Raw genomic sequence first — 131,435 nt, 5'->3', positions numbered from 1 at the left:
TGGGGGTCCTGCGTGGGGGTCCTGCGTGGGGGTCCTTCGTGGGAGCTGAGTATTCACCTTCCAGAACTCCGGGCTGTGGCCTCAGGCTGTGCTTGTGCACACGCTCTCCCCCAGCCCATCCCATGCTGGGCCTCCACAACCAGCAGGAAGAATGGCCAGGGGCCGCGCTCAGCCGGGCTCAGGGGAGCTGGGCTGTAGGGCTGATGGCCCACAGGGTCGTGGGGTGAGCCTTATGCTGTGCTGAGGCACAGGATCCGAGAAATAAAGAGACAGGACACAGAAGTACAAGAAAAATGCAGCTGGGCTCGGGGGGGTCACACCACCTATGAGTGGAGTCAGGCGAGGCCCCGAATGTCCAGAAGCGTGAGTATTTATTGTGTATAGGTTAGGGGGCAGGGCAGTGAGTGAAATTATCTTTAAGGATAGTGATAGGGTCGTGAGCAATAAAACATGGGGTCCACCCCCATTAGGTCACCTAGGCCAGGAGGTGGACAGTGCGCAGCAAGGGGCCTGTTCCCATGAAGGCAAGGGCCATGTGCAGTAAGGGGTCCACCCCCATTAGGTCACCGAGGCTTGAAGGTGGGCCGTGCGCAGTGAAGAGGGTGCAGTGTGCAATACTTCTATCTATGGGCAAACTACTTCTAAGAAGATTTATAGGAGGATGCTTTAAGTCACACAGCAGTGACAGAGCTGTTAGGGTTACCGCCACCTTCTGGCAGCTCCAATGAATTCTATGGGAAGATGCTTTTCAAGCAGCACAGTAGCAAGAGCTGATAAAGTTCACAGTCACCAAGGTGGATTGCCGTTCTGAGGGCAGCCCTCCACAAGAACTGGAGCAAGGTCCTACAACTCCTTTATCAGGAGGAGGGGCTCTTGCCCCAAGCCTGCCATACAGCGGGTATCTTTACGATACTGAACGCTGCCGCCTGGGCCATGGGTTCTTGTCCTGGTATGACTGTTTTTCCCTTAAATCATGCTCTGCACTGTGTCTGCTCCAGACATTCCTCCGATTATAAGCTGCTTATTCCTTAATTCATGCTCTGTACTGTGTCCACTCTAGGCATTCCTCCGATTATGAACTAAGATATAATTATAGGTATATATGTAGGGAAATATTCCTTAGGCACTCATACTATCAACTCTTATATGATTATATATAGAGGATTATATAAAGGGATTCTTCAAGCTCTATTTCTATAAACTAATATATGATTGTATAAAGGATTATATAAAAGGAAATAGCTGAGTAGCAACACTATAAAGTGAGATATTCCTCAAGCCCTAACTGTGCCAGGGTTCTGCTTAGCTCTCATTTCTCGGTGCCTATATGGGGGGTTACCCACAGGTGCCTATATGGGAGGTTACCCACACTGGGCAGGCAGGAAGGGCCCTTGAGGGCCGTGGCACAGGCCCTGGGAGGTGCAAGGCAGCTTCGGGCAGAGCCCAGCAGTGGAGGGAGCGAGGCGGTGAAGGGCAGGTGTGGGCAGAAGATACACTCACAGGAGGCCCTGCCCTCCAGGGTCACTGCCCCTGTCAGGGTGGGGACACTGAGCAGCGCCCACACATGGAACATGTTCTGAGTAAGGGGTGGGTGCTCCTCCTGCAGCAAGATGGACCCTGCCCCTTGCTGTGCTGACCATCTCCCTTAGCCTGACTACCAGACAGACGGTATGCTGCTAGTCCCACGGGGAGCAGAGGGCAGCAAGAGCCTATCAGGGGCCCTGGCCTGGCAGCAGAGGGATAAGGGTCAGGGGTCCCCTGAAAGAAATGGCCCCTGGCACAGTGAGCAGCAGGCATTGCAGGCTGAGGGAATGGGAATGGAGGCCACATTCCCCAGGTGGGGCATGGTCCCCAAGGCCAAGTGCTGTGGGATAGTGGTCTGCACCCAGCGCCTCAACGGCCCAGAGCCAGGGCCAGGCTCCAGCCTCGAGGGCCAGCCCCCAGGCAGTGCCTGCAGCGTAGGTGCACAGTCAGTGTCCAATCACCGCGTTCGGGACGCCCAGCATCCTGGTGGTGAGACCCTCCAGTTCACCTGGAGCCTGCGTGCGAGACTGGACGCCAGGAGCCACACCCAAGGGAGCCACGACTTTCTAGGCAACTCCCGGGGGTCCCCGGGCCACGCCCAGACCAGCGGCAAAGCAGACCGGGCTCGGCCGGGGTTGGGGCGCGGTGCCTGGTCCGAAGGCGAACCCTGCCCACCATCGCCTCGCCGGTGGAGCTGCGGAGTTGGGCTTGCCAGGAACGAGCCCTCGGAACACGCTGCGCGTGGCCCAGTGGGAGGGGATTGCGTTGGGCGGGGCATGGTGGGCGCGGCTTACGTTGGGCGTGAGCCAGTGGGCGGGGTTTGCATTGAGAGGCGGCCCAGCGAGTGGGGGCGTCTTGAACGACGCCTCCTGTGGGCGGTGCCTCCTGTGGGCGGTGCCTCCTGTGGGCGGTGCCTGCGGTGAAGGGGCTCGCAACGAGCGAGGCCTGGTGGGCGGGGTTTACGCTGCGTGGGGCGTCCTGTAAGTGTGGGGCGTCCAGTAAGCGTGGGGCGTCCGGTAGGCGAGTGCTCCTATGGGCGGGGTTTACGTCGCGCGGGGCATCCAGTAGGCGTGCTCTCCTGTGGGCGGGGCCTGCGGCGAGCGAGGCCCGGTGGGCGGGGTTTGGGCTGGGGGGGCGTTCTGTGGGCGTGTCCTGTGGTGGGTGTGTCCTGTGGTGGGCGGGGCCCCATAAAGCCTCCCCGCCGGCTCTGCTCCCACCTCCGCAGAGCATGGCTCGAGGGCCGCTGGCTGCCGGCGGGCTCCGGCTGCTGCTGCTGCTCCTGCCGCTACCGCAGGTGGGTCGGGCCGCGCCCTCTCTCGGTTCGGCCACCGTGGGGCGGGTCCGTGCTCGGACCACGCCCCTCCCGGGCTCACGGCTGTCCCCACAGGTGGCGCTGGGCTTTGCGGACGGCAGCTGCGACCCCTCGGACCAGTAAGTCGGGGCGGGAGGGAGCCGGGGCCTGGCCCCACCCTTGGGGAGGCGCGGGCGGCGCGGTCGGAGGGCCCGTGCCCCGCCTGCTCCAGGTGCCGCCGTCCCCGCAGGTGCCCGCCCCAGGCCCGCTGGAGTAGCCTGTGGCACGTGGGGTAAGTGGAGGCCGCGGCTGAGCCGTGCGTCCGAAGGTTCTGGGGCGGGGGTCACCGAGGCCACGCCCGCCAGGCCCTTACCTCGACAGGCCGCCTCCCTCCGCCGTCACCCAGTCCCGGCCACTGGCGGGAACTGGCCTCGAGCAAGCAGGGCTTGCCTCCCACTCCTCCCGCCTGGCCTCCACGGGAAGCCCCCACGATCCCGGTCAACAGTGGGGCAGCCGCTGAGGGCAGCACGTCCTGGGAGTGAGCCCAAGGCCATCCCTGGCCAGCCTGGGAGAGACGGCCAGGGCAGGCCCAACAGCCAGAGGCCAGGCTCTGGCCATAGCGGCCTCCGACGTGGAGAGACATTCTCTGCTTTTTATCCTGTTAACCTGTCTTGGGTGGTTGTGCCACGACATTCCCCAGGGTGCAGGTGCCCGGTGGCCAAGGGTCAGTCCAGTGGTGGGGACTTGCTGTCCTAGGCTGGTCCTGCTGGCAGTCCTCCTGCTGCTGCTGTGCGGGGTCACAGCTGGCTGTGTCCGCTTCTGCTGCCTCCGGAAGCAGGTGCAGGCCCGGCCACATCTGCCACCAGCACGGCAGCCCTGCGACCTGGCGGTCATCCCTATGGACAGTGACAGCCCTGTACACAGCACTGTGACCTGTGAGTGCCTAGGGGCCCACCTGGTGGGGGTAGAGATGTCGGGGTAAATGCCAAGCCCGCCTCCACAAACCCACTCTGGTGCCCTGCAGCCTACAGCTCCATGCAGTACCCACTGGGCATGCGGCTGCACCTGCCCTTCGGGGAGCTGGACCCCGACTCCGTGGCTCCTCCTGCCTACAGCCTGTACGCCCCAGAGCCTCCACCCTCCTACGATGAAGCTGTCAAGATGGCCAAGCCCAGAGAGGAAGGGCCGGCACCCTCCCAGAAACCCAGTCCTCCCCTTGGGGCCTCAGGCCTAGAGACAACTCCAATGCCCCAGGAATCAGGCCCCAGTACCCAACACCCACCCTGTAGCCCTGGTGCCCCTTGAAGGAGGTAGGAGAACAGACCAGAGCTCGGAGAACTGGCACTTGGAGCCAAGGGCCCACAGCCCACCCCGCCATCCAGAACGTTGCTGTGGCCCAGCCTTGGTGCTGTGTTACGCCGCCAGCCAGCCCAGCCGGCCTCGTGGCGTCAGCCCTCGGCCCCTGGCCCAGCCCCAGCAGGCTCTCAGCCTGGAGGAAGCCCCCTGGGCCTGAGCCTTGGGTGGGAGCTCGGGGCCAGCTGTGACATCTGCATCTTCTTGGAGAGAGAATAAAGTTTGTATTTAAGTGGGCTCTGCCTATGTGGGAAGGACTCTGGGACTCCAGAGCTCTGGGAGGAACCCTTGGGCAGCCAACCCCCAGTGCCAGCGGGCAGGGCGAGCATGTGGTTCCCGGCCTGTACCCCGTCCAGCCTTCAGGCTGCCATTCCTAGCCCTGAGCTGGGCAATGAGTGGTGTCAGGTGTCGTGGCAGAAGTGACTGGGACTGTGTTCCCGTGGCCAGGCCAGGAAAAATTCTCCTCCAGCCCGATGCCTTTTCCCGTTGCCCGCCACCCCGGGCTGGGACAGTGAGGCACACACAGGTCAGGCCGGAGCATTTATTTTACACAGAGCTGGGGGAGTGGGTGGACAGGTGGCAGGGGGCAGTGGCCTTCCCGGGCAGGCCTCCTATGGCTGCAGCAGCTTCGCCTACTGGACCAGCTTGAAGGACTCTCCGGTCATCATGGCCACGAACTCTGGGGTCAGAGGGGCAGGTCAGCGGCGTGCCCTGGCCCAGCCAGCAGCTCCCAGGGCTCGAGCCCACTCACCCTCGTAGTCAATGGTCCCGTCCCCATCCTTGTCGGCCTCCTTCATCATCTGCTCCGCCTCCACCTCATTGAGGGGCTCCCCGGCGTTCATGAGCACGTACCTGCGGGACCGGGCGCTCAGCCACTGCCTCGGCCCTGCCCGTGCCCGCCTGCCGCCCGCCGCCCACCCGGGCCCTACTTGAGTGTGTTCCAGTCAATGTAGCCCTTGCCCTCCTTGTCAAAGACGCGGAACGCCGCCCTCAGCTCGCTCTCCTGGTTCTGGGCCTTCTCGTGGTAAACTCCCATTAGTGCCAGGAAGCCATCGCAGTTGAAGAACCCTTTGTCTGCGAGGAGCACAGCTGGGGCTCAAGGGGTGGGGCACAGCCCTGCCCATGGGCTCTGCCTCTTCCCCGTCATGGGCTCTGAGACCTGACCCAGGGCCGCCCCCCGAGGCTGCCCGCCCCCCGCCAGCGCAGGCTCACTGTCTCTGTCCACGTCCTTGGCCATGGAGGCCAGCTCGCTCTTGGTGGGGTTGATGCCCAGCAGGCTCATGAGGCGCTCCAGCTCCCCGGTCTTCACCTCCCCGTTGCCCTCCTCATCAAACATCTCAAAGACGCCCTTGTACTCCTTGATCTGCTCGGCCGACAGGCGCTCCGTCTGCAGGGCACACCCACGCCGGCCTGACCCGGAGCCCCTTCTGCCCCTGTGTCCAGGGAAGGGTCGGAGGTGCCCCCTGCCCACATCCCTCCATAGACAGCCTTGCAAGGTGAGTGGTGGAGAGGAGGTCCCCAGCTCAGAGCAGGCTTCCCGGACAAGGGGTCGCACGCCAGGGCTGTTCAGGCCAGCAGGGCTCCGCCAGGCAGCTCAAAGGGGAAGGGCCAGCCAGGCAGGGGCCAGTGTGTGAGGGAACAGTGGGAGCTGAGGGCCAGGCAGGCCAGTCCGCGGCCCTGGAGCCCGGCAGTGGACACCAGGTGGCCAGGCAGGCCAGTCCGCGGCCCTGGAGCCCGGCAGTGGACACCAGGTGAGGCAGGTGTAGGAAGCTGGGAGCAGTGTGGGAGGAGCCCAGCCCCCGCCTGGGAAAGGCTTCCAGCCCCGGTTGTGATACAGCCCAGGAGGCAGAGCCCCCAGCTCCCGCTGTGTGACATTCTGGAAGGAGAGTCCAGCACCGGCCACACCTGTCTGCCACCACTGCTGCCTCCCACGTGGGACCCAGCTTCCAGAGAGGGCTGCTCCGCCCTGGCCCCAGAGCAAGGCCGTGTTGGTGGCAGCAGGGCGTGGCCCCCCTTCCACCTCAGCCCCTTCCTGCCCAGGCTCCTGGACGGATCCTCGCAACTCCAGGCTCCAGCTCAACCCACCCAGCCAGCCCACCAGAGGCTCCGTGGGGCACAGGGAGCAACCTTACCATGGCGGTGGCTGTGTGACAGGACCCTGCAGGGTGGTGGCACCAGGGCTGCTGTGGGAAGAATGCCGGGCCAGTGGTGGCAGCTGAGTTTTAGCTGGGCCTGGCTGCCTGGGGTCCCCGGGGTCCAGATTCCAAGAGCCTTTTATGGGTGGGAAATCCTGCTGGCCCTATTTGGGGACAGGCTCTCGGCTTTATCCACAGGGCCCCTTCCCAGCCCGCTTTGGCCTGGGCTTCCCCTGACCCTGAAGATGGGCACGGAAGGCCAAGTGCAGGGGGCAGGAAAGGGCTGAGCCGTGGGGGCCTCACACATGCTGTTCCCCTTGCTGTTCCCTCTTCATGGGACCAACCTCTGAGTCACCTCCCCAGAGGTGTGGCCCTCCGGCAAGTCTTCACGGGACCCTGCTCCCAGGCTGTCATCCCTTGCCAGTGAGATTTCTTGCTGAAGACCCGCCTGACCAGCTGGTGCCCAGTGGCTCAGAGCCAGCCACCCTCCCATCCTGGTGGGAGCACAGGACGTGCCAGCACATCACAAACTCTAAGGACAGGTCGAACGAACATCAGGCACCCCTGGCCGCCCTGTACAGGAGGGGCTGAGGGGCCACCATTCCCGGAGGAGACAGCAGGACATGGGCTGGGGCTGTAGAGGGGGAGGTGGCAAGTCAGACAGTGTCTGGGGGCTGGGCTGCCCGCTGGAGGCCAGGCACACTTGGGGGCTATTTTGGGGTTTCTCAGGGAAACCTGACCTCCCTTCCACTCGGAACAGCAAAGCTAGCTCCCGAGGGGGCCTGGTGCCCAGGCTGGTCAGTAAGGACATGCCACAGTGGAGCACACGCCTGCACACGTGTGTTTCCTCCTTAGGCCCGCCCTGGGTCTAATTCCCACCAGACTCCCAAAGCCAGGGTCCAGCTCCTCCTCACCCCACCCAACAGGGGTGTGAGGTTTGCAGTTGCAGGCAGCACTCAGGGTCACAAAGCCAGGGCCCAGCTCCTCCCCACCCCACCCAGCAGGGGTGTGAGGTTTGCAGTTGCAGGCAGCACTCAGGGTCACACACCCGCCCCCAACTGGCCCCTTGACGGCATGAAGAGTCTGAGCAGGTGGGGCACTCAGTGTCCCCCACCAGCCCAGCCCTCTGCCTGCCAGAAAACCTGAGGCCACAGGATGCCTCCCGCTGAGATGCAGGCCAGCTGCTGAGACTGCAACACTGATGCTAAGGAGGGCAGGCCAACGGCCCAGGGCACCTCCAGCCAAGCAGGCCGGGGCTGGAGGACAAGGGGCCCGGGGTCCGGTGGCGCCCAGGGAGGCCCTGCCCTTCGTCCTGGTTGCTCCCTGGCCTCAGATTCCCCCTGGTCTGGGGCAGGGGACAATTCACGCACTGAGCACCTTCCACCAGGGACAGAGGGTGGAGGGAGCTGCGGCACCCCGGCCAGAGCCCACCCTGCGTTCCAGGCTCCGGGTCCCCAGGTGCAGGCCAGCCAGGTACAGAGCCACAGGGGACTGCACTGCCAGCCCCAACCCCAACGACTCCCACAGCCGGTAGACAGCCGGCTCTGCCTCCTCCGTTCCAGACCTCTAGCTTCTGGCATTCCTGGGCTAAGCCCTGAAGGTTCCAGACGTCCCGGTGGCCTGACGAGTTAAACTCAAAGCTGTAGCCCCTGGAGCCCAATTTAAAGCAGCAGCAACACCCCCACCCTCTCCCAGGGCCTGACGAAGGTGGGGAGGGGCAGCACCGGCCACAGCCACCGTCGGACCCCCTGCTCTCCATCTGCCTTCCACCCTGACCCACGACGCAGTGAACACAGCAGCCCGGGTCCTCGCCCTCTGTCCCCCGTCTCCTCGTGCTGACCGGCCTCTGTGTGGCCTTTGGACACGCCCTGTGCCGCTAGGACCTGAGAGTCATCCAGTCTTTATTTTCCTTCTTCTGTCTCCACTGATCACTGATGGGGTATTCGCCACAAGGAAACATTTAAAACCCTGTAACAATCAGAATGCCACCTCAGCCTCATTCCGGTGCAAGTGCAGTTGTGTTCACGGCCACACCCGGCCATGCAGCAGAGCTCAGAACCTTTCATCTTGAAACTGGCCCTCTGCACCTGTTAAACAGCAGGTCCCAGCCACACCCGGCCATGCAGCAGAGCTCAGAACCTTTCACCTTGAAACTGACTCTCTGCACCCACTAAACAGCAGGTCCTCCTTCTACCTCCCTCCGCCTGTGGCAATCACTACTCTATTTTCTGTTCCTAAGAATTCAACTACGTAGACCTCCTATGAGTGGAACCATACACGGTCTTTCTGTGACTGGATTAATGTCCTTGAGCTTCATTCATGGTGTAGCATGTGACAGAGTAAGCAGGTTTTTTTCCTTTTTTTTTTTTTTTTTGAGATGGAGTCTTGCTCTATCGCCCAGGCTAGAGTGCAGTGGTTAGATCTTGGCTCACTGCAACCTTCGCCTCCCAGGCTCAAGCGATTCTCCTGCCTCAGCCTCTCAAAGTGCTGGGATTACAGGCGTGAGCCACCGCGCCTGGCCCAGAATAGGCTTCTTTTTTAAGGCTGAGTACTATTTTATTGTCTGGACGAAGGTGTTTCATAGATGCGGTTCGTATTTAAATCAGTAGACTTTGGGAAAGCACATGATCCTCCAGAATGCAGGGGCGCACATCCAGTTAGCCGAGGGCCTTCAGGGGAAAGACCCGTCCTCCAAGGAAGAAAGAATTCTGCCCCGAGACGGCCTCAGCCTGGAGCTGTGACATCAGCTCTTCCCTGCAGCTTCCCTATTGAACTTGCCTGTGGGTAACCCCCATATAGGCACCGAGGAATGAGAGCTAAGCAGAACCCTGGCACAGTTAGGGCTTGAGGAATATCTCACTTTATAGTGTTGCTACTCAGCTATTTCCTTTTATATAATCCTTTATACAATCATATATTAGTTTATAGAATTAGGGCTTGAAGAATCCCTTTATATAATCCTCTATATATAATCATATAAGAGTTGATGGTATGAGTGCCTAAGGAATATTTCCCTACATATATACCTATAATTATATCTTAGTTCATAATTGGAGGAATGCCTAGAGTGGACACAGTACAGAGCATGAATTAAGGAATAAGCAGCTTATAATCGGAGGAATGTCTGGAGCAGACACAGTGCAGAGCATGATTTAAGGGAAAACAGTCATACCAGGACAAGAACCCATGGCCCAGGCGGCAGCGTTCAGTATCGTAAAGACACCCGCTGTATGGCAGGCTTGGGGCAAGAGCCACTCCTCCTGATAACGGAGTTGTAGGACCTTGCTCCAGTTCTTGTGGAAGGCTGCCCTCAGACCGGCAATCCACCTTGGTGACTGTGAACTTTATCAGCCCTTGCTACTGTGCTGCTTGAAAAGCATCTTCCCGTAGAACCCACTAGAAGCTGCCAGAAGGTGGCGGTAACCCTGACAGCTCTGTCACTGCTGTGTGACTTAAAGCATCTTCCCATAAATCTTCTTAGAAGTAGTTTTGGCTGGGCGTAGCGGCTCGCGCCTATAATCCAAGCACTTTGGAGGCCAAGGTGGGCGGATCACCTGAGGTCGGGAGTTCAAGACCAGCCTGACCAACATGGTGAAACCCCGTCTTAAAAAAAAGTAGTTTGCCCATAGATAGAGGTATTGCACACTGCACCCTCTTCACTGCACACGGCCCACCTTCAAGCCTCGGTGACCTAGTGGGGGTGGACCCCTTACTGCACACGGCCCTTGCCTTCATGGGAACGGGCCCCTTGCTGCGCACTGTCCACCTCCTGGCCTAGGTGACCTAATGGGGGTGGACCCCATGTTTTATTGCTCACGACCCTATCACTATCCTTAAAGATGATTTCACTCACTGCCCTGCGCCCTAACCTATACACAATAAATACTCAGGCTTCTGGACATTCGGGGCCTCACCTGACTCCGCTCATAGGTGGCGTGGCCCCCCCCGAGCCCAGCTGCGTTTTTCTTGTACTTCTGTGTCCTGTCTCTTTATTTCTCGGATCCTGTGCCTCAGCACAGCATAAGGCTCACCCCACGACCCTGTGGGCCATCAGCCCTACACTTGCCCACATGGGCCAGTTCCTCAAAATCTCTCTCGTGTGTGCGTATGAGAGACGTATGTATACAGACATACACACACATCCTCCTGCTTCTCTGGAGAACCCAAATGACCACAGAGGATCACTGCAGATATCACCACTGCCACTGGGGGTCTGCAGTGAGAAGACAGAGACCCCCCACACCACTCTGGGGCAGCAGCCTTCACTGCAAACCCACCTCGCCTGAGGCACATGGGCACAGCGTGGTCACTGGCCACAGACAGGACTCGGATGGTCCCCACAGGGGGCTGAGGCCCCTTCTGCCCGGTCCTGCTGCCCCTTTCCTGTGGCAGGGGCTGACCCCTAACAAGGAGCTCCTATCCCAAACTCCATCTCAGGGTCAGCTTCTGGGGAGCCCAAGCTGTGACATGATGACATGTGGGCGGTGGCCCCCGCTGCCAAGCTGCAACAAGGCACCAGTGGGGAGTGAAGACACACGTCCCTGCGTGTCACCTGTTACACTCACGGTGGTGAGTTGGAAGGGCAGAGAGGTGAACCAGGCAGCTGCCACCAATCAAGGCTACAAGTGGCAGAGGAGGGAAGGGGGCACTTGAAAGGCAGGGCTGAGCCCGGCGTGAGCATCAGGGCCCCTCTGTGGTTCCAGGCAGCATCTCTGCTCTCCACTCTGCAGCGGGAGGGCAGTGACTCGGAGGTCCAAGCCCAGGACTTACATCAGAGCAGGCAGAGCCCCGGTGGGGACATCCAGGCAGGTGGCCTCTGAAGTTTGATCCCCGGTTGCTCTGAAGTTTCCACGTCTGCAGGTTTGCTCACCGCTCCCTAGGAAGAACTGATACTTCCCCCCCAAGGCTGGAAGATCCAAACCGGAGGTAACATCAGCTGCCCGAGCCCCACATGCCCTGCTGGCATGAGGTTGGCACTGAAGGCTGAGGATGGCAGCAGGACCCGGCTGCAGAAGAGTGTGGGTAGCCCCCTTTCTTGGCACCGAGGAAGGAGAGCTAAGCAGACCCCCAACACAATTAGTGCCTGAAGAATACCTTAGTTTATAGAGTCACTACTCAGTCATTTCCTTCTATATATATACATATATATATGTAATTATATCTTAGTTTATAGTCGGAGGAATGCCTAGAGCAGACACGGCACAGAGCACGATTTAAGGGAAAAACAGTTAGACCAGGACAGGAATTTATGGCCCAGGCGGCAGCGTTCAGTGTCGTAAAGACACATATACACCATGGAATACTATGCAGCCACAAAAAAACGATGAGTCTGTGTCCTTTGTAGGGACATGGATGAATCTGGAAAACATCATTCTCAGCAAACTGACACAAGAACAGAAATTCAACCACCACATGTTCTCACTCATAGACGGGTGTTGAACAATGAGAACACATGGACAAGGGGAGCATCACACACTGGGGTCTGTTGGGGGGAATAGGGGAGGGACAGCAGGAGGTAGGGAGGTTGGGGAGGGACAACATGGGGAGAAATGTCAGATATAAGTGACGGGGGAATGGAGACAGCAAACCACATTGCCACGTATGCACCTATGCAACAATCCTGCATGTTCTGCACACGTACCCCAGAAGCTAAAGTACAATAATATATATATATATGTATATTTATTTAAAGAAGTAGCCTGCCCCTAGATAAGAGATATTGCACACCACATCCTCTTCACTGCACACGGCCCACCTCCTAGCCTCGGTGACCTAATGGGAGTGGACCCCCCTTGCTGCACACGGCCCACCTCCTAGCCTCGGTGACCTAACGGGGGTGGACCCCTTGCTGCACACGGCCCACCTCCTAGCCTCGGTGACCTAACGGGAGTGGACCCCCCTTGCTGCACACGGCCCACCTCCTAGCCTCGGTGACCTAATGGGAGTGGACCCCTTGCTGCACACGGCCCACCTCCTAGCCTCGGTGACCTAATGGGAGTGGACCCCCCTTGCTGCACACGGCCCACCTCCTAGCCTCGGTGACCTAACGGGGGTGGACCCCTTGCTGCACACGGCCCACCTCCTAGCCTCGGTGACCTAACGGGAGTGGACCCCCCTTGCTGCACACGGCCCACCTCCTAGCCTCGGTGACCTAACGGGAGTGGACCCCCCTTGCTGCACACGGCCCACCTCCTAGCCTCGGTGACCTAATGGGAGTGGACCCCCCTTGCTGCACACGGCCCACCTCCTAGCCTCGGTGACCTAACGGGAGTGGACCCCTTGCTGCACACGGCCCACCTCCTAGCCTCGGTGACCTAATGGGGGTGGACCCGTTGTTTATTGCTCACGTGATTGTCTCGACTTTGTCACTATCCTTAAGATGACCTCACTCACTACCCTGCCCCCTAACCTATGCCCAATAAACACAGACACTTCTGGACGTTCGGGGCCTCACCTGTCGCGGCTTATAGGTGGCGTGACCCCCAGCCCAGCTGCGCTTTCTTTGCCCTTCTGTGTCTTGTCTATTTCTCGGATCCTGCGCCTCAACACAGCGATAGGGGTTGCGACCTTACAGGGTTTTTTTGTTTGTTTGTTTTTGGTTTTTTGAGACGTAGTTTCGGTCTGTCACCCAGGCTGGAGTGCAATGGTGCAGTCTCAGCTCTCTGCAACCTCCCAACTTCAAGCCATTCTCCTGCCTCAGCCTCTTGAGTAGCTGGGATTACAGGTGCCCGCCACCACGCCCGGCTAATTTTTGTATTTTTAGCAGAGACGGGGTTTCGCCATGTTGGCCAGGCTGGTCTCGAACTCCTGACCTCAAGTGATCCGCCCACCATGGCCTCCCAAAGTGCTGAGATTACAGGCGTGAGCCACCGAGGGCGGCTGCTACTGGCTTCTCGCTTCACGTTTAGCCTGCGGGAGCCTGAGCTCGCCAGCGCCACGCGTCCGGCGGGGCTGCTGTGGGGAAAAGCGGGCGGAGCCCCGTCGCCCGGCCCCGCCCCGCCACGACGCCCGGCCCCGCCCCGCCACGACGCCCGGCCCCGCCCCGCCCCGTCGCCCGGCCCCGCCCCGCCACGACGCCCGGCCCCGCCCCGCCACGACGCCCGGCCCCGCCCCGTCGCCCGGCCCCGCCCCGCCACGACGCCCGCCACGCCCTGTCTCTGCCCCGCCCCACCTGGAAGCACCGCCCCCCAGCGTTAACGCGGCGCTTTCCCACTAGAGGGCGCGCGGAGGTCGCATGGAGTCGGGGCGGTCCCCGCCGGGAGTGGGCGCTGAGGTGGGCGGGGCGTGGGGATTTCGGGCGCTGCGAACCCGGCGCCGCCCCCCGTCCTCGTCCACACCCGGCCCTGTGAGTTTCCCTTCAGGGCTCCCACGGTCGCCGGGGACGAACGGAGGCGCCGCTGCGGCCCCGCGGGGTGCCCCGGCCGCCGCTCCCGAGAGGCCCCGCACCAGCAGCCGCGCGCGCCGCGGAGGGCCCGGCCGGGTCCCTGCTCCATCTCGGGGCGCAGTGGCAGCCAGTTTCCGGGGCTCCTCCGTCCGCGGCCTCTTCAGTCTCGTTCGAGTGCGTCAACAGCCGGGTCATGTCCAAACGTTCCAGGAGCCCCAGATCCTCCCTGCAGCCCGGGCCCCCGCTCGCCCGGTAGCCCAGGAGCCCCCGCACCCCCGCAGCCGCCCTGTCCCGCCTTCTTCCAGCTCCCAGAGGGGACCACGGCTGGGGGTACTCGCGGAGCCCGGGCCTGGGGCAACGCTCAGCGGGCGGGCATGGACCTGGCCTCCGCAGGGCCCCAGGAGTCAGGGTTGACTCACCCCTCACTCCTGCCACCCTCTGCAAGGATGGCGGCTTTCTCCCCATGGTCACTCCCAGAGGTCCCAGCTCGGTGCCCAACCAAGGCCTGAATCCCTGGTCCCCAGGGGCTGCCGGAGGGACCACAGGGCAGGACAGACACACCCTCAGAAGTCTGATGGGGGCCGGACGCGGTGGCTCACACCTGTAATCCCAGCACTTTAGGAGTCAGAGGCAGGGGTATCACTTGAGGAGTTAGAGACCAGCCTGGCCAACATGGTGAACCCCCAAATCTACAAAAAAATACAACAATTAGCTGGGCGTGGTGGCACACGCCTGTAATCCCAGTAATTTAGGAGGCTGAGGAAGGAGAATTGTTGAGGCGACTGGGAGGCGAGGTTGCAGCATATCGCGACACTGCACTCCAGCCTGAGCGACACAGGAAGACTCCTTCCCAAAAAAAAAAAAAAAAGATTGGGAGGCCGACGCGGGTGGATCACGAGGTCAAGAGATCGAGACCATCCTGGTCAACATGGTGAAACCCCGTCTCTACTAAAAATACAAAAATTAGCTGGACACGGTGGCGCGTGCCTGTAATCCCAGCTACTCGGGAGGCTGAGGCAGGAGAATTGCCTGAACCCAGGAGGCGGAGGTTGCGGTGAGCTGAGATCGCGCCATTGCACTCCAGCCTGGGTAACAAGAGCGAAACTCGGTCTCAAAAAGAAAAAAAGAAAAAAAAGAAAGAAAAAAGTCTGGACTGGGCACGGTGGCTCACGCCTGTAATCCAAGCACTTTGGGAGACTGAGGCGGGCAGATCACCTGAGGTCGGGAGTTTGAAACCAACCTGACCACCATGGAGAAACTCCGTCTCTACTAAAAATAAAAAATTAGCGGGGTTTGGTGGTGCATGCCTGTAATCTCTGCTACTCCGGAGGCTGAAGCAGGAGAATCTCTTGAACCTGTGAGACAGAGGTTGCGGTGAGCTGAGATTGTGCCATTGCACTCCAGCCTGGGCAACTAGAGCGAAAGTCCGTGAAAGAAAGAAAGAAAGAGAGAGAGAGAGAGAGAAAGAAAAGAAAAGAAAAAAGAAGGAGGGAGGGAGGGAGGGAGAAAGGAAGAAAGTCTGATGGGCAGGCTGGGCCCATCCCAGGGGCCCCAGGGCAGGCCTGGGCAGAGCTCCGGGAGGTGTACAGCGGCGCCTAGCCAGTCTCAGACCTACGTCAGCCACAGGCTCCAGAGGCCACGTGCCTGGCCACACCTGCTGGTTTCCCAAACACCCAGCACCTGCAGGCCCAGCCTCTCCAAGAGGGGCAGAACCCCTGCTGGAGGACTCTCGGTTCCACCCAAATCCCTGCTGCTTGGGGTCCTCTTCCACCCCTGGGCAGCCCCGGTGCCCTCAGGCCGGGAAGACCACCACCCTCTCCCCTCCAGGACCTCACCGGTCCCCATGCCACACCCCACCCCTCATTGCCTCCTCCAAGCAAACCTTGCATCAGCTCCCAGGGCACATGCTGGCCCTCAGGACAGCATTCTATACAAACAGCCTCAGGCCCCAGGGGCAGTCCCAGGAGAGGCCTGTGCCTTTGAGCCGAGTTCTGCCTAGGAGTCAAGGGGCCGAGACCTGGGGGTTGTGACTGGGGCACTGGGCCTGGATGGCCCTGCTGAAGGGCCACAGCTGCCCCTCCTGCCCCAGGGCACGTGCTGTGGTGCCGCCTCCCTTCAGAAGGTGCTGGGGCTGCACTTGGGTCCTAGTCATGAGTCCCAGGGATACGCCACCGCCCTGATGGGCTGGGCTGATCTTGTACACTCCAGACTCCACCAGGTCAAGGCCTGTCGTTTCCAGGCCTTGGAGGTGGGGACTAGTACAGTCAGGCCTGCAGGCAACATGCAGCCTCGTGCCCACCCCCAGAGAGCTGCAGCCGCTCCCAAGGGCTGGCCCAGCTGGCCTGGGTACACACTGCCATCTCCCCACGCCTAGGCCAGCACTCCCAGGAGCCCCTCCTGCAGGGACATTGGGAGCCCCAGGACGGTTGTCAGCTACACATGCCCTCACCATGTGCCCTGCCAGCCTATGGACACCCTGCCCATGTCCGCTTCTGCACCCAGACATTTAGAAGCATCTCAGGCTAGAAAGGTCCGGAAGCAGCACATTCTCTACCCGCTCTGACCATAACAGCCAACCCCAGCTCTGCGGCCTGGTTGCTTAGACAAACACCTGGGTGTCAGCCGCAGCTCCTCACTGGTCCCTGTACCACCAGCAAATCAGGAGTGCCCAGCCCTGCCCGGCCTTCACAGCCCATCGGCACGCCCTCTGGTCACCCTGGCCCCACGGGACGAACACGCCTGTCGAATGCCTTAGGTGAGTTGACCCCCACTGGTCAGCGAGTTCGGCTGGAAGGACTGGGACACCGCCCTGACATCCAGGCGCCGCACTGTGGCCTCCCCTCTGAATTCATGTTTTCAAACAACAGATGATGAAGGCCAGTGGGCTTTTTGGCGGGAATGGAAAAACTGGTCCTCAAATTCATATGGCACTGCAAGGGTCCTGAATAACCAGGCACGGTGGCTTACTCTGAAGTGGGAGGATCTCTTGAGCCCAGGAGTTCGAGACCAGCCTGACTAACGTGGTGAAACCCCCATCTCTACTAAAAATACAAAAACTAGCCAGGCATGGTGGCGGGCACCTGTAATCCCAGCTACTCAGGAGGCTGAGGCAGGAGAATCACTTGTACCTGGGAGGTGGAGGTTGCAGTGAGCGGAGATCGCGCCACTGCACTCCAGCCTGGGCAATAGAGTGAGACTCTGTCTGGATAACAAAGCATGTGTGTAACAGCATTGTTTATAATAACTCAAAGACCAGCCTGGGCAATAGGGCGAGACCCCATCTCTACAAAAAAAAATTATATTAATTAGCCAGGCATGGTGGCAGGCACCTGTAATCCCAGCTACTCGGGAGGCTGAGGCAGGAGGATCACTTAAGTCAAGGAGGTTGAGGCTGCAGCAAGCCATGATTGCATCACTGCACTCCAGCCTGGACAACAGAGCGAGACCCTGCTCGTATTTATTTACTTATTTTATATTTTTATTTTATTTTATTTTATTTTGAGACAGAGTCTCGCTCTGTCACCCAGGCTGGAGTGCAGTGGTGCTATCTCGGCTCACTGCAACCTCCGCCTCCTGGGTTCAAGCGATTCTCCTGCCTCAGCCTCCTGAGTAGCTGGAATTACAGGTGCCTACCACCACGCCCAGATAATTTTTTTATTTTTAGTAGAGACAGGGTTTCACCATGTTGGTCAGGCTGGTCTCGAACTCCTGACCTCATGATCCACCTGCCACAGCCTTCCAAAGAGCTGGGATTACAGGTGTAAACCACCATGCCCAGCTATTTATTTTATTTTTTGAGATGCTGTTTCATTCTTGTAGCCCAGTCTGGAGTGTAATGGTGTGGTCTCAGCTCACTGCAACCTCTGCCTCCAGGTTCAAGCAATACTCCTGTGTCAACCTCCTAAGTAGCTGGGATTATAGGTGCCTGCCACCACACTTGGCTAATTTTTTTTTTTTTTTTGAGATGGAGTCTCGCTCTGTCACCAGGCTGGAGTGCAGTGGTGTGATCTCAGCTCACTTCAACCTTTGCCTCCCAGGTTCAAGCGATTCTCCTGCCTCAGCCTCCAAAGTAGCTGGGATCACAGGCGCCCACCACCACGCCTGGCTAATTTTTGTATTTTTAGTAGAGGTGAGGTTTCACCATGTTGACCAGGCTGGTCTCAAACTTCTGAACTCAGGTGATCCACCCTCCTCGGCCTTCTAAAGTACTGGGATTACAGGCGTGAGCCACTATGCCTGGCCTCTGTCTCTATCTAAAAAAAAAGGCCAGGCATGGTGGCTCACATCTGTAATCCCAGCACTCTGGTAGGCCAAGGTGGGTGGATCACCTGAGGTCAGGAGTTCGAGACCAGCCTGGCCAACATGGTAAAACCTCGTCTCTACTAAAAATACAAAAATTAGCCAAGTGTGGTGGCTCCCGCCTGTAATCCAGCTACTCAGGAGGCTGAGGCGGAGAACTTCTTCAGCCTGGGAGGCAGAGATTGCAGTGAGCTGAGATCACACCACTGCACTCCAGCCTAGGTGACAGAGCAAGACTCCATCTCAAAAAAAAAAAAGCCAAAAGGTGGAAACAACCGAAATAGACGAGGAAAACACGGTGTATCCATGAAATGGAACATTATTCCACCATGAAAAGGAAGGAAATGCTGGTGATGCTGCAACACGGATGAACCTGGAGAACAGTGCTGGGTGAAGGAAGCCAGCCGCGGAAGGTCACAGGCTGTGTGTTCCCCTGGCAGGAGGCACGTACGACAGCCATCCAAAGGTCGAGCGTGGTTAGCGGGGCGGGGGCAGGAGTGTGGCGTGACCGCTGAGGGGCACGGGGCAGTGAACGTGTTCTGAAGCAGGTGGTGGTGACGGTGGCACGGTTCCGTGAATGTGCTAAATGCCACACACCGTACACGTGAAAATGGTTACAGGGCGCCGGGCCCGGTCACACACCTGTAGTCAAAGCTACTTGGGAGGCCGAAGCGGAACGATCCCTTGAGCCCAGGAGTTTGAGTCCAGCATGGGCAACGTAGTGAGACCTCATGTCAAAGAAAAGAAAAGAGAAAAATAGTTAAAATGATACATTTTATGTGTTTTTTACCACGTGTTTTTTTTACAGTAGCACGTGAGGCAGAACGCGACGTAGGGGAGCCAGCGAGTCGTCAGGACCAGGAGACCTTGCCAGGGTCAGCAGGCAAGCTGTCAGGAGTCCTCACCGGGTCCCCACCAAGGGCGTGGAGACCTCTGGGACCTGAGCTGCATGGGGGTGGGGACAGCAGGTGGGACCTGGCACCCAGAGAGAAAGCCCGAGTCCCTGACCTGTTCACAGGGAGGGTCAGTGCGTGGGGTCTCCTGTGGGACAGCACGGCCCCCGAGGCACTGTGGTGACCTGCTGCAGCCCGGTGTGGCGTGGCGCACAGTGGGAGGGCCACTCTGGCCTGGGAGGACCCATGTCCCTTCCCCTCTGTGTGCCTCTGTGTCTTGAGAGAGCCTTGACCAGGCCCCTGGCTTCCAGGGAAGGCTGCTCATGGCCGCCCACTGCTGGAAAGGGCCCTGCTGGTGCCTGCCTGTCGGTGACCTCCAGCTGCTTCCTTGGGACAGAAGAGCAGCTCCAGGACACGCAGGTTGGACTCTGGGTCCATCTCTGGGCTGCCACTTACATGGCAGGGCCCAAGAGGGCAGTGGGCAGGGGGCTCAGGAAGGCTCTGCCCTCCGCAGCCACCCTGCAGCCCCTTGGGGGCACCTCTAGGGGACTCGCTCTCAGGAAAACCTTGGTGGCTGGGCCAGCCACCTGCCGGCTGAGGCCTCAGGTGCGAATTCTTTCCCCGGCCCGGCCCGTGTAGGAGGAGCCCAGCCCCGGTGCTGCCCCTGGGAAGATGACTCCCTGAGCGGGGCCCTCGCAAGAGAGGCCAGGGCTGGTCCAGCAGCCCCCAAGTTTCCCTGAACCCCTGGGTCCCCACCCCCTCACCTCTGCTCCCACTCCGGGCACTGGAATGGGATGGGAGCATCCGTCACCCTGCACTGGCCTGTGGCCCGCCAAGCCAGTGTGGCCACCGGTGGCGTGTGTCTTCTCACTCCCCCGCCCCGGGGATCCCGTCCCAAGCACATCTAGGCAGGTGGATGACACCTCAGGCCAGGAGGCTTGGCCAGGCCAGGGAGGAGGACATGGAGGGACCAAGGAGGAGTCTTCCTCCCTCCCTTTTTTTTTTTTATAAAGACAGGGTTTCACCATGCTGGTCAGGCTGGTCTTGAACTCCCGACCTCAGGTGATCCGCCCACCTTGGCCTCCAAAGTGCTTAGATTACAGGCGTGAGCCACCGCGCCCAGCCTCCCTCTCTTCCTTCCTCCCTCCCTCCCTCTCTTCCTTCCTCCCTCCCTCCCTCTCTTCCTTCCTCCCTCCCTCCCTCCTTCCCTGCCTCCCTCCCTTCCTTTCTTCTTTGAGACAAGGTCTGACTCTGTCACCCAGGCTGGAGTGCAGTGGCTCAATCATGGCTCACTGCAGCCTCCGCAACTTCCTGGGCTCAAGCAATCCTCCCACCTCAGCCTCCTGAGTAGCTGGGACTGCAGGCACATGCCACCATGCCCAGCTAATTTTTTTATGTTTTGCTGGGCATGCTGGCTCACGCCTGTAATCCCAACACTTTGGGAGGCTGAGGTGGGCAGATCGCCAGGAGTTCAGGACCAGCCTAGCCAACATGATGAAACCCCGTCTCTACTAAAAATACAAAAATTAGCCGGGCATGGTGGTGGTAGTCCCAGCTACTTGGGAGGCTGAGGCAGGAGAATCACTTGAACCTGGGAGGCAGAGGGTGTGGTGAGCCGAGATCGTGCCGCTGCACTCCAGCCTGGGCAACAAGAATAAAACTCAGTCTCGAAAGAAAAAAATGTATTTTTTGTAGAGATGGAGTTTCACTATATTGCCCAGGCTGGTTTCAAACCCCTGGGCTCAAGAAATCTGCCCACCTCGGCCTCCCAAGGTGCTGGGATTACAGGAATGAGCCACGCAGAAGGGGTCTCGAGGGTTCAGAACCCCAAGGCCCCGCTGGGGTGGCTGCCGCTGAGCCAGCCCTCCTCACCCCCTACCCTGCTCACTGGGCTCCCTCTCTTAGGTCCCCCCGTTTCCGTCCATCATGTCTCCGGTGTCTGCCTAGGTCAGCTTGCTCTCGCGTCTGTGTGTAGGTGTTGGGGGCTGGGTGTGGGCCACTCTGGGTCACTGCACCAGCTTCTCCCACCCCCTCGTCTCACTAGGATGTGTGCAGGACATCGCACCAGCCACACTCTCAGCCAGGATGCTGGTGGACAGTGGGAGGCCGAGGAGGCCCCAGAGAACAGCTACGGCCTTCCTGCCATGGGTGCCACCCAGGCCCCAGCAGGAAATAGGGCCGGGGGCTGGGTGGTTGGGAGCACCTACTGTCCCTCCGAGTCGCCAAGGACTTGCAGATGGCGGCATGAGGCTCCTGTGATGCCCTTGCCCCAGAAGATGCCCTGGAGCATGCCATGGGGGTGGGGGGAGAGGGGGGCCTGAGCCTGCTCCACCCTGGGGGCTCTGCCCGCAGCCTCTGGTTTCAGGCTGGGTCAGGTGAAGGGTGGGGCCACCTGACCTCATCGAGGGGTCACCTGTCCCTTCCCAGGGTAGACTGGGGACTTTGAGGAGCCACTCTCTTAGAGCTGCCCAGGCTGACCCTGCCCACATCACACCCTCACCCATGGGGTCAGGCCCAGGGCTCCCTGAACTGCAGCCAGAGCTGCGGCATGGGGCCCAGCCCGCCATCTCATGTCCTTGACCTCACCACGAGTCCAACCAACCATCTGATGTCCTTGACCTCACCATGGGCCCAACCAACCATCCAACGTCCTTGACCTCACCAACCAACAGAGGCTTTGGGTGTAAGCCCACTGTTGCTCAGCTGCTGGTTTTCAGCCAGGAGGTGGAGGGGGCCGCCTGTGTGTTCTCCCCACGCCCAGCAGCCTCCACTCCCCCTGGTGACAGCCCTGCCTTTGTGTTGAGAGCCACTAACTACAGTCGCAGCCACACAAAATCTGAGTGAAGCCTTTCAGAGTCTTCCTGGGGTCAACATCCAGATAGCCAAGTCTTCTGATCACTCCGACTGCTGAGCTGGGGGTGACGGGACAGTGGGGCCCTACACAGCAGAGAGAGGAGAAGGCGCCACATGGGGACACGGAGCCATGGGTGGGTGGCCTCACCTGGATCCAGCCAGGTCTGAAGCTCAGTTATCTGTTCATGACTCCTATTCACTGAGCCAGTCAATTGCCTCTTTTCTTGCAAGCTGGTGTGCATGCAAACACACCAGCTAGTATACATGCATGAGCACACACATGAGCTTGGCATACACGTGTATATATCCAGCTCATATGTGTTTGTGCATACACATGTATAACCAGTTTGAGTGTGTGCATGTGTGTGTATACCCAGCTTGGGTGTACATGCATACCCAGCTCACGTGTGCATACACATGCATGTATACCCAGCTGTGTCTGTACACATGCATGTATGACATCTGTGTGCATGTACACCCAGCTCACGTGTGCATGTACATGTGTGTATATCCAGCTCATGTGTGTGCACATGCACACTGACCAGCTCCAGGGTGTTTGCACACAAGCATGTACACCATACGGTGTGCAGGTACATGCATGTATACCCAGTTTGGGTGTGTGCGTGTACATGTGGGCATACCCAGCTCTTGCTGTGCACATGCATGTACACTCACCGATGAGCACACACATGCACATATACCCAGCTCATGTGTGTATGCACATGTGTATATACCCACCTTGGGTGTGCATGCACACGCAGTTATATCCAGCTTGAGTGTGTATAGTCAGCTCATGTATATCCAGCTTGTGTGTGTGCACATGTACATACACTCAGCTCCTGTGTTTGAGCACGTGTGTATACCCAGGTTGGGTGTGCACACACATGCACACACCCAGCTCCCATGTGCACACATGTGCACAGATACCCAGATTGTGAATGTATGTGCACATGCACGCATACCCATCTGTGCACGGCTTCTGGGTCTACAGGTGGGGACAATGCTCTTTCCATTCGTGGTTGCATCTTTCACGGTTAGGGAGGTTGGTTTTTTTTTTTTTTTTTTAGACGGAGTTTCGCTCTTGTTACCCAGGCTGGAGTGCAATGGCGCGATCTCAGCTCACTGCGACCTCCGCCTCCTGGGTCCAGGCAATTCTCCTGCCCCAGCCTCCTGAGTAGCTGGGATTACAGGCACGCGCCACCGTGTCCAGCTAATTTTTGTATTTTTAGTAGAGACGGGGTTTCACCATGTTGACCAAGATGGTCTCGATCTCTTGACCTCGTGATCCACCTGCCTCGGCCTCCCAAAGTGCTGGGATTACAGGCGTGAGCCACCGCGCCCGGCCGGTTGGTTTGTTTCTTAGACAAGGTCTCACTCTGTCACCCAGGCTTGAGTGCACTGGTGCAATGATGGCTCATTGCAGCCTCAAGCTGCTGGGCCCAAGTGATCCTCCCACCTCAGCCTCCTGAGTATCTGGTACCACAGGCCTGGCTAATTTTTTTATTTTTATTTTTAGCAGAGCTGAAGGTCTCACTATGTTGGTCTCAAACTCCCGGGCTGACGTGAACCCCTGGCCTCAGCCTCCTAAACAGCTGGGATTCTAGGTGTGAGCCTCTGCACCTGGCCAAGAGGTTTGTATTTCAAACCAAAGGTCTGTCACTGCTTGAATGGGGATGATGTTGAAAAGACCCTCATTGGCCTGGTGAGGTGGCTCACGCCTGTAATCCCAGCACTTTGGGAGGTGGAGGAGGGCGGATCATGAGGTCAGGAGTTCGAGACCAGCCTGGCCAGCATGGTGAAACCTATCTCTACTAAAAATACCAAAATTAGCCGGGCGTGGTGGCGGGTGCCTGTAGTTCCATCTACTCGGGAGGCTGAGGCAGGAGAATCGCTTGAACCCGGGGGGCGGACGTTGCAGTGAGCCGAGGAGATCATGCCACTGCACTCTAGCCTGGCGGACAGAGCGAGACTCCGTCTCAAAAAAAAAAAACAACAACCCTGGTTTAGGTTCATCTGTGGCACTCAGGGCCACTGGACAGAACCAGGATTTCTATGTCTGCGGACGTAGTTCCAGGATTCTGCGGTGAGGCCAGATGGTCCCATGATAAGGGACCCTAAGGAGGAAGGTGGGTTCTTCCATTGCCTGCAGGGGAGGCAGCGGCTGGGTCTCGCCCAGCGTTTACTGGCGCTGTTGATCTAAGCTATGCACCTACCACTGTGGGTGTCAGCGCACCTGGGGCCGCTCGCCAGCGTGACAGGAGGCCACCTGAGCTTTCCCCGGAAATTCTGTTCCAACTCCAGCAGGGAGGGGAATCGTGCCTCGCCCCCCAAATGTATCTGCTCACTTACAAGGGAGCTGCTCACCATCACCTCCTCCGCCCCCCAGGCACTGATTCCCCACTGCGCCTGTGTGTACAGGTGTCTATACCCATCTCCTGTTTCTGCACATGCATGTATACTCAGCTTGGGTGTGCACGCACATGTGTGCCCAAGAAGGATGTGCAATTCGTGACCACAGGTGGGTGACCAGGGGCGTTGCGGATGAGAAGCGTGGTGGGGAGCTTCAGAACAAGGGGTGAGTCCCAGTCAGGGACAGAGGCCAATTCCCTCCACTGCAAGAGGGGGTCCAGGGGCCACAGCCAGCTTCCAGGGGCCCCCAAGGCCCCACGTTTGCTCTGCCTGCCACACCAGCCTCCTGGGCCATGATGTCTGTGACCTTGCCAGGTAGTGACCCTCCCAGCTCTGCCAGCCACTCATTCAAACCAGCTACAGCAGCCTGCCCTCACTTCCTGGCCACCTCCTTACCGGCCGCTCCCCATGAAGCTGGGCACCAGGCCCCTACTCAACCCCTCCAGCAGAGCTGCCCTTCTTTGGCCTCAGGGCCAGGGCCTGATGCCAACCTGCCCTGGCACCCCGTGGGCCTCGGCAGGTGTGCGCTGAGGGCTGGAGAGGTGCCGTGGCCCCTTTCCTCCACCAGTCCTGCCTCTGGAAGCTGCAGGAGCTAATTAGGGCTTTCTTCTTGATCACCTACATTCTGCACCCCCAGGCACTGTCACCATGCTCTCGTCTCTCCCTCCCTCCCTATTCTCCGTCCTTTGGGGCCTGGATCTCACTGGAAGTGAGGACAACGTGGATGGCTGTGTGGTGGAGAACCTCGCAGTGCTGGCAGGAGGAGGACGGGTGCCCTCCGGGAGCCCCAAGCCCTGAGTAAGACAAAGGGACCTTTCCTGCCAGAGCTGGAACTCTAGAAACGTCCCCTGCAGCTCCGAGCCCCTCCAAAGCCTGGCTGGGGCGCGGCGCCCGGGGCGTGCGGAGATGGAGTTGTGGGTTCTGTCACGTGCAGACATTGAATAATTCAGGTTCAAAAGACCTACTTTCCGCTTAGAGTGTCGCCTGCTGCGGATCAGGTGGAGACCGGGCATCTGAATAGTACCTCCCTCTCCCAGGGGTTTTAAAGAAGGCCTGGTGTGGAGCCAGTATGGGGGCAGCCGCCTCCACCCCGGGGCCCAGCTCAGTCCTGCCTTGGGCTGGGCACAGCTGACTGACGGGGTGTGGCTCTGGACTCGGGGACCCAGGCTGATCTCTGAGATACTTGCAGAGAAGGATCTCAGAGAAGGGAGTGTTAGGGAGTGTTGCTGGGAAGCGCCTGCTCTGCCAGGGAGAGGGCAGGGCAGTAGGTGAGGGCCAAAAGACACCAGAGGCCTGGGCTGACCGGACGGGACGGAGGTGGGGCAGGGAGGGCGGGTCTGAGGCCGGCTCTAGAGCCCCTGGGCCACGAAGGGCCAGGCTGTCTCCTGTCTCCAGGGATGGACCCTGGCCGGAGGCAAGAAGCGCCTGTGGGTTCACACCGCCGTCCTCAGGGTACAGGCCCCTGCCTCCCAGGGACTGTGTATTTCAGAGCTCAGCCCAAGGCTGCAGTGGGGACCTGGGAGCAAGGACCCGGGACCCTGCTCCTTCCCTCCCTCCTTCCCCTCAACTTTGCCCTCCATAAACCCACAAAAGAGGATATCTGCCTGGGCCACACGGCAAGTTCCAGGGCCAGCCCTGCTTCACCTCGATGACCTACAGATTAGCCGGAGGCGCTGGGGCTGCGCCCTGCCCCTTGGATATGGCCAGGGCAGACACTGGCCTGCGGTTCTGTGTGGCCTTCCTCCACGGCCCTGGCTGTAACAGGAGGGCCAGCAGGCTGATGGTGGCCTGTGGGACAAGGGAGGCTCGGAGCACAGCCCTGTCACTGTCCAGTCTGGCCCACAGTATGGTGCCCACCCCTCCTGAGGCTCCTCCGTGGCCCTGGGTCAGGCTTGCAGGGACCTTCCGGGGCCCCTCCCATCCTACAGCTGCGGGCGAGTCTGGTAATAAACGGCCCGCTGTCACTTTTGGCTTCCCTGCTGCTGCCTCAGCCTCCTCTCCCGGCTCCTTCTCATTTCCACTTTTACATCCTGGACTCAGGTGGGCACTGAAGGCTGGCATTAGGCCTGATGGATTCTGAGGGCCACCTCTGACCCCTCACCTGCCAATGCACAGAACACTCGTCCCCCGACTTCACATTGCCCCTTGGCCCTGGATGTGCCCCATGCCCCACCCCGACCCTCCAGTATCCGAACAGAGAAGCCTTCCTGTGGGAGCCCGGTGCCCACGGCGCACCCGGACGTCTGACCGCTCGAGCTCCTCGTGCTGCTGCCCTTGTTCTGGCCCGGGTGACGGTTTTGCCCCTCCTGACTCCTACTCTGGGCACTGGTCCCTGTGCTGGGTTGCGTCTTCCTCGCTCAGAGCACAGGGCATCAGCCACAGCAGCTGTTCCTCCATGGCCCTGTGTCCCTGGCACCGTGCTGGGCTGGCGGAGCAGTGGGTGAGGGTGGGCCTCACCAGGGCTCACACTGCAACAGGGGGAGGGCCCGGAACAGGCAGCCGGAGGGATAGTCAGGGTCAGCGGGACATCTCCACGGAGGTGACACCCGCAAGGGCCTGAACTACACGAGGTTATGGGGAGACCCTCCCAGGGAGATGGAGCCACTGGGTCAAAGGCTGGAGCGTGGAATTCAGTGGATCAGGGAGCAGCGAGGAGCCAGTGTCTGGACAGTGAAGAGAGGAGGCGGGGCTTGGACGCTGGGGAGAAGGCGGGTGATGGGAACTGTCAAGGGTTTCAGGCATAGGAGTGACATGATTGACAATTCAGGCTGTGCATGCAGTGGCTCACACCCGTAATCCCAGCACTTTGGGAGGCTCAGGTGGGAGGATCACTTGAACCCAGGAGTTTGAGACCAGCCTGGGCAACACAGGGAGACTCCATCTCAAAAAAAAAACAAAAACTGAAATAAATAAAATAAAAATTAAAAAACAATTCAGACCAGGCTCGGTGGCTCACGCCTGTAATCCCAGCACTTTGGGAGGTTGAGGCAGGCGGATCATGAGGTCAAGAGATCGTGACCATCCCGGCCAACCTGGTGAAACATCGTCTCTAATAAAAAATACAAAAATTAGCTGGGCATGGTGGCACATGCCTGTAGTCCCAGCTACTCGGGAGGCTGAGGCAGGAGAATTGCTTGAACCCAGGAGGCGGAGGTTGCGGTGAGCCGAGATCGAGCCACTGCACTCCAGCCTGGTGACAGAGTGAGACTCCATCTCAAAAAAAAAAAAAAAAAAAAAAATTCATTGGCAATTCAGTGCTTGCTCAACTGTGCGAGGCAGGCAGGTGCCCTCTAGGGTGGGGCCTCGGTGGCCCGGTGGAAGTCAGGGGCCACACAGGGTGCAGGGTGAGGAGGGTGGCTTATGGTGGAATGGAAGTGAGATGGGACGCAGAGCCAGGTTCCTCACTCCCGAAGCAAGAGGCACCTCATTCGGAACAGGATGAACTCTGCAGCGCTGGCGTGGTACCAGAGTAAACTCACGTACCCAACAAAAACGCAGAAACGCCATGAAACTGCGTGTACGCATGCACACCCACGTGGGCACGGACACAGACGTGTTCCCTCGCTCCGCCGTGAAACTGCGTGTACGCATGCACACCCACGTGGGCACGGACACAGACGTGTTCCCTCGCTCCGCCAGCGGTAATGATATCCCAGTAGCAAGGAGCACACCTGGAGCCCGCTTCTGGGCTCTGCATGCCATTCGCCACCACGGTGACCCAGGCTGCCAGCAGAAATAGCTGGGTCCTCCCTGGGGCAGGGAGAGTACAGGAGGGACAGATGCCCCGGAGCATCTCGTACCAAAAAGAAAGGGCTCCAGGAATGACGCCCACACATGAGATGGGAGGGAGTGGGGGGTGGGAAGGCCTGGGTTCCCTGTAGGTGGAGGCTGCCCTACGTAGGGGGAAGCGGGTAGCAGGGAGGGGAGGTGGCAGCTGTATCTGGAAGCCACACTTGCTGTGTGTCCACTTTCTCACACAAGCACCAGGCACACAAAACGACAAGAAAACCGTCAGTGAGAGAGGCAGGGTGTGGACAGAGAAGGTGGGAAACAGGCGTTTGGGGTGGCGTGGCCCCTCGCGGCCGCGGCCCTGGCTGAGGGTGGCCCAGTGGATGAGGCTGGGTCTTTCCCCAGCCCTCTTCAGCTTTGCTGGTGCAGGGCTGGAGGCAAAGGGACGGCAGGCTCATCGTGGAAGGGGAGCTCAGAGGGGATGAAGGCCCAGGCGGGTGGAAGGTGGTCAGGGCCAGGAGCAGGGCGCGGCGGGGAAGAGCAGAGAGGAGGAGCCAGGGGTGAGTGCAGCCGAGCCCAGCCGAAAACACAGGAGGCGCTGGGCGCCAGGGCGGGTTCCACGGAGCCTTCCGAGGACGCCGAGCCTGGAGCCAGCGCAGGTGGCCCTCGTGACTCGGTTCCCCCTCCAGTCCCCGCGGTCCCCGTTCAGCGGCTCGGGAGGGGTCCGCGGCCCTCCCCGGCACCCCCGCCAGGCGGCGCTCCCTGCGGCAGCGCGAGGTCCACGGGGCGCTGCCATCTCCGCAGCCCGAGGCCCGCCTCGCACGCACCGAGCCACGCGCGGCGCTCTGCCCGCCGCAGCCCCTGCGACGCCAGGGACCCCGATGTGCTCGCGGGGCCCGGCGCCTCCTCTGCCGACAGCGACCTCGCCGGCGGTGCCGCCACCCGCCCCCGTCCCCGCCCCGGAGGGACGCCCCCGCCCGCGGTTACCCAAACTTATCCTGTCCCCGGAGGGCTCCACGCCCGCGTTTCCCCCGTCCCGCCCCGTCTCCGAGGGCCCGGTGTCCCGGTCCCCATCCCGCCCGGTCCCCGCAGGGCCGGGCCGCCGGGGGTCTCCCGGGAAAGCGGTCCCCAGGACATCAGCACGGCCCCTTTAAGCCGCTCGGACACGCGCACGGGCCCGAGGCGGCCCGGAAGCGCGCGCGCACGCGCGCCCGTCGGGCCTGCCGTGCGCGCGCGCCCCGCGGCGTGCGTGGTGACGCGATAGCGTGGGGTTTCTCGAGGCTGCGGGCAGGGGCCCGCCGCGCCCATCCCGATGGCTGGAGGCGTCTGAGGGGCGGACGGAGGCGGCGGCGGCGGCGGTGGGAGCGGGCGCGGGCGGCGAGTGGGGAGCGGGGCCGGGAGTGGAGCAGCCGCCGCGGCGGGACTGGACCGAGCCTCGCCGGCGCGCACCTGCCCGCAGCGGCCGCAGAGCGCGCAGCGCGGCCGGAGCGCGACGACCTCCCGAGCGGCGGCCGAGGCGGCGGTGTGGGCGCGTCAGGCCGCGACGAGGGCGCTGAGGTGAGCGCGGCCGCCCCCGGCCCCGGCCCCCGCCTGCGTCCGTCCACCCGCCTGGGGGCCGCCCGCCCCGCCCCCACTCCACCCGCCGGCCGGGGCCGCGTCTTCCTGCCCCGCCCGAGTGCGGCGGGCGGCGTCCGAAGGCGGGGGCCGGGAGCTGGGGTCCGAGGTTCGGGGTGCAGGGTCGGGGCCGCGGGCGGGGTCTGCGGGGAGGAGCTGGGATCCGAGGCCCGGGGCTGGGGAGCCGAGGTTCGGCCCCGCCGTGCGCTGCTTCCCTCGGCGGCGGCCCGGGCCCCGGGGACGCGGGTCGGGCGGGGCCGGGCTCTGCGTGGGGAGCCGGACGTGGCGCTCGGGCCCGCGGCGCGAGAACAAAGGCCGGGCTGGCCTGCGGACGGGGCGGTGTCGGCGGCCGGGGCCCCCGCGCGGGCGGCCTGTCGGGGTGACTTTGAGGGCCGGGCGGCCGCGGGGGACAAGCGCGGGGAAGGGGAACAATGAAATGGGGAAGCCGGGCCGCGCGCCGCGGGCGGAGTGGGGATTTAAAGCGGAAGCCGGGCGCGGCGTCGGGAAATGGGAAAATAACGGTTCCGGCCCTTTGGCCGCGCCGAGCGGCGGAGGCGGCCGCGCTGTGGCCTCGCTCTTCTCCTGTCCGGGCCGGGGTCTGTCCTGCGCCGGCGCCCCGCGGGTGTCGGCTCCCGGGCGGCGCGGACCCCGGCCCGGCCCGGCCCGGAGAATGAATGGGCCCGGTGGCCGCGCCAAGATGGCGCTCCCGGCGCTGCCTTTGTGGGGCGGCCGCCGCCGCGCCGAGTTTCGGTGCCCGGTTTGCGATATTCCGAAGGCCCGAAGGTGGGGGAGAGGACAGGAAATAGCACAAAGGCTGGGTGTCTTCCTCCTGCCTGGATCGGCTTTTCGTCTGGAAGCGGGGTGGGGGTGGGGAGCTCCGCTGAAAATTCCACGGGGCTGCTGGCTGAGGCTTTGAGTTTTTAAGAACCTCCTGTATTTTCCCTGCGAATAGATAGTTGGTTCAAATGGTTTTTTAACATTTCTCATGTCCTTTAAATTACATGGTTAGCATACAGAAAGAAGCAGTATCAGTTTTGTTTGCTTAATTCATCTTCATGGAAGCCTTTTTTTTTTTTTTTTAAATAGAGATGGGATCTCATTGTGTTACCCAGGCTGGTCTTGAACTCTGGGGCTCAAGCGATCCTCCAGCCTCGGCCTTCCAAAGTGCTGGGATTAGAGGTGTGAGCCACCGCGCCCAGCCTGTCTTCATGGCAGCTTTTTAGTTATGATTGTGAAATGCATTTACTGAAGGAAAATGCCGATGTTTAAATTTGTATTTTGAAAAGGGAGTTGGTGTATACATTTACAGTTAGGGTGGACTTACGGTAAATAGTGTAGAAACCTTAACCTATGGTTTTCCTTTGGGGAGTATTGGTTCATCTGTATTTTCATGTTGCTATCTATCTGATAGCAGTAATCTCAAATATTAGGTGATTAAGCAGTGCTGGTGAGATTATTAAGAAAACATGAAGATTATTTTTCATGGTTAGCAAATAGACATTTTGTGAAAAGTTACAGTGAACTGTGCATACTAAATAAGGCCTTTGGAGCAAGCATATTATCGATAAGGTTTCTGCATACATTTTCTAATCTGAACCTATACTGTCTTGGGAGAGGGAGGAGCTCTTTATTGAAAGGAAGGTTTTAATTTTTATGCCATTGAGATATATATTCTAGATTCTTTGGGAAGGTATATATTGCAAAAAGAAAGTGACTAGGCGGTTCCTTCTTTGCTAACGCTGGGTGCTGGGTACGTTACTGGGATGGAGCTGGCGCCACTGACATGGAGACCGGTCTGAGCGCCTCCCCAGGGTAGGACTGAGTGGGATTGTGGCCTGGTTTATTATGGTAAGGCAAGCTGAGCTGTGCCGAAAAGAACTGCAGCTGCAGGGTGCAGAGGCTGATCCTGTCAGCCCTGGGGAGGGCTGGGCTGCAGGTGTTGGGCGGTGGTCCCACGAGCTTTTGATGTCATCAACACTGAAAGTGCCACACGTTTTTGTTTTTGTTTTTTTAGAATTTGAGAGTTTGGAAAACCAGTTGGGTTCTGAGGTGCCTGTGCCCCCTCCCAGTTAAGTGCCCACTGCCCAGGCCCAGTGTGAAGATGACATTTCATCTTCTGCTGGAACCTTTCAAGATAAATCTTATAGAGGAAAACTGTTGCAACATGGAATTTCAGCTCAGAATTGACTTTCTCAAAAGAGCACATTACTGGACAAAAGCTGTTTCTCTTGTATAATCTGGATTTATGATAGAGCCATAGTTCTCATCAGACATGTACTGACAGTGCTCTTCAGTGATACCTTTAAAATATTTTTCTTCCATATCCTCAGTTAATTCTGTCTTTTGTGGGGGAAATGGGAGAGTTGAAGTAAATTTTTCTGAGATTTAAGTTTAATCTCAGAAGATTCAAGAGGCTGCTGAATAGTGTGTTTATTTTCTTGTTTTTTGTTTGTTTGTTTAAGTAGAGATGGGGTTTCACCATGTTGGCCAGGATGGTCTCAATCGCTTGACCTGTGATCCTGCCGCCTCGGCCTCCCAAAGTGCTGGGATTACAGGTGTGAGCCACTGCGCCAGGCTTTTGTTTGTTTTTAAGAGTGAAATCCGGCCGGGCGCGGTGGCTCACGCCTGTAATCCCAGCATTTTGGGAGGATGAGGCGGGTGGATCACGAGGTCAAGAGATCGAGACCATCCTGGTCAACATGGTGAAACCCCCTCTCTACTAAAAATACCAAAAATTAGCTGGGCATGGTGGCGTGTGCCTGTAATCCCAGCTACTCAGGACGCTGAGGCAGGAGAATTGCCTGAACCCAGGAGGCGGAGGTTGCGGTGAGCCGAGATCGCGCCATTGCACTCCAGCCTAGGTAAAGAGCGAAACTCCGTCTCAAAAAAAAAAAAAAAAAAGAGTGAAATCCGCTGGCTTTGGTGGCTCACGCCTGTAATCCCAGCACTTTGGGAGGCAGAGTCAGGAGGATCACATCAGGACAGGAGTTTGAGACCAGTCTGGCCAACATGGAGAAACCCTGTCTCTACTAAAAACATAAAAATTTGCCAGGCCTGGTGGCAGGCACATGTTATCCCAGCTACATGGAAGGTTAGGCACGGGAATCTCTTGAACCCGGGAGGCAGAGGTTGTGGTGAGCAGAGATTGTGCCACTGCACTCCAGCCTGGGTGACAGGGCGAGACTCTGTCTCAAAAGAGTGAAACCTCTTTAAACCCTTTTGATGCATAATGATTTTGACTTCAAAGCTTGTATCATCTATGTAGATTTATATTGACCACTTGAGAAATAGAATTTTGAGGAGTTAGTTTATTTCTCAAAGGAAGTGGTGTACTGTCCCGCAAAAGTGACAGAGCTTTGCTCTTTCCCTTTTGCTTTGCTAAAAATTCCCATGGTTTTTGGTTTATTTTTTGTGTGTGTTGGACCATTAGAAAAGCTGTAGCTTTGTAGCTAAAAAAACAGCTTTGATAAAAGCATGAAAACGGTCTTCAGGGTGTCTCTAGACTCATCTACCATCAGTTGACTTTTTGTAGCTTACATTTTAATGAATGACATTGGTTTTATTTTAGAAGTGCAGTGTTGGCGTTTATTATAGTTTTGTCGTTGGATTGTTTTTCTCTGTCCAAAAGATTTGGCTCATATTGGTCTCTAAATTGGATTAAATTCTTACTGTCTGTGACTTTGGCTTTAGCATTAGTGGATTGGTAATAGATATTCTCAATTTTTAAATCTGGCTTGACCATATGGCAGGCCATGTTATTTTGAAACCCCTATTTAGTTTAAGTCTCATAAGACATGGAATAAAAATTTCTAGAAAATTTTAGACTGGTTTAAATTCTGATTTCAGGTTTGCATTTGTTAAAAGTGGTTAGAAAGATTATGAAGTAGGCAATTCAGTTAAGTGGTTTAGTGAACATAGAATGAGATAAATTTAAAATGGAAATGATCAGAAATAATTTATGAAACTACAATGTTCAACATTATTGAAAGAAAAAGCAATTGAAACGTATGCAGGAGTGTGTGTATGGAGAGAGAGAAATGCAAAAATTATCAGCTGTTCTGGAAGAGGAATGGAACACCACCTCTTTCAAAGCTATGCATTTTGTTCCAGAACTTTGAAGAAATGTAAACAATCTATAGGTGTTTGATGTTTGAGTTGGCCAGTGGATTAGTGGAATGCTGGAATTTTTTTTTTTTTTTAAGAGCCAGAGTCTTGCTCAGCCGCCCAGGCTAGAGTGTAGCGGCGCAGTCTCGACTCACTGCAACCACCATCTCCTGGGTTCAAGCGATTGTCCCATCTCAGCCTCCTGAGTAGCTGGGATTATAGGCACTCACCATCATGCCCGGCTAATTTTTTTTGCATTTTAGTAGAGACGGGTTTCACCATGTTGGCCAGGCTGGTCTTGAACTCCTGACCTCGGATGATCCGCCTGCCTCAGCCTCCCAAAGTGCTGGGATTACAAGTGTGAGCCACTTTGCCCTGCCGGAATGCTGAAAGCTTTTAGCTTCTTGTTCTTGTGGCAGTGCATTGGGTGCCATGGTAATCAGTGGAAATTACTCCTGGCTTTCAGTGGTAGAAAACTTTCTGCTTTTTTTTTGAGGTAATTCTTAAGTTTATTCTGTTGAAACTGTTTTGCCGTTGATAAAATATTTTTGTGATTTAATATTTAGTTACTCAGAGCTTACTAATGCATTTTATCAAGAGGGGACTTACTCACCTGTTAGAATTGGAATACTAAGGGCATAAGTGGAATGTATTCTTGTTTAGTGTGGGTAATCATGTCTCCATGCATGTCTGTGTGAAGTCCTGTGGCACTTATAAACTATATTACATATGTGGGTTACAGATACCCAATTTCCTGCTGAGAGTTGTAGTTAATGAAGCTTAAAAATATTCTGGACACTTTTTAATGAGATGAACATGTCAAAAGAGTCTACAATAGGTTTCAGAAAATTTGTCATAGGAATTTTAAAATAATTTCTAAATTCTAGGGAGGGAGAGATTCAGTAGTTGCCAAAAGGATTGGCACTGTCTGAGTTAGAACCCAGCTCAGCTTTGTTGCCTCACTGGCTGATTTGGCAGTGTTAGGACTTTTATTCACACTGAAAATCAAGATCAAGCCAGCTTCTGCCCTTCTACTCGACAGGAGCTTTCTGTCCTCCCTGAGCCTGCCTTAATTTAGAGCACCCGCAGTGTTAGGACTTCTGTGTCTATCCTTATCTGTGAGACAGGCATCCTACAGCCTCCTTCAAGGGGTCATTGTGAGGATTAAATGAGTCCCGATGCAGGCACTTAGAACAGAGCTCTGTGCAAGGGTTAGCCATTTCTGCTGCTGATGCCCTTGCTTTGTAAAAATTTCTTTTATGACAATGTTAAATAATGTTGTAAGATGACAGTTTAAGATTTTTCTTTCTCCATGGTTCTGGAAGAATATTAATTCAGGGTGTGAAACATACATATCAGCTATCTTTGCAAATCCTACCACTTACTACTGCCTTAGTTTCTGCTGAATCTTCTCTCACGTTCTTGTCTTTTCTTGAAAGGTTTTCTTTTTCTTTTACTTCTTTTGAGGCAGGGTTCTGCTCTTCCACCCAGGCTGGAGTGTGGAGCGTGGTGGTATGATCATGGCTCACTGCAGCCTTGACCTCCTGGGCTCATATGCTCTTCCTGCCTCAGCCTCACAAGTAGCTGGGACTACAGGCACACGTCACCGTGCCCAGCTAATTTTTTTTTATTGTTTGTGGAGACAGGGTCTCACTATTTTGCCCAGGCTGGTCTCCAGCTCCTGAGCTCAAGTGACCCTCCTGCCTTAGCCTCCCAAAGTGTTGGGATTATAGGTGTGAGCCACAACACCCTGGTCTTAAAGGCTTTCCTTTACCTTTATAGAATAATTTTGAGCTATGCTTCATTTGAAAACTGATAAAATTTATGTTCATTTCTTAGAGAATTCTCCTCTCCCCATTTATGAAGCTGGATTCTTTTGAATTTCACCAAAATTTGTTGACCTCCTTTGATTTGCTGACTAGGGACAATAATTAAATATTTCCCACTTATTTTTATAAACACTGTAATGGTGATTTGTTTAACAGGTGTTGACTTAGCACTTTCTCTTTTTTTTTGTTTTTGAGATGGAGTTTAGCTCTGTCTCCCAGGGTGGAGTACAATGCCACAATCTCGGCTCACTGCAACCTCCACCTCCTGGGGTCAAACGATTCTCCTGCCTCAGCCTCCCAAGTAGCTGGTATTACAGGCACACACTGCCATACCCTGCTAATTTTTTTTTTTTGTATTTTAGTAGAGACCTGTTGCCCAGGCCAGTCTCAAACTCCTGAGTTCAGGAATCTGGGTTGCAGTAAGCAGAGGTCGTGCCACTGCATTCCAGCCTGTGTGACGGGAGTGACTCCATCTCAAAAAAAAGAGAAAAGATTAGCCAGGCATGGTGGCGTACACCTGTAATCTCAGCTACTCAGGAAGCTGAGGCACAAGGATTGCTTGAATCTGGGAGGCGGAGGTTGCAGTGAGCCAAGATCACCCTGAGACTCAAAAAAAAAAAAAAGAACTTTTATCTCAAGAGCTCCAACAGGACTTTAAGGAGATTGATCTGATGGGGATCATTACTTGGTAGTTGAGCCTAGAGTGCTCGGGGAGCAGGGTTGGGGATCCTCTAGTCAGCAATAACAGATGCGAAGCTGGTACAGAAAGGAAAGGGGTCTCGGCCACAGTGATGATTGAGAAGACCTGGTGACCAAAGGGAAGGCAAGGGTGTTGAGAAAGATGCCAGTGACCACACGTTTCTGTCTGCCTTCTAGGTGGCTGTGGAGCACGATGAGTTTAGTTTGTGTGTGTTGGGTTTGAGGAATCTCTGAGGCATTCTCATGTTTTGCATCAAAGGTACAGCAGTCCTCCTCCTCCTCCTCCTTGGAAAACTCACCTCCTGGCTGTGTGTGTGCACAGTTCACTCCCTCCCTCCCTGCATTCAGGCCTTGTTGATACATCCCTTCCTCAGAGGGTGTGCTCTGATCTCATTGATCTCTGCTGCTTTACCCCACTCTGTCTTCATAGCCTGATACTGCTCTTCCCACTTGTTTAAGCTCCATGGACACAGGCACTTTGGTTCACTGCAGACTAGCCCTTAAAATGGTACACAGTAAATGTTTGTTGACTTAGTGACTCCTGTGCCTGTGAATGGAGAGCTCTGGAGTATGGGTCTGAATAGAGGCAGGCCTTTGGGAGTTATCAACGTTTGGTTGATGATTGATGTCTTGGGAGCTGTGGTCACTTAGAGCAGTGGTTCTCAAAGTGTGATTGTGGACCCCTGGGGGCTCCTGAGACCGTTTCAGGAATTCATTTGTTCAGAACTATTTTCATACTCATATTAAGATGTTATTTGACTTTTCTTTTTGTTGACATTTCATTGATGGTACAGAAGCAGTGGAGGGGAAGCTGCTGGCTCCTTAGCACAGCTCAAGGCTGTGGTACCAAACTAGTCTCAGCAGCCACTGTCCTGGCACTCACAGTGCTGTGCACCACCATGAACCTGCAGTGAAAGAAAGCCCAATTAATCTAATGTCCTTGGTGAAACAATGAAAATTGACTTTATAAACCTTACCCTTTGAAAACCCATCTTTTAAATATTTTGTGTGGTAAAATGGGAAATTAGGCATAAAGCACACTGAAATGTAATAGCTGTCTCCAGGACAAGGAGTTTTGTGATTGAGTTGAAGGAATGGTAGACTGAAAACAATGGCTGTTTAGATTAGATGTGAGTATTTGGCAGATACGATCTTGAAAGTGAATGAAGTGAATGAGATATTTCAGGGAAAAGAACTGACGCTATTGTTGGCAGGAATAAGAGTTGAGCTTTCAGAGGAACATTTTTGAAAACTTGATTATGTGACCATGTGCTTCCCAGTATTTACAGACTTTTCTTATAAGCTAGGTGATGATGCTAATGAAATTTTTAAAATATGTAATAAAGTGTATCGGCATTTGGAAGATCTGCATTATTCAGTGAACCTGCATTTTCCAATTGGCCTGTGCATGACGCCACAAGTTCACAGATAGGTACAAGATCCATTCAAAGCATAAGAACTAATTAAAACCAATAAAGTTTAATGTAACTATGAAAAAAGTTTCAGATTGCACATCAGAAGGACTCCTCAGGAAAATTACTGCTATTGAGTTTTGGTGTAGTATGAAAGAAGGCTATCCACATTTATTTGAAAAGGCTGTAGAAGGCCGGGTACAGTGGCTCAACGCCTGTCTGTAATCCCAGCACTTTGGGAGGCCAAGGCTGGTGGATCACTGGAGGTCAGGAGTTCAAAACCAGCCTGGCCAACATGGTGAAACCCTGTCTATACTAAAAATACAAAAAAAATTAGCTGGCCGAGGTGGTGAGTACCTGTAATCCCAGCTACTCAGGAGGCTGAGGCAGGAGAATCACTTGAACTTCCGGCAGAGGTTGCAGTGAGCCAAGATTGTGACATTCCACTCCAGCCTGGGTGACAGAGTGAGACTCTGTCACACACAAACACACACACACACACACACTCACACTAAAGGCTGTAGAAATAGTGTTTTTGGTCGGGTGTGGTGGCTCACACCTGTAATCCCAGCACTTTGGGAGGCTGAGGTGGGCGGATCACGTGAGGTCAGGAGTTCAGGACCAGCCTGGTCAACATGGTGAAACCCTGTCTCTACAAAAATACAGAAATTAACTGGGCATGGTGGCACATGCCTACAATTCCAGCTGCTTGGGAGGCTGAGGCGGGAGAATCACGTGGATCTGGGAGGTGGGAGGTAGAAGTTGCAGTGAGCCAAGATCACGCCACTGCACTCCAGCCTAGGCAACAGAGCGAGACTCCGTCTCAAAAAAGAAAAAAGAAAAAAAAAGAAATACTGTTCTTGGCTGGGCATGGTAGCTCACAGCTGAGGCAGGAGGATCGCTTGAGGCCAAGAGTCTGAAACCAGCCTGGGCAACATAGTGAGACCCCATCTCTACAAAAAATTTGAAAACTAGCCAGGGATGGTGGTGCATGCCTTTGGTCCCATCTACTAGGGAGGCTGAAGCAGGAGGATTGATCGAGCCTGGGAGGTTGAGGTTGCAGTGAGCTGTGATTGTACCATGGTGCTTTAGCCTGGATGACAGAGTGAAACCCTGTTACTAAAAATTAAAGAGAAAAAGGCTCTTTTTCCAACTGCATATATATGTGAGACTGGATTTTCCTGATAGATTTCAGCTAATACTGTAATCCAGCAGGCTGACAGCAGACACAGATGTGAGGATCCATCTCTGGATGGATCCCATTGAGGCAGACAATACAGAAATGTAAAATACAACTTCTCACCAGATTATTTTTCTTAGAAAATAGTTACTCTTTATGAAAATGTTATGTATGGTAACATGTAATGGACTTATTGTTTTTAAATGATTTAATAAACATTTTTAGAACATCTCAGTTTTGATTTATGGCATAGTAAACATTGATAGATGGAACTCTCAAACAAAAACCCCTGGGGTCCTTAATAGTTGAGGATGTAGAGGGGAGGGCCTGAGCCGAAATGTCTGAGCAGTGCTGCTTTAGACAGTGGGCCAGGCCCAGGGCACCTGTGGGGACCAGAAAAGAAGTCCTCAGCTGGAGACAGGCACCCTGTCCCTGCCCCTGTTTGCAGCACTGTAGGATTGTGCCTTTTCATGGGGAGGAGAACTCAGTGGTTTGTCAGAGGTGAAGGCCTGTTGGTGTAGCTTGAGAAGAGGCCCTTGTGTTAGGAATGTGCAGAGGAAGAGAAACTCATAAAGCAGTGACCAGAAGTTGGGAGACTCTCAGCACTAGTGTTGCACAGGCCACAGAAAGTCTGAGAGCAGAGGGAATGGTCCATAGTGGCACACGGACCTGTCAGTGGTAGAAATTGCTGAGGGCCAGTGAGTTCCAGTGTGGGGAGGAGAGACAAGTGTGGGGCTGGGGAAAGGTTCTGCACTTATTTTAGATGGGAATACTGACAGGGCAGAGCCCACAAAGGGGAAGAAGTGAGAGATCTTCGGTAAAATGCATATTCAGGGCCGAAGCTGTGCCAAGGAGGGGCAAGTGATGGGCAGTGAATAAGAGATGCCAACTTGCCTTGGTGAGAGGAACATCACCTATGAGACAGTAGAAAAGGCTGTGTGCTGAAAAAGATGGCAGGCAAGTCTGCTGTAGGGCTCTAGGCATTGCTGGTGCTTTTACGTTGAAGACGATGGTCAAAACATTTGAGGAGAGAGTAGGAGGAAGTGAGAGGACAAACCAGACAGACATCTGGGAAAAGGGGTTCCAGGCAGGAGAAGCCCCAAGTCAGGGCTATGCTTGGACTTGGAATTGAAACAAGCCCTGGAAAATTGGTTAATCCCTGCTTGGCATACATACTATGTAAAGTGTGTTGGGAGAGGCACTTGAAGGTTTTTCTGTTGAAATAAATTCCTTACAACCTTGGCCCTCCAGTCCCTCTGCCTCACACTCCCATGGCCGTTGGTGCACTTGCATTTTGCCCTGTTGAAGATGCCAGTGCATTAGCTCGTGTTTGTTGGGTACCTTCCTTGTTCGAGGCACCATGCTGAGAACTATGCTATTACTGCATGGTCTCACATCAGCTCAGATATGTACTGTTAATAGCTCCATCTTAGAGACGACTGGATCTACGGGGAGAGATTAGGCAATTGGCCGTGGTGACAGTGGAACCCATGCTTGAACTTGGTTCTTGAGTCATTGCCTCTGGAGCCTGTGCGTTATAGACCTGCTGGCATGAAGTGGGAAGATCGTTTTTCTCCTCATTCACCTGAGAAGACTGTTATCTCTGCATTTGCCTCTTCCTCTGTTAGTAAAAGAAACATTCTTCCACTAGAAAACAGTTACCAACAGTTTTATCTTGTCAGAGGCTCCTTCTGTTACACGTCTAACATGCCTAAATCTTATATAACTCAGCAACCAGTTCATCTTGGTATCTGTTCCAGCCACTCTTCTTGTTTTTCTCTTTTTAAACTCTCCAATAGACAGTTTGTTTCCATTGCTGCCACCATCTATCCTATCTTCATTCTCTGGAGATCTTGTTCCTGTTGTCTCATTTTTATTTTCAACTTTTGCATTAAAAAAATCTAAAATGTTGATTGTAGGAAATTAGGGTCTGGGCATGGTGGCTATGCCTGTAATTTTAGTACTTTGGGAGACTGAGGCAGGAGAATCACTTGAGGCCAGGAGTTTGAGACCAGCCTGGGCAACACAGCTAGACCCTGTCTCTATTTTTTTTTTTTTTTCCTGAGATGGTGTGTTGCCCAGGCTGGAGTGCAATGGTATGATACTGGCTCACCACAACCTCTGCCTCCCAGGTTCAAGCGATTCAAGCAGTTCTCCTTGCCTCAGCCTCCCAAGTAGCTGGGATTACAGGCATGCACCACCATGCCTGGCTAATTTTGTAATTTTAGTAGAAACAGGGTTTCTCTGTGTTGGTCAGGCTGGTCTAGAACTGTTGACTTCAGGTCATCCACCTGCCTTGGCCTCCCAAAGTGCTGGGATTACAGGCGTGAGCCACTGTGTCTGGCCTACCCTGTGTCTACTTTTTTTTTTTTTTTTTTTTGCGGTGATGGTTAATATTAACCTGTCTCTATTAAAAAAATAAATAAATAAAAATTTATAAAAAAGGGAAATTAGGAACATGCAGCAAAAATCCATAATCTCTCAATCAGGAAATAACCACATAAGATTATTCTATTTTTTCTAGTGTTTTATGTTTCTCATGCATGTGTGTGTAGAGATGTTTTTCCTCAGATTGGGGGGGGTCCCACTGTGTGTATATATATATATATATACATACACACACACACACATTTTTGAGACATAGTCTTTGTTGCCCAGGCTGGAGTGCAGAAGTGAGATCTCGGCTCAGGTGATTCTCCTGCCTCAGTCTCCTGAGGCCGGGATTACAGGCATATGCCACCACACCCGGCTAATTTTGTATTTTTAGTAGAAATGCTTTCACCATGTTGGCCAGGCTGGTCTCAAACTCCGGACCTCGTGATCCCAAAGTGCTGAGATTACAGGCATGAGCCACCATGCCCCTTCTGTATATGTAAATTTTTAAAATTCTGATTTTTCTACTTTGTAATTGTTAACAAATGTCATTCATTTTGGGAAACATGATTAGTAATTCTGTAGGTATCAATGGCATTTCTTGTACCTGTATCCATATGCTGGACATCCTGGTTCTGCCAACTCAGATTTGAGGTCTGGAGCAAGTTATTGAACATCTGTCTCTACCTCACTTTTCTTTTTCTTTTTTTTTTTTTTTAAATAAACATGGGGTTTCACCATGATGGCTAGGCTGATCTTGAACTCCTGACCTCAGGTGATCCACCCACCTCGGCCTCCCAAAGTGCTAGGATTACAGGCGTGAGCCACTGTGCCCGGCCTCTACCTCACTTTTCTTGTCTTACAGGATTGTTGTGAGGACTGAATGACATGGTATAAATAAAAGTCTCAGCTTCATGCCTAGCAAGACCTCGAAGTGTTAGCTTTCAGTACCACTACTACTGATGGTGTTTGACTCCTTGCCTTCATTCTTGAAATGCTTCTCCATTGACCGGGTATGGCGGCTCATGCCTATGACCCTAACACTTTGGGAGGCCGAGGTCGGAAGATTGAGACCAGCCTAGGCAGCATAGTGAGACCCCACACTCTTTCTTAGCTGGGCCTCATGGTATATACCAGTAGTCCCAGCTATCCAGAAGGCTAAGGTGGGAGGATTGCTTTAACCCAGGAGTTCAAGACTGAAGTGAACTGATTGTACCACTGCACTCCAGCCCCGTCTCTATTAAAAGAAAAAGAAAAAGAAAAAATCCTTCTCTAAGCCGACCTGTGCACTTAATTTCTAACCCCTGTGGTTCTGGTTTAGTAAAGGTCTTCAGAAATGACACAGCAAATCACAAGTTGGATGGCTCAGAATGAATTGATTCTCTGAGTTCTGGAGGACAGAAGTCTGAAATCAAGGTGTTGGCAGGGCCCCCTGTTTCCGAAGGCTCCAGGGGAAGACCTTTCCTTACCTCTTTCTGGCTTCTGGTGGTGCCAGCAGTGTGGCTTTAGAGGAGTCACACTCTACCTCTGTTTCACGTGGGCTTTGCTCTGTGTCTCTCCTCTCCTTATAAGGACATCGCCATTGGATTAGGGCCACCCTAATTCAGCATGACCTCATTTTAACTTAACTAATCATACCTGCAGAGACGTTCCAAATAAATCACATTCACAGGTTCCGGGTAGACATGAATTTTGGGGAGGATGCTATTGAACCTGCTACAGTTAACCTAGAGCTTCAACCTTAGCCCCTTGTGTTTCTAGCTCCCTGTCTCCCTTGTTCAGCTTCCCCTTGTGGCCAGGCTTGTGAAATGAAGTCTCTGTTGCAGGTTGAAGAAACCAGTAAAAGACTTAAAATAGAAAAAGGGGCCAAATGTGGTGGCTCACACCTGTAATCTCAGCACTTTGGGAGACTGAGATGAGGAGATCACTTGAGCCCAGGAGTTCAAGGCTGCAATGAGTTGTGATTGAGCCACTGCTCTCCAGCCTGGGCAACAGAGCAAGACCCTGCCTCTAAAAACAAAATAGAGAAAGGTAAAATGTCTTGGCCAGGTGTGATGGCTCATGCCTGTAATCCCAGCACTTCGGGAGGCCGAGGTGGGTGGATCATGAGGTCAGAAGTTCAAGACCGACCTGGCCAAGATAGTGAAACCCCATCTCTACTAAAAATACAAAAATTAGCCAGGCATGGTGGCAGACACCTGTAATCCCAGCTACTGGAGAGGCTGAGGCAGGAGAATCGCTTGAACCTGGGTGGCAGAGGTTGCAGTGAGCTGAGATCGTGCCACTGCACTCCAGCCTGAGCAATAGAGTGAGACTCTGTCTCACACACACAAAAAAATATTAGCAAGATGTGGTGGCGCTCACCTGTAGACCCAGCTACTCAGGAAGCTGAGGCATGAGAATCACTTCAACCGGAGAGGTGGAGGTTACAGTGAGTTGAGACCACACCACTGCTCTCCAGCCTGGGAGACAGAGCAAAACTCTGTCTACAAACAAACAAACAAAAAGAAAAAGGTAAAGTGTCCTAAAAGCATGGGTCCCCAACTCCTGGGCCGAGGACTTGTAACAGTCCGTGGCCTGTTAGGAACTGGGCTGCACAGCAGGTGAGAGGTGGGCGAGCGAGCATTCCCGCCCGAGCTCCACCTCCTGTCAGATTGGCAGTGGCATTAGATTGTCTTAGGAGTGTGAACGCCGTTGTGAACTGCACACGTCAGGGATGTAGGCTGTGCCCTCCTTATGAGAATCTAAAGACTGATAATCTGAGGTGGAACAGTTTCAGCCAGAAACCATCCCCCTGTCGTCTGCCGAAAAAATGTCTTTCATGGCCAGGTGCGATGGCTCACGCCTGTAATCCCAGCACTTTGGGAGGCTGAAGTGGGCAGATCACCTGAGGTTGGGAGTTCAGACCAGCCTGACCAACATGGAGAAACCTCGTCTCTACTAAAAATACAAAATTAGCTGGGCGTGGTAGTGCATGCCTGTAATCCTAGCTACTCGGAGGCTGAGGCAGGAGAACTGCTTGAACCTACAAGGCGGAGGTTGTGGGGAACCCAGATCACACCACTGCACTTCAGCCTGGGCAAGAAGAGCGAAACTCTGTCTCAAAAAAAAAAAAAAAAAGTCTCATGAAACCAGCCCCTGGTGTCAAAAAAGTTGGGGACCGCAGCTGTAAGGATTCCTGAGGCTTCACAGAATGAAGCTCAGGAGGTACTTTTTTTTTTTTTTGGACACAGGATCTCACTTTGTCACCTAGGCATACGCCAACATGCCCAGTGTAATTTTTGTTTTTTGTTTTTTTAAAAGATGGAGTCTTGCTCTGTTGCCCAGACTGGAGTGCAGTGGTGCGATCTCGGCTCACTGCAACCTCAGTCTCCCGAGTAGCTGGGACTACAGACACACACTGCCATGCCTGGCTAATTTTTTTTGTATTTTAATAGAGATGAAGTTTCACCATTTTGCCCAGGCTGATCTTGAACTCTTGAGCTAAGGCAGTCTGCCTGCCTCAGGCTCCCAAAATGATAGGATTACAGGCATGAGCCACTGCACCTGGCCTAATTTTTGTATTTTTAGTAGAGACTGCGTTTTGCCATGTTGGCCAGGCTACTCTCAAATTCTTGACCTCATGTGATCCGACCGCCTCGCTCCCCCAGAGTGCTGGGATTACAGGTGTGAGCCCCTGAGCCTGGCCAGGAGGCGCTTTGTGTTCATGCTTTGCAAGTCATCTTTCTTTGGTGGGAACTGAAGAGTGTTGTCCTCATTGATAGCTTCCACAGGGATGGATAGAGGCTGCTGCCACTGTTTGTCCCACTGACTGTCCTTTAGGGACCAGCAACCTAGAGCAGAAGTCAATGAGAAGACATAATGCCTCCAAAGCAGGGAATCTTTCCTTCCCCTGTGAAGTGCTGAGTCCCCTAGAGGCAGGTATGCGTTCCCTCTAGCATTTAGTCCCCACGCTGCCTGCTTGGATATATTGGTGGTTGTCACAGCTGGGGTATGCCACAGGGATGCTGCTCTGCCATGGAGGATTATCCAGTCTAGTACTCTTGGTACCAAGTTTATTTAAGATGGAGTCTTGCCCTGTTACCCAGGCTGGAATGCAGTGGCACCATCCCAGCTCATCTTAATGTCCGCCTCCTGGGTTCAAGCGATTCTCTTGCCTCAGCTTCCCTAGTAGCTGGGATTACAGGCATGCACCACCACACCCCAGTAATTTTTGTGTTTTTAGTAAAGACAGGGTTTCACCATGTTGACCAGGCTGGTCTCAAACTCCTCACCTCAGGTGATCCACCCACCTTGGCCTCCCAAAGTGCTAGGATTATAGGCGTGAGCCACTGAGTCGAGTCTCGGTGCCAAGTTTAAAAAGATCATATTGCCATGGCTTTATATCAGTTATGTATTGCTGGGTAACAAACTACCCCAAAATGAAGTGACTTAAAACAGTAACTCTTTGTCATATGGGGGTATGGGTGTGGGCAGGACTCCTCTCTGTTCGGCTGTGCTGGCCATGCTCACATAGGCATTTACAGTTGGTTGGCAGGTAGGCTTGGCTGTGCTTTCTATTGGCCTCACCCATGTGGACTTTCAGCCACCGTGCCTCTGATCTCCTCAGCCTGCCCCCCCCGCCCCCAGCAGTGTAGCTCAGGCTTCTTCCCATAGTGGCCGAATCCCAAGAGGGCAGGAGCAGAGTTTGACAGGCTACTTGAGTACATGCTTAGAAGTCCCAGTGTCACCCGTGCTGCATTCTGTTGCTTAATGCAAGTTATAAGGCCGGGCACAGGCCAGTGGTGCTGGCTCATGCCTGTAATCCCGGCACTTAGGGAGGCCGAGGTGGGAGGATGGCTTGAGGCCAGGCGTTTGTAACCATCCTGGGCAACATAGTGAGACTCTACCTCTGCAAAAAAAAAAAAAGAAAGAAAGAAAGAAAAGAAAAACAAGGCTCAGCACAGACTTGGAGAGTAGGAGATAGGTTCTGGTCCTTGATGGTGGGACCTGCAGAGACTGTGGCCATTTTTCATCCATCACAGCCTTTTCTGTACTGTGTGACCTCGAGAACTGCCTGCTTTAGGATGCCCAGTTAATAATATGATATCTGTGGGATGGAGGGAACTCTTTAGCAAATACTGAGCAAGTACTTACAAGACACTGTGCTTGGTGATGACTGAGTACTGAGAAGTTGGAACTGGTGGTTCATTCTCTGGGGAGATGGTGAACCTGAAGAAGCGAAGTTCAGGCTTATGGTAGGTCCTGCGAGCTGTTAGGTGGAGACGAGACTTGGTTCAGAGTGGTTAGGGGAGGCCTGGAGGGTGAGAAGGAGCCAGGTGGGCATGGAGCGTCTGCTTCGGGTGGGGAGCACAGTGATTGCAGAGGCCCTGCGGGAGGGACAGCAGGCTGAAGCTCAGCACACAGGAGCAAAGCTGTAGGGCAGAGGTAAGGGCAGAAGCCAGGCCTCAGCCACACAGCCTCATAGGCAGGTGCTGGAGGGCCAGTTTGCCCAGGACAGTCTTGATTTACACCAGGTCAGCGTCCTGGTGTGGATGATGCATTCTCTACAGTTTCCACACTGGAAAAGAGTTTGGATGTTTTCCTTGATGCAGTGGGAAGCTGTTGAAAGATTTTAAGCATGGAGTGACAAAAGGTGAATTTTAAAAGATTGTTAAGGCTGGGTGCGGTGACTCGTGCCTATAATCCTAACACTTAGGGAGGTTGAGGAAGGAAGACTGCTTGAGCCCAGGAGTTCAAGACCCTGTCTCTCCTTAAAAAAAAAAAAAAAAAAAAAAATGAGCTGGGTATGGTGGCATGCGCCTGTAGTTCCAGCTGCTGGAGAGGCTGAGGAGGGAGCATTGCTTGAACTCAGGAGCTGGAGTTTGTAGTGAGCTGTGATCACGCAACTGCACTCCAGCCTGGGCAACAAAGTGAGACCTGTTTTAAAAAAAGAAAGAAAAAAGATTGTTAAGGTTGCTAAATGAAGAATGTTTTGTTGGAGGCACAGATTGAACCAGAGGTCTTTTTTTTTTTTTTTTTTTTTTTTAAGAAGGAGTTTTGCTCTTTGTTGTTCAGGCTGGAGTGCAGTGGCGTGATCCCAAAGTGGGATTACACTTTGGATGTAATCCCAAAGTGCTGGGATTACAGGCATCAGTCACTGTACTCGGCTCACCACAACTGCCACCTCCTGGGTTCAACCGATTCTTCTGTCTCAGCCTCCCGAGTAGCTGGGATTACAGGCACCTGCCGCCACCCCTGGCTAATTTTTTTTTTTTTTTTTTTGGTTTTTGAGATGGAGTCTCGCTCTTGTTGCACAGGCTGGAGTGCAGTGGCACTATCTCGGTTCACAGCAACCTCCTAGGTTCAAGCGATTCTCCTGCTTCAGCCTCTCGAGTAGCTGGGATTACAGGCGTGCACCACCGTGCTCGGCTAATTTTGTATTTTTAGTAGAGAGGGGGTTTCACCATGTTGGCCAGGCTGATCTCGAACTCCTGACCCCTCAGGTGATCCGTCTTGGCCTCCCAAAGTGCTGGTTTTACAGGCATGAGCCACCACGCCCGGCTGACAGGTCATTTTAAGGAGACTGTTGATGAGAAATGGCGTAATTTGGCTGAGGATGGTGACTGAGGAAATGAGAAGAAACGGGTGGTGGTAGAGTCAGCCAGGTTGCTGATGGACTGGATGTAGGGGAGTAGGGAAAGGAAGGAAGCCAGGATGATTCCTGTGTTTGCTTTGCCCATTTAAAGGTGAGGATGTTGAGCACTGAGGGATGCGAGTCTGTTGGCTGTGCAGAGCCACGCCTTGAACATCTGAAGGTTAAAATGGGCATAGGGCAACTAAGTGCCAAGTGCTACCTAACAGCCTGTTGGCCTGGAGTCCAGTCTGGAAGTCCTAGTCTTTGTTCTTGTGATGGTTGCCGTCACCTGTGCATGGGGTGGAGGGGTTATTTTGTTGTATTTTATTTTATTTCAAGACCAGGTTTCACTGTGTTACCAGGCTGGAGTTTGGTGGCATGATCTTGGCTCATTGCAACTTTTGCCTACTGGGTTCAAGCGATTCTCCTGCCTCAGCTTCCTGAGCAGCTGGGACTGCAGGCGAGTGACCACACACAGCTAGTTTTTTGTATTTTAGTAGAAATGGGGTTTCACCATGTTGGCCAGGTTGGTCTCAATCTCCTGACCTGATCCACCCGCCTTGGCCTCCCAACGTGCTGGGATTATAGGCGTGAGTGACTGCGCTCAGCTGGGTGGAGGTTTTTTTGTTTTTTTTTTTTAATTTTTTTATTTTTGAGACTAAAGTCTCGCTCTGTTCTCCAGGCTGGAGTGCAGTGGTGTGATCTTGGCTCACAGCAACCTCCAACTCCCTGTCAAGCAATTCTCCTACCTCAGCCTCCCGAGTTGCCGAGATTACAGACATGTGCCACCACACCCAGCTAATTTTTGTATTTTTAGTAGAAACGAGGTTTCACCATGTTGACCTTGTGATTCGCCTGCCTTGGCCTCCCAAAGTGCTGGGATTACAGGCGTGAGCCACCGTGCCTGGCCTGGAGGGTTTATTAAGGGGAGAGGTGGGGTGCCCAGCTATTAGAGGTTAGATCGAGGAGACACAAAGAGGTGGGATGTTACAGTCTAGGGTTCGGTTGAGAAGTCAGGTGAACAGGGGGTGGGGAAAGAGTTCCTTAATTTTTTTTTTTTTTTTTGAGGTTCTCACCTTGGCTAGAGTGTAGTAGTGCAGTCGGGCTCACTGCAACCTCCGCCTCCTGGGTTCAAGTGATTCTCCTGCCTTAGACTCCTGAGTGGCTGAGATTACAGGTGTGTGCCACCACAGCCAGCTAATTTTGTATTATTAATAGAGATAGGTTCAGGCTGGTCTCGAACTCCTGGCCTTAAGCGATCCACCCACCTCGTCCTTACTGTTAGCCATATTGCTGGGATTACAGGTGTGAGCCACTGCACCCGGCCAAGGGTTCCTTAAATTTAAGGACCACAGGTACTAGGTGGTCAGCCCTTTTGGTGTCACGGTAGGGAGTGAAAGCGAGATTGGAGTCAATTGAAACATAGGAGATGTAAGGGGAGACCACCCATATAGATATGACTTCAAGAAGGTTGCTCTAGAGGGCACAGAGAAGAGGCTCCAGTAGTTGGAGGGTGATGTGGGGAACAGTGAAGAGTTCTGATTTTTTTTTTTTTTTTTTTGAGACGGAGTCTTGTTCTGTCACCCAGGCTGAAGTGCAGTGGTGCAGTCTTGGCTCACTACAACCTCCACCTCCTGGGTTCAAGTGATTCTCCTGCCTTAGCCTCCTGAATAGCTGGGATTACAGGCAGGCACCACCATTCCCGGCTATTTTTGTTTTTTGAGATGGAGTCTTGCTCTGTCACTCAGGCTGGAGTGTAGTGGCACAATCTCAGTTCACTGCAACCTCCGCCTCCCAGGTTCAAGCTATTATTCTGCTTCAGCCTCCTGAGTAGCTAGGATTACCAGCGCCTGCCACCACGCCCAGCTAATTTTTGTATTTTAAGTAGAGACAGGGTTTCACCATGTTAGGCAGGCTGGTTTCAAACTCCTGACTTTCTGTTCTGCCTGCCTCAGCCTCCCAAAGTGTTGGGATTACTGGTGTGAGCCACTGTGCCCGGGCGAGTTCTGTTTTTTAAACAGGGAGATTGTAAATCGTATGTTTATTTGGGTGTGTCTCAAACTTAACTGTATAAAAATCCCCCAAGGATCCTGTTAGATGAGCTTCTGACTCAGTGGAGTGAGGCCAACCTTTTTTCTAAGGAATTTGCAGGTGCTGCTGCTTGTTGCTGTTCCATGGCCACAGGGTGAGACCAAGCGTGGTTGATGTGGGTGGGAATCAGCTGGCGGAGGAAGTGGATGGCTTGGGAGTTCTCTCTAATCTATCTTTCTGCTCATGGGCCTGGCTCGTCATTGGTGCCAACTATTAGGATTAAATTAAAATGGTCACGTGACCTTTTCTGTCAGCTAATATTCATGGCTTAAACATGTGTTCTCCTCAGTTTGCAGCTCTGTCCAGTTAGCAATTTAGCTGTGACATGAAACGCATGATAGATCTTTGTTAACTCTTGTTAGGTTAAACTACAGTTTCAATTAGTATAAAATTGCTTTTCTTAAATTACTATTTTTTTTTGAGATGGAGTCTTGCTCCGTCACCCAGGCTGAAGTGCAGTGGTGCTATGCTATCTTGGCTCACTGCAACCTCCGCCTCCTGGGTTCAAGTGATTCTCCTGCCTCAGCCTCCCGAGTAGCTGAGACTACAGGCATGTGCCACCATGTTTGGCTAATTTTTGTATTTTTAGTAGAGATGGGGTTTCTCCACGTTGTCCAGGCTGGTCTCGAACTCCTGACCTCAGATGATCCACCTGCCTTGGCCTCCCAAAGTGCTGGCATGAGCCACCAAAGTGGCCTAAAATTTCATTTTATATCAGAAATGGGTTGAAGTGGCTTTTAGCAGATGATTATATCTTACTCTGATTCCAGTGATACTAACATGCATAACTGTGCATAAAGAAGTGTTTGCTAAGCTAAGAATATTAGGTTTTAGAAGAGTCAGGGTGTGATTAAGAAAGCTGAATTTGGCCGGGTGCAGTGGGTCACGCCTGTAATCCAAGTTCTTTGGGAGGCTGAGGTGGGTGGATCACGGGGTTAGGAGTTCGAGACCATTCTGACCAACAAGGTGAAACCCTGTCTCTATTAAAAAAATACAAAAATTGGGCCGGGCGTGGTGGCTCACACCTGTAATCCCAGCACTTTGGGAGGTCGAGGCGGGTGGATCACGAGGTTAAGAGATTGGGACCATCCTGGTCAACATGGTGAAACCCCATCTCTACTAAAAATACAAAAAATTAGCTGGGCATGGTGGCGCGTGCCTGTAATCCCAGCTACTCAGGAGACTGAGGCAGGAGAATTGCCTGAACCCAGGAGGCGGAGGTTGCAGTGAGCCGAGATCGCACCATTGCACTCCAGCCTGGGTAACAAGAGCGAAACTCCATCTCAAAAAAAAAAACAAAAAAAACCCACAAAAATTAGCTGGGTGTGGTGGCTCTTGCCTGTAATTCCAGCTGCTCAGGAGGCTGAGGCAGATGAATCTCTTGAACCCAGGAGGCGGAGGTTGCAGTGAGCCGAGATCGAGCCATTGTACTCCAGCCTGGGGGATAGAGGGAGACTCCATCTCAAAAAAAAAAAAAAAAAGGCAAAAGATAAAAGAAAGCTGAGTTTAATAGGGGAGGGATTTGATTTTAAACAGGACAGGCTGGTTGCAGTGGCTTATAACTATAATCCCTGTAATCTCAGCATTTCGGGAGGCTGAGTTGGGAGGATCCCTTTAAGCCAGGAATTTGAGACCAGCCTCGGCAATGTAGCAAGACCCTGTCTCTACAAAAAGTTAAAAAAAAAAATCAGCTGGGCATGGTGCCTGTGGTCCTAGCTACTGGGAGGGCTGAGGCAGAAGGAGTTTGAGGTTACAGTGATTATGATCATGCCACTGTACTCCAGTCTGGGTGCCAGAGTGAGACCTTGTCTCAAAAGAGCAAAAACATAACCCTACAAACAAAAACAAAAGATTCTCTTTGGGCTGGGCGTGATGGCTCACCTGTAATCCCAGCACTTTGGGAGGCCAAGGCAGGCAGATCACTTGAGGTCAAGAGTTCAAGACCAGCCCGGCCAACAAGGCGAAACCCCTGTCTCTACTAAAAATAGAAAAATTAGCTGAGCATGGTGATGGGCGCCTGTAATCCCAGCTACTTGGGAGGCTGAGGCAGGAAAATCACTTGAACCCATGAGTCGGAGGTTGCAGTGAGCCTAGAATGCACCACTGCACTCCAGCCTGGGCAATAGAGTGAGACACTGTCTCCGAAAGAAAAAGTATTTTTGAATCTGAAGACATAACAAAGCAGCATTACAAATTGCGTTGTACAAGCATGTTAGCATAGATAGTCCTTGATCAACTGAATACAAATAGCTCTGAAGTTTTTATACATATTGACCTATTGCAAAATCAGAGACATTCTTTCGGGGTTGGGAGGGGAGTTTGAGGGTAATTGGGTCATCTGGAACAAGAGGCAGAAAAGAGGAACCAGCTACGTGATGAATAACTGTGATAAGACAGGCTTCGGCACTGCCACCTCCTCGTTTTTTCCTGCTTACTATTTCTGTGGCTGTGATTGTTAGGATTCCTGTAGGAGGAAGCAGGAACAATAGGAAATGCTCTGCACCTGTGTTGCTGTTGCTGCACCACCTTTTCTCTCACTTCGTCCCACCCACCGTAGACACTAAGGTGGGGGCTCAGGTCCGTCCTGTAATGAAGCTCTTGGGCATGAATGGTTAGCTGAATCCCACTGTCACCTTCTAGTGAAATTCTGCTTTTAAGGTTATTATAGAAGTCAGTAATGAGTATCTGAGGTGATGAGTGGTCAGATAACAAAAGGGAGCAGTGGACTGACCAGAGCCTCTGGTCTTTGTAAATTTACTTTTCTTTTTCATGAATAACTTATTCTAGAAATTAACTTTAGAAGATTTTTTGAGTTCTTAGGCAAATAGACCAGTGCTGTTTGTTTCATGTTGTTAGGCCTAAAACTTCTTTTTTTCTTTCTTTTTTTTGAGATAGACTCACTCTCTGTCGCCTAGGCTGGAGTGCAGTGGAGCAATCTTGGCTTACTGCAATCTCTGCCTCCTGGTTTCAAGTGATTCTCCTGCCTTAGCCTCCTGAGTAGCTGGGACTACAGGCGCCCACCACCATGCCCGGCTAAATTTTTATAATTTAGTACGGGATTTCACCATGTTGGCCAGGATGGTCTCAGTCTCCTGACCTCGTGATCCACCCATCTCAGCCTCTCAAAGTGCTGGGATTACAGGTGTGAGCCACCGGACTTGGCCTAATTTTTGTACTATTAGTAGAGACGGGGTTTCACCATGTTGGCCAGACTGGTCTCAAACTCCTGACCTCAGGCAATCCACCTATCTCAGCATCCCGAAGGGCTGGGATTATATTCGTGACTAACATGGAGATTTTTTAGTGATTTTTTTTTTTTTTTTTTTTTTTTTTAGAACCAGGAGGGTCAATTTCTATGTTTATTCAAAAAAATCTTAAGTATCATTTCTATGGGACAATTGGGCTGATTTCAACACCCAAATCCATAGCCTCTGATTTTCAACATTTTGTGTGTTCATTATTTTTGTTGTTTGTTGTTTGTTTTTTTAAATATATACAATTTTATTTCTCAAATACATGTTTATTACTCATTCACAGAGGGATATGAATGCTTAAAGGAAATAGAATCGTTTAAAAAAACCTCCGAATCCCCAAATTCTGTCTGTGACATTTGACAATTTAATTATAATTTCGGTGTTTACCTATTTGAGTTTTAAATATTTGGGCTGCATGAATGTGGATGTTAATTTCTGTCCCTAAATGTGAAAAGTTTTCAGCCATTGTTTCTCTAAATACTATTTCTGTCTCTTTCTCTCCTTTCTTCTACTGAGATTTCCATAATGCACACATTGGTTTGCTTGATGATTTTCCATAAGTTCCATAGGCTCAATTCACTGTACCCCCCCCCCTTTTTTTTTCCAGACGGGTTTCACCATGTTGGTAAGGCTGGTCTTGAACTCCTAACCTTGTGATCCGCCTGCCTTGGTCTCCCAAAGTGCTGGGATTACAGGCATGAGCCACCGTGCCCGGCCTCTTTTTTTTTTTTTTTTTTTTTAGCTGATTAGCTATTGCTAGTTAGTGTTACTGTGTTTTATGTGTGGCTCAAGAAAATTCTTCCAGAGTGGTCCGGGGAAGCCGAAGTATTGGACACCCCTGGATGAATCTAAATGCCCATCAATAGGGATTGGTTAAATTAAGGCAGACTTGGAATGGCATACTGTGGAGTTGTTAAAAAGATTTAAGTTGGCCTGTCTTTATTGGCATGAAGAGATGTCCACAATACAGTAAACAGTCAGGGGGATTTCGAATATGTATAGTTTGGGAAATATGGTATCATTTGATTGATTTGTGGAAAAATTATGCACATATGTATCAAAGTCTGGAAGAAATATACATCCCTGTGGTACCTCATGGGGGTGAATGGGGGAAAGGAACATACCGTATTAAGATGGTGTTTTCAGGCCGGGCGCGGTGGCTTACGCCTGTAATCCCAGCACTTTGGGAGGATGAGGCGGGTGGATCATGAGGTCAATAGATCGAGACCATCCTGGTCAACATGGTGAAACCCTTTCTCTACTAAAAATACAAAAAATTAGCTGGGCGTGATGGTGGGGGCCTGTAATCCCAGCTACTCAGGAGGCTGAGGCAGGAAAATCACTTGAACCTGAGAGGCGGAGGTTGCAGTGAGCCAAGATCGTGTCACTTTACTTCAGCCTGGGTAAAAGAGTGAAACTCCATCTTTAAAAAAAAAAAGTTGTTATCAATTATGTGCTATCGTACTACTCGGTAGTGGGGATTCTGTACTCAAGCTTAGGTAGGTTTTCTGAATTTTTCCAACTTAAATCTTTTTTGGAATCTTACTGTATGTGATAATCTGAAATTTGAGTGTTTGCTTACTAAAAGAACTTTGGAAAGAGAATTCCTCTGTGGTGGTAGCAGAAGAGGATCTCAGAATCGGCTCTTTGAGGATGACGAGTGAGTCCTGTGGGTTTTTATGTTTACATTGTCTTACAGTTAACCGAGTGACAGCATGTGGAAGGCGGCAGAACCTAAACACTGTAGGGTTAGCCGTAGAAAGGCAGTTAGGTCTCCTAAGCAGACGTTTCAGAAAAGGGCCTTGTAGTTGCTTTGCCATGTCTGGGGTGTGTTTACCCCACTCCCAACCCCCTCCAGTGTCAGCAGCCACTGTGGGCAAGGGACAGCTTGCTTTTCTGAATTGGCCAGGTTTCCTTGGGAGATGAGGCTCTAAAATCAGTCAGATCACCTCAGCTATCGCTCAGGTTGGCTGTAAATTATTGCATAACTTACATGGTGGGGTGTTGTCACTTCTTTTCTTTTCTTTGTTTCTCTGTGGCCCTCACTGCTTCCATTTCTAGCCCGCACCACCCCACAGCTTGCCCATCTGAACCTCTGTTACTCATTTGATTGGTTGGAAAACTTCTACCACCCATTGACACACTGATGGCTGAAGAGGGGCAGTGACCAAGTTCTCAGGGACATTTGGCACTTCCTGGAGACATTTGTGGTTATCATAACTTGGGTGGTGCTACTGGCATCTGATGGACAGATGCCAGGGATGCTGTTCAGCACCCTACAGCACCCAGGATGACCCCAGTGTCCACAGTGCTGAGGGTCAGACTCACATTCAGCCTGGGGTTTGGCACTGTGCTTTTAGGTAGAAGGATGTGGCCCCAGGGGAGCTGAATGAGGGTTGGTTTTCCGTCTTGTGTGTGTATGGCAGTTATTTGTGTTGGACTTAAGCACCACTGCAGTTCAAATTCAGCCACTTTGTCTCCTCTGTGGTGTTTTCTAAGAGTCTCAAAGGGTGATGGCTACGTGTAATACCTTATACTCAAGGAGCTCTCCTTAGCGCCCTTACCTTTCTGCTGGGTTTATTGGTTCCACTTCTATAAAAATGAAGTACTGGCCAGGTGCAGTGGATCGTGCTTGGAGTCCCAATGCTTTGGGAGGTCTAGGCAGGCAGATTGCTTGAGCCCAGGAGTTGGAGACCAGCCTAGGCAACATAGGGAGACCCTGTCTCTACAAAAAATACAAAAATTAGCTGGGCATCAGAGTGCGTGCTTCTAGTCCTAGCTACTTGGGATGCTAAGGTGGGAGGGTTGCTTGAGCCCAGGAGGTCAAGTCTGTGGTGAGCCGTAATTGTGTCACTCTACTCTAGCCTGGGCAACAGAACAAGACCCTGTCTCCAAACTAAATAGAAGTACTTTCCACCACCGGGTAATAAACTTAGGAAACTGTGGCTCACTCAATGTGGGGAGAAGTTAATGGGTAGACTACTCCTCCCGTAGACTATTGTAATCATCTAATTGACCTGACAACCCTCCCAGGCCTCTGAAGAGGAGGTCCCAGGAGTTACTTAGTGGCTCTTTGTCCTCCAATTCATTGTACATGAGACTGCCAGGTTGCTCTCTTAACACACACTTTACTTATTTATTTATTTGACAAGGTTTCACTCTGTTACCCAGGCTGGAGTGTAATGGTACAATCATGGCTAACTGACTGTAGCCTTCACCTCCTGGGCTCAAGCACTCCTCCCACTTCAGACTCTTGAAGGCCATGCCACCACATCTGACTGATTTTTGAAATATTTTTTGTAGAGACAAAGTCTCACAGTGTTGCCCAGGCTGGTCCCAAACTCTTGGGCTCAAGCAGTCTTCCCTCCTTGGTCTCCCAAAGTGCTGCGATTACAGGCATGAGCCAAACAAATATAACTATATTATGAAATATGATGAAAAAAATCACATTAATTTTTCCCCTTTACCACTAAAGATTTGAATGTATATTTTTTCAGTGTTAATTTTTTTGAGAACATGGACCTGTTTTTATATAATCATAATTCAGTTGTCAAAATCAGGAAATTTCACACTGAACTCAGCTGTTTACTTTTTTTTTTTTTTTTTGAGACAGTCTTGTTGTGTCACCCAGGGTGGAGTGCAGTAGCATGATCTTGGCTCATTGCAATCTCTGCCTCCCAGGCTCAAGCAATTCTCATGCCTCAGCCTCCCAAGTAGCTGAGATTACAGGCATGTGCCACCACACCTGGCTAAGTTTTGTATTTTTAGTGGAGACAGGGATTTACCATGTTGGCCAGATTGGTCTCAAACTCCTGGCCTTGTGTGGCCTTCCAAAGTACTGAGATTGCCGGTGTGAGCCACTGCACCTGGCCCTGAGCTGTTTTCTTATCTGCATGCTATTAATTATCCTATGATGGCTTTTACAGCTGTTCCTCCAGTCCGGGGTCCAGTCAGTCCAGGATCACATGTTGCATTTAGATACCATGTCTGTTTTCCTTTCATTTGGAACAGATTTTGTCTTTTTTGCCCTTAAGTTTTTTTTTTTTTTTTTTTTTTTTTTTTTTGAGACAATCTCCCTCTGTCACCCAGGCTGGAGTCCAGTGGTGTGATCTTGGCTCACTGCAATCTCCGTCTCCTGGGTTCAAGCGATTCTTCTGCCTCAGCCTCCCAAGTAGCTGGGATTACAGGCGTGCACCACCATGCCCAGCTAATTTCTGTGTTTTTAGTGGAGGTGGAGTTTCCCCATGTTGGCCAGGCTGGTCTCGAATTCCTGCCTTCAAGTGATCTGCCCTCCTCAGCCTCCCAAAGGGCTGTGTTTACAGGTGTGAGCCACTGTGCCTGGGCTACTTTTTGTACTTTTAGTAGAGATGAGGTTTCACCATGTTGGCCAGACTGGTAAGGAACTCCTGACCTCAGGTGATCTGACCGCCTTGGCTTCCCAAAGTGCTGGGATTACAGGTGTGAGCTGCTGGGCCCCGCCTCCCTTGAGGTTTTAAAGAATACAGGCCAGTTACCCTGTAGGACAATGCTCACTTTGGGTCTGGCGGCTGCCTCATTGGGGGGATTCAGGTCTTCCATTTTGGGCTGCATACCCCAGCGATATGTCCTGGAGCTTCTCTGGTGAATGTTTCCAGTGCTGTCTCTGTTGCTTGGAAGATATAGTTTGAGCCCAACTAGAGCCTCGGCACCAACTTTAGCCACAGATTGAAGCCTCCTTCTGGGCTGCTTCCAGGTCTGGCCTGTTATATCCTTTCCTGCCCCTCGCTCCCTCCTCCCCAATCCCCAACCCTCTGAGTATATAAAGTCGGTGAGGTGCATCTGTCCTCAGGGCTGCTTGCCAATCATGCTTTCCTTGGGGGATGCCTTTCAATAAGCAGTTACTGAGTTCCTGCTGATTTTTTTTTTTTAGACAATACACAGGGTCTCACTCTGTTATTCAGGCTGGAGTGCAGAGGTAGGGTCATAACATGCTGCAGCCTTGACCACCGAGGCTCAGTGATCCTCCTACCTCAGCTACAGATGTGCACTGCCATGCCCAGTTAATTTAAAAAAATTTTGTTTTTGGTAGTGATGAGGTCTCTGTGTTGCCCAGGCTGGGCTTCAAGTCCTGGCTTCCAGCAGTCTCCCTGCCTCAGCCTCCCACTGTGTTGGGATTACAGGCCCATGAGCCACTGTGCCTGGCCCTGCTGGGTTTTGTTCTGAGACACAAAGATTAGGAAGTCAGTTTCCTTTTTTTGTTCATTTTTTTTGTGAGATGGAGTGTTACTCTGTTGACTAGGCTGGAGTGCAATGGCGGAATCTCAGCTCACTGCAACCTCCACCTCCCGGGTTCAAGCGATTCTCCTGCCTCAGCCTCCTGAGTAGCTGGATCTGCAGGCACCTGCCACCATACGCAGCTTATTTTTTGTATTTTTAGTGGAGACGGGGTTTAGCAATGTTGGTCAGGCGGGTCTTGAAGTCCTGACCTCAAGTAATCCACCCTGCTTGGCCTCCCAAAGTGTCAGTTCCCATTCTTGATGAGAGTGTAGCGTGTTATGGCCTACAACAAAGTGGAGGGTCAGAACAGTGGGTGAGGCTTTTTGGGTGGATTTAGAACTGAGCTGCAGTCTGGTCGGTTTGTGGGGACTCTGCCTCCCTCTTCTTTCCCACCTCTCTTCCCTCACACCACTTCTCCCTCCTTCCTCCTGCCTCCTTTCTCTCCCTCAGTTTGCCCTGCTCCTTCTTTCTTTCCATTTTCTTCCCTCCCCAGCCTCTGCCAGTGAGTCCCTGTTGATATCTCATCCCTGAGGCCAAGATTCGAGTCGTAATGCAGAGGTTCCCAGATCCATGGCACCTTTATGTCTCACGGTGTCCACAGAGTCCTTAGGCCACGATGCGTATCTGATACTCCCTTTATTGAATCTTTTTTAAGAGGCAGGGTCTCCCTATGTTGCCCAGGCTGGCCTCAAAGTGCTGGGATTACAGGTGTGAACCACCATGCCGGGGCCATTGATTGAATCTTTGGGTCTAAACAGCGTAACTATTTATGTCCTAGGAAGTTAGGGTAGCCCTTTGGTAGCTATTTGAAAACCAAAACCCAGTGGGCACGGTGGCTCACTCCTGGAATCCCTGCACTTCGGGAGGCCAAGGCACGTGGATCACCTGAGGTCAGGAGTTCTAGACCAGCCTGGCCAACATGGTGAAACCCCATCTCTAATGATAATGCAAAAATTAGCCAGATGTGGTGGCGCACACCTCTAATCCTGGCTAGTCAGGAGGCAGAGGCAGGAGAATTGCTTGAACCTGGGGTTGGAGGTTGCAGTGAGTTGAGATGGCGCCATTGCACTCCAGCCTGGGTGAGGAGCAAAACTCTGCCTCCAAAAAAAAAAAAAAAAAAAAACTAATACCCATAAATTGAAGGAAACTGTATTTTATTCTTAAGTAGCCACAATTACTAATGGGTTGTACAGCTTCTCAAACTTCAGAATCAGATTGGACTCCGCCCCACCCCACCCCTTGTTTCCTGTTCCATGTTGATTTCATGCAGCGCTTGCTTTTTTGTCAAAGCAGCCACTGCAAACCCGGCCTTGTGAGGATGTGACGTCATCGGGAAGGGTGTAGCGCCATCTGCTGTTGGAGACGAACCCCTCGCGCTGTGGCTCCTTTGGTTTCCAGCAGCTGCTGTTTTGCTCTGCTTCCCCAGCTTTAAAATGTCTTTCCGTGTCCTGTAAGCTGGTTGCAGTGTCCCTGGCATCTTGTCCTTTGTTTTGGAAGCTGAGACTTTCATGGTTCACGATCTGGGCTAGATTCACCACTGTGGTCTGGTGAGTGGGGTGGGGTGTTCTCATGAGAAGGGACCCACCCTCTGGAGGTACCTGAACAAGGGTGAAATGAGGGATCTGTCCCTTTTAAGAATCAAAGTGAAGTCTTTGGGGTGCTGCCTGTCACCCTAGTGGAGGCCGTAGGATGCCCAGGAAGAACCCAGGGATGGGGGACCACAAAGGGGCCACACCAACATGCATCATGTGGCCTATGTGGTACAAGTGGAATTTGTCATTCAAAAAAATAGTTAAAAGCAGACTTTTAGAAGGCAGCCTGTGTTTTTTTTGACAGATGTGACAGGTGAATGGAAACAAATGACTTGTTGAACTAACAAGTGACTGTCTTTATTAGATGTCCCATGATTCTGGCCGTGGCCTTCTCTCCTGTTTTTGGCACAGTAGGCAGATAAGACAGTGGGGATAGTCTTGAATGCTTTTAAAGGAAAGAAAAGACACCAGAGACTCTGCATTTGTGTTTTTATTCTGTGTGTTTTGGGGACCAGAACTGTTCTGGATTCTACATTGTGGATCCACGTGTGCTGCTTCGTGGCATGTCCTCTGTGGCTGGGGCAGTGCCAGAGTGAAGAATTGCATTAGCCTCCATACCCGTGGGCTTGTCTTTTGAGGTACGGCACTGTGAGATATCACGGCACAGTACGAGAGAGACCACATGTCCCGCTTTCATTACAGTATGTTGTTGCGGTGGTTCTACTTGATGACTATTGTTAATCTCTTACTGTGCCTAATTTATAAATAAAACTTTTTCATAGGATTAAGTTCCTATCATTTGTATAGGAAAATATACAGCATAAAGGAAAAAATGTAATCTGTATAAAGTGTGGGTACTTGGAGCATGTCCTTTATCAGATATGGAGATACTGCTGTAAGTGCATATGTAGAGAAGTTTGTTCCCGTGATAAAGACATCATCTTTGCTTGGCCTACCCATGTTCCCTTCTCAGACACCCCTCCCTTTGTCCCTGTGGCAAGGGCAGCTGCCCACAGGACTTGCTGTATCCTCCCCAGTTCCAGAGTGCACCAGCCACCTGGCCCGCAGACAGTGAGTGAGTGAGTTGGTGCAGAGGACTCTCTGGACTCGGAGACATGGCTGACATTTGATGATCGCTGTGATGTAGAACCCTAGGCTGCGTTGGACTGTGTGCAAGATGACAGTGGTTGGTTAAGAGAGCAGTTAGCAGAAGGGCACAGAAAGCACACCAGAACGAGAGAGAGAGGAGGCAGCCAGCGCCAAGAGCCATCCCAGACTGGGTTCTTGCTTCCTCTTTCTGCTTTCTCGTTTCTAATTCGTTTTCCCTGGGACCTCTCACATTCCTCCTCTCCCCACTTCCCACTGAGAACCTTGGTTAGACTTGGTATATTTTTGAAGGAGGGGTAAAGGAAAGTCAGGAATAGTTTTAATATTCCATTTCTAGAATTAACAATTTCCCAAAAATGTAGTTAATACCAAATTTCTTTTCCCATTAAGATTTCTCATTAATTAAAAAAAAAGTTTCTCATTAATAAGTAGGATTTTGAGACAGATGATTGGACAGTGAATTTAATCACCTAGTGAAAATACCTGAAGTGATGAAAAGCAGTAGGCTCTCCATGTACCCAGGCTCTCCTGAATGTCTTTGCTGTATTACTGTTCTCTAGGGTACTTCCCTCAGAAGAGTGGACAGTACATGAGCCTTTTTCTTGGGCTTTCTGAATTAATATTTTTGGTTTTAAATGAAATAACTCTTGTCAGAAATTACAGTTCTTGGTTGTCCCAATGTATTACCAAACTGTTAATTGCTACATAGGTAGGACTATGGAGGGGGAGAAGGAAACATTAATTAAGAAATTCCTGGCTGGGCATGGTGGCTCACACCTGTAATCCCAGCACTTTGGGAGGGCTGAGGCGGGTAGATCATGAGGTCCAGAGATCGAGATCATCTTGGCCAACATGGTGAAACCCTGTCTCTACTAAAAATACAAAAATTAGCTGGACGTGGTAGCATGTGCCTATAATCCCAGCTAGCTACTCGGGAGGCTGAGGCAGGAGAATCGCTTGAACCCAGGAGGTGGAAGTTGCAGTGAGCCGAGATCTCGCCACTGCACTCCAGCTTGGCAACAGGGGGAGACTTCATCTCAAAAAAAGAAAAGAAAAGAAAAGAAAAAACAAAACAAAATTCCAGCCCAGTGCAGTAGCTCATGCCTGTAATCCCAGCACTTTGGGAGACCAAGGTGGAAGGATCGCTTGAGCTCCCAGTTGGAGATCTGCCTGGGCAACGTAGCAAGTCCCCATCTCTAATTAAAATTTACACAAAAAGAAAGCCCTACTCAGGAAGTTGAGGCAGGAGGATCACTTGAGGTTGAGAGTTTGAAAACAGCCTGGGCAACATAATGAGACTCATCTCTGAAAATACAAAAATTAGCCAGACATGATCGCATGTGCCTGTAGTACCAGCTACTCAGGAAGCTGAGATGGGAGGATGCTTGTGTCCAGGAGTTTGAGGCAGCAGTGAACTGTGATGGTGCCACTGCACTCTATCCTGGGTGACACAGGAAGACCCCGTCTCTTAAAAAAAACATAAAAAGGAGAAGAAGAAAGTCCATTGATTAAAAAAATATTTGGGAGGCTGCTTTATGCCATAAATCCTGAGAAACACAGTGGTGAAAAGTGAGAGGGCTCTGTCCTGAGCCTCCCAACTTCTCCTTGTCCTCAAATCAGCCCTGTCACTTCATTCTTAGGTTAAGAACGTCATAGCCTCTAGTTCTATAGACCCTGTATAGCCGCCGCCTCCTTGAAATTGCCAAGGAAGCAAACACCAGGTGTCTCTCTTTCCCCAGGTTACTCTGATGTACTTTCCTCACTTGAAAACCGTGACCTAGTATTTATTATTCATGTTATGGGGGTTACTGTTTTGCTTGCTTTTTAGTCATTGCTCATTAACTTGGATGGAATTAAGGGTTTGTTTTTTTTTTTTTTTTTTTTTTTTTTTTTTTTTTTTTGAGACGGAGTTTCGCTCTTGATACCCAGGCTGGAGCGCAATGGCGCGATCTCGGCTCACCGCAATCTCCGCCTCCTGGGTTCAGGCAATTCTCCTGCCTCAGCCTCCTGAGTAGCTGGGATTACAGGCACGCGCCACCGTGCCCAGCTAATTTTTTGTATTAGTAGAGACGGGGTTTCACCATGTTGACCAGGATGGTCTCGATCTCTTGACCTCGTGATCCACCCGCCTCGGCCTCCCAAAGTGCTGGGATTATAGGTGTGAGCCACTGCACTTTAAAATTTTTTTTTTTTAAAGACATGACATCTTACTATATTGTGCAGGCTGGCCTCCAACTCCTGAGCTTAAGCAATCTTCCTGCCTCAGCCCTCCCAAGTAGTTGGGATTACAGGTCTGAGCCAATGCGCCCGGCTTAAAAGCTTACTTAGGGAGAAAAGTCTGGGACTAACAGGAGATGCATCTGTCTTCCTTAGAACAGGTTTTGTAGTGAGTGCCTTGCTGTGTTTCTGCTGCTTCAGTAGGGTCCCCTTCCCTCTACCTTTTTTATGACTGAGCTTGTTTGTACTGTCAGAGTTTAAGAGAGGGATGGCAGTTGTACTAAACATTCCAGGATGGAGACAATAAAGTTAATTTGCCTCTCATGTCCAGAGATAGAAGTGGCAAGCTTTGTTAGTGTTTCAGCAGGTAAGAAATCTTGACTAGTAGGAATAAGTCAGAATCTCATTGACTTTACACCTGCTTACCCTCTCCTTGGGACTCTGTTCAGATTTCTCCACATCAGAGTGGCCTTCTCTGGCCACCTTCTAAGAAAGACCTCCCCATCTCACCTGTCTCCCCTTCTTACCCAGTTTTATGTTTCCTTAGCAATGGATAGCAGTCGATGTATCAAAATAGAGACTTGCACTGTTCGCTTAATGCCTTCCTCGACCAACAAGCCAGCTCCGGAACAGCAAGTGCTGTGTCTTGTTTCCTACGGACTCCCCTGAGCTATGGTGCCTGGCACGTGATTGGAGATGGGCAGGTCGTTGTTGAGTGAATGAATGCAGCCATACAAACACAAACCCAGATCTTGAGGCCACTTTATTGTTAAATGTTTTATCAACAATTGAAACTTTCATCCTATTTTCATGTTGTTATATAATATGGCTATATATGTACTCAGACTCCAAGTAAATATTTGTGCTTACTTTACTCTGGCTTAAACTGGCGCCTGGCACCAGAGTAGTCTCACAAAATGCTTTTCTCACAGTGACCACATTAACAAAGCAAGATATTAGCTGAGCTTTACAGAGCACTGTGTCATTCTAAATGGCCTGAAGACATAGTTTCCCTTATTCCTGTTTCCTTCCAGTTCTCTTTCTGAATCACAGATGATTTAGAATACGGGTTATAAAAACATTTCCAACTCAGAGTACTTTCTGTGTTTTGCAGTTTTTTTATTTTTATTTTTGAGATGGAGTCTCACTCTGCCACCCAGGCTGGAGTGCAGTGGCATGATCTCAACTCACTGCAACCTTCACCTTCCAGGTTCAATCAATCCTCCTGCCTCAGCCTCCCAAGTTGATGGGATTACAGGCAAGAGCCACCACGCCCAACGAATTTTTGTATTTTCAGTAGAGACAGGGTTTCAACATGTTGGTCAGACTAGTCTTGAATTCCTGACCACTTCAAGTGGTCAACCCGCCTTGGCCTCCCAACGTGTTGGGATTACAGGTGTGAGCCACTGTGCCCAGCCTAGAAGCATGTTTCTTTTCTTGCCTGGTGGGGAGATATTTTATCTTTAAAGATTGACTCTTATTCTGTAATGCAAAAATATGTTCGTGTTTCTAGGATTTCTCTTTAAGAGACTAGTGGTCAGAGTTTGGCGGAGACTACCACAGTCGCCTGGGGTGTTCGTGCCCATGTGTTTGGCTCTCTCTAGGCTTACTTGACTCCCTGGGGATGAGTACCTGGGAATACAGTTGGTAAGAGCTTTAAATTAGGCCAGGCTAAAAAGTTTGATTTTTTTCCGTAGGAGGAATATTTGAAGAGTTTTGAGCGGAGGAGTCACATGTCAGAGCTGTCCTTCAGAAGGATAAATCAGGCAGTGCTGCTTAAGATGGATTGAAGTGGAAAAGAGGTGGGATAGAGAAGCAGATTAGTAATGGGCCCGGCAAAGATGGTGAGCCGGCAGGAGACTGCAGCAGTGGGGGTGGAGCACAGGGGCAGAAGGGAAAGTCATGGAACGGAGGCCGCAGGAGAGCTGGGAGGGACTGCCGGTGGGTTTGGAAAGGAAAGGGGTGCTGAGGCTCACTTTACACTTGTGGAATCTGAAAGGATTGAACCCTCAGAGCACTGCAGCTTGTAGAGCTTTCTAGGAACTGGGGTGCCTTCAGGGAAGGGGAATAAGGAGTAGATCCTCAAGTTGGTAGAAGGACCACAGAAGAACCAGTGGAGGGTTCAGAAGGGGATGTGACTGGGTGTGGCAGGTGTGGAACTGGGTGTGGAGCTGGCTTGGTGAGAGCAGGATGAGAGGCTGCTGTTGCTGGCCCCTGAGTGTACGGTAGGCCTGTCAGTTGCACTCCACTTGCAATGGGCTGAGAACCTGTGTACATAGCAAGGCACACAAGACACTCACTTTTTTTTTTTAAGAGATGAGTCAGCCAGGTGCGGTGGCTCACATCTGTAATCCCAGTGCTCTGGGAGGCTGAGGCTTGCAGATCACAATGTCAAGAGTTCAAGACCAGCCTGACCAACATGGTGAAACCCTGCCTCTACTGAAAATAAATAAATACAAAAATTAACTGGGCGTGGTGGCAGTCGCCTGTAATCCCAGCTGCTAGGGAGGCTGAGGCAGGAGAATTGCTTGAATCCCGGAGGCGGAGGTTGCAGTGAGCTGAGATCATGACACTGCACTCCAGCCTGGCGACGGAGCAAGACTCCATCTCAAAAAAAAAAAAAGAGTCTTATTCTGTTGCCTAGGCTGACATGCAGTGGCTTGCTGCTGCCTTGAATTCCTGGGCACAACCAGTCCTCCTGTCTTAGCCTCTGGAGTAGCTAGGACTACGGGTATGCACCAGCATGCCTAATTTTTAAAAAAAAATTCTTTGAGAGACGGAATCCTTCTCTGTTGCCCAGGCTGGTGTCAAACTCCTGACCTCAAGTGATCCTCCCCTGGGATTATCGGCATGAGCCACCACGCCTGGCTCCTAACATTTGGCATCTCTCTCTCTATTTTTTTTTTTTTTAGAGGTGGCGTCTTGCTCTGTCACCAGGCTGGAGTGCAGTGATGACATCTCGGCTCACTGCAACCTCCGCCTCCAGGGTTCAAGCGATTTTCCTGCCTCAGCGTCTCAAGTAGCTGGGACTACAGGCACACACCACCACTGCCAGCTAATTTTTGTATTTTTAGTAGAGACGGGGTTTTACCATGTTGGACAGGATAGTCTCAATCTCTTGACCTCATAAACTGCCTGCCTCGGCCTCCCAAAGCGCTGGGATTACAAGCGTGAGACATTTGGCATCTCTTTTTATATATTCAATCACAATATGTTTATTTATTTATTTTTTCCAGTAAAGTGAATGTCTCTAACAGACATTCACTCTACTGCCAAAATAAAGTGAAGGCTTATCCTCATGGCAGGTTGCAAGACTGTATCTGCATGTGAATCTGTACTTTCAGAAGTTGTATGGCTTGCTTTTCTGCCTTTGTTCTGTCCTCCACTAGGTGTGAGTTAGTGAGGTTTTCCTCTTTGGCCAGTATTTTTTGAGAAAAATACTATGGTGCCATGAAGTTTAAGGCAGCCTTCCCCTGAGGATAGCCAAATCCAAACCCAACTGAAGACTACATTTAATTAACCACTTATCCCCACACACTAGTGGCTCAGCAGAAAAAGAGGTATACCCGATTCTGGGTGTAGGTACTGCTTGATTTAGTTTTCTGTTGCTATCCTCTAATATTCAATAAAAAAATTAGATGCACAAAAAATGATTTCTGGTTAAGAGAGAAATAAAGGGAAGCCAACTCAGCGAGGACCCAGATGTTGAAACTGCCAGAGACTTTAAATGACTGCGATTGATGGGGTAAAAGATTGAGTGAGAGAGGTGTACAGCATGCATCATTCATGAAAAGATGGAGAATTTCAGGACGCAGAAACTCTAGAAAAGGTTAAATAGAAATGTTAGAGATTTTTTAAAAACCTCATAGATGAAGAATTTGTTCAGTGAGTTTTATCCGCAGATTGGCTTAGCACAGCTGAATAAACAATCAGTGAAACTGAAGTTAGGTCAATAGAAATCCAAAATGAAACAAGCAGAAAAAAATAAACCAGAGCAAAGACAGTATTTAGGCCATGCACAGTGGCTCATGCCTGTAATCCCAGCACTTTGGGAGGCTGAGGCAGGTGGATCACCTGAGGTCAGGAGTTTGAGACCTCCCTGGCCAACATGGTGAAACCCTGTCTGTCTCATTAGCTGGTTGTGGTGGCGGGCACCTGTAATCCCAGCTACGCAGGAGGCTGAGGCAGGAGAATCGCTTGAACCCAGTAGATGGAGGTTGCTTAGTAAGCCCAGATCACGCCATTATACTCCAGCTTGAGCGACAGATCAAGACTCCATCTCAACAACAACAACAAAAAAACAGTATTTAGTAGTTGTGGCATGATAACAAACTGTCTAATACACATTGGAGCCCTAGGAAGAAAATGTGGCAGAAGTAGTATTTGAAGAGCTACTGGTTGAGAATTTTCCATTAGTGAAAGACGACAAACCAGAGATCTGTGAAGTTCAGAGAACTCTGAGCACCGTAAATATAAACAAAAAACCCTCAACACTTAGGTACTACAGTCTAACTGCTGAAAGTCAAAGAGAAAGTTTTGATTGTAGCCAGAAAATATTTCATACAGGCCGGGCATTGTGGTTCACGCCTGTAATCCCAGCATTTTGGGAGACTGAGGTGGGAGAGTCACTTGAACCCAGGAATTAGAGAGCAGCTTGGACAACATAGCGAGACTTCATCTCTACAAAAAATAAAAATAAAAAATCAGCCCTAGGTGTTCTGCCAGCACCTATGGTCTCAGCTACTCGGGAGACTAAAGTGAGAGGATCGCTTGAGCCTGGGAGGTTCAGGCTGCAGTGAGCCAAGATTGTGCCAGTGCACTGTGGCCTGGGTGACAGAGAGAGACCTAGTGCCACAAAAGACTGTGGAGTTCATTGCCAGTAGATCTGCCCTGTGAGATGAAGGAAGTTCTTCAGGCAGAAATGGATCCCATCACACTGCAGTTCTCTTCTGGTGCTATCTAGTTTAATATAAATCAGACCAGCCAAATGAAGAGATGCATATCGCAAGGGCTAGGAAAGTCTCAAACACAGATCCTCCAAGCCTCCTCCTCATGGAGTCACTCTCCTGACAAATCAGGCTCAGCGAGCTGCTAACCAGGAAGCTCCCCTGAGCCTTGGTGTTAAGACTTTTTAGTGGGGCTTTGTTACTTGGGCACAATTGATTGAACATAATCTCTAGCCCCTCTCCCACCCCAATCAGAATAGTTCAAACCCCAGCTGTCTAATCTCATGGTTGGTCTTTCTGGTAACTAGCCTCTAGCTTAGTCAAAGCATTGAGGCTCGTGAATAACAAAGGGATGCCTCTCACTCTGGAACATCCCATAGTTTTTGAAGTTCCTTCTGAGGAACTGGGAACAAAGACCAGATGGAGTCTTCAAAAACCATGTAGAAATAAAATGCTAGACAATTGTGTTACAAAGGGTGGAAGGGAAGAAATACCGTGAGCCTTAAACAACACAGGGATTAGGGGTGCCCGTCGGCTGTGCAGTCAGAATTCTTGTATCACTTGCCTCCCAAAACCTTAGCTACTAATGGCCTGCTGTTGACTGGAAGCCTTACTGATAGCAGTCAACAGATAGGTTTTGTTTTGTATATTATGTATTGTGATAAAACAAGCCAGAGAAAGCATTAAGAAAATCATAAGGAAGAGAAAAATATATTTGCTATTTATTGAATCGAAGTGGATCCCTCATAAAGGTGTTTGTCCTTATCTTCAGGTGGAGGCTGAGGAGGAGGAGATGGGGTTGGTCTTGCTGTCTTGGGTGGAGGAGGTGGGAGGGGAGGTAGGTGAGACAGGCATACTTGGTAGAACTTTACTGAAGTTCATGATTTCCGACTTTCTGCTTTTTCACGTATCTAAAAAAGTTTCCGTATGGTACTACCCTTCTAATGTACACTCTAGTTTTAGTTCCTGTGTTGTGAAAGGTCTGTGTCCTAAAGAAGTCAAGGTAATGGGGAGTCTTGGGTACTGGGGACCCGCTGCCAGATTGCCCTGTGTCCACGTGTTTTTGGCACTGCTGCTGCCTCATCATCTGGCACCGCTTTGGAAGCACGGACATCTGTCAAGGTGTCTTCTGTTAATTCCTCTGGTGTGGTGTATAACAGCTCTTGAATTTCTCCAAGATCCATATATTACAGTCCTTACCCACCCCTAACCTTTTAAAAGCTTATCCACAATCTTTTCATTATTTCCTTGATTGGCTCTCAGAAATCCTGTGAGGTCAGGCACAGCATCTGGACATAGTCCTCCTCTCCAGCAGGAATTGATGGTTTCAGGCTTCATGGCCTTCACAGCCTTTTCTGTAACAACCTTGGCATCTTCAGTGCTATAATCTTTCCATTCTTAGAGTGTGTCTGTCTATTGGGATTCTCTTTCATAACACTGACGATTCTTTCCATAGAGTACTGCGTGTCATGAGCCTTAGAGGTCCTATGATCCTCTGATGTAGAGGCCGAAGGAGAGGTGCTGCATTTGGGGGCAAGCAGACCACTTCAGTGCCTTCAGTATTGAACTCATGGGGTTCTGAGTGGCCGGGGCATTGTCCAATATCAGAAGAACTTTAAAAGGCAGTCCCTTACTGGCAAGGTGCTTCCCGACTGCAGACCAAGGACATTGATCGAACCAATCCAGAAAAAGGGATTTTGTTGTCCCAGTGTTGTTGCACAACCAAGAGACTGGCAGCTGGTGTTTAGGCTCGGGGGTTAGCAGCTTTATAGATAGGAGCAGTCCTGATCAGAAACCTGACTGCATTTGCACAAAACGGTAGAGTTGGCCTCTCCCTGCCTGTCTTCAATGCTGGGGCTTGCTTCTCTTCCTTACTAATAAGTGTCCTTTGTGGCAGTTTTTCCAGAATAGGGCACTTTTGTCTGCATTAAAAACCTATTCAGGCAGATTTTCTTTTCCTCAATGATCTTCTTCTTGGCATCTGGGAACTCTGGTGCCTCTTGGTTGGCAGAAACAGCTATTAACATTTTTTAAGCCAACCCTCTTTCTAAACTGATAAGCCACCCTTTGCTGGCATTAAATTCTCTAGCTTTTAAGTCCTTCACTTTCAGCTGGAACTGGTGGCTCATGCCTAGAATCTGAGCACTTGGGGAGGCCAAGGCAGGAGGATGGCTTGAGACGTTTGTTTCTTTGTTTCTCCATAAACAAAGAAAAAATTTAGTCAGGTACAGGTGTGGCATGTGTCTGAATCCTTGCTATTTAGGGGGCTGAGGCAAGAGGGCGGCTTGTGCCCAGGAGTTCGAGGCTGCAGTGATCTGTTCAAGGCTGTCACCCACTTGGTTGACAGACTCTTATTTATTTATTTATTTAGAGATGGAGTCTCGTTCTGTCGCCCAGGCTGGAGTGCAATGGCGTGATCCCGGCTCACTGCAACCTCTGTCTCCTGGGTTCAAGTGATTCTCCTGCCTCAGCTTCCCGAGTAGCTGAGATTACAGGCACCAGCCACCATGCCTGGCTAATTTTTGCATTTTTAGCAGAGACAGAGTTTTACCATATTGGCCAGGCTGTTCTCAAACTCCTGATCTCAGCTGGTCTGCTCACCTTGGCCTCTGAAAGTACTGGGATTACAGGCATGAGCCACTGTGCCTGGACAAGAGTACCTAATCTTTAACATAGTAATTCCATCTTCGGAAATCTAAGGATTTTAACCTAATGCAACCGTGAAAATAGGCCACCTCCTGCTGGGTGCTTGGCTAAGTGAGCCAGGGTGCTCACAGTCACTGAGAATGGCTCGGTGTCCACTACAGCACCACCTAAAAAAAAAAAAAAATTACCCATCTGCACACTGATCCTTCCTTGGGTAAGTGGCTTCGCTGCTCTGGACTGGGAGGCAGGACCTGATGGAACCCACACTGGCTCTTCAGTTTCCTCTGATATTCAGAGATCATGGTCTCATCGGGCCCAGGCTGTACATTGTGCTTCAGCTCTCTTCCCAGGTTTGAGAGTCTGAGAGCCATTCTGATGTAGTTCCAGGGTTTTGCACGAATCCCATAGAACCACATGAGAATAGTCCTTCTTGATTTTTATTAGTTTAATTTGCATTGGTGGAGTATCTCCTTGTTCCCCTCTTCACGTTACAGAATTTTTCACACTCTCTCCACTGAATGTAAGATTCAGGTGGGTAGCTAACAGGGTCTGTTTTGTAGACTTGTGTCTTCAGCATCTGGCATATGATCTTAAGATACAGGCACTCAAAAGTATAGGTTGACTGCGTGGGTATTGAGGGGATTTGACCCATAAACGGCTTTAAAATAAAGCTAAAGTATCAAACTTTAAAGACTAGAGTTCGAGATGTAGCCAGGAGGCACCTGAAATGGTTTGATGGCATGTGTTGCAGGCCCTTCCCCTTCACAGGAAGGAATGGTCTGGAAGCTTTGCACTGTGTAGGTGTGTATAGGCTGACTTGGCCACAGAAGACAGGACAGCAAGGCTCACACCCACACCAGGCCACTACTGGGCCAAGAGAGGGCCTAAAAGCTGTGTTGTGGGGTGGGTTTATTTCAGCATTTAAAAAGTTCTATATGTAACTTGGTTTGCTTGTTAAATTGATGATAAATTTGTATTTACTCTTGTAAACCAGTGATCTGAATTCTTTTCTTTTTTCTTTTTTTGAGATAGAGTCTTGCTCTGTCGCCCAGGCTGGAGTGCATTGGTGTGATCTCCGCTCACTGCGACCTCCGCTTCCTGGTGTCAAGCGATTCTCCTGCCTCAGCCTCCCAAGTAGCTGGAACTATAGGTGCGAGCCACCACGCCCAGCTAATTTTTTGTATTTTTAGTAGAGGTGGGGTTTCACCATGTTAGCCAGGATGATCTTGATCTCCTGACCTCGTGATCTGCCCGTCTTGGCCTCTCTAAGTGCTGGGATTATGGGCGTGAGCCACTGCGCCCAGTCTATTTTTTCCTTTTAAGATGTATTTTATTTAAAATGGGCACATAATAATTTATACATTTATGAAGTACAGTGTAATGTTTCACTGCATGTTATATAATGATCCAATCAGGGTAATTAGTGTATCTGTTCACTTAAACATTTATCATTTTTTTTTGCTGATCACATTCCAAGTTCTCCATTTTCACTATCTTAAAATACATAATACACTATTACCAATGATAGTTACCCTACTGTAATAGAACACCAGAATATTATAGTTAACCTACCGTATGTAACAGAACACCAGAATATTATAGTTACCCTACTGTATATAACAGAACACAAGAATATTATAGTTACCCTACCGTATGTAACAGAACACCAGAATATTATAGTTACCCTACCGTATGTAACAGAACACCAGAATATTATAGTTACCCTACCGTATGTAATAGAACACAAGAATATTATAGCTACCCTACTGTATGTAACAGAACACAAGAATTTACTTCTTCTGTTAAACTTTTTGTTTTTTGTTGATTTTGTTTTTTAGAGGCAGGGTTTGCTCTGTTGCCCAGGCTGGAGTGCAGTGGTGCAGTCATAGTTTATTGCAGTCTCTAACTTCTGGGCTCAAGCAATCCTCCCGCCTCAGCCTCCCAAGTAGCTGGGACTAACATGCCCAGCTGGTTTTTAAGGTGGTTTTTTTTGTTTGTTTGTTTGTTTGTTTTACATGGAGTCTTGCTCTTTCACCCAGGCTGGAGTTCAGTGGTGCAGTCTCGGCTCACTGCAACCTCTGCCCCCCGGGTTCAAGCAGTTCTCCTGCCTCAGCCTCCCAAGTAGCTGGAATTAAAGGCGCGTACCATCACACATGGCTAATTTTTGTATTTTTAGTAGAGGTGGGGTTTTGCCTTAAGTTTGTTTTTTTTTTGAGACCGAGTCTCACTTTGTCCCCAGGTACCAGGCTGGAGTGCAGTGGCGCTATTCAGCTCACTGCAACCTCCGCCTCCTGTGTTCAAGCGATTCTCTTGCCTCAGCCTCCCAAGTAGCTAGCTGGGATTATAGGTACACGCCACCACACCCAGCTAATTTTTTTTGTATTTTAGTAGAGACAGAGTTTCACCATGTTGGCCAGGATGGTCTCAATCTCTTGACCTCGTTATCCACCCGCCTCGGCCTCCCAAAGTGCTGGGATTACAGGCATGAGCCACAGGGCCCGGCCCTCGCCTTAAGCTTTTTAAATAGAGACTGGATCTCACTATGTGGCCTGGGCGGGTCCTGGACTCCTGGCCTCATCAGTCCTCCTGCCTCAGCCCCCTAAAGCATTGGGATTACAGGTGTGAACCCAGCTCCTGATTTTGTTTAAGGGCGGTGCTACTGGTTTAGTTTTACATTATTGTGGGACCAGTAGTCTTGTCCTTAGTGTGGGGTTCTGTGAGCTGGATAGTCAGAAAAAGAGCACACATTTGGGTCATCTTGTTTTTAGTGAGAAATGGGTCCAGACAGCTCTCCATGTGAGTCTGGGCTAAGGTGATTTGATAGCACTTTCATCATCCTTACTCCAAGCATGAGTCATGATTTGAGCCACAGGGCAATCTAGGCACTGAAATAGAGCAGCTGGGTTCGGTGGCTCATGCCTGCAATCCCAGCACCTTGGAAGGCCGAGCCGCAAGGATCGTTTGAGTCCAGGAGTTCAAGACCAGCCTGTGCAACATGGCAAGACCCCATGTCTACAAATAATTGTTTGTTTTTTTTAATCAGCTGGGCATGGTGGTCCATGCCTGTGGTCCCAGCTACTCAGGAGGCTGAGGCAGGAGGATCACCCGAGCCCAGGAAGTTGAAACTGCAGTGAGCCATGATTGCGCCACTATACTCCAGCCTGATTGACAGAGGGTGACCCTGTCTCAAAAAAAATAATTAATAATGACAGAATGGAGCTGACTATGTATATTTTTTTCTGAGTAGTATTTCTTTTCCTACCTGTCCCTTGATATGGAAAATACTTGGAAAGATTTATATTTAGTGATTGAGATAATTGTGACAGTTAAACAAGCAGTTCTTTACTGGGGTCATTATTGCCTCTCAGGGGACGCCTGGTGACTGGTAAAGTGGGGGAAAGGAGCGCTACTGGCGTGCAGCCAAATATCCTACAGGGGACACACCCCTGGTGGGACACACATTGCTGAGGACACACACACCCCTGGGGACACACACATCGCTGAGGACACACACACATACCCCGGGGGGACACATCGCTGAGGACATATACACGCCTGGGGGGACACACACACACACACACACACACACACCCCACTGAGGACACACACCACTGAGGACACACACACATACCCTTGGGGACACACATCGCTGAGGACACACACGCCTGGGGGCACACACACATCACCCTGGGGACACACACACCACTGGGGACACACACATCGCCGAGGACACGCCTGGGGACACACCCCTGAGGACACACACATCACCCTGGGGACACACACACACACACACCTGGGGAACACACACACACCCTTGGGGACACACAAACACACCTTTGGGGACACACACACACCTCCGGGGGCACACAAACACACCCCTGCCTAAAATGTTTGTTGTACTGAGGTTGAGACCTATGCTTTGAAATTTGATGATTTAATGGCATCTTTTGGGTGTGCTTATAGGGCCTTGACCTGAAGTGAGGCTTCATGAAATCTGAGGCAGTTTGCATTCAGTGTTTAACTCCTTTGTTCACCAACTTTCACACCCAACTTTTTTCCTGAGGTGAAATTCGCATACCATAAAATTAAACCTTTTTAAAGTGAACAGTTCAGTGCCATTTAGTACATTTACAATGTTTTGCAACCAGTCTCTACCTAATTCCACAACATTTTCACCCCAAAAGTAAACCCTGTACCCATGAAATAACTGTCCACTGCACACAAATTTGCACATACACGCACACACATGGAGGCCCGGTAACCCCTGCATTCTGTCTCTGGATTTGTGTGTTGTGGATATTTCACATAAATAAGATTGTATCTATGTGGCCTTTTGTGTATGGCACCGGTCACATATCATAGTTGGTGAGGTTTGTCCGTGTCACAGCAGAGAGAAGAGCAGAGCTTCCTTTTTTTTTTTTTTTTTGGAGACAGTCTTGCTTTGTCGCCCAGGCTGGAGTGCAGTGGCACAATCTAGGCTCACTGCAACTCCTGCCTCCCTGTTCCGGCAGTTCTCCTGGTTCAGCCTCCCCAATAGCTGTGATTATAGGTACACGCCACCATGCCCAGCTAGTTTTTGTACTGTTTTTTGAGACGGAGTTTCGCTCTTGTTACCCAGGCTGGAGTGCAATGGCGCGATCTCAGCTCACCGCAACCTCCGCCTCCTGGGTTCAGGCAATTCTCCTGCCTCAGCCTCCTGAGTAGCTGGGATTACAGGCACACGCCACCATGCCCAGCTAATTTTTTGTATCTTTAGTAGAGACGGGGTTTCACCATGTTGACCAGGATGGTCTTGATCTCTTGATCTCAGGTGATCCACCCGCCTCATCCTCCCAAAGTGCTGGGATTACAGGCGTGAGCCACCGCGCCCGGCCTCCTTTATCTTTGTAGCTGAGTAATAGTCCATTGTTTAGATAGACCACATTTTACTTATCCGTTCATGCACCTTGGATAATTTGTGCTGTCTCCACCTTCTTCTGGCTACTGAGTACTGCTGCTAAGAACATAATGTGTACATGCATTGAGTCCCTGCTTTCGGTTCTTTTGGGAATATACCTAGGAGTAGAATTGCTGGGTTATGAAGTAATTCTTTGTGTAATTTTTTGAGGAACTGCCAAACTGTTTTCCTTCCACACCCACTTTTACTGCCAGAAAGGCACGTGCTTGCTTGCCCGTAAGCAGCATAATTGCAAAACGAAACTACTTGAAGTAAATGAATTAGAATTCACAGTTCAACGGGGAGATGTTTCAGCTGGTTGATTCATCTCCTGACACCAGACTAGATGTGTGCATGTGAGTTTGCAGACTCGAAAGGCACTGAATTAATAAATAGGCAGTGGTGACCTGTGAAACCTCCATAAGTGGTCTTTTCACAGTTTAATTTGAGGGAGTGATTACAAAAGCATCTTTAAATGTTCCTGAAATCAGGCCAGGCATAGTGGCTCACGCCTGTAATCTCAGCACTTTGAGAGGCCAAGGCGGGCAGATCACCTGAGGTCAAGAGTTTGAGACCAGTCTGGCAGAGATGGTGAAACCCCCATCTCTACTAAAAATAGAAAAAAAATTAGCTGGGCATGGTAGTGACCACCTGTAATCACAGCTACTTGGGAGGCTGAAGCAGGAGAATTTCTGGAACCTGGGAGGCAGAGGTTGCAGTGAGTTGAGATCATGCTACTGCACTCCAGCCTGGGTGACAGAGTGAGACTCCGTCTCAAAACAAACAAATAAGTGTTCTGAAATCAGAAGAAGTCTAGAATTAGACGTATTTTCATTCCACCTGAAGCATGTCAAGAGGAGTCAGAAACCTCTCTAGTGATCTCTGTCACCATTCTAGCCACCTTCCTGGGCACCAGGGCCAGGCACTGGATAGGACCATGTCAGCAGGAGAGGGACAGGTAGGGACTGGCAGTGTCCCGACATAGACTTGCCAGGACTCAGAAAGTAGTTATCTAGTGGCTTCTTTGAGATTCAGATGAAATGCTCTCCATTGTCATGCCAAACTTTAATAATCTTCGATGTTTGTTGAATTGCATTAGTGAGAGAGAGAGAGAGTGTGTGTGTGTGTGTGTGTGTGTGTGTGTGTTGTTTGTTGAGACAAGACGTCACCTGGACTGGAGTGCAGTGACATGATCTCTGCTCACTGCAACCTCTGCCTCCTGGGTTAAAGTGATTCTCCTTCCTCAGCCTCCAGAGTAGCTGGGATTACAGGTGCCTGCAATCACCCTGGCTAATTTTTTTAATTTTTAGTAGAAACAGGGTTTCACCATCTTGGCCAGGCAGGTCTCGAACCTCTTGACCTCAGGTGATGTGCCTCCCTTGGCCTCCCAAAGGCTGGAATTACAGGTGTGAGCCACCACACTCATCCTGTTTTGCATTTTTGTTTTGAGACAGAGTCTTGCCCTGTTGCCCAGGTTGGAGTGTAGTGACGTTGATCTCGACTCACTGCAACCTCCCCCTCCTGGCTTCAAGCAGTTCTCCTGTCTCAGCTTCCCAGGTAACTGGGATTACAGGCGTGTGATACAACACCTGGCTAATTTTTTTGGACTTTTAATGGAGATGGGGTTTCACCATGTTGGCCATGCTGGTCTTGAACTCCTGACCTCAGGTGATTTGCCTACCTTAGCTTACCAAAGTGCTGGGATTACAGGGTGAGCCACTGGGCTCGGTCTGCATTCGTTTTTAAATTGTTACTGTAATTTTTCTAGTAACAGGATTCTAACCTCTATCCTCATACTTTTCAGTTTAATTCAGAGTATTTTCCCTGGGGCACTTCTAAGGATTCTTAAATTGAAATCAGTCCCTTCCCCCACTCCTCATCCCTGTTTCAAAAATAAAATAAAATAAAAAAAGAAATTGAAATCAGATTTCTTATTTTGTTCCCACACCGAGAAACAAAATATGACAGTAGTACTAAATAAAGCAATTGTAGGGGAGAAATAGTAATAGAGAAGGGGTAGATTTCTGTGTTGCTAGTAGTTACATTTTCTTGCATAAAATGCAACTACTAGCAAAATGGAATATGTTATTCACAACCTCAGTGCAATACAAACACAGCCTTTTCTGTTTGTTTCAGATAAGTTTACATGTTTTGGAGACCAGACCAGAAGCTCTTCTGAATTAAGGTAATTTTGATATTTTTATTCTTATCAGCTTTATAAATTTCTTCAGAGTTTGTTTTTTAAATACCCTGGTGCATTGGTTTGTTTGTTTTTAAAGAGACAGGGTTTTGCCATGTTGCACAGGCTGGATTCTGACTCCTGGGGTTATGTGCAGTGGATATTTGGGCTGTCTGCACAGAAGGGGTTTTCTCACTTCAGCCTTTTGAGTAGCTGAGGCTATAGACACATACCATCATACTTGGCCAATACCATGGTTTTTGTTAGTTTTTTCTATTTCTTTTTTTTTTTTTTTTCTTTTTCTTTTTTTTTTTATTTTAGGTTTTGGGGTACATGTGAAAAACATGCAAGGTTGTTGCATAGGTGTATACGTGGCAGTATGATTTGCTGCCTCCCTCCCCTTCACCTATATCTGGCATTTCTCCCCATGCTATCCCTCCCCAACTCCCTACCCCCCACCGCTATCCCCCCTCCCCCCCAACAGACCCCTGTGTATAGTGCTCCCCTTGTCCATGTGTTCTCCTTGTTCAACACCCGCCTATGAGTGAGAACATGTGGTGTTTGATTTTGTGTTACTTGTGTCAGTTTGCTGAGAATGATGGTTTCCAGGTTCATCCATGTCCCTACAAAGGTCGTGAACTCCTCGTTTTTTATGGCTGCATAATATTCCATGGTGTATATGTGCCACATTTTCCCTGTCCGGTCTATCATCGATGGGCATTTGGGTTGTTTCCAGGACTTTGCTATTGTAAACTGTGCTGCAATGAACGTTCGTGTGCATGTGTCCTTATAGTAGAACGATTTATAGTCCTTTGGATATATGCCCAGTAATGGGATTGCTGGGTCAAATGGAATTTCTATTTCTAGGTCCTTGAGGAATCGCCACACTGTTTTCCACAGTGGTTGAACTAATTTACACTCCCACCAACAGTGTAAAAGTGTTCCTATTTCTCCACATCCTCTCCAGCATCTGTTTTCTCCAGATTTTTTAATGATCGCCATTCTAACTGGCGTGAGATGGTATCTCAATGTAGTTTTGATTTGCATTTCTCTAATGACCAGTGATGATGAGCATTTTTTCATATGTTTGTTGGCCTCATGTATGTCTTCTTTTGTAAAGTATCTGTTCATATCCTTTGCCCATTTTTGAATGGGCTTGTTTGTTTTTTTCTTGTAAATCTTTTTTAGTTCCGCATAGCCAAGTCAATTCTAAGCAAAAAGAACAAAGCGGGAGGCATCACACTACCGGACATCAAACTCTACTACAAGGCTACAGTAATCAAAACAGCATGGTACTGGTACCAAAACAGAGATATAGACCAATGGGACAGAACAGAGGCATCGGAGGTGACACAACATATCTACAACCACCTGATCTTTGACAAACCCGAAAAAAACAAGCAGTGGGGAAAGGATTCCCTGTTCAATAAGTGGTGTTGGGAAAACTGGCTAGCCATATGCAGAAAGCAGAAACTGGACCCCTTCCTGACACCTTACACTAAAATTAACTCCAGATGGATTAAAGACTTAAACATAAGACCTAACACCATAAAAACACTAGAAGGAAACCTAGGCAAAACCATTCAGGACATAGGCGTAGGCAAGGACTTCATGACCAAAACACCAAAAGCATTGGCAACAAAAGCCAAAATAGACAAATGGGACCTAATCAAACTCCACAGCTTCTGCATGGTGAAAGAAACGGTCAATAGAGTGAATCGGCAACCAACAGAATGGGAAAAAATTTTTGCAGCCTACCCGTCTGACAAAGTTTTTTCTATTTCTTTTAAGCCAAAGTTGGTTTTAAAACAAATTGATCCTCAAAAAAAGCTTCCATTTATTGTTGAGCAAGAAGGCTTAGGGTCCCAGTGATGAGGATTTACCTTCTGAACGAGGGCAGTACTTCTCCAGCTTTTTTCATTAGAAAACAGGAGAGCCCTTTTTTCAAATCAAATCTTAGTTGAAATAACAGTATACGATACAGAAAAAAAGTAAGGGGAACATTATTCAGGAAAAAAATCCCTTTTTGTTTGTATAAAGTGGGAGCAATGAAGCCATGTTTGTAGTTAGTGAGTCTGGGTGAGGGTACACAGTTTTTCTGTATTCTTGCAACTCTTTGAAGTTTGAAATAATTTTAAATTAAAAAGCGAAATTAAATTGAGTAACAATTAGGGTGCAGAACAATAGGATTTATTTATTTATTTGAGATGGAGTTTTGCTCTGTCGTCCAGGTTGGAGTGCAGTGGCGCGATCTCGGCTCACTGCAACTTCCTCCTCCCGGGTTCAAGCAATTCTATTTCAGCCTCCTGAATAGCTGGGATTTCAGGCACCCACCACCACACCTGGCTAATTTTTGTATTTTTAATAGAAACGAATTTTCTCTGTGTTGGTCAGGCTGGTCTCGAACTTCTTACCTCAGGTGATCCACCCACCCCAGCCTCCGAAAGTGCTGGGATTATAGGCGTAAGCCACGGTGCCTGGCCACTATTGGATATTCCTAAGCAAAAGGAAAACTTGACACCATATAACTCAGGCCAGGTAGGGTAGCTCACACCTATAATGCCAGCAGTTGGGAGGCTGAGGCAAGTGGATCACCTAAAGTCAGGAGATCAAGACCATCCTGGCCAACATGGTAAAATCCTGTCTCCACCAAAATACAAAAAAATTAGCCTGGTGTGGTGGCAGGCGCTTGTAGTCCCAGCTACTCGGGAGGCTGAGGCAGGGGAGTCACTTGAACCCGGGAGATGGAGGTTGTGGTGAGCAGAGATCATGCCACTACACTCCAGCCTGATGACAGAATGAAACTCCATCTCAAGAAAAAAAAAATTAACTCAACATGGATCATATACCTAAACATAAAACCTAAAATTAGAAAAATTGTTGAGATTTTGAATTAAGCAAACTTTTTTTAGATATGACATCAAAGATACAATCCATAAAAGAAAACATTTATAAATTAGACTTTATCAGACTTTAAAACTTGTGTTTCCTGGAAAACACAGAATGAAAGACAAACCATAGACTGGTAGAAGATATTAGCAGATGTCTTTTAGCGACTTTTGTTCAGAATATGTAAAGAACTCTCAAAACTCAATTTTGGCTGGATGCCATGGCTCATACCTGTAATCTCAGCACTTTGGGAAGAGGATTGCTTGAAGCTAGGCGTTCAATACCATCCTGGGTAATAAAGTGAGACCGTGTTTCTTTAAAAAAAAAAAAAAAAATTAGCAACCAGGTGTGGTGGCTCACGCCGTAATCTCAGCACTTTGGGAGGCCGAGGCAGGTGGATCACCTGAGGTTGGGAGTTTCAAGACCAACGTGGCCAACATGGCAAAACCCCATCTCTGCTAAAAATACAAAAATTAGCCAGGTGTAGTGGCTCATGCCTGTAATCCCAGCCACTAAGGAGGCTGAGGCACGAGAATTGCTTGAAACCTGGAATTGGAGGTTGGAGTGACATTACGCCACTGCACTGCAACCTGGGTGACAGAGTGAGACTCTATCTCAAAAAAAAAAAAATATGTATCAGGCATGGTGGTGTGTGTCTGTAATACCAGCTACTTGGGAGGCTGAGGTGGGAGGATCACTTGAGCCTGGCTGGTTGAGGCTGCAGTCAGTCATGATCATGCCACTGTACTCCAGCCTGGACAACAGAGCAAGACCCTGTCTCAAAAAAAAAAAAATTAAGAAAACAGGTAATCCAATAAAAAAGAGGCAAATGACTTGAACAGACACTTTACCAGAGAATGTATAGACAGCAATCAAATACCTGAAAAATTGGTCAACATAATTAGTCATCTGGGAAATGCAGAACCACAGCCAAAGCCCACATTTGAATGGCTGTGATACCCAACGTCGTGAGGTGTGAGGGGCTGGGACTCTGCACGCTGCTGATAGGATGTTGGGAATGTGACCCAGCATAATCATTTTGAAAACAGTTTTTTTTTTTTTTTTTTTTTTTTTTTTTAAATAGGGTCTCACTCTGTCATTTAGGCTGGAGTACAGTAGTGTGATGATCATAGCTCACTGCATCCTTGACCTCCTGGGCTCAAGTAATCCTCTGGCCTCAGCCTCCTAAAGTAGTTGGGACTACAGGCATGCACTACCACGCCTGGCTAATTTGTTTATTTGTTTGTTTCTGTAGCGATGGGGTCTCACTGTGTTGCCCAGGCTGGTCTTTAATTCCTGGGCCCAAGTGATCCTCCTGCCTTGGCCTCCCAAAGTGCTCAGATTATAGTCATGTACCACTGCACCTGGCCTGGCATTTTCTTGAAATGTTCAACACACATCTCTAGTATGATCCAGCCATTTATTCTACTCCTAGGAGTCCTCCCAAGAGAAATGAAAGCACATGTTCTCATAAAGACTTGCACATGCAACAGGATGCACAGATTTCAGAGTTTCACATCTGTCTGATTAACTCCTCTATTTTACTGGTTGCCGCTGCTACCCATATTTTTGATCTCTGCAAAAGGGCCTACTTCACTGACTGGATGAAAATGTGGCAGGTGAGGCAAGAGGTAGTTTTCTGGCCGTTACTTCAGGACAACAATGTTATACCTGCTTTCATAGCAAGTCATATTTAGTAAGCATTTACTGTGTTGGTCATGGTTCTAAGGGACTTGCCTGGATTCTATTGGAATTGTCATAGCATGAGCTGTGGGGACTATTACTGTCCCCACTTTCAGACAAAAACATATAGGCAGAGAGAAGTTAGGAACCCTACTGGAGGCCACCTGGTGATAAGAGATAGAGTCTGGGTTAGAACCTGGGGCTTCCAGCTTTCCCACCACAAAGCGTCATACTGCCTCCAGCCATCAGGGCTGTCAGACGTCACTGGTCCTGCTTAAGTTGGCTGGACATGCAAATAGCAATAAAAACACTGAAGTTTTTCTAGTAACAGAATTCTAACCCCTACCCCTGCTTTGCTGTTGGGAAGAGCAAAAATAGTATTCATTGTACTTGGCAGTAGTAAATGTAAAAACAAAAATTATTTTTGTATACTGGAGTGCAAATGGCATGGCACACAGCAGAGTCTTTCCCCAAACCTGAGGATTTCCAGGCCCATTACAAAAGGTGCTTGGAGTTTCGCGTCCTCTGTTGTGTGTGCTGCATGATTTTCAATTTCCCACCACCTTTCCCTGGTAGATCTGCCTTCTGGATGGATGCCATTAATTTCATAAGACTCCATCATATGTCTTACGATTAAAGTTATGCATAAAGTTTGGCTTTGAAATGATCGAAGTAGGACTTCCTGTTTGGCCTCAGCATGTTTCAAGATGTGTATCTATTGAATGATTTTCAATTGACCTAGTATGTGCTAGATTTTGTGCTCTACTCTAAAAGCAAAAAGAGGCCCTAGGCTAACAAGGTTAGAAAAGGGAGAGGAAAATGGGAGACCAGAAGTTTTTTTGATGCATGAAATGTAATAAGGCTTTGGGAGAGTCAGGAGCACTTGCTGTGATTTCAGAGTTCCATGGGTCGGAGGTAAGCTCTTAGCAGCTGTGTCTCACTGGCTCATGCCTGGCTATTAGACCCACTCCCTGGAGAATCGCTTTCTGAGGGCTTTGTGACCACACACTGTAATTTCTGCTATTCCCCCAGTTGCCAGCGTCTTGTGGATGAGTGAGCTCACTTGTGACGGGGACACAAAGGAGATGATCCTAGGGAGTCACTTAACTTAGTCCAGAAATCCTCCCTCCATTGATTGCTTTCTGTTTTTTCCCTTAAAGTTTATTTGTTAAAGACAGACTAACCGACCTGCCTGATCGTCTGTCCTGGAGTGTTTCCCAGGCTATGTGTACCGCCACTCCCTCCGTGGGAGGGTTATTGAACATGTGTCTTCTAGTTGTAGAGCTTTGGTCAGATTCACTTTTTTGGTAAGATTATAGGCACAGGCAAAATCCTAAAGGTATGATTTTAATCATTGTTACCATTGCAAAAAATAGCATCTCAAACAAGGACAGTCGTGTTATTTTTACATATCTGCCTGCTGCTCAAATGTTGTTGGCCCCCTAGCAAGGTCATGTCCAACAGCCATGCAAAGCAGCGTCCTCCTTGCCCTCTCTGGCACACTTCACCCATTCAGTACCTGTGTACGTCCCCAGCCTCTGTGACTCCACGTAGTTTACCTGTTTGTTATCTGTCTCTCTCAAACTAGAATCCAGCCTGGTTCATGCTGCTCAGCACGTGTGGAGGCTCTACCTGCCTGTCGTTTTGGAGGGAGGGTCTGCGCGTGTGTCGCTCTGCAGTGGTGTTAGTAGTCTGTCCTTTTCAGTTGCACTGGTGCCCTGCTCCCCTTATAGGAGCGGTGCATAAAGGAAGCAGGGCCTCAGGACTTTCTGTTGCCCTTTGAATTCACAGTCTTAATTTTGGGGATTGACCTGGACTTGGGAATGAAAGGAAAATGGAAAAGTGGGTGAAACTGGTTTAAATTCCTCATGCAGACTCCTCTCTCTCAAAATGCTGCTTCGTCTTGGGGGTGAGCTGTGATCCTTGTGTGACTGATGAAGTTAGCAAATTTCTGCCCCTGTGTAAGACACCGGGGCCTCAGTGGAGCCGGCTTGGACTTAAGAAGTTTCAGAGATGCGCCACCCGTCCACGCAGTGCTGCACAGGAGGCTCAAAGGTGTGCTGGCTGGCTGGTGACCAGGTGACTCAGGACTGCCCTGCGGCTGCTTGGTGGTGGGACCCCATGTGTGCATTTTGGTGACCATGGTGCCTCGTGTTTTTGAGGTTGTTCTAGTCAAAGGTACATATCGTAATTGAATCGCTGTAAGGCTGACAGCACTTTCAGATTACTTGTCTGATTTAATTTTCATTTTATCCCTGTCATGTAGGTAACACCATTCCCATTTTGCATTAACTAGACCAGAGTAAAAAACGATTTAGTGAAAGCAGTATTCTTTCTGTGTTGCAGAACCAGAACTGGAATTTATTTTTCAGTACCTGTACCCTATTTTGTCGTTGGCAAACTTGCAGCCTGAATGTTGTTGTTGGTGACTGTGTAATAACTGTGGGGTCCTGAGGGCACCTCTGAAGTGCCCCTTAGACTCTCAGGGTCTGGATGAGAGGCCTGGGCTGCTGCATTGCCATGAAGGGCAGAGGCGCAACACGGAGCACATCACATTGCAAATATGAAATATTCTGACTTTAAAAATTACGCTAACACTTGACTCACAAAGATGTTGGTTCTAAAGTAGGGGCATATCTCTTCACCTGCTTGGTTTTAAGTTATTTAAATCTCTGTCTGAAAAGTATTTCAAAAACTGAAATTCTAAATAAAAGCCAATGGCAGATGTGGGTCATCAGGAAGAATAGACATGAGACCTCAGCAGACCCTGTCTTAGTGGATTAGACGGGCAAGTTCCTGCAGTCAGCACAGCCAGAGCTTAGCCGTGACATTGGCACTGGAGGAGAGGGGCCCAGGCCAGGTAAACCTGATGGTGCGTGTTCTGGAAGGTTTGGGGGGACTAAGGATAGTGAAGAGAAAAGCAAAGGTGATTGATTACATGTAAGTAACACTTTGAAAATTTACATTTACTTTTTAATTTTCCAAAGGAAGCTGCATCAATATTTGGAAGTAAGAGTAGAAAAAGGTAGAATAACAATGCTGTTAGGCTTTTTAACTCTTTCTTTAAAGTAAGTATTTTTTTGTTACTGGATAGAAAATCTTGATTGTTGTCAAAAAAAAAGAAATTAAAGGAAGTATATTTTTCTTTTTTTTTTTTTTCTTTTTTTCTTTTAAGACAGGGTCTTGATTTTCCAGTCTCAGGTGGATTCTCTCACCTCAGCCTCACAAGTAGCTGGGACCACAGGCGGGTACCACTACACCAGCTAATATTTTGCATTTTTAATAGGGACTGGGTTTTTGCCATGTCGTTGCCCAGTCTGGTCTTGAACTCCTGGGCTCAAGCCATCTGCCAGCCTCAGCCTCCCAAAGTGCTGGAACTACAGGCATGAACCACCATGCCCAGACTTATTTTAATTCTAATAAAGCAGCTAAAATTACTACATGTGGCTGCGCGTGATGGCTCACACCTGTAATCCCAACACGTTGGGAGGCCGAGGCAGGCAGAGCACTTGAGGTCAGGAGTTCAAGACCATCCTGGCCAACATGGTGAAAGCCTGTTTCTATAAAAATAACAAAAATTAGCTGCGCATGATAGTGGTGCCTGTAAACCCAGGCACTCGGGAAGCTGAGGCAGGAGAATCACTTGAACCCAGGAGGCAGAGGTTGCAGTGAGCTGCGATTGCGCCACTGCACTCCAGCCTGGGCCTTAGAGCTAGACTGAGTCTCAAATAAAATAAATAGAATTTAGTATATGCAAATTTTTATTGTTTTTCGTTTAGTATATAGTAAGCATTTCCCCAAGTTATTACTGTCTTCATCATTGTTCTTAGTTATATGTTACAGTTTTCCAGTAACTATTTAGAGACAGGACCTTGCTCTGTGCCCAGATTGGGAGTATAGTGGTGCTATCATAGCTCACTGCAGCCTTGAACTCCTGGGCTCAAGCGATCCTCCCACCTGAGCCTCCCAAGTAGGTAGGACTATAGGCACGTTCCGCCATACCCAGGTAATTGCATCAAGTCCCTTTTTTTTTTTTTTCTATTGAGATGGAGTCTCACTCTCTCACCCAGGCTAGAATGCAGTGCAACCATCTCCCCTCACTGCAGCCTCTGCCTCCTGGGTTCAAGCCATTCTCCTACCTCAGCCTCCCGAGTAGCTGGGATTATAGGTGCATGCTCTACCACACCTGGCTAAATTTTGTATTTTTTAGTAGAGATGAGGTTTCACCATGTTGCCCAGGCTGGTCTCCGACTCCTGACCTCAGGTGATCTGCCTCCCTCTGCCTCTCAAAGTGCTAGGATTACAGGTGTGAGCCATTGCACCCAGACACATCGAACAACTTTAAAAGGTTAACTTTGTTGGGCGCGGTGGCTCACGCCTGTAATCCCAGCACTTTGGGAGGCCAAGACAGGCGGATCACAAGGTCAGGAGTTCAAGACCAGCCTAACCAATATGGTGAAACCCCGTCTCTACTAAAAATACAAAAATTAGCTGGGCGTGGTGGCGCATGCCTATAATCCCAGCTGCTCGGGAGGCTGAGGCAGGAGAATCCCTTGAAACTGGGAGGCAGAGGTTGCAGTGAACTGAGATTGTGCCACTGCACTGCAGCCTGAGTGACAGAGCAAAACTCCATCTCAAAAAAAAAAAAAAAAAAAAAAAATGTTAACTTTAGTCTGGGTGTGGTGGCTCACACATTAGATTAGAGCCTAGCGCTTTGGGAGGCCTAGGCTGGAGGATCTCTTGAAGCCAAGGGTTTGAGACCAGCCTGGCCAACATAGCAAGGCCTCATCTCTACCAAAAGTTTCAAAAATAACTAGGTGTGGTGGGGTAGTGTCTGCCTGTAGTCCTGGCTACTCTGGAAGCTATGCTGGAAGGATGACTTGAGCTGCAGTGAGCTGTGATTGTGCCATTCACTCTAGCCTGGGCAACAGTATGAGATGCTGCCTCAGAAAATTTTTAAAAAAGGTAACATTAACTTATTTTTTTTGAAACTGAAAAGTATAAAGAAAAAATTTTAAATATAAAGAAAAAATTTTTTATCTTTCTTCGTTCTAGGACCTCAGATTAGCCTGTGTGAACTTTGTGTGTGTGTGTTGGTGTGTAGGGGAGTTAGTAAGAAAACTATATTTGAAGAATAATGAGAAGATAACAGCTGTCCACCTGTTTCTATGTCTCCAGAAACAACACCATTAACATCTAATGTGTCTAGAAAAAAAGATGGTGGGCCGGGTGCGGTGGCTCACACCTGTCATTCCCAGCACTTTTGAGGCTGAGGCAGGTGGATCACCTGAGGTCAGGAATTTGAGACTAGTCTGGCCAGCATGAATGAACCCCATCTCTACTAAAAATACAAAAAATTAGCTGGGCGTGGTGGTGCATGCCTGTAATCTCCCCCCTACTTGGGAGGCTGAGGCAGGAGAATCGCTTGAACCCGGGGAGGTAGAGGTTGCCATGAGCCGAGACTGTGCCACGGCACTCCAGCCTGGGCAGCAAGAGCAAGGCTCTGTCTCAAAAAAAAAGATGGTTTTCTCTGGCATTGGTGATTGTCCTTTCTGTACACACGAAAGCATCATGCTTTGTACACTGTTCTGTTCTTGTTTGGTTCACTGTCTGCATGGGAAAGATGAACTAAAGCCCACTGGGAAGGCTGTTCGTTTATGGGAATCAGAAGGTTGTTTGCTTCCTTTAAGTTCAGCCCTTCCTGGCACCTGGTGCCCTTGTAGTTTATGGGGAATGTGGTGGCCACATTGTCTCATATCTCCTGCCTCATCCCATCAGCCAGTTCACTCTGCCTGAACTGTTGCACAGGGTGTCGGTGATGTGTGTCCACATTACACAAAGATGGTACTGATCATTAAGAGTTTATCTCCAAAAATTTTTTTTATTTGATTTTAGAAAACACATTTTTAGGCTGGGCATGGTGGCTCACACCTGTAATCCCAGCATTTGAGAGGCCAGAGCAGGTGGATCACCTGAGTTCAGGAGTTCCTTACCACCCTGGCCAATGTGGTGAAACCCCGTCTCTATTAAAAATACAAAAATTAGCTGGGTGTGGTGGTGCACACCTGTAATCCGAGCTGCTTGGGAGGCTGAGGCAGGTGAATCCCTTGAACCTGGGAGGCAGAAGAGATTGCAGTGAGCAGAGATCCCACCATTGCACTCCAGCCTAGGGGACAACAGCAAAACTCCATCTCACAAAAAAGAAAAGGAAAAAAATACATCTTTAACCTGGAGACTAGGGAATGTAATTTTAAAAACACTGAAACGCCTGACAGTAGATTTCTCTTATCACTTCTATGTATGGATCAAAGAGGGTCTTACCAGGAAATTTATTGTTATTGCTAATAAAAATGGAGTGGAGTGGGGAGGGGGCAGAGAGAGAGAGAGAGAGAGAGAGCGTGTGTGTGTGTGTGTGTACACGGCATTTTGCCATATTGCCCAGGCCAACACGCCCGGCCAGGAATACCCTTTTTTAAAGAAATTGACAAACATAGGTTTTGAGTCTCTTAATTGAGACCCAAATGTCGGCACAGTAGACAGCTACCATAATTTCTGCTACTAACTAAGGATAAAGAAGTCTATCTGATTTTGTTCTCTTTGCATATGGTTAAAGATTAAAGTTAGCAAGTTTTGGCATTACTACTTCTGAAATTTTGTGAGGTCACTAAGTTATATTGGGCTCATTTTAAAGATACTTAGATTTTTGGTAAATTTGTTTCTCTAGTCTCAAGCAGTACAGCTGGGTGATTGTCATGTACATGTTCTTGTGTAATATGTGAAAAGAATATCTAATTAAAAGCAGTATTTAAGATTTCAGAAGTTACCGCACCTAGTAATGGAATTTGTGCCTTTATACCCACACCCACTGCCTTCCAGCCACAAGGATCTTTTTTGTTTGTTTGTTTGTTTGTTTTGAGACAGAGTTTCGCTCTTGTTGCCCAGGCTGAAGTGCAATGGTGCGATCTCAGCTCACTGCAAACTCCACCTCCTGGGTTCAATCGATTCTTCTGCCTCAGCCTCCTGAGTAGCTGGGATTACAGGCATGCACCACCACACCTACCTAATTTCTGTGGGTTTAGCCATGCTGGTCTCAAACTTGACCTCAGGTGATCTGCCCTCCTCAGCCTCCCACAGTGCTGGGGTTATAGGTGTGCGCCACCGCACCTGGCCCCAGCATCATGTTTGAGGCATCTCAGAACACGCTTTCTCTTCACCCAGATCTCAAGAATTTGTTGATTTTAGTCCCATAAAACTAGCTTAACTTTTAAGTTAGGATCAGAAACTGTGTTTGTTAACTAAAACAGTTTAATTCAGGGTCTCTCATAACATTAACTTGTTTTCTTCATGTTGATTTTGAAAGGATTAAAGTAGCTTTACAGACTAAGAACAATTCTCTTAGGCGTAGGGGGTGCTAGTGAAATAAAACTATCCCCAACTGCAGAATTGTGTACATAATTTGATCACGTGTGAAATACAAGTGAGCAGTGTCAGGGTATACAGAAAGCATGCAAGACAGAAGGCATCGAAGCAGCTTCCATTTGAGTCATTACTTCCTGTTGTACTGGCACTCTTACTGTTTCACACATTAACATTCGTAAACTGCAGTCCTTAGAATTAACATGTGAAAACCAGAGAAAGGACTAACCAGTCTTATCCCTTAAGAGTACACTGCCCTTGAGGTGTGGCATTGTCCATACCTAATTGCAGTGATGCTCTGTGTGTGCAGGAGGCTTTCCTCATGGTTAAAACGTCCCTTTCAGATAATGCTTTTAGCAACCACTGTTTGGTCAGAAATCTCTCTGACAGTGTTGCTGTGCACCCTGCCTCCCCAGAGAGCGCTGGAAGCAGGTCGCTGGGTCTGCGCGCTCATGTTAGGGGCTGTGCCTTGCAGGCCTTTCTTGTTCTGTGGACGGTTTACATCAATCTATACTGTAGATCATTCGAATTCCTTTATACAGTCTAGGAATGTTTAGGTTAGAAACTATGACAACTGAGCTTCTTGGGTCATGAGGTAATTTCCCACAGATGGGTTTTAATCTCAAGAAAATAACTGCTATGGATTAGATTTTGATGTATATTATATTAACCCTTTGACTTTTACACAAAAGTTATAATGGTAAAATTGATCCTCTGTAATTTATGTAGGAAATTGAAGTCCTTCCCTAAGCCGTGCTTGCATATTGAAGCTGATTGTATTCTTGAGTGATTAAAGATGTCAGCAACTGTATCCTCAGCCTTTTTATACTTCAGTCATACTTAAAATTAACAGCCACGATCTTGGTCAGCCTCCATTTATGACATTCTCTTGGGAAAATAAGACTTTGTTTAACAAGGTGATTTAGTTTTTACTTGTATTTCGGGAATATTGTCTAATGTGGCTAGGGTGAGTGTGCAGAGTGGCTTGTGCTAAGCCTAATTGAGCCTGTGCCTGTAAGGATCAAGGTGTTTCTGAGCTTGCTGGGATCCCTGGGCTCACTTGGGAGGGAGAGTGGGTTTTCCCTGAGCCAAAAAAGCTGCTAGACACCACCCTGTGTGCTCTTAGGATTACCGTGTGAGCATCCTGACAGCTTTTCACCAGTAGCGGTTCATGGTTACTGAGATGGCTTTGAGATTCTGGTTGCCAGGTTGCCACTGACCCTTGTTCCCTGAAGTAGCTTCCCCTAGGTCTTCTTGTGATAGCTATCCTAAACTTCAGGTTGGGATCCTTTTTTTTTTTTTTTGAAATGGAGTCTTGCTCTGTCACCCAGGCTGGAATGCAGTGGCCCCATCTCAGCTCACTGCAACCTCCACCTCTTGGGTTCAAACAATTCTGCTACCTCAGCCTCCCAAGTACCTGGGATTACAAGTGCCTGCCACCACACTCAGCTAGCTAATTTTTGTATTTTTAATAGAGACAGGGTTTCACCATGTTGGCCAGGCTGGTCTCAACTCCTGACCTCAAGTGATCCGCCCGCCTTGGCCTCCCAAAGTGCTGGAATTACAGGTGTGAGCCACCATGCCTGGCCTAAATGTCAGTCTTACGTACTTGGATTTGTAGGGAGACCCAGATTCTTTCATGAAAAGTGCTGCTTAACAGATTTTTCTTTTTATAACCCACCACCATATGTTGAGTAGTATTTTAGACATTGTAATATTATGTAAAGCCAGTAAATAATCATAATTATCTTTTATTTACCTGGCCCTACATAGACATTTTCTAAGTTCTGATGAATGCTGAAGAAAAGTTCTCTGATTTATAAGAGACAATAGTTTTCAGATTTTCAATTTACTTTTCTCACCTGCTTCATCACATTATTCCACAGTTGTTGATTGTTGTGCTTGTCTTTCTGTTTCAGATCTTACATCTCTGAAGTGGCGTTGAAGAGCACCAAACTCAGAAGATGAGTGAGCTTGACCAGTTACGGCAGGAGGCCGAGCAGCTTAAGAACCAGATTCGAGTACGTAGTTGTGTGCGCTTGGTTTTATTAATCATTTGAATTGCAGGTTAGATGTTATTTGTTTTAGGAAGAATGGGTTACAGAATGACTTCTGTGTTTTATATTGAAATTGAATCTTAGTTGGCCTAGGATGTACTAAATATAGATCTAGATACTTGGCCTAGTACATTGTTTTAGGGATTTTGTTTACTGTATATAATTTGTTATTTGAATATACACCAGATATCTCCATAGAATTTATAAGTGTCTTTTGCACTCTTTATCATAACCTTGAAAGTTTGCTTGTGATACTCTGGGCCACTTATTAGACTGTGATATCTGCCTCCCTCCCCTGAATATTGGGTCTTTTAAGTTGACAGCAAAAAACTTTCTTAAAAACAAGAGTATTAACAACAATAAAAAAGTATTTCAGGGCCGGGCGCGGTGGTTCACACCTGTAATCCTAGCACTTTGGGAGGCCGAGGCGGGTGGATCACGAGGTCAAGAGATCGAGACCATCCTGGCCAATATGGTGAAACCTCGTCTCTACTAAAAATACAAAAATCAGCCAGGTGTGGTGGTGCAGGCTTGTAGTCCCAGCTACTCGGGAGGCTGAGGCAGGAGAATCATTTGAACCTGGGAGGCGCACGTTGCAGTGAGCCGAGATCACACCACTGCACTCCACCCTGATAACAGAGCAGGACTCTGTCTCAAAAATAAAAAAGTATTTCAGGTATACCTGATAATTTTTTTCCTAATTTTGAAAGGGGATCTTCCCTAGTGGTGATGATTGGAATCTACAGCTTTTGATAGACTGCTAGATGGAGCAGATATATCAAAATCCAAGATAGAGGCCAGTTCCACTGGACTCACTTCTGGAATGCAGTTTGGGAGGCCAAGGCCGGCAGATTACTTGAGGTCAGGAGTTCAAGACCAGCCAGGCCAACATAGTGAAACCCCATTTCTACAAAAAATGTAAAAATTAGCTGGATATTGTGATGTGTGCCTATAGTCCCAGCTACTCAGGAGGCTGAGGTCAGAGGATCATTTGAACCCAGGAGGCGGAGGTTCCAGTGTGTCAAGATTGTGCAACTGGGCGTCAGAGTGAGACCCTGAAAAATAAAAATAAAAACAACCGTATGTAAATAAACTGCATTGTTGAAAGAATACCTTTCACAGAATTCTAAAACATTCAATTCCAGTCTGTGACTGATACAGAATGTTAGATTGCACAGTTCATAACTTTTTTTTTCTTTGATAACGGAGTCTTGCTCTTTCGCCAGGCTGGAGTGCAATGGCATGATCTTGGCTCACTGCAACCTCCGTCTCCCAGATTCAAGCGATTCCCCTGCCTCAGCCTCCTGAGTAGCTGGGACTCAGGCGCGTGCCACCATGCCTGGCTAATTTTTTTTATTTTAGTAGAGACAGGGTTTCACCATGGCCAGGATGGTCTTGATCTCCTGACCTCATTATCTGCCTGCCTCAGCCTCCTAAAGTGCTGGGATTACAGGCGTGAGCTACTGTGTCTGGCTTTTTTGTTTGTTTGTTTGTTTTGTTTTGAGAGAGAGAGTCTCGCTCTCCTCAGTGGTGAGATCTTGTCTCACTGCAACCTCTGCCTCCAGGGTTCAAGCAATTCTCCTGCACCAGCCTCCCGAGTACTTGGGATTATAGGCCTCTGCTACCATGCCTGGCTAATTATTCTGTTTTTAGTAGAAATGAGGTTTCACCATGTTGGCCAGGCTGATCTCGAACTCCCAGCCTCAAGTGATCTGTCCGCCTTGGCTTCCCAAAGTGTTGAGATTACAGGCGTGAGCCACTGCTCCCATCCTGATAACCTTTTTGAAAAGGGAAGAGCAGTAGGTCTAAACGAAATTTGTTCTGCTCCTTCTGCTTTTGTGAACTAGCACTTCTAGTAAATATTTTATAGAGAAACACTTAATGTCAGTATTTGTTTCCATTCTGAAACTGCTGATATGAAGAGGAAGAGTAAAAGAGGCAGACTTCTCAGGAAAAACCAAGTCTTCACTATGATTTTAGGTTTTGTCCATTTGATGTAAGAGCTTACTCTTGTTTGCTCTGTCAAGCTTTAGCTGTCCTTCAGAGTGTCACTGTACAGGAAGCTGGCAACATTTAATTCATGTCTGAGTAACAGTTTATAAGCTGGGCTTGGTGCTGCGCACCTGTAGTCCCAGCTCCTCAGCTGGATCACTCGAGCTCAGGAGGTCGAGGCTGTTTAGTGAGCTGTGTTCACACCACTGCACTGCAGCCTAGGTAACAAAGTGAGACTCCTTCTCAAAATAAAATAAAAACAGTTTATTTTTCTGACTCAGTACAAGAATGAAGCCTAATTATTTCCTTTTAAATGGCCCATTATGTGTTTAGAAAGCCCACCAGGAGTTGGAGAAGGAAACACCAGCATCATTTTAGGCAGCTTGTTCCTGAACTTGTGGAAAAATAATGGAATTCTCTGAGATTTACAGTCAAAGAGAAACTCAGATATCCTCTACTAAGTTTACCCTAAAAATGTCTTGGACAGTAGTGTGATTTGGCCTATTTTAAGATATTTTGTTTTTCTATTTGTGACCTATACGTTGCTCACAAATAGTGGACCTGGATCTATTCATAGCAGATGAAAAGAGCTTGTACAACACAGGTAAAAGACACGCAAATTAAAAAAATTAAGGCCTAAAGGAGCTGTTGCACCTCCTCCCGAGGTTTGAGCCCTGTCATGTTGTGACTTCCCCAGGGCCTTCTTGCACAGGGGGCTCCCTCTTGGGCTGGTACGAATAGCACGTGACACTCCCGAACATGCTCTTGTTGCCACATAAAAAATGTAAAAAGAGATAGGGCCGGGTACCATGGCTCCTGCCTGTAGTCCCAGCTTTGGCAGACCAAGGCGGGAGGATTGCTTGAACCCAAAAGTTTGATACCAGTCTGTATGATGAAGGAAGACCCCCTCTCTTTAAAAAGAATAAAAAGAACGAAACAGGTCAAATTAATCCTAGTTAAGGTTTTTTGAGTTTTTAGTTTGCTTGTTTTGAGACAAGGTCTCGCTCAGTCGCCCAAGCTGGAGAGCAGTGGTGTGATCACAGCATCACAACTCACTGCAGCCTCCTGAGTAGCTAGGCCTACAGGAGTGCACTGCCGTACCTGCTGATTTTTTTCAGTTTTGTAGAGACACAGTTCAGCATGTCGCCCAGGCTGGTCTTAAACTCCTGGGCTAAAGCAATCTTCCTGCCTCAGCCTCCCAAAGTGCTGGGGTTTACAGGTGTGAACCACCACGCCTGGCCCAACAAATTTTATCTAAGGCAATATAGCTAAAATGTTATTATTCAATATGTAATTAATGCATTTTATTTATTTTTTTACTTTACCACAAAACATGGTGACTGTGGGCAGTAATTAATACATTTTAATTGAGATACTTGACACTGTTTTTGTCCCAAGTCTCCTGGCTCCCTTTCCTGTGCTCAGCCACATGCAGCTTGTGGCTCCATAGTGGGACGTTGACTAGGTGAGGCGCCTAGCTGCTTTATCTCCAAAGTCACAGGGACTGTACCTTGTTAGCTCCTCTGCACGGGACAGGGACAGCAAAAGCTGTTTAAGTCCTTTTACCCCAAATGGGAAAGGAAGGTTTATTTTTAAAATGTAGAACATTTTTTCCTGATTGCCCAAGGAATACACACTTGTTAAAGAATGCAGAACTTGGTGAATCAAACAAGAAATTATAGATGATTCTAAAAGATGTTTTTTCTTTCTTAGATTTGTTTTTCAGCCAAAAGACCCTTAAAGGATCTTGCATGTTCCTTTTCATTATTATTGAGGAAACAGGCTCTCAAAGAGATGCTGATTAAAATACACAGAGTAGCTGATGGAGTAAGAAAGCTCCACAGGATGCACAGGTGTAGGTGTGTTCTGGAGCGGCGTGCCACCAGTGCAAGGGAGCCAGGGTCCATTCGTGTGAGAGGCAGCAGTACTGAGGGCCTGGTCCATTACAGTTGGCAACTCCATGCTGAGCAGGGCCCAGGCTTTCATTTAGGATGAAGCCTAAAGTAAGTGTGCTGCTGTGTCATTTGACATAGATCCAAAAAGAATGAGAAATCAGCTGATTAATGGCTTGGACATGTTCCTCTCTGATTTAGGTGGAGTATCTGCAGGAGTCCATTAAACTGGAAATTAATCTGAACTTGAAACTTTTATTCTTTGTTAAGCAGTTACAGAGCTTGTTTCCATTAAAAGACTTCCTCCTGCAGTCTTGAAAGTTGAAGGTGTCTGTTCTGCAGCGTGCTGCACTCAGTTACATAAGCTGGTTGTTGGCTAAAATGAAGACTGAATTGAAGTTATCTGTTTCGTTTTTGCAGTAGCTTTTCCCTCTGTTTAGCAGTAGTGTCACCACAGTCTGTTACACTGCACCTTAAGAAATTAATTTTAGTCTTTGGATACTAACCAGGGTGAAGTTGCTTAAATCTCATGTTTTATTTTCTCCATTTTAAGTTTCCTTGTGACATTTTAAAATCAAAGGCTTTAATCAAAGGCTATAACGTCAACAAGCATAGTATTCAGAAATAAATATTAAACTCAGTACTTGCCAGGTAAAAATTCATTGACAAAAAGGCCTTTGCTGCTCCAAGTATTCTTCATCTCCCTTTCTCCAAATGTTACTGCTCGCATACACATACTCAGTTACGTAGTTTTTTTGTGTTTTAATTATAAAGCAGAATGACCAATAATAGTTTAACTAAAGATGAATTTGGAATCTATAAATTTGGTATATTTATAGTTATCTATCTATCTATCTATCCATCTATCTATATATATATTTTTTTGAGATGGAGTCTCGCTGTGTTGCCCAAGCTGGAGTGCCATCACGATCTTGGCTCACTGCAACCTCTGCCTCCCAGGTTCAAGCCATTCTCCTGCCCCAGCCTCCCCAAGTAGCTGGGATTACAGGTGCCAGCCACCACACCTGGTTACTTTTTGTATTTTTAGTAGAGATGGAGTTTCACCATATTGGCCAGGCTGGTCTTGTACTCCTGACCTCAGGTGATCCACCCACCTTGGCCCCTCAAAGTGTTGGGATTACAGGCATGAACCACCGTGCCTGGCCAATATATTACCATATTATCAGTTTATAAATACTCCCACAAGCTTCCTAAAATAGAAATCATTTGCAGTGAGCAGTTTGCCCTGAAAGCGTGAGCCACTGGGAACTCCTCCTCCACCTCCCCCACGTGGGGACCTTTGGATACATGACTGTAAGGGCTGCACCTGCCATTTGCCATTTTGAAAGTAGGTGGTCAGATGACAGCATATAAACACATTTTTCTTACTAGAAATTGTCAGCCAGGCGAGGTAGCCCTCACCTATAATCCCAGCACTTTGGGAGGCCAAGGCAGAAGGATCATTTGAGCCCAGGAATTCAAGATCAGCCATAGGCAACGTGTTGAGATCCCCATCTCTACCAAAAAATAAATGTATATACAAAAATTAGCTGCACATGATGGTGCATGCTTGTAGCCTAGCTATTCAGGAGGCTGAGATGGGAGGGTCACCTGAGCCCAGGAGGTCAAGGCTGCAGTGAGGTATGATGATATCACTGTACTCCAGGCTGGGCAACAGAGCTAGCTCCTGTCATAAAAATAAAAACATACATAGTTTAAAAAACAACAAAAAAAAGGCCAGGCATGGTGCCTCACACCTGTAATGCCAGCACTTTGGGAGGCTGAGGGTAGGCGGATCACCTGAGGACAGGAGTTCGAGACCAGCTTGATCAACATGGAGAAACCCCATCTCTACTAAAAATACAAAATTAGCCAGGCATGGTGATGCATGCCTGTAATATCAGCTACTTGGGAGGCTGAGGCAAGAGAATCACTTGAACCTCAGAGGCAGACCTTGCAGTGAGTCGAGATCACGCCATTGCACTCCAGCCTGGGCAACAAGAGCGAAACTCATCTCAAAAAAAAAAAGAAAAGAAAGAGATCAGGTGCGGTGGCTCATGTCTGTATCCCATCACCCTGGGAGGCTGAGGTGGGTGTATCACCTGAGGTCAGGAGTTCAAGACCAGCCTGGCCAACATGGTGAAACCTCGTCTACGGAATATACAAAATTAGCCAGGTGCGGTGGCACACATCTGTAGTCACAGCTGAGACAAGAGAATCACTTGAACCCGGGAGGTGGAGGCTGCAGTGAGCCTAGATCGTGCCACTGCACTCCATTCTGGGTAAGACAGAGTGAGACTCTGTCTCAAAAGAAAAAAAATTGTGATATTTCTTTAAAATTATAGCTACACTCAAATTTTTAACCTTTTAATTAAAGCCATTGTTTCATTTTCCTTTATGATATCTACCTTTCTGTTTATAAACATACATTCTCTTTTGAGATTTCCAGGTCTATTTTCTAGTAACTATGATCTCTTAGTAATGAAAACATTTGAGTTAGCACTGGTAGATCCCTTCACACTGCTTACCTGCTTCTGAAAGTCATTTACAGATGAGAAATGAGAACAGCAGCCAGAGAGGCTCATGTGAATCTGATTGTCTGACTCAAGGTCCCTTGCTCTTTTTCCATAGAAATTATTTATTTTTCTTTATTTTCTTTACTTTTTTTTTTTTGAAATGGAGTATTGGTCTGTCACCCAGGTTGAGGCTGGAGTGCAGTGGTGTGGTCTCGGTTCACTGCATCCTCTGCCTTCCAGGTTCAATTGATTCTCCTGCCTCAGCCTCCTGAGTAGCTGGGATTCCAGGCACACCCCACCACACCCAGCTAATTTTTATAATTTTAGTAGAGATGGGGTTTTGCCATGTTGACCAGGCTTGTCTCGGACTCGTAACCTCAGGTGATCCACCCACCTTGGCCTCCCAAAGTGCTAGGATTACAGGCGTGAGCCACTGTGCCCGGCCTATTTTCCTTAAATTTTTAAATTTTATTTTTAATGGAGATGAGGTCTCACTTTGTTGCCCAGGCTGGTCTTGAACTCTTGGGCTCTAGCGATCCTCCTGCCTCAGCTTCTGAAAATGGTAGGATTACAGACATGAGCTACTGCGCCCTCCATAGAATTTAGAATTAGCTATTGTTTCTCTTGAAAACAAAGTACTTAGTTAATGCAATCTGAAGAAAAGTTTTTTGGGCTGGATATCTGGTCCTTTTTAGACTTTTTCTGTGGGCCACAGGTTTCCTGACCCTACATGGGCTTTGTAAAAAGAGCAAGATGTGTGTGTGCCAGCCACTGTGTGCAGCAGTGAGGGCACAGGTAGCACCAGGTCCCAGAGTGCTTGGGTGCTGCCCCAGCTTGCAGTGTGGTCTCCTCAGTGCTGGGCACAGCTGCAGGCTTCAGGAGTATTGTGTGCAGGTCTCAGACAGATTTTGGTGTTACTGATTCTCTGTTCAGCGTGGCCTGGACAGTCCACAGGTGGCAGTAGGTTGTGTGGGCTGTTGAGAGGGAAGGAGTGAGTGCGCCATTCTTCACGCTCCGCTTGCACTCCTTGCAGTGTATGAAAGCTCTTTCTGAAACTTGGGTGTGTGTGGACCTAAGATTGAATGTATCTGAAACGTTGCTAATTTCTCACTGTCCTTGTTTCCCAGGATGCCAGGAAAGCATGTGCAGATGCAACTCTCTCTCAGGTAAGAGCCCACTGAGTCATGCAGAGCCATCTACCTATGAGGAGGCTGGCGTGGGTGCCCACACCTGGAGCCTCGGGAGGGCTCTGCTTGGGTTCTCTCCTCCAGAGTGAGGATGCCAAGCCAATGCGTGGAATGTTTTTATTAAGAAGTCATTCTGATGGTAGGCATAGGAATTAGAAGGGCTTTTTGAGATGAAAACAAGATATATCAAGATAATTATTAAATAATTATCTTCCTGTTACAGAGGTAATATTTGTAAAATATTGCTACTACTCTCTTAAGGTATTTTGAAGCTCCTCTCCTTAACAGAATCTGCCTCAGAACTTCGATTTCTAATATCCAATTTGGCAATACCTCAAAAAGTTCGATCTAGAATTACTGTGTGACTCAGCAGTTCTACCATTACGTATATGCCCAACCAAACTGAACGCGGGTTTTCTAACAAACACATGTACGTGGATGTTTGTAGCAGCACCATTTACAACAGCCAAAATGTAGAAACAACTAAAATGTGCATAAGTAAGTGAGTAGATCAACAAATGTGGTGTCTCTTAAATTCCCCTGGAGTATTACCAGCCGTTAAATAGACCTCAGTACAGTCAGAGGCTACACTAGGGATAAGCCCCATAAATATTACGATACGTGAAAGAAGCCAAACAGAAGTGGCTATGTTTTGTGATTCTGTTTCTATGAAATACCTAGAATAGTAAAATGCATTGAGACAGAGTGAACTAGTGGCCAGCAGTGGCATTAGGGGAGAGAGGGGAGGAGGTGAGGGACAGGGACTGACTGCAAATGGATGTCAGCTCTCCTTTTGGGATGATGAAGATGTTTTGGAACTAGATGCAGGCAGTGGTTGCAAGTCCATCCTAGCGCTTTGGGAGGCCGAGGTGGGTGGATCACTGGAGGTCAGGAGTTCGAGACCATCCTGGCCAACATGGTGAAACCCCGTGTCGACTAAAATACAAAAAATTATTTTTTGTATTTTAGTCGACACGGGGTTTCACCATGTTGGCACGGATGTTATCCTGTGGTGGCACGCTCCTGTTATCCTGGTTACTCAAGAGGCTGAGGCAGCAGAATCGCTTGAACCCTGGAGGCAGAGGTTGCACTGAGCCAAGACCACACCACTGCACTCCAGCCTGGGTGACAGAGTGAGACTCTGTCAAAAATAATAATAATAAAAGTAAAAATAAAATAAAGTCCAAAGAATTGGACAGAAATATGAAAGCAAAACTATATTCATACTTCTAATGAAGATGTTTAAATTTTTTAATTGTTCAAATGCTTTAGGGGATGCACTTTAATTGAGGTTAAATTGTAAGTTAAAGAAAAAGAATTAGGCTACATAGAATTACCTGAATTTCAATTCTCAGAACACTTTGGACTGTCCATTTTAAAAAACCCACTATTGTAATACACTTACTCCATTTGCCAACCTAAACTCATTAACATCAGTATCTGTATGTAGGATGGTCTTGGCAGGTGTGTACAGCTTGTGCTAACGAGTGAGAGTCGTGCAGAAGCAGGTGTCATCCAGGCCCACACATGGTGTTGGACATCTGTGAGGTGTGAGGAGGAAAAGTAGTGAGATCTCAAAGGACTGAGAGACCTGAGAGGAGCTGGTCCTGGATGGACAGGGAGAGGAGGAAGGAGGCAGGGAAGGAACAGCAAGTGCTTCAAGGCTGGCAGTGTTCTTGTGCTTGGAGGGGAGGCCAGACACGCTCCTGATGACCGGCAGACTGAGACTTGGTGAGAAGTGGGGAAGGGGTTCAGTGCAGAATGACACAGTAGGAGCCGCTGGAGAACCGTGGGGAGGGCTGGGAAGAGGTGGGCACAGTGGGCGAGCCAACAGCCATGACCGGGAAGGGAGAGGAGGAGAGTCGTTTAACCACAGATCTTAATTCACAGAGACATTTTTATTTTAAAGATCACAAACAACATCGACCCAGTGGGAAGAATCCAAATGCGCACGAGGAGGACACTACGGGGGCACCTGGCCAAGATCTACGCCATGCACTGGGGCACAGACTCCAGGTGGGTGTGGGCGTGAGCAGGACGCGGCTTGACATGTTCCAGGCAGCTCTGTTTTCCTAGGGGAAAACAACCCGAACCCATTTGCTGTGTTTTACCATGAAAAAATGAGGAAGTTTAATCAGAGCCCTGGGCACGCCACGTGCAGCATTCACAGATGCCTACTCCCTGTCCTGTTTTCCACTTACCTGCACTGAAAGGGCGCTGCCATTTCTTCACTGTCTGTCACATCAATACAAGTTCTGATTTTTCTTTCTCCCTTCTCACGACTCTTTCAGTTTCTTGAACTCTGTCCTCTGGTTCTACTGCATCCTACTTATGGGAATTTGAGAAAGTGACCTCTCTGTGCCTGTTTCTCAGGACTGGTCGGCCCTCACCCTTCTGTGATTTCAGTGCCCAGGCTCCGGAAATCACAGAACCTGACCCAAGAATCCTGAGGGCTGAAGCGTATTGAGCCTTATAGTCAGCATCGTGTTGTATGTGGTTTGCTGGTTGGCTTTCAGCAGCAGACACTCAGGAATGCACTGTGAGCCGCTCTCACTCTTCTCTCACCTGGCCTGTCTGCCCTGCCTTCCTTTTGTTTACCATCCCAAAAGATAATTCCCTTCATGGGCTCCAGTTTTTTCTTGTCTTGTCGTTTTTTTTTTTTTTTTTTTTTTTTTTTGAGACAGAGGTTTCACTCTGTCAGTCATGCTGGAGTGTAGTGGTGTGATCGTGTCTCACTGCAGCCTCTACCTCCTAGGCTCCAGCAACCCTTCCTACTCAGCCTCCCAAGTGGCTGAGACCACAGGCATGTGCCACCACACCTTGCTAATATGTCTATTTTTTTTGTAGAGACAGGATCCCTCTTTTTTGCTGAGGCCAGTCTCAAACTCCTGGCCCCTAAGTGATCCTTCTATCTCAGCCTCCCAAAGTGCTGAGATCACAGGTGTGAGCCACCACAATTTCTAGCCTGTTTTTTATACTTGAAACTATACCCCTTGCTTTTCCACAGGCGCCTCACCTCTGTCATCCCACACTCTGTGTGTTCCTGTCATTTAGAGGCTATTACAAAGTCTTATTTGCTGCCTGTTCTATCCAAATAACTTAATAAAGGGCTGTTTGATTTGTGTAACCCTGACATGCTCTTCCAAGCACCTGAGTTAACGGGTTTTAACATTCCCTTCGTTGAGTAGTGTTTCTTTGTATTCGGTTGTTAGCCTGGAATTTTCTGCTTGGCTTTTTCTTTGTTTGTGAAATTGTCTGCTTTAGAGCACAAACAGCTAGAGAACAAAAGATTCTATCTTTAGTTTGTTCTATATTGTATCCCATACAATTCCATATGCAAATGAGCGCTTTTCCAATGCGGGGGGAGTCAGAATAAAAATGGGAGGGGGAGTGGGGGAGGGGGAGATGGTGTTCTGAGGGTACAGAGTTTTAGTTCGGAATAAATTCTAGAAATCTGTCACCCAGCACGGAGACTGTAGTTAATAATAACATATATTTGAAAAATTGTTAGTAAAGTTGATTTTAAATGTTCCTAACACACACACACACACACACACACACACACACACACACAAAAACAGTTAGTGATGGGTATGTTGATTAGCTTAATTCTTTCATTTCACAATGTGGATATATATTAAAACACCACATTGTACTGTGTAAATAGTTATTTGTCAAAAATTCTTCTAAATATTCAAAATAAATAAGTAACCAGGTACGTTGGCTCATGCCTATCATCCCAGCACTTTGGGAATCTGAAGTAGGGGAATGGCTTGAGCCCAGGAGTTCAAGACCAGCCTGGGCCACATGGAGAGACCCCTTCTCTACAAAAAATACAAAAATTAGCTAGATGTGGTGGTGCGCACCTGTAGTCCCAGCTACTCAGGAGGCTGAGGTGGGAGGATCACTTGAACCCAGGAGGCAAGAAGCACAACTTGCAGTGAGCTGAGATGATGCCACTGTGTTTCAGCCTGCGTGACAGAGTGAGACCCTGTCTCTATATAAATAAGTAAATAAGTAACTATATACTTTGTGAATTTAAAGTTATGTCTTTAAAAAGGTAAAGAAGAATCAAAAAAGAAAATGTTCTGGCCAGGCGCAGTGGCTCACACCTATAATCCCAACACTTTGGGAGGCCAAGGCGGGCGGATCACCTGAGGTCAGGAGTTCAAGACCAGCCTGGCCAACATGGTGAAACCCCATCTCTACTAAAAATATAAAAATCAGACAGTCATGGTGGCAGTAGTCCCAGCTACTTGGGAGGCTGAGGCACGCGGAGGTTGTGGTGAGCCGAAATTGCGCCGCTAAACTCCAGCCTGGGCGACAGAGCAAGACTCTGTCTCAAAAGAAAAAAAAAGAAAATGTTGTTTGTAGTCTTTCCTAGAATTTATTGTCAAAAGTAGATGAGAAACAAAACAGTATGTTACTTGGGGGCCTTTCCTCCATGTGTGGGGACGTTGATGTCCAGGTTAGGCAAGTTGAGAGAGTAGATGGTGCTGTGGCTAGGAAGTGTCGAGGTACTCAGGCGCTGCACTGCTGAGTGACGTGTCTCCTTCACCAGCTGGGCTCTGCACTGGGGAGTCCAGAAGGGAGGAGAGTGATCTGCATGCAGGTGTGTTCGGGGACCTACGAGATGCGTATGTGGCCTGAGCAGTGGAGGTGGGGCTGGGGGCTCAGGGCTGGTGGGGTGGGTGCCAAATCACTGGGTGGGAGGCTTTATATTCCATGTGTCTCAAATACACTGTGTGCCTTGAAAGCCCCAGGATCAGAAGGAAGAAAAGCAAGGGCTGACAAAGCAGAACCAAGTTCAGAGCCGTGGCCATCCTGTGAGCAAGGCAGTCTTCAGTGAAGTCTGTGGGAGACTGCGGTGCCACGTTTGTCCTCATTCTTGGACAGGGTGCTAGGTGCATGGCCTTTGTTGTATAATTTCACAGTCATGAGGAAACCAAAATGATGTTATGGAGAACCTCTGCTTTCCAGAGGCTTCTAGAGACTGCTTGTTCTAAATAGCCATTTTTTCAGGTTAGGCCAGTGGTTGGCTCTTTCAGGTCCAAAAGAGGTTTTTTGGAGAGAAGGTATATATTTTCTTTATTCTCCATATTTCCTGCCTTTATAAACAAATGTTACTGCTTAAGATTTTTTTCATGACTTAAAGCTATAATTTATGAATACCAGTTCTTTTACTGTGTTTGTTTGATTTATGGACACTCTCAAACCGTAGACATGACTGCCAGTTTGTCTTTGAAAGCTACATGAAGCTAGGCGTGGTGGCTCACACCTGTAATTCAGCATTTTGGGAGACCAAGGCAGGTGGATCGCTTAAGGTCAGGAGTTCAAGACCAGGCTAGCCAACATGGTGAAACCCTGTCTCTACTAAAAATACAGATACTCTCTGTGCATGATGTACATGCCTGTAGTTCCAGCTACTCAAGAGGCTGAGGCAGGAGAATCACTTGAACCCCTGGAGGCAGAGGTTGCCGTGAGCCAAAATCATGCCACTGCACTCCAACCTGGGCGACAGCATGAGACTCCATCTCAAAAAAAAAAAAAAACACTACATGAGAGGCCCACAATGAGTACTTGTTATGTATGCATTAATGTAGCAGATATATGTATTTGTTATGTATTATTAAGTAGCAAATTTATACATTTGTAATATATTTATCAATATATTAGTTTGTAATGAATGGCGATCTTTTTTTTGAAACTAGGTTTCTGTCACCTAGGCTGAGATGCAATGGTGAGATCCCCGCTCACTGCAGCCTTGAATTTCTGTGGTCAAGCCATCTTCCTGCCTTAGCCTCCTGAGTAGCTGGTACCACAGGTGCACATCACCGTGCCCAGTTAATTTTTTAAATAGTTTCTGTAGAGACAGGGTCTCCCTTGTTGTCACATGTTGATCTCAAACTCCTGGACTTAACCGACCCTCTCATCTCAGCCTTCTAAAGTGCTGGGGTTACAGGCATGCGCCAACACCCTCCCTCCTTTGAGTAAAATGAAGGGTGTTAGGTGTTTTGATTTTTTGACAGCTACTTTTTGGGTCCTGGGACCCTTTATCTTGCTTCCTGGCTCTTGCTTCTATGTTCTGGGTGAGTGGCACCTCAGATAATTGATTTTTGAGTAGGTAAAGGCACTAGTAGGCAATGTGAACCCAATTCTCCAGCAGCTCCTTGACCCAGGACTAGGAGGCATGTCTTCTCTCACCTTCTGGAGGATCAGTGCACAGCTTACGTGTCCCTAATCCCTCTGCAAGTCAGCAGTTATTAAGCTGTCTGACCGGGAGACCTGTGTAAAGGTGATCCTCCTAATCCAGGAGGATGAGCTGCTTTAGATCAGCTCTGATACTCAACAGAAAATCTGAGGAGGGCTGGGCAGAAATAAGAGCTAAAGAGGGAAACTTGTACCATTATGTAGAAATAGTTTTAAGTGTTTAATATGTTGATGACTGAACCTAGGTTGAGAGGTTTGCTTTAAGAATTGTATCTGAAGGCTGGATGCACTGGCTTATGCCTCTAATCCCAGTGCAGGAGGGCAGATTGTCTGAGCTTAGGAGTTCTAGACCAGCATGAGCAACATGGCAAAACCCTGTCTCTACTAAAAATACAGAAAAGTAGCCGGGCATGGTGGTGCACACCTGTAATCCCAGCTACTGGGGAGGCTGAGGCACAAGAATTGCTTAAACCTGGGAGGCAGAGGTTGGCGTGAGCTGAGATCGTGTCATTTCTCTCTAGCCTGGGTGACAGAGGGAGACTCAAAGAAAGAAAAAATGCATCTGAAGAATAATAGGATTGGAGCATGCACTTAGTTTTTAGTTCTGCGATAAATTTGGTAATAAAGTGCCGATGAAAAGCTTTCTATTTGTTGTTAAACTCATTGACACCTTTGTAAAGGAAGTTTGTGCTTAGTGTATCAAAACATCTAGTTTGATATTAAAGGTGTCAAAGTTATCAACAAAACTTGAGAGAGCATTACTCCAGCTTTGGGTCAGCTTTTTTTTGAGGCAGAGTCTTGCTGTGTTGCCCAGGACGGAGTGCAATGGCGTGATCTCAGCTCACCATAACCGATCTCGGCTCACCATAATTTTTAGTAGAGACGGGGTTTCACTATGTTGGCCAGGCTGGTCTCGAACTCCTGACCTCATAATCCACCCACTTTGGCCTCACAAAGTGCTGGGATTACAGGTGTGAGCCACTGTGCTCATCTGGGTCAGCTTTAAGAAACCACATATGCTCACAGCTGAAATAGTTAAAACCTGTATTTTGAGGCATCATGGCTTACACCTGTAATCCTAACACTTTGGGAAGCCAAGGTGAGCGGATCACTTGAGACCAGGAGTTGGAGACCAGCCTGGGTAACCTGGCAAAACCCCGTCTCTACTAAAAATACAAAAATTAGACAGGTGTGGTGGTGCGTGTCTGTAATCCCAACTACTCAGGAGGCCTGAGGCATAAGAATCATTTCAACCTGGGAGGTGGAGGTTGCAGTAAACCGAGGTCACACCACTGCACTCCAGCCTGGTAACAGAACGAGACTGTCTAAAAAACAACAACAACAACAAAAAACCCCGCATTGGATACAATCCTTAAAATTAAAAATTTTCATATCATCATTTACCCTACTGACAGATATCTCTTCATCAAACAGTAGAACCTCTTACTTTTCCTTGAAAACAGCATATTCTGTGCTACAGAGTTCTCAGGACCTCTTATGAGCAACTGTGGTTCCCAGGATTTAAGTTACTTTCACCCACCTTACTTGCCTGCTAAGGTGAAATTCTTTTGCTCCTTATTCATATTTTCCTTTGTAGTATGGAGCTTCTTTTCAACTCATGGATTCCAAGCTCAGCACAGTTGCCAGAGCAAGGGAGTAGTTATGAAAAAATTCTTCTAGCTCAATGTAAAGAAACTAAGAACGTTGAAAAAAGGTTTGACGAAATGCTAATGAGAATTGACAACTTAGAGAGGAATATAAGTGAATTAATGGAACTGAAGAACACAATACGAGAACATCGCGAAGTATGCACAGGTTTTAACAGTCGAATTGATCAAGCAGAAGAAGGGATATCAGAGGTCAAAGACGAACTTAATGAAATGAAACGAGAAGATAAGATCAGAGAAGAAAGAGTACAAAGGAATGAGCAAAGTCTCCAAGAAATATGGCACTATGTGAAAAGACCTAATTTATGATTGATAGCTGTACCTGAATGTCATGAAGAGAATGAATCCAAGTTGGAAAATATTCTTCAGGATATTATTCAGGAAAACTTTCCTAACCTAGTAAGGCAGGACAATACTCAACTCCAGCTAATCCAGAGAACACCACAAAGATATTCCTCAAGTAGAGCAACTCCAAGACACATAATCGCTAGATTCACTAGGGTTGAAATAAAGGAGAAAATTCTAAGGGCAGCTAGAGAGAAAGGTCACGTTACCCATAAAGGGAAGCCTATCAGACTCACAGCAGACCTCTCAGCAGAAACCCTACAAACTAGAAGAGAGTGGGGGTCAACAATATTCAATATCCTCAAAGAAAAGAATTTTCAACCCAGTATCTCATATCCCTCCAAAAAGCTTCATAAGCAAAGGAAAAAGAAAATTTTTCACGAACAAGCAAGCACTCAGAGATTTCATCACCACCAGGCCTGCTTTACAAGAGCTTCTGAAAGAAGCACTACAAACAGAAAGGAACAACCAGTATCAGTCATCCCAAAAACTCACCAAAACATAAAGAGTATCTCTATAATGAAGCATCTACATCAACTAATGGGAAAAATAGCCAGCTAGCATTAAATGACAATATTGAACTCACAAATATTAATATTAATTCTAAATTTAAATGGATTAAATACCCGAATCAAAGACACAGATAAATTGAATAAAAAGTCAAAACCCATCGGTACGCTGTATCCAGATCTATTTCACAACCAAGGACACATACAAAGATTCAAAACAAAGGGATGGAGGAAGATTCACCAATTAAATGGAGAGCAAAAAAAAATAAAAAAACAGGAGTTGTAACTTTGATCTCTCACAAAGTAGACTTTAATGGTAACAAAGACTAAAAGAAACAAAGAAGGACATTACATAACAGTAAAAGGGTCAATGCAGCAACAAGAGTTAATGATTATAAATACACATGCACCCAACACAGGAGCACCCAGATACGTAAGACACGTTCTTAATGACTTATAAAGAGACCTGGACTCTGCACAATAATAGCGGGAGATTTTGACACCACATTGTTAATATTCGACGGATCAACGACATAGAAAATTAATAGGGACATCTATGATTTGAATTTAGACCTGGAATAAGTAAACTTAGTGAATATTTATAGAATTCTCCACCCCAGGTCCACAGAACGTACATTTTTCTCAGTATCATATTACACCTATTTTGAAAGTGACAACATAATTGGAAGTAAATCACTTTTCAGCATTTGCATAGCATTTCACAGACTTAAATGAAATATTGATTGGCTGTTCGTTTGTTATTTTCTTCCCTTATTCCTTCCTGTCTCCGTTGTTAAGCACAATTATCGGTATAAAAGAGGTTTTTAATACCTATTTTTAGATTGCATTCCAGCCCAGGCAATAGAGCAAGAATCCTGTTCTCTCTCCCCCTTTTTCTTTCTCTTTCTTTCTTTCTCTCATTAAAAAAAAAAAAAAGAAAGAAAAACTTCATGACAGCTACTGGTCTCTGCTCCTGGGCCAAGCACAGTAGTGCTGTTGTTTACCAAGCAGGTGAGGGGTGAGCGCCCCCTTTGGTGTCTAGAAGACCTTGATTTCCAGTTTTAGCTCAAGTCTGGGAAATTTCATGGGGTATTTTGGGTGAGAAATGTTTCATGAATTCAGAATGTCTTAAAGTGGTGGGATTTTTTTATTTTTTTCATACAGGGTCTTTCTCTGTTGCTCAGGCTGGAGTGCAGTGGCTCAATCTTGGCTCACTGCAACCTCCACCTCCTGGGTTCAAGCAATTCTGTCACCTCAGCCTCCTGAATAGCTGGGATTACAGGCATCTGCCACCCCACCCAGCTATTTCTTTTTTTATTTTTCTAGTTGAGACAGGATTTCGCCATGCTGGCCATGCTGCTCTTGAACTCCCGTGATCCACCCTCGTTGGCTTCCCAAAGTGTTGGAATTAAAGACATGAGCCTCTAATTTGATTTATAAGGAAATCAAGCAGAAGCACTTATGAGATGCCATGAGCCTATCTCATCTGACAGAGAGAATGGATGCCAGGGGTGATATGGCCTGCATTCTGTCAGGGCCATGTACTCTCCAGTCTGAACTGTGGTGCATGATGGTGTTTTTGTTCATGCTTTTAAATTTGGTCTAAGACAGACAGTGGCTCGCTCTATTGCCCAGACTGGAGCCCCAGGGACATGATCTCCGCTCACTGTAACCTCTGCCTTTTGGGTTCAAGCAATTCTTTTACCTCAGCCTTCTGAGTAGCTGGGATTACAGGCCTGTACCACCACACCTTGCTAATTTTTATATTTTTAGTAGAGACAGGGTTTCAACGTGTTGACCAGGCTGATCTCGAATTCCTCTTCTCATACGATCTGCCTACCTCGGCCTCTCAAAGTACTGGGATTACAGACATGAGCCACCATGCTCGGCTAGCGCTTTTTTTTTTTGCTTATAAATAAGTGACTTTGTTTGAAGCAGATGTAACATGGGAACATGTAAGTGACCAGACTCTGGGTTTTAGTTTGTTGCCCTTGGACACTTTCTGTGTTGTGCAGGACTCATAGGTTTGCTTTTGTCTGTCCTCCAGGCTTCTCGTCAGTGCCTCACAGGATGGTAAACTTATCATCTGGGACAGCTATACCACCAACAAGGTACGGACTGCAAAATTCCCTTCCTTGGAAAACCGACCCAGGAAACGGGTTTTAAACTCTGGATTCATTTTTGTGAAATCACATAATACAGAATAGGGAAGGCAGTGGCAGCAAGCTGTTTGTTAGTAGTGAAGTTGTGCAGGTGAGATAGACACTGAGTCACGTGCTGGCACCTGTGATGATCTCTTCCTCCAGACCAGGCAGAGTTGTGCAGTCGTCTGTCATCTCCTTACCAAGTCGGTGGGAGCTAAGGACCTTCTGTGTGTCTAGGAGAACTCTATTCCAGTTTTAGCAGAGTCTTGGAAGGTTCATTTTTTATTTATAGAGTGCAGAAATATCACTTTTCATTCAATTATTAGTTTTTAGAAGACATCATCTGAAAGGCATCATATTTTGAAGTGTAATTTCTGTTATTTTCAAGACTTAATCCAAATTGTACTGTTTTGAATAAAAAGTATTGTCATTGGTTCAAACATATGTAAAAAATGTAATTCACTTATATTTTACTAAAGAATACTAAATGTGTATAAACGGTTGCACTAATTACAGCAGATCTAAAACACTGCGAGAAGTGGCAGGGTGGATGTAGGAATGTCCATTTTGGTTATTCCATAGAAATATTTTGTTTTTTGCTGGGCATTGTGGCTCATGCCTGTAATCCTAGCACTTTGGGAGGCCGAAGCAGGTGGATCACCTAGGGTCAGGAGTTGGGGACCAGCCTGGCCAACATGGTGAAACCCTGTCTGTACTAAAAATACAAAAAATTAGCCGGGCATGGTGGCAGGCGCCTGTAATCCCAGCTACTCGGGACGCTGAAGCAGGAGAATCACTTGAACCCGGGAGGTGGAGGTTGCAGTGAGCCGAGATCACACCACTGTACTCCAGCCTGGGTGACAGAGCAAGACTCTGTCTCAAAAAAAAGAAAATTTGTTTTCAAATCAGTTTATAGTCATTTGACAGGGTAATGCAGTGTTTTCTTCCAATATTATGGGGTTTTTTTTGTTTTGTTTTATTGAGGCGGAGTTTCGCTCTTGTGCCCAGGCTGGAGTGCAGTGGTGTGATACCGTCTCACTGCAACCTCTGCCTCCCTGGTTCAAGTGGTTCTCTTGCCTCAGCCTCCCAAGTAGCTGGGATTACAGGCGCCCGCCGCCACACCTGGCTAATTCTTGTATTTTATTACAGATGGGGTTTCACCATGTTGGCCAGGGTGGTCTCGAACTCCTGACCTCAGGTGATCTGCCTGCCTCAGCCTCCCAACGTGCTGGGATTATAGGCGTGAGCCACCGGGCCTGGACTGTTTTGTTTTCATTTGAGACAGAGTCTCGCTCTGTTGCCCAGGCTAGAGTACAGTGGCGTGATCACAGCTCACTGCAACCTCTGTGATTCTCCTGCCTCAGCCTCTCCAGTAGCCAGGACTATAGGCATATGCGCCACCACGCCTGGCTGATTTTGGTATATTTAGTAGATACGGTGTTTTGCCATGTCGGCCAGGCTGGTCTCAAACACCTGACCTCAGGTGATCTGCCTGCCTCGGCCTCCCAGAGTGCTAGGATTACAAGCGTGAGTGACTGCGCCCGGCCTAATAATGCAGTTTTGATGAGTTAGCAGTACTGCTGTTAAGTCCCCACCTAATCATAAGTTGTGACTTTAGTAGAATTGTGGACTGTGTGGATTGAATTTGCATTCCCATGTGCAGCACTGGACTTCTCATTAGGTACTGCTTCACCTGAGTGACCACACATGGGAATTACTCTCTAGATGATTTTGGCTCTTATTTTGTTCTGTTACCTCCTATGCGATGAAATTTGAAGATGAGAATATCCTAGAATCAGTGCTACTGTTTTTGAACATAGAGGTTTTGCATCATCTGTGTTTCTGTCATTAGGTCCACGCCATCCCTCTGCGCTCCTCCTGGGTCATGACCTGTGCATATGCCCCTTCTGGGAACTATGTGGCCTGCGGTGGCCTGGATAACATTTGCTCCATTTACAATCTGAAAACTCGTGAAGGGAACGTGCGCGTGAGTCGTGAGCTGGCAGGACACACAGGTACCCATCCTTATTCATAACCTTCAAGTGACACACGCCGTTTACCTGGTGTACATTATATGCTTTGGATACTCAGCTTTTATCAATTATGGATTTTTAAGTTTTTTGGGAGGGGACAGAGTCTTGGTGTGTCATCAGGCTGGAGTGGAGTGGCATGATCTCGGCTCACTGCAATCTGTGACTCCTGGGTTCAAGCAATTCTCCTGCCTCAGCCTCCCAAGTAGCTGGGACTACAGGCACCCACCACCACACCTGGCTAATTTTTATATTTTTAGTAGAGATGGGATTTCACTATGTTGGCTAGGCTGGTTGAACTCCTGACCTTGTAGTCCGCTTGCCTCAGCTTCCCAAAGTGCTGGGATTACAGGCGTGAGCCATGGCGCCCAGCCTTATTAATCATTAGTAATGAGACTGGTTCAAATAAAAGTTATAGTAATGGCCAGACGTTTTCTGAAAATGAAACTGAAAACAGGCCTGATATGCCTTTACCAGTAAGAAACCTGTGGATTTGTGCTGGGCATGGTGGCTCCTGCCTGTAATTGCAGCACCCTGGGAGGCCAGGGTAGGAGGATAGGTTGGAGCCAGAAGTTTGAGACCAGCTGGGGCAACAAAGCTAGACCCCGTCTTTACAAAAAATGAAAAACTTAGCCAGGCGTAGTGGTGCACCCCTATGGTCTTAGCTCCTCTGGAGGATCGCTTGAGCCTGGGTGGTTGAGGCTGCAGGGAGCTGTGATTGTGCAACTGCACTCCAGCCTGGGCGAGAGCGAGACCCTGTTTCTGCAAATAAGGCAGATTAGAGCTCTGTGGCCATAAGTGCTGGGTAGTCCATTATCTCACCAAGATTTGTTTGCTTGTGACACTAATTCATCACAAAAGGCATACAGTTGCTGAAAGAGGACATCCTATCCTAACATTTTACCTCTCTGGCTGTACTATCTGTTCTCAGAAATTTTATGCCCCAGTACCTTTTGGTAATGCTTTACCAGGCTCACTCACTTCACTTGCAACCAAAGAAATCCATTCACGGAGTCACTAGTACTGCTTTTGATCCCATTAAGCAGTCTGTTAAATAAGTTAGTATTGGCCAGATTACAGTTATCCTTGTCCTTTGGAAGATATGCTGCCTGTCTTTGTTGATTTCTGTTCTGTGTTCTTTCCTGCCTTCTGCTTACTTTGGAGTTGCTTTCTTAGTTTTCCAGCTGCTTAAAGTAGACCTGTAGGCCACGATTTTAGACCCTTTTTCCTTTTCAAATGTAATAACTTAAAAAGTTTTAAATTTCTCTCTAAGTATGGCTTTAGCTGCATCACACACATTTTTTTAATGTCTTTTTTTTTTTTTTTAATAAGGTGGAGTCTTCCTCTGTCACCCACACTGGAGTGGTGTGATCTCTGCTCACTGAAACCTCTGCCCACTGGGTTCAAGTGATTCACCTGCCTCAGCTTCCCGAGTACTTGAGATTACAGGCGTGCGCCACCACGTCCAGCAAATTTTTGTATTTTTAGTAGAGACTGGGTTTTGCCATGTTGGTCAGGCTGGTCTTGAACTCTTGACCTCAAGTGATCCACCTGCCTTGGCCTCCCAAAGTGCTGGGATTATAGGTGTGAGCCACCGTGCCTGGCCTGACCTTTATTCTTGAAGGGTATTTTTGCTGGATATATAGAATTATGGGTTTAAAATTTAAAAAAGTATTATGGGTTGACTTTTTTGTAATTTATATTTTTTTAGCAATCTAAAGATTTGGTTTTTAGCAGTTTGCACATGATGTTCCTCGGTGTGATTTTTCTTTGCACGTATTGTGTTTTGGCATCTTGGATCTATCAATTTGTGTTTCACCAGATTTGGGAAGTTGTAGACCACGTCTTCAAATGCATCCTCTGTCGTTAGTCCCCTTCCCTCTGCGCTGCAGTGCACACACACGTGTGCCGTGCCCGCGGTCCAGGCGCTGGGCTTGCTCATCATGCTCCACTTCTTCAGATTTGTTCCTTTTGTTGTTGTTAGCCCCGCTTACTTGCTTTTAACCTTTTTATTTCCACTCAAGCGCATGTACTTGTTATCTCTGATCAGCTAAATAAGGCTATGCAGCAGAATTTTTATGTGAGGCGTTCCTTCTGCAGTTCTAGAATTTCTATTGCTTTTATTTAAAAATTCTTTTTATTTTCCTGCTGAGATTCCCTGTCCTTGTATAATAACATGTTTTATTTTGTATCCAAAGGGAGAGTCCTGTCACTCCCTTTAGAGTTCTTGTCCGCTGATCCAGCCTCTCATCTCATCTTCCTGAGGCTGGTCCTTGTGGACGTCTTCTCTAGAGTCTGAGTGACATTGTGCTATTATTTAGTCCATGTTGTAATTTCAGATTGCATTCTGGACACTGTAAATGTTGTGTCATAGAGACTTTAGGTCTGATGACAATTCTCCAGAAATAACTGCTGTTTAGTCTTGTGTATCAGGCAGTCTGTGTCTTTGTTGTGTTGCAGCAGCAGAAACCGGGTTCAGCTTTTCTGCCCTAGTTGGGCTGCATACCCGTGCACTTCAGGTGTCAGGTATCTGGTCAGCCGTGTGTGTGCTTTGGGGCTCCCTTTCTGTGGCGTTCTTCTTTCTAGTTTTTATCCCCTCACTTTCTGGCTGTGGTTGCCCAGCAGTCTGTGTACTGGCACTTGAAGACCTTGGCCACCACAGGTCTTGTGTGTGAGGCCTTAGCCCCAGGGTTGTCACAGATAAGCCTCTCCTCAGGGAAAGCTCCTTAAAAAAAACCACGCACTGCCTTTCTTTTTTTCTGGGGTGAGCGCCTCCAGTTCCTGCCTGCTCTTGCTCTCAGTGCTTTCAGGTCTTTGGTTTTGTATTTCATCCAGGGCTCGTAGTGGTTCATGTGAGAAGGTAATGCCTACCGATAGGAGCCACTGGCCACTGCTGGGAGTCTAGCCCAGCCGCTCAGCGACCCTGCCAACCACGCAGCTCTGTCGATGCAGTGCCCTTTTTGGAAAGGTGTTCTTATGTTCAGCAGTCCCTTCCCATGACCCTCAAAGTCAGTGCATCTGCTTCCATTGGTCATCAGAGATTGTTGGACTTGTTAACACTGACTGTGTTTGAAACCAAAAAAAGAAAAGCCAAAAATACCCAAGAAAACAGTAACCTGATATTAGTAGGAATATTTTAGAAATTTTATTTCCTTCATATTTCATGAAATTTTACTTCTAAGGACTTGTGTTATTAAAAAAAAAAAAACATTTGGCCTCTTAAGAGTGTTTGTGAGTCTGGGTAACATAGGGAGATCCCATCTCTACAGAAAATACAAAAATTAGCCAGGTGTGACTCAAGCTTGCGGTCCCAGATACTCGAGAGGCTGAGGCGGGAGATTCCTTTGAGCCTGGGAGATCAAGGCTGCAGTGAGCCGTGGTCATGTCACTGCATTCCAGCCTAGGAGACAGAGTGAGACCCTGAGGCTGCAGTGAGCCGTGGTCATGTCACTGCATTCCAGCCTAGGAGACGGAGTGAGACCCTGAGGCTGCAGTGAGCCATGGTCATGCCGCTGCATTCCAGCCTAGGAGGCGGAGTGAGACCCTGAGGCTGCAGTGAGCCGTGGTCATGCCGCTGCATTCCAGCCTAGGAGACAGAGTGAGACCCTGAGGCTGCAGTGAGCCATGGTCATGCCGCTGCATTCCAGCCTAGGAGACAGAGTGAGACCCTGAGGCTGCAGTGAGCCATGGTCATGCCGCTGCATTCCAGCCTAGGAGACGGAGTGAGACCCTGAGGCTGCAGTGAGCCGTGGTCATGCCGCTGCATTCCAACCTAGGAGACGGAGTGAGACCCTGAGGCTGCAGTGAGCCGTGGTCATGCCGCTGCATTCCAGCCTAGGAGACGGAGTGAGACCCTGAGGCTGCAGTGAGCCGTGGTCATGCCGCTGCATTCCAGCCTAGGAGACGGAGTGAGACCCTGAGGCTGCAGTGAGCCGTGGTCATGCCACTGCATTCCAGCCTAGGAGACGGAGTGAGACCCTGAGGCTGCAGTGAGCCGTGGTCATGCCACTGCATTCCAGCCTAGGAGGCGGAATGAGACCCTGAGGCTGCAGTGAGCCGTGGTCATGCCACTGCATTCCAGCCTAGGAGACAGAGTGAGACCCTGAGGCTGCAGTGAGCCGTGGTCATGCCACTGCATTCCAGCCTAGGAGACAGAGTGAGACCCTGAGGCTGCAGTGAGCCGTGGTCATGCCGCTGCATTCCAGCCTAGGAGACGGAGTGAGACCCTGACTACCGCCCCCCGCCCCCAAAAAAAGAGTATTTGTAACTTTCTTCAGTCATGATACAGATTCAAATCAATGAAGGTTAAAATTTGAGGCCATGCTTGGTGGCTCACGCCTGTAATCCCAACACTTTGGGAGGCCAAGGTGGGCGGATCACCAGAGGTCAGCTCTTGAAGATCAGATTGGCCAACATGGTAAAATGCCGTCTCTACCAAAAATTCAAAAATTAGCCAGGCATGGTGGTGTGTGCCTGTGATCCCAGCTACTCGGGAGGGTCACGCAGGAGAAGAGCTTGCACCTGGGAGGCAGAGGTTGCGGTGAGCCGAGATCGTGCCACTGCACTCCAGCCTGGGTGATAAGAGCAAAACTGTCTCAAAAAAAATGTTTTTATATTCTTCCAGTAGGGTCTCACTGTAGTCAGAGGCACAGGCATGGCCATCAGTAGGGACACCTTTGAAAATTTGCCGTTTTTGTCTTGTTTCAGGCCTTTTAAGGATACCTTTGATTAGTGTTCATCACTTGTGCCATCTTCTCCTGGACCTGTACATTTGACCTCTATGATTAGAATTCTTTGTTAAGCCATAGTGTTGAGGAATTTTCTTAAAGAATCTTAGAACTCGATCCAACTCCCCACCTGCCCCTGCAAAAAAAAAAAAGAATCTTAGAACTCAGTTGCACAGAAAACACTTGCAGGCTCTTCCAATCCTTACTAATCATTGAGCAGTGTGAGGGCAGGAATCATTTGCAGCTTTCTGAATAAGGCTCTTGTTAATCAGTGGTGTGTCGCAATTGTTTCCATAAAAGATGAGGGACTGCATGGAACAGACAGGAGCTTCTAGCCCCCAGTCCTGCCACCCATGCTTTGGAAGCTCTTGAGCAGTATCTCAGAGGGAAACATTCGGTGGCTTTCTGTCTTGGTATTTTGCGTTTTAAGATTCTACCTTAACAAAGGATGTCACCTGGAAATAGCTGATAGAATGAATTCACAGTGATTGGGATGGAATGTGTATTTTATTTTTTAAAAATTATACATAGAATAAATGTTCTCCGTTCTGTTTTGGTGACAGTAATTACAAATGCATTAGATGACGTTTGAAAAACTGTTAATTCCTTAAAGTCTCATTTCCAGGCCAGGCATGGTGGTTCACGCCTGTAATCCCAGCAGTTTGGGAGGCCGAGGCAGGTAGATCACTAGACGTCAGGAGTTCGAGACCAGCCTGGCCAAGATGGTGAAACCCCGTGTATACTAAAAATACAAAAATTAGCCGGGGGTGGTGCTGGCTGCCTGTAATCCCAGCTACTTAGCAGGCTGAGGCAGGAGAATTTCTGAACCAGGGAAGCTAAGGTTGCAGTGAGTGGAGATTACACCATTGCACTCCAGCCTGGGTGCAGAGCTAGACTCCATCTCAAAAAGAAAGAAAGAAAGAAAGAAAGTTGGAAAACAACTTTGAATCATCTTCTTTTATGTTGGGTGGACCTATAATTCCACCCAGATTTACAGATTATACAGTAGTTATGCTGTAGTGTTATACAACTATAGTATTATACTGTCGTGCTATGACCTGGGAGCTGTAGAGAGTTTCATGGTGTGGTGCACTAATTGGTTCCTATTGTCAGACGTTTAGGCAGTGCCCGGTTTCCCACAATGTGTTATAAACACCGCCGCAGTAAACAGCAGACTTACAGATGGATGGGTTCTCAAGCCCATCGCCCTGTCCCGGGTTCGTTTCCTCCCAGGGCTGCATCTGGCCATGCTTGTTGTGTCCTTCTAAGGCTTTGCTGTGTTGGGGTCGGCAGACATGCAGCGTAGAGCAGCATGTGCACCCATGCCATGCTCTTCCTGGAACCTGGTGACCTGCTCTTTTCTAGACTCTAGACTTGCTCTGTCCTTGAGGCACCTCTGCTAACAACCCACTCCCAGGAGCCCGTCTTTCTCCTACACTTCCACTATCTGCCCTGCCTCACGCCAAGCCCCACCCTCTCTGTCCTGGACTTTCGCAACCTCATCCCTACAGCCAGTGGTCCCTGTGAGACTCACGACAGCCCTTCACACTGCCTGTAGGACCAGACCACTGCGAGGTCCCCAGGCTGCGTTTCAGCCTCTCCCTGGGCACTTGGTGCCACCTTCGTGCCCTTGCACCTCCGCATTGGGTGCACACTTTTGTTCAGGATCTGTTTTCTCTGCCCCTCTGGAGGCTTCCAGAGGGTGGCAGCACAGGCCCCCGCACCAGGGGAGGAGGGGTGTGTTTTCACCTGAAGTGTCACCCTGCACATACCCAGGGAGTTTGTTCAAATTCAGTAATAACAGAAATAGTAACTGCCTCCGTTTACTGAGAACTTCTTAGGTGCACAGACAGCTGTGCTCCTCCCATCAGTTCCCTAGTTCCATGGGGAGGCTGGGACCCTAAAAGAACTTACATGAACTTTCCACGGCTACTTAGCTGCCATGCTGACAGTGGAGCTCTGGTCTTTCTGATTTCAGAGTCTGCAGTCTTCACCACTCATGGCCTCTTGGCCAGAAGGCCCTGTGAGGTTTGCCTGGAAGAAGGAGTTAGGCCTGGTCTCTGTGCACACTGGGCCTCATAGAGTGTGCTTCACACCCTGGGCACTGCACCACCCATCCCACTCTCCAGGCTGCACTGGACACACCTCACCCCCTGAGCATCATGGTTTAGCTCGCCAACCTGAACATGCTCAGACACCACTTAGAGTAGCCTCTGGTTGGGCAAAAGCGTCTAACACAATGCATATCTTATAAAAAGTCAAGCATCTCGTGTAAATTATTGAACACTCCTGAAAATGAAAACAGAACAGTTTTAATGAGTACTTGGAGCATGGTTCCTACTAAATACGTGGTCTTTCAAAGCATCCTGAAGTCACAGAACTGTAAGTCAGGGACCACGTGTGGCTCATACATGTGCTCATTCCCCTTGTCCTTCATAGTTCCTGTCAGCTCATGCTTGTCCAGATCATTTCATCAGCGCTTGAGAGCTGTGATTTTAGGCTTCAAGCCGATGTGTAGCTTCACCACAGCCTGCACAGGGTGGGACGGAGAGGTCACCTTCGAGATCATGTTTGTTTTTTTTTTAATTTTGTGGCGGAGTCTCGCTCTGTCACCCAGACTGGAGTGCACTGGCGTGATCTCGGCTCAGTGCAACCTCTGCCGCCCGGGTTCAAGCAATTCTCCTGCCTTAGCCTCCCTAGTAGCTGGGATTACAGGCACCCACCACCATACCAGATAATTTTTGTGTTTTTAGTACAGACGGGGTTTCACTATGTTGAGCTGGCTGGTCTCGAACTCCTGACCTCAGGTGATCTGTCTGCCTTGGTCTCCCAGCGTGCTGGATTACAGGCGTGAGCCTCCATGCCCAGCCAAGGTCATGATTTTTTGATGCAATAAACATGAGAGTGCCTCCGCCTGGTCCCCTGTGTAAGTTGCAGGCTGGGCCTAGGTCTCCATGACTCTTCTTTCCTGTCCTCTGTGCTCACATTCAACAGACTGAGTGCTGCAAGGCTCCCTGCATAGTCCTAACCGCTCCTTGAGGCACCTGATGGGGTGGGGGTGCTTACTTGAAGCAAGGGTGAGTGTGAATGAGTGTGAACTAGGGAGCCAGTGGAGAGGGGCTCGGGTGGAGACCCTGGAGCATGAGGACAAACTGCGGGACACTACACGGAGCGCCAGGGTATGGAGGGCTGTCCTCCTCTGAGGTGGGCTTGGGTTCACTTTTGTGGTCCCTTGTGTCCCTGTGTGTGACCTCCAGGAAGTATTTGACCATGTAGTTGATATGTAGTTGCTTTTTTAGGCATGTAGTTGATATTTTGAACTCTGTCATCTGTGTGTATTTTTTTCCGTCAGAACCAGTTTAATAATGTTTGTTGGCCGGGCACGGTGGCTCACCCCTGTAATCCAGCACTTTGGGAGGCCAAGGCGGGCAGATCACAAGGTCAAGAGATGGAGGCCATCCTGGCCAACATGGTGAAACCCCATCTCTACTAAAAATACAAAAATTAGCTGGGTGTGGTGGGAGTGCCTGTAGTCCTAGCTACTTGGGAGGCTGAGGCAGGAGAATTGCTTGAACCCAGGAGGCGGAGGTTGTAGTGAGCCAAGATCACGCCACTGCACTCCAGCCTGGGTGACAGAGTGAGACTCCATCTCAAAAAAACATACATAATGTTTGTTAAATAAATGCTTTGTGTTATCTGTAATCTTATACTTTCCACATTAAAACCCTCAATGGGTTTCTTCTTTGTGTGCATTTTATTTTTGTTTGCTGAATCACGCAGTGTCTCATGACTCCCTGGGGTGTAGTCGGGAGGAAAGCATTTCAGTGAACACCCAGATTGAAACAGGTATCTTGAGAATCCTCAGTGCCACTGCAACCCCTGAATCTTCAGATTAGGGCCCGGCTGTCAACAGCCCTGGGCACACACACTATACTTTTAGTTCCACAGTAAACAGTAGAACTGTGATGAGTGCACAAAAGAAATAATGGTGACCAGAGTTATTAATATGCAGTCGTCATGTGTGGATATTACAGATACAGGAAATACTAGGATATTTCGAAAGTTGTTTAGGAGGGGACATCTCGGTGTGTCTCCACCATACCCACTCTCTGACCCTTCCTTCTTTCCTAGTGGGAGTGGGTGGGAATACTCAGAGACACAGAATTGTGCCCACACTGATGGGGGGTGTTACAGCCGCTGTCCCCAAGAAAAATACACATTCTCAAGAGCACCCCCATGTCTGAGGTGCTGCTGCCATGCTGCTTTCCTGCTGCCCTCATTGTCCCTTCTACGAGCCACGGGCCCTTACCACCCTGACCCTGTGACCTTGCCGCCTCCTGCCCTGGCTGGGCCCTCTGTTTGCATCCTTCTTCCCTGAGTCCACTCTCGTCCTCCCTCCTCTCCTGGCTCCGATCTTGTGAGGCCCTACTTTGCCCGCTTCCTTCCCTTAGCACTCAGTTTCTGATGTGTTCTTTCAGTGATTCTCATTCTCTGTCCCCGCTGGAGCACGGGCTGTTGGGGAGCAGGAGGTGTCTGTTTTGCTAAGGCTGTGTTCCAGGTGTCTAGAGGGTCGCCCTCCTGGGCACTGGGGTCAGCTCCCCCAAATGAGTAAACAGACGAGGGATCCCCAGCCTTTGATGTGTCAAACAGTAAAGCAGATGAGAGGTGTGTGTTTAATGGGTGTGGTTTCTGCTCCTGCCCCCATCATGGAGCTGTGAGTTTCTGTGGGATGCTCTGTCCTGCCCGGCCAGGCTCTCATCCTCGCCAGCAGTGCGTGGGGACCTTCTGCTCTGTGCAGGCGGGAACAGAAGGTCACTAGCACAGTGCTGGTCTTACCTTAGACATAGAGCTTTCACCTGGCCAGCGGGTTTCTCTATGTATGAGACTGGATGCAGGGCTTGCTGGATTCGGGTCATCACTCAGGCCTGTTCTTTGCCAGGTTACCTGTCCTGCTGCCGATTCCTGGATGACAATCAGATCGTCACCAGCTCTGGAGACACCACATGGTAAGTACCTGACCTGGGGCAGGCAGTGCCTTGAGAACCCTGCAGCCCCTGGCACATTCCTCTGTGAACACGTAGGAAATAAGGCTCTCGACGTGAATTATTAGGCCATCTTTAATTTAAGTGACCTTAAGATTTAAAACACACAGTAGCAACGTGTGAATTCATTTTATCATTTTCATTTTTTGAGATGGAGTTTTGCTTTTGTCAGCCAGGCTGGAGTGCAATACTGCAATCTTGGCTCACTGCAACCTCTGCCTCCCGGGTTCAAATTATTCTCCTGCCTCAGCCTCCCGAGCAGCTGGGATTACAGGTGCCAGCTAACATGCCTGGCTAATTTTTGAATTTTTTTTTTTTTTTTTGAGACGGAGTTTCGCTCTTGTTACGCAGGCTGGAGTGCAATGGCGCGATCTCGGCTCACCGCAACCTCCGCCTCCTGGGTTCAGGCAATTCTCCTGCCTCAGCCTCCTGAATAGCTGGGATTACAGGCACGCGCCACCATGCCCAGCTAATTTTTTGTATTTTTAGTAGAGACGGGGTTTCACCATGTTGACCAGGATGGTCTCGATCTCTTGACCTCGTGATCCACCCGCCTCGGCCTCCCAAAGTGCTGGGATTACAAGCGTGAGCCACCGCACCCGGCCCAATTTTTGAATTTTTAATGGAGACGGGGTTTCACCATGTTGGCCAGGCTGGTCTCGGACTCTTGACCTCAGGTGATCTGCCCACCTCGGCCTCCCAAGGTGCTGGGATTACAGGCGTGAGCCACCGCCAGCCTCATTATACTTTTAGTAGATTTACGAAGTTCAGTTTTCAGCAGCTAAGAACTGAAATATAGATATTTTAAGTACAATCAGGCTCTAAGTGCCTGCTCTTCTTTTTTTCCCCTGTGTATATTTGTACTTCCTTGGGTGATGTTAGGTGAGAGGAGGGTGAGTTTCGATTGTCCCTTTCTGATAGCACCATGTTATTGTTAACAGTGAGCGCAGCCTAAAAATAACAGATACCACAATTCAGGTGAATTGTATCAGACTTCATGTCTAGAGTTTTCACCTTACAGGTAAACGGAAGCCCACTTAAACCCTAGGGTATTTTCATTTGTGGCATCAAAGTACATAAATTAAATGACCAGAGAGTTATTTCATGAGAGGCATTTTAGACTTCAGGTGGCCTTGTGGGTTTTTCTGGTCTTCTGAGCCTTGATTTGGTGGCAGGAGCTGTGCCCAGGCCAGGGCCCAGACCCCTAGTCACACAGTCGGTGGGGTTCACTGAGACATGGGCCCTTAACCAATTTGTCAGCAAAGCATCTCCACGTGGTATTACAAGGTGTCCTTGTTGTATACGTTTCATAGATTTACAAAAGATTTGTCATCTAGATTGTCAAATCTTGGGAAGATTTATTATTTATTAGAAGATATTTTTAAAGTGCTTCCGTCCATTAATCATTTTTTTCAGACTCTTTTACGTGTCTTCCTTCCTTTTCTGCAGTCCCTCAGGCCCTAGAAAGGAGACTCCCTGTGCGGTTTCTGTTAAGATTGGCTGATTGGATTCGCATTGCCAGGCCCAGCTAGGCTTTCCTCTGAGGCTGACAGGAACGGACAGTGTTCACTGGTGGTGCATTCCGTGGGGTCAAGGCGCAGGAACAACACATGGGCCGGCATGTGGCCCTCATAGCTGTCCTTACACCGCCAGGCTTCTGCTCTGTGCAGGGCACTGTCAGCGTCTCATCTTTTAACAGTTGTTAAGCGGAAACACAGTAGAATACCATGACCACTGAGAACTCAGCTGCTCTCCTGTTTCTGATTCCAGGAAGGGGCAAGGGGACCTCAGAATTGCTCCAAGCCACTTGTTTATCTGGCATTGCCTTCTCCTGCCTGCCTTTCTAAGACTTTGTGAAGGGGGGCCGGGGGGCAGGCACAGAGGGAACAACCACAGGTGGAGGAGCGTCCCTCCGCCACTCACGGGTTCCCCATAGCCTCCTGCTGCCCCTCATGCCCATGCATGACCTAAGAGTGTGGCACAGCCTCAGCGTTTCTGCTTGAAAAGTGCCCCAGCTCCCTGCCTGCTGGTGTTGGAGTTGAGGTGGCGGCCCTGCCATGCTGAAGCCTAGGCCCCGCGCTCCTCTCAGCTCCCTGCCTGCTGGTGTTGGAGTTGAGGCGGCGGCCCTGCCATGCTGAAGCCCAGGCCCCGTGCTCCTCTCTGGATCATTTTGCTGGCTTTGCTTTGTTTCCCTTCCAAAGTTGTCTTGCATTTGAATTTGTCTTGAAACAACTTAAATTTTTTAAGTAACAGTGAGGCTTGCTGTGGTCCTGGGTGGTTTGAAGGACCATTTGTCACGTGACTAGCCACCCAAGAAGGTGAGGCTGATGTCCACTTGTCATTCGCTCCTGCTCCAGTGCCCTGTGGGACATCGAGACCGGCCAGCAGACGACCACATTTACCGGACACACTGGAGATGTCATGAGCCTTTCTCTTGCTCCTGACACCAGACTGTTCGTCTCTGGTGCTTGCGACGCTTCAGCCAAACTCTGGGATGTGCGAGAAGGCATGTGCCGGCAGACCTTCACCGGCCACGAGTCTGACATCAACGCCATTTGCGTGAGTCTGGGTGAAGATGTGAGGCTGGGGCCTCTGCCGGCTCTGCTAGCTGTTCGGATTGCTAAGTGTTAAACCTTTCTGGATTAGACGCTCCTCCTTTGTTTTTATTTTTGTTTTTGAGATGGAGTCTGGCTCTGTCACCCAGGCTGGAGTGCAGTGGCATGATCTCGGCTCACTGCAACTTCCACCTCCCGGGTTCAAGCAATTCTCCTGCCTCAGCCTCCCGAGTAGCTGAGATTACAGGCGCCGACCACCATGCCTGTCTGATTTTGTATTTTTAGTATAGATGGGGTTTCACCATGTTGGTGAGGCTGCTCTCCAACTCCTGACTCAGGTGATCTGCCCACCTTGGCCTCCCAAATGCTGGGGTTACAGGCATGAGCCACTGTGCCTGGCCTCCTATCTGACTCTTACACAACCCTATTTACAGATGGGTACACAGAAGATCCCTATGGAAATCTTACCTGTGTTGACCGTTCGTCTCACAGATATTCATGGTGTGTCTGTTGTGTGCCAGTCCCTGTTCCCACCTCTACAGCTGAGCAGTGGTTGGGATCCTGGAGGGGAGTGACAGTAAGATACCTTAGGCCACCAGTTACTGGTTATAGATCCTTACTGGTCAGGGGCACAGCTGACCAGGGAACCTGCCCTCCTCTTTAGCACCAGGGTGGCTGGGCAGTGTCCAGCCCCTGGCCTTGTGAGGAGACTTGGATGGATGTGTCTGTTGGTTGGACAGAGCTCTGCTGCAGTCCTGACCACTGCCCTGGTCAGCCCGTCTCCTCTCCTTCTTCCCTGAGATAAGCCCTGATGTCTGGCAGCTATAGTAACATGGGTGCCTGTCAGTGATGACTACTTTGTCACTATTTCTTTGGAATAAATTGTACTCTTTGGGGACCATAATCACAGTGTCCAAGATCACAGTGTTTTGTTTTTGTTTTTTTTAAATTCAGTGTCTGTAGACTGTCAAAAATAGCCAATGCCGACTATATTTCAAGTCGTCATGCCGGGGTATTGGGAAAAGTTTTCAATTAGCGAAAATAGCACCTCGGTTAAACCTCATTGGCTACGATACTGCCACTGCGCAAAGCTGATCACAGTGTGTGTGTGTTTCCCCGGTGCAGATCCCGTCCCATCCCCAGTCCCCTGTAGCTCTGGGCCCCTGTGGTACCATCCCTCTGTTCTTACCAGAACACAGTCTTCTGGTCTTTGCCTGCTGTGTACTCTGCATCCCTACCATTGAGCAGTCCATGTTCTCAGTGTTTCTTTCTAAGTGCTTACGTGATGTCTTGATTCACTTTCTCTTTCCAGTTCTTTCCAAATGGCAACGCATTTGCCACCGGCTCGGACGATGCCACCTGCAGGCTGTTTGACCTTCGTGCCGACCAGGAGCTCATGACTTACTCCCACGACAACATCATCTGCGGGATCACCTCTGTCTCCTTCTCCAAGAGCGGGCGCCTCCTCCTCGCTGGGTACGACGACTTCAACTGCAACGTCTGGGACGCACTCAAAGCCGACCGCGCAGGTGGGTGGCCGTGGGGCCTTGCAGTAGCTCCTGGGTGTTCACGGGGTATCCTTAGGGTGACACAGGGTGGTTGCATAAACTGCAGCGTTTTAAGTGTCAGTGGGACTGGCGTGGCATAGCAGGAGTGGTAGTCGCAAACTCACGGCCCAGCTGTGGCCTCCAAGGCAAGTGGACTCCCAGGAGCACAGCAGATCTTCCCACACGCGCTGGGGAGGGCGCGGGAGAGGGTCGGCACATATCAAAGGCAAGCCTGTTATTGCCAGGTGTATTTAAACACTAGATGTTGGATTTTCAGTAACTTTGAAAAAAAAACAGGTAAAAAAATTAAAATAAACACTGGATGTATACAAAATGAGGCTTCCTTACAACAGTGAACATTCAGGCATTTGAATTTGAGAATTGTTGAGACTGACAGAATCTTTGAGCCTCATTTGTCTCAGTACCTGGGAAGATGGAAGAAGGGAGCATGGCTACAGGTCGTGGCCGTGACTAGGGATTCCTGCTTCTTCTGGATGGGTGCCACTCCCACCTCCTGGTTAAACACCTGTCTTTTTTCTCCCTGGCCTGGGGGGACCCGAGTGGAGCCCTTCCGACCAAGTCCCACAGTCCCAGTGCTGCGGAAGGGTGGTGGAGGCCAGCCCAGGCCTTGGCAGAGCACACGCTGGCCCCCGTGCTCAGTTGTGTGCTGGCTGTAGGAGCTGGAGGAGGGTGGCTGAAATGGGCCTTCAGATCCTCCTGGGAGGAAGTGGAGTTCCTAGCTGGTGATGATCCAAGCCAAAGCTGTTGGGAGTGTTGACAGGAGGCTCCCTGACCATGTGACAGTGCCAGTGGTCTCAGCCACCATCGCTGCTTCTGTGTTTTGGGTCTTGTGCAAGGCTCTAGGGATCACAGACAAAGGAAAAGCAGCTCAGGCCCTAAGCTCCCGTGTTACAGATTGCTTTGAGATTGGGTGGTTTTGATTCTCTTGATTGTGGTCTTTGCTGCTTTTTTAAGCTTTATAAGTGAGTGCTGAGAAGTCAGTGCAAAGGGCTCTGGATTTATTATGTGTGTGCGTGTGCCTTTGAATTTTAACAAGGTTGGCCATATGTTTCAGTTTAATTCCCACGTGGATAGAACTTTCTCTCCCTTCCTGGCGGTTGGGGACTCTGGGACTTGTCCCATGAGAGACGTGCCATCCGCCTTCGTCACAACATGGCACACAGGTGAGATTGATGCCTCTGGGCTTCGGCACGATTCTGCTGTTGTTTGCTTCCAGGTGTCTTGGCTGGGCATGACAACCGTGTCAGCTGCCTGGGGGTGACTGATGATGGCATGGCTGTGGCGACGGGGTCCTGGGATAGCTTCCTCAAGATCTGGAACTAACGCCAGTAGGTAATGCAGCAACCCAAATGCCCTTTTCTGAGAACTGTGCGTGTTTCTCATAGAACGTACGAAGTTGTGGTTAATGGTTTCTAGATAAATGTTGATGTCGCATTGATTTGGAATTGTGTTGTGGGAAACACTTAAGAAATCTGACGTCGTGCGCCCTCAGCTGCAGACGCTCACGCAGCGGCGGGAGGGGCGGTGACCTGACTTGCGTCTGCACTTAGATACTCTGCCTCTTTTCACGTTTCTTTCAACTCTGTTTAAAACAGCATGTGGATGCCATGGAGACTGGAAGACCATTCCAAGTTTGACGCGTTACCATGAGAGCATATCCTATCCAACCGTACTAACGTGGACACCCTACACCTCCCCTCAGAACTTCAAAAGGGCAAGATCTTTTTTCCTTCACTTATTGCTGAAACCAAGAGCACAATTCCCATTCAGAGAAGGAGCTCTGTGCTGTAAACTAAACAAATCGTGCATTCCTTCCGGGGCCATCGTCTTTGTTTTCTTTTTTGTCTTGAATGAATTTTAAAAGGAAATATATAATAAAAATGTTAACCAGAAGGTAACCTTGAGTGTGATTGTGAGACAAACACACCTTTCCACTACTTTATTTGAATTTTAGACCAGTGACCCTGTTTTGTGACATTCACACAAAACAAGCTGAGGGCTTTGTTCATCTGGTCATGATGTCCAAATTTCAGTCATGTTCGTAGCAAGATTTTGGAAGCATTCATATTTCCTTTTTAAAATATATTCCTTTGTGTTCAGCAGTTACTCAAAACCAGAGAGTCTAGGGCAGCCTCTCTGGTGTTGTCAATGGTGTGAATTCAGTCCCTGGTTTTTAATTTTCTGTTCAGTGTCACGGATCATTGTTGCACACAAACATGGCATAGAAAAGAACATGTCAGAAGCCATGGGACCAAGCACATGCGGGGTGGCCTCCAGTGCGTGATCAGAGTCCTTCGCCTTGGCTGAAAAGTGAGCTCAGATCCAGCACCACTTTCCTCCTCACCCATCCTGTCTGTCTTCTGAGTTGAGTTTTTAAATCTCACTTTGAGTTTCCTTGTGAAGTTGGAGGGAAGTTTCTAATAGCCTAACACTACCCCACCCCCAACAAGGAGGAACCTCTGTTTTCAAGAGCGATGCCTGTCCTGTGCTTGGATAGTCAGTCAGTTATTTGTGTATGAAACAATGTACAAATCAATGTTTTGAAAATAATGATCTCAGACTTTCTAAGTTAAATTTTAAAAATTTTGATTGTTTGCCATATTGGGTGGGTTTACTCTTAGAATCGCATGCTGTAGAAATGCTCAAAAGTGCATACAGGACTCAGTCCTTAGGTGTTCTTTTTCTTTTGAGAAGTAACCTCTTACAGTGTAACCATTGCGGCTCTGTCCACTTCTCGTTGCTGCTCTGTGGCACATGTCGGAAGCAGTACAGCGCGCGGCTCTACACGCTTGGGTAGCGGGATAAGTCACTGTTTTCTTTCTTTCTTTTAAAAAACAAAAGTTCTGTTGCAAACGGCTGCTGTTGGATTCTGAGGGTGGGGAGGGAGGGAGGGAGGGAAGGAGGGAGGGGGAGTGAAGAGCCTGCCCTCCTTTATGGATTCTAAAGGGCCCTAAGCGTCCAAGGCGGCTCGTTCCCATCACGCACAGATTGTCCTGGTGTTCGTTTCAAGGCCAGTGTTCAGCAGCAGCGTTTGGAAAGCAGGTTCTGTGGGACCCCCGCCCTGCCCCCCGCACTCCTTCATAGCAGCAGTAGTGGCTTCTCCATCCTGTTTTCTGCAACATTCTATACAAAACTGTGCTGTGACCTTGCGGTAGGCCTGGATCTGGCAAAGAGAATACAAATGAAACCCCTTCTTTCTCTCTCCATCAAACAACTCTGTAGAGCTCTCTGCACCCTTCCCCTTTCCACCTTTTGTATTTAATTTTAAAGTCAGTGTACTGCAAGGAAGCTGGATGCAAGATAGATACTATATTAAACTGTACTGTTATTTAAGATGTAATAAAGCAGTTTGACATGAGGGACTTTGGTGTGCTGATTATTCATGGGTCCATTTTCAGTTGATGGACGCGCCCCCCTCCCTAGGCCGCCCCTGCTGCCGTGAGGTCTGTCGGATGTGGTCATGCCAGTGCCTTGCCCGCCCACATCACAGAACCCACGAGTGGCGCACTGGCTCCTTGGAGGGGTCCCTGAGAAGCTCCACCTCACAGGCCTGCAGAGCAGTGAGGTCCACCTGCTACCCGCCAGACCCCTCCCCAGGCATAGGCCTCGCCCACAGCACCATGGGAGTCTCCAGGGGCAGCTGCCTTGCCTTCCTCTTCTGCTGTTTCCCTCCCCTAGAATATCTGAGGTTGTGTTACTCCGGAGACTAGCTTTCTTTGGGACTAAACTGAGCGTTCCTCTTGGTCTGAATAAAAAGAACTGCATGCAGTAAGAATAAAATGAGTACTGGTCACGGGAGTGTGGAAAACCACGGCTGTGTGCTGTGTGTGTCCCAAATAGCCACTCCAGGCTCTGGAACCATCCACTTCCCTGCTTTCCAACCTGGTGATTTTTTTTTTTTTTTTTTCTGAGACAAGAGTCTTGCACTGTTGCTTAGGCTGGAGTGCAATGGCGCGATGTCAGCTCACTGCAGCCTCCCCCTCCCGGCTTCAAGAGATTCTCCTGCCTCAGCCTCCCGAATAGCTGGGACTACAGGCACCCGCCACTGAGCATGGCTAATTTTTGTATTTTTAGTAGAGACAGGGTTTCACCATGTTGGTCAGGCTGGTCTCAAACTCCTGACCTCATGATCCACCCACCGTGGCCCCCCAAAGTGCTGGGATTACAGGTGTGAGCCACCATGCCTGGCCAAGCTGGTGATTTTTAAAAATCTTAAACCGGCAATACAAAATTAGCTGGGCATGGTGCCGCATGCCTATAATCCCAGCTACTTGGGAGGCTGAGGCAGGAGAATCACTTGAACCCAGGAGGCACAGAGGCTGTGGTGAGCCGAGATTGCGCCATTGCACTCTAGCCTGGGCAGTAAGTACAAAACTCCCATCTCAAAAAAAAAATTTTTTTTAATCTTAAATAGGCGTGTGTAGTGGCTCTCTCCTGTAATCACAGCACTTTGGGAAGCTGAGGCGAGCAGATAGCTTGAGCTCAGCAATTCAGGACCAGGCTGGGCAATGTGGTAAAACCTCATCACTATTTAAAAAAAAAAAAAAAAAAAAAAAAGGTGCCAGGCGAGGTGGCTCATGCCTGTAATTCCAGCATTTTCGGGGGTCAAGGCGAGGGGATCACAAGGTCTGGAGTTTGAGACCAGCCTCACCAACATGGTGAAACCCCGTCTCTACTAGAAATACAAAAATGAAAATAAGAGTCATCCCAAAAAAAAAAAAAAGCCGAGCACAGTGGCTCATGCCTGTAACCCCAGCACTTTGGGAAGCCAAGGTGGGTGCATTACCTGAGGACAGGAGTTCGAGACCAGTCTGACCAATATGGATACACCCCATCTCTACTAAAAATACAAAATTTGCTGGGTGTGGTGGCCCATGCCTGTAATTCCAGCTACTTAGGAGGCTGAGGCAGGAGAATCACCTGAACCCAGGAGGCGGAGGTTGCGGTGAGCCAAGATCACACCATTGCACTCCAGCCTGGGCAACAAGAGTAAAACTCTGTCTCAATAGAAAAGATAAAATCTTAAATAATTTGTAAGGTTATCAAAAGGTAACTTTGTAATTCTTGAAGCTCCAGAGGCTGGAATTGTGTTTTGTTTTTGTTTTTTGTTTTTTTAGGTGGTCTAGCTCTGTCGCCCAGGCTGGA

At 49.1% G+C, this 131,435-nt stretch overlaps 3 protein-coding genes, 1 long non-coding RNA gene and 1 other non-coding gene across 11 annotated transcripts; 2 read left to right on the top strand and 3 right to left on the bottom strand.

The window, feature by feature from the left end:
* Positions 1 to 2,752: 2,752 nt before the first annotated feature.
* TMEM52 (transmembrane protein 52) lies at positions 2,753 to 4,276 on the top strand. The gene is made up of 5 exons (XM_012467873.3): positions 2,753 to 2,818; positions 2,912 to 2,955; positions 3,066 to 3,107; positions 3,572 to 3,750; positions 3,840 to 4,276. The coding sequence occupies exons 1-5, from the start codon at positions 2,753 to 2,755 to the stop codon at positions 4,118 to 4,120; spliced, it is 612 nt and encodes a 203-aa protein (XP_012323296.2). The 3' UTR covers positions 4,121 to 4,276.
* A 419-nt stretch (positions 4,277 to 4,695) lies between these two features.
* On the bottom strand, positions 4,696 to 6,794 carry CALML6 (calmodulin like 6). 4 transcript variants are annotated; one of them, XM_064371938.1, is made up of 6 exons: positions 6,648 to 6,794; positions 6,301 to 6,326; positions 5,381 to 5,555; positions 5,098 to 5,242; positions 4,920 to 5,020; positions 4,696 to 4,847 (listed from the first exon to the last, which is right to left on the bottom strand). In XM_064371938.1, the coding sequence occupies exons 2-6, from the start codon at positions 6,301 to 6,303 to the stop codon at positions 4,801 to 4,803; spliced, it is 471 nt and encodes a 156-aa protein (XP_064228008.1). In that variant the 5' UTR covers positions 6,304 to 6,326; positions 6,648 to 6,794; the 3' UTR covers positions 4,696 to 4,800. The 4 variants fall into 4 exon arrangements, with proteins under 4 accessions (XP_064228008.1, XP_021523125.1, XP_021523126.1 ...); XM_021667450.2 differs by having other exon boundaries at positions 6,301 to 6,439; positions 6,648 to 6,793; XM_021667451.2 differs by having other exon boundaries at positions 6,301 to 6,351; positions 6,648 to 6,793.
* Positions 6,795 to 29,159: 22,365 nt separating this feature from the next.
* GNB1 (G protein subunit beta 1) lies at positions 29,160 to 129,652 on the top strand. 4 transcript variants are annotated; one of them, XM_021667456.2, is made up of 12 exons: positions 29,160 to 29,427; positions 77,819 to 77,867; positions 91,769 to 91,870; positions 99,434 to 99,472; positions 101,403 to 101,509; positions 110,272 to 110,335; positions 112,221 to 112,383; positions 122,065 to 122,131; positions 124,525 to 124,726; positions 126,035 to 126,251; positions 127,507 to 127,622; positions 127,886 to 129,652. In XM_021667456.2, the coding sequence occupies exons 3-11, from the start codon at positions 91,814 to 91,816 to the stop codon at positions 127,611 to 127,613; spliced, it is 1,023 nt and encodes a 340-aa protein (XP_021523131.1). In that variant the 5' UTR covers positions 29,160 to 29,427; positions 77,819 to 77,867; positions 91,769 to 91,813; the 3' UTR covers positions 127,614 to 127,622; positions 127,886 to 129,652. The 4 variants fall into 4 exon arrangements, with proteins under 4 accessions (XP_021523131.1, XP_064228047.1, XP_012323311.1 ...); XM_064371977.1 differs by lacking the exon at positions 29,160 to 29,427 and adding an exon at positions 71,790 to 71,896; XM_012467888.3 differs by lacking the exons at positions 29,160 to 29,427; positions 77,819 to 77,867 and adding an exon at positions 85,264 to 85,373 and having other exon boundaries at positions 127,507 to 127,618.
* On the bottom strand, positions 124,824 to 130,436 carry LOC135273070 (uncharacterized). The gene is made up of 2 exons (XR_010340949.1): positions 125,912 to 130,436; positions 124,824 to 125,283 (listed from the first exon to the last, which is right to left on the bottom strand). It is a non-coding gene; the product is annotated as an uncharacterized LOC135273070 (long non-coding RNA).
* Positions 125,677 to 125,815, bottom strand: LOC135273072 (U4 spliceosomal RNA). The gene has a single exon (XR_010340950.1). It is a non-coding gene; the product is annotated as a U4 spliceosomal RNA (small nuclear RNA).
* Positions 130,437 to 131,435: the final 999 nt, after the last annotated feature.

Source organism: Aotus nancymaae, unplaced genomic scaffold, assembly GCF_030222135.1.
Source record: "Aotus nancymaae isolate 86718 unplaced genomic scaffold, 86718_ANA_hifiasm-v0.15.2.pri h1tg000250l, whole genome shotgun sequence".
In the NCBI taxonomy this organism is placed as follows: domain Eukaryota; kingdom Metazoa; phylum Chordata; class Mammalia; order Primates; family Aotidae; genus Aotus; species Aotus nancymaae.
Note: the sequence above shows the minus strand (reverse complement) of the source record. Positions and strands in the feature narration are given on the sequence as shown.

Coding starts and splice junctions, on each gene's coding strand:
- TMEM52 (XM_012467873.3), top strand. CDS start 2,753: ATGGCTCGAGGGCCGCTGGCTGCCGGCGGGCTCCGGCTGCTGCTGCTG. Junction 2,956..3,065: donor AGCTGCGACCCCTCGGACCA/GTAAGTCGGGGC, acceptor CCGTCCCCGCAG/GTGCCCGCCCCAGGCCCGCT. Junction 3,108..3,571: donor AGTAGCCTGTGGCACGTGGG/GTAAGTGGAGGC, acceptor TTGCTGTCCTAG/GCTGGTCCTGCTGGCAGTCC.
- CALML6 (XM_064371938.1), bottom strand. Junction 5,243..5,380: donor CAAGGACGTGGACAGAGACA/GTGAGCCTGCGC, acceptor TGCTCCTCGCAG/ACAAAGGGTTCTTCAACTGC. Junction 4,848..4,919: donor CGGGACCATTGACTACGAGG/GTGAGTGGGCTC, acceptor CTCTGACCCCAG/AGTTCGTGGCCATGATGACC.
- GNB1 (XM_021667456.2), top strand. CDS start 91,814: ATGAGTGAGCTTGACCAGTTACGGCAGGAGGCCGAGCAGCTTAAGAAC. Junction 110,336..112,220: donor ACAGCTATACCACCAACAAG/GTACGGACTGCA, acceptor TTCTGTCATTAG/GTCCACGCCATCCCTCTGCG. Junction 126,252..127,506: donor ACTCAAAGCCGACCGCGCAG/GTGGGTGGCCGT, acceptor GTTTGCTTCCAG/GTGTCTTGGCTGGGCATGAC.